Source organism: Saccopteryx bilineata, chromosome 1 (assembly GCF_036850765.1).
Source record: "Saccopteryx bilineata isolate mSacBil1 chromosome 1, mSacBil1_pri_phased_curated, whole genome shotgun sequence".
NCBI lineage: Eukaryota > Metazoa > Chordata > Mammalia > Chiroptera > Emballonuridae > Saccopteryx > Saccopteryx bilineata.
Window position 1 is genome coordinate 247,452,753 of NC_089490.1, and position 142,941 is coordinate 247,595,693.

General features: G+C 45.2%; 3 protein-coding genes and 1 non-coding gene across 12 annotated transcripts; 3 read left to right on the forward strand and 1 right to left on the reverse strand.

The window, feature by feature from the left end:
* Positions 1 to 3,453: 3,453 nt before the first annotated feature.
* ZNF131 (zinc finger protein 131) lies at positions 3,454 to 33,859 on the forward strand. Of its 6 annotated transcripts, XM_066240598.1 has the most exons (8): positions 3,460 to 3,657; positions 4,555 to 4,693; positions 5,604 to 5,705; positions 14,108 to 14,252; positions 24,833 to 25,190; positions 25,293 to 25,515; positions 31,822 to 31,952; positions 32,553 to 33,859. In XM_066240598.1, the coding sequence occupies exons 2-8, from the start codon at positions 4,570 to 4,572 to the stop codon at positions 33,237 to 33,239; spliced, it is 1,770 nt and encodes a 589-aa protein (XP_066096695.1). In that variant the 5' UTR covers positions 3,460 to 3,657; positions 4,555 to 4,569; the 3' UTR covers positions 33,240 to 33,859. The 6 variants fall into 6 exon arrangements, with proteins under 6 accessions (XP_066096672.1, XP_066096652.1, XP_066096695.1 ...); XM_066240575.1 differs by having other exon boundaries at positions 3,454 to 3,557; positions 24,833 to 25,515; XM_066240555.1 differs by having other exon boundaries at positions 3,459 to 3,657; positions 24,833 to 25,515.
* Positions 33,860 to 42,277: 8,418 nt separating this feature from the next.
* NIM1K (NIM1 serine/threonine protein kinase) lies at positions 42,278 to 83,580 on the forward strand. The gene is made up of 4 exons (XM_066240608.1): positions 42,278 to 42,441; positions 72,767 to 73,720; positions 79,900 to 80,168; positions 82,728 to 83,580. The coding sequence occupies exons 2-4, from the start codon at positions 73,426 to 73,428 to the stop codon at positions 83,475 to 83,477; spliced, it is 1,314 nt and encodes a 437-aa protein (XP_066096705.1). The 5' UTR covers positions 42,278 to 42,441; positions 72,767 to 73,425; the 3' UTR covers positions 83,478 to 83,580.
* Positions 83,581 to 92,105: 8,525 nt separating this feature from the next.
* On the reverse strand, positions 92,106 to 117,490 carry HMGCS1 (3-hydroxy-3-methylglutaryl-CoA synthase 1). 4 transcript variants are annotated; one of them, XM_066240609.1, is made up of 13 exons: positions 117,370 to 117,482; positions 116,453 to 116,638; positions 111,374 to 111,434; positions 104,033 to 104,165; positions 102,247 to 102,704; positions 101,355 to 101,480; positions 100,698 to 100,862; positions 97,909 to 98,074; positions 96,947 to 97,117; positions 96,379 to 96,485; positions 95,492 to 95,617; positions 95,099 to 95,262; positions 92,106 to 93,855 (listed from the first exon to the last, which is right to left on the reverse strand). In XM_066240609.1, exons 4-13 carry the CDS (start codon positions 104,107 to 104,109, stop codon positions 93,766 to 93,768), a joined length of 1,650 nt encoding a protein of 549 aa, XP_066096706.1. In that variant the 5' UTR covers positions 104,110 to 104,165; positions 111,374 to 111,434; positions 116,453 to 116,638; positions 117,370 to 117,482; the 3' UTR covers positions 92,106 to 93,765. The 4 variants fall into 4 exon arrangements, with proteins under 4 accessions (XP_066096706.1, XP_066096707.1, XP_066096709.1 ...); XM_066240610.1 differs by lacking the exon at positions 104,033 to 104,165; XM_066240612.1 differs by lacking the exons at positions 104,033 to 104,165; positions 116,453 to 116,638 and having other exon boundaries at positions 117,370 to 117,490.
* A 5,020-nt stretch (positions 117,491 to 122,510) lies between these two features.
* LOC136321710 (U6 spliceosomal RNA) lies at positions 122,511 to 122,617 on the forward strand. The gene has a single exon (XR_010728836.1). It is a non-coding gene; the product is annotated as a U6 spliceosomal RNA (small nuclear RNA).
* The last annotated feature ends 20,324 nt before the right edge of the window (positions 122,618 to 142,941 follow it).

Consider the following 142,941-nt stretch of genomic DNA (forward strand, 5'->3'; position numbering starts at 1 on the left):
TAGTAAGGGCTACAGAGGGTTAAATACACAGTGACGGCAGAAGATGTAACTGTAGGGGGTGGGCACACAATGCAATATACAGGTGATGCATCATAGAACGGTACACTTAAAACCTAATAATCTTATTAACCCGTGTCACCCGAATAAACTTAGTTTTTAAAAAATCTGCACCACAGAGAACTGTGCGTGGACACCGACTTCACTCTCCTGTCACCTGTCCTTGTAGGTACCTGGTTACTGACTGCTTCTGGAGGGAACACGATGCCCCTCAGACTGCTATTGTATATCTCGGTTACCAACTTTGTTGATGCTACTGTGACATTTAAAATATTTTCCTTTCTCCTCCGTGGTTGGCCGCTCCTAAGGCTGACTGCTCCCAGTGATCACACCTCCTCGGTGTCTGCCATTGACTGCGGCTATACCTGGTGACTTGCTTCTAACAAATAGGATGTAGCAAATGTGGCAGAATGTCACTTAGATTCTGCTACAAGAAGATTTGACTTCTGTCTTGCTCACTCTCTTTTGCTCTCTCAGACAGACTCAGCTGTCAGTCCCTGCGGTGAATCCCACATGGAGGAAAAGCTTGCAAAGAAACTTAGGTCCTCAGTCTAACAGCTCAGGAGGAACTGGCCTCTGTCAACAGTTACTTACCATGGCTGTGGAAGCACATCTTCCCCCACTGAGGCTTGAGATGACAGCAGTCCTGGCTGACATCTTGATTGAAAATTTGTGAAAGACCCTGACAACCTAGGTAAGTGACATCCATGTTTCTGACCTGCAGAAACTGTGAAATAATAATATTGTTCTAAGCCACTACATTTTGGAATAACTTGTTACACAGCCTTAAATACTAATATATCTTCTAATCTCAAACGTACACTCCTAAGAGCATCAATGCATTAATCTTTTCAGTAATAATAGGTGTCCTTCCTCCTATCTAAGGCTCATTCATTGGCCTATCCCCTCAAACTCTTCTCTAGTCTCTTCCTGTCTTACAAAGTTAACCTCTCCCCCCCCCCTATATTTTTATTATCTTCTGCTGGATTCTTCCCTGTCAGTATTTCAATTGCTTACGTCTCTTTTATCCAAAAACCTAAAACCTAAAACTGGACTGCCCCATCACTCTGTACAGGTACTCCTTTCTCTCCACTCTCATTTTTTTTTTCAGAGACAGAAAAAGAGAGTCAGAGAGAGGGATAGATAGGGACAGACAGACAGGATCGGAGAGAGATGAGAAGCATCAATCATCAGTTTTTTGTTGTGACACCTTAGTTGTTCATTGATTGCTTTCTCATATATGCCTTGACCGTGGGCCTTCAGCAGACCAAATAACACCTTGCTCAAGCCAGTGATCTTGGGTCCAAGCTGGTGAGCTTTGCTGATACCAGATGAGTCTGTGCTCAAGCTGGCAACCTTGAGTTCTCGAATCTGGGTTCTCCATATTCCAGTCTGACGCTCTATCTACTATGCCACCGTCTGGTCAGGCTCCACTCTCATTTTTTAATGAGAGTTCTATCACTGTTATGGCAGTTTCCCCCCCTATTTTGGTAATGGTACCAACAGTCAACCAGCTGAAGCCAGAAATCTAGGAGTCATCCTTGACTGCTCCTGTCATGAATACACTCAATGTTAGAGGCAGTATCCATAGATACTGCCAAAATTGATTCCAACTCTTTATTCACTCCAGTTCTCTAATTCCACTTGACACCACAGTTTCATGTAGATCACTGACAGCCTTCCAACTGGTCTCTACTCTTGCATTTGTCTCATTTAATCTATTCTCCATATTCGGGTTAGAATTCTCACTTGAAAAGGGAAATCTTATGGTGTCACTAGCCTGCTCAATTTTCAAGGCTTCCCTTTGTCAGTTTAAGTAAGTCTTACACCTTTAATGGTGTTTGCAAGACCCCGGTTGGTCTGTCCCAGCAACATTCTTTCAGTTCCTGGAACACTATCATCTCAGCATGCCTTGGCTAATACTCAGACTTGAGGTTGCTTCTTAAAAGTCATTAGCGGCCTGACCTGTGGTGGCGCAGTGGGATAAAGCGTCCACCTGGCACACTGAGGTTGCTGGTTCAAAACCCTGGGCTTGCCTGGTCAAGGCACATATGGGAGTTGATGCTTCCTGCTCCTCCCCCTTCTCTCTCTCTTTCTATCCCCTCTCTCTAAAAATCAATAAATAAAATATTTAAAAAAAAAAGTCATTAGCTTTCCTTGACCCACAGATAACATCGTTCTTCACATCTCATAACACTCAGCAGTCAGCCCCCAGGCAATTTAACTGTTGAAGCTATCAAACCAAGATTTGGTGTAAAGCCAGTAGGCAGGGCCAGGGCCAGGGCCAGGGCCAAGGCTACCATCAGAGCAGCCCAGCTCATGCAGGTTCGCATTGGATTCAGACAGTCGGTAAAGAAACAGCGGAGCCAAAAACTGATGGGCCATAGTCTTTAATTCTAGCTTGCACCCCGCGGGCAAGTAAAAATACACACTGGGCTCCAAAACCCACTCACCTTTAGTGCTCACAAAGCTACTGACTTATCCGAGTTTCCTAGAATCAAAGGTTTCTAGCTCACCAGCCTTATTCTCCTCAGTTCCCCATCTCCTTCCTTATCCCAGATACAAACTCTGCACTAATTGGCATCTCACTCAGCACTCCGCCATCTTGGCTGCTTCTCCTGGCCACATGGCCTCTTTCTGCTCTCTGCTCTGCTCCCTCTGCTCTCTCATGCTAATCATCCCAGGAACCAAGAGGGCAAGCTCCTGTTCTGCCCCCATTTTATAGTGTAGATTCCAAACCTTTAATCCAATATACAAAATAGGGAAGTCTCTAATACAAAGATACTTCTCTGAGGTATGATTGGATTGTACCGCCCCACATCAAAACGGGTGGGAAAGGCTTAATCCCAAAACCAAGCACCAGGCTACAAGGATTCTACCTGCCCACAGAGACACACATTAATATCACCTGGGCGATGGCCTCCTCATGGGCAGCGCCGTTTTTAACAAAGTGAGCATAATATATTTTATCTGCCCAACATTTGGAAAGCGGAGACTCCACATACCCTATTCATCCAGGATTTCCCAGTCCCTTAAGCAGGGTCTACCACAGCGCTGACGCTCAAATAACGTCTGTTGAAATGGTTACATTTACTTTTGCATCTAGCTTTTAGAGTTATTCCCTAATTCCCAATAGCTTCTCTTTTTTAGAGAAAATAATGTCAGCTATCTCATTTTCCTTAGGAAACATTTTATTTTTCCCGGATGGATGAAGGAGCCCATCACGTGAGGCTGATGATGGGTCAGTGGCCTCTTTAAGCGCGCGGAGGGGGGGGGGAGAGGACAGCTGCCGTAACAGTACACTGGGAAGCGATCGGGGTGCAGCCCCGCCAGCTTGGGGCCTGGCGAACACGTGCCGGCCGCTGGGTGCGGAGAGGGCGGCCCGACGTGCTCGCGCCCGTGGCCGCTGGGCCCCGGAGCGAGCGCACGTGCGCCGGCCGGCCCCAGCGGAAGAAGCGTCCGGCAGTCAGCGGACATGGAGGGCGAGGCGCTGCCTAGGGGTAGGGGCAGGTGCGGGGCGAGCCGCGCCCCGGGAGGGGAGAGCAGAGCAGGGCAGGAAAGGCTTTGAGGGACGGAGTGGAGCGGGAGGACCCGAGCTAGGTAAGAGCTAGCTAAGGCAGGCGGGCCGACCTGGCGCTGGGAGGAAGGGGGCGGAGCGGGGCGGGGCCGCGGGCCCGGGAATAAAAGCCTGGGGGCCGGCGCTGCGTGGTCGTCCTGCGGTCCGGATGCGAGTGGTCACACCTGCGGTCGAAAGCGGGTGGGGGGGACCGCAGATTCCGCCGCCGCGCACGGCCAGCCCGGCACCGGCCCAGCCCTTTACAGCCGGACTTCCGTCGCCCTGCGCGCGCGGCCTCACGGTCTCCGAGCGCCAAGTCCCCACTTTTGGCTCCTCCCCGCCGCTGGGAGAGGGGGGGCGTGGGGGCGTGGCCCGTCCCTCCACGGTCTGCGCTCGGTCGTCGGCCGCGTCAGCCGAAGCCCGACGCAGTGACGCATTACGTCTACGTCAGTGACGCGCAGGCCCGGGCCGCTCCTCCTTCCCTGAGTGAGTGCCGGCCCGGTCCGGGCGGGGGAGGAGAGGGGGGGCGAGGGAGGGAGAGGCGACCCGGGAGTCGTTGTGGGCCGCGGGCCGGACCGGGTCCCGGAGCGGCGGGAGCCAGGGCCGGGCCGCAGGGCCGGGGGGGCCGTTAGAGGGCCGCGGCTTCGGTCGGCCCCTTTCCCCGGCCGGGCGTGCGCTCCCGGAGCCTCCGGCGCGGTGTCCACCCCGCTCCAGCTCGCGTCTCCCGTCTCCAATTAGGTCAGGCTCGGAGTCCGGCGGCCGCGGCTCCGGCGCGCGGCCGCCACGGGCTCGCCGTTCTTTCTTCTCTCGCCTTCCTGCGCTCCCGCCTCGCCCTCCCCCCTTCCTTTGGCGTCGCTGGGGTGTTTGTTGTGTTCTGCTCTTGGGGCTCCGTTCCCCGGCCCGAGCTCATGGGGGTACCTGACCATGCTCCTCTCTTGTAGAGCACCCCGACGGCCATGGAGGCCGAGGAGACGATGGAGTGCCTGCAGGAGTTCCCTGAACATCACAAGATGATCCTAGACCGATTGAATGAGCAGCGAGAGCAAGACCGGTTCACTGACATCACCCTGATTGTGGACGGTGGGTGCGGTGGTGGGCTCGGGGGCAGATTCGGGGCTTCGGCCTCACCTGCCTGCCCACCCCCTCGGGTTCCCCATCACAGCCAGCGGGGGACTGCGCTGGGACCCAGGCCGCCCGGTGGTGGCCTGTCGCGACTTCATTTCGACAGAACCATGGCATTTGAACTTCTTGAAGTTTTCTCATTGCATACTCCAGTGCAAGATTGCGGTGTGGGGACAGGGAGGGTTTGGTTGATAGCCCTCCGGTGGATGAGCTGCTTTGAGGAGTAGCTCCCAGGAGTGACGTGGGAAAAGTTGATTTTTGTTTAGTTTCTCAAATGGTCTCAGAAGGAGACGGTGAGAGAATACTTGGCAGCACTGGTACCCTCTTGGGGAACCCCCAAAGTCAAACGGGGTTGCTTATCAGCCTTGGGTGTTGTCACTGTGTTTGAGGCAAACCCAGCTTGGTGGTCTTTTAAATGGAGTGAAATTGGCTTCTTCCAATTAATTATTAGGCATGTGAAAATTTTTCCCATAGCAAACATGTCCATCTCCACAGTTGTTCTGTGGTTTTTCTTCTCACTTTCCAAATGATCTGTAACCTTTTAAGTGGTGTTTATATTTAGTAGTTTCAACTGAGTAGCATGTGCCTGTCACTTTAATTAAGTAGTAGTAGGTTCGTGCATCCCGAAGTGTTGTAAAGTGGCCTTTTATAAAACTGACTTAATAAGGTCTTTGAGATAAAGATCTGGCGTTGTGTCTAATTGAAATTATAATTTGTCACAATAACTGCCAAGAATAGTGTGACTTTAGTTCAGTTCATATAGTCAGAATTACATTATGAGGATATGAGGACTTATATAATTTCCTAACTTGTTTCCTAGTTTTATGTTTGATTTTTTGTGACTGTATTTTATTTTCTTTTTATCTAGGTCACCATTTTAAGGCTCACAAGGCTGTTTTGGCTGCTTGCAGTAAGTTCTTCTACAAATTCTTTCAGGAATTTACTCAGGAACCTTTGGTGGAAATAGAAGGTAAGTGCTTGTTTTAAGTATAACTGCTTAGGAAACATTCTAGTTGATGAAGTTTTAATTAGACAGTTACTTCAGCAAGATACATGGGATACAGGTGTCAGTGGTTCCTGTTGGGTGACTGGATAAACTGTCCTTTTGACACCTGAGAATTCTTACTTTCAGTAAAGTGCTTGCTACAATGATCTGCCAGGAAAAACTCCTACGTTAGGTGGTGTTGGTCTCTTAAAGGCGTCTATTTCGCTGTAAAACTAATGGTCACCCACTTACTTTTGAAAATATGAATTACAAGTAAAGTCCCATGTTTGTTCAGCGGGCTTGTGTTTCAGACCTTGAGGATGCTGAAGGATACTGTAGCGGCCTCTGCTAGCAGAGGTGTGGAGTGTGAAGGGGACTGCCATAATGTGGGCAGGTTAGGGGAGGTGAGCTGAAGTAGCATTCGGAAAGCCCTGTGGCTGTAGGAGGTTGAGGATGCAGGGTTATCCACTGGACATTGTCTCACAGCATTAAGGGATTTTTTTTTTTGTGGTCATTTGACTTTTCTGTAGTAATGAATGGTCCACCAACTGCTGGGTATTGTGCTATGTAGTTTATGTACATTTCCTGAGATTCACAGCAGCAGTCCATTGAAATAAGTAGTATTATCTCCAGTTTATACTTCAGGGAACAGGCTCCAAAAGCTTACTGCCCAGGGTTGCCCAGCTAGTGAAGGGATTACAATTGCGTCTTAGGAAATAAGTCAGCTTTCCTACATAAATATCAAACTTTAGCTTCTTTCTAGGCTCTTGAGTTTTGGTTTTGTATCTTATTTTGGTACATTTCAGTTTATCTAACATTCTAGCTGCTATGTCCATGGGTAGGTTACCTTTTGGTTATCAGTGATGGACAGAGCACAGGCATGGTGGAAATCCACAAAGCTTACTAAAGTTGGAATCCAGCTGCTTGGATGGTGTTGGTTTCTATCACAAGATTAGAAGATTTCATGCATTTATTCACCTGAGGTATCTCAGGTGCGACCACAGGCAGGCTACTTGACTTCAATTGCATATTAGCCTCCTCATCTGATAAGTGGGTCAATAGGCTTGGTTAATTGAAATCGCATGCAGAGTGCTTGGCATAGTGTTTAGTGAATCGTCAAAGCTTAGTAAATTGGGGCTATTGGGCGATTGAATACCTATCATGTGCTACGCTAGCTAGACCCATGAAATGAAGAATTGATGAATGAGACAAACCTTTAAACATTTGCAGATTTAATCACGATTGAGCGACAGTAAAGAAAAGAGTGCAGTGTTGCAGAGACTTTTATGGTGGAATGGTGTCGCTGAGGAGGGGAATGAGTGGTTTAGTCTACCTCAGAGAGATGGAAAAGTTTGCAAAGAGGAGTTGACTTCTGAGCAGAATCTTAAAAAGTAAATGGCCAAGCTAGAATATAGATCACAGGTGGTGCAGCAAGGACTACTTAACACCTGGAGAAGTAGGGTCTTCTCTTCTGAAGACCAGTCAATCACCTTGGGATGTCTCTTGTATCTCTCAGTACCTCTGACCAGCTATGTCCATTGTTGTACAGCACACACAAGCCCTCAGTGTTTAAACTGTAGGTCAGTAAGAACGTGAAAGCTAAGAACACTTTCTGTTTTTGTTATTTGCCAGGTTTAGGTTTAAAGAATCAGCTTAGCTCAATGTCTTCCTAAGCCGATAACTTTGGGATTGCTATCCTATCTGCCTGGCTCACCTGGAGAAAGCCTGGGTGTGTAATTAGAAAACTTTACTTCTAGTCCTGGCTTTAATCTTTGTCAGTTGTTTAACCTTGGGCATCTTGGCTTTCTTTTTTTTTTTTTTTTTTTTCCCCCCTGAAGCTGGAAACGGGGAGAGACAGTCAGACAGACTCCCGCATGCGCCTGACCGGGATCCACCCGGCACGCCCACCAGGGAGCGATGCTCTGCCCCTCTGGGGCGTCGCTCTGTTGCGACCAGAGCCACTCTAGCGCCTGGGGCAGAGGCCAAGGAGCCATCCCCAGCGCCCAGGCCATCTTTGCTCCAGTGGAGCCTCGCTGCGGGAGGGGAAGAGAGAGACAGAGAGGAAGGAGAGGGAGAGGGGTGGAGAGGCAGATGGGCACCTCTCCTGTGTGCCCTGGCTGGGAATTGAACCCGGGACTTCTGCACGCCAGGCCGATGCTCTACCACTGAGCCAGCCGGCCAGGGCCGGCTTTCTTTTTTATTCTGAAAATACAGTGTGTCCGTAAAGTCATGGTGCACTTTTGACCAGTCACAGGAAAGCAACAAAAGACGATAGAAATGTGAAATCTGCACCAAATAAAAGGAAAACTCTCCCAGTTTCATACCTATTCAGTGCAGTTCGATGTGGGCTCACACACAGATTTTTTAGGGCTCCTTAGGTAGGTAACCCGTATAGCCTCTACAGACTCGTCACTGACTGATGGCCTACCAGAACGGGGTTTCTCCACCAAACTGCCAGTTTCCTTCAACTACTTATCCCACCGAGTAACATTATTCCTATTTGGTGGCGCTTCGTTATAAACGCGCTGATATTCACGTTGCACTTTGGTCACGGATTTGAATTTAGCGAGCCACAGAACACACTGAACTTTCCTCTGTACTGTCCACATCTCGACTGGCATGGCTGTGGGCTGCTCCGCTGTATACACGGTGTTACGTCGTCATCTGTGCATGCGCACATGCTGCCACATCATCCTACAGAAACTGGGAGGGTTTTCCTTTTATTTGGTATGGGTTTCACATTTCTATTGTCTTTTGTGGCTTTCCTGTGACCTGTCAAAAGTGCACCATGACTTTACGGACACACTGTATATATTAAGTAATTTGGGACCATGTAATGGACATTTTGAGTATTACATCGTCACACGCTGGATGCTTTTAAAAACCTCTAGAGAATGCTTTTGTTGTTCTGATTTTGGTTTATTTTAGGAGGCAGTCAACCTGGTTAGGATCCTGTTCCAATTTTGTTTTCAGAACCTTTGCTGTGTTATTCAGGTCCCTGGTGTGCGGGTGGTTGTGCACACTGGTGCAGTTCTCAAAGCCTTTGCCTGTCCCCAGGTCAGTTCTGCACGTGTCATTGCACGCTCACTGAGCTTGAGCCTGCCTGCGTGCACAGATGGAGAAGGCCTCTCTCCAGGTCACTCTGGTGTCCTCCGTGTGTTAGCTCCCAGGAGCGCCTACTCCCGGTCCTTCAGCTGCAGAACTGGGGTCCCCCCCGCCCCCCGTGCTCTGTACACTTCCCGCCGTGGGATCCACTTCTGTGTTGAGAGCAAAGGGAGGGGAAAAGAAACAAGAATTCTCTTCATGCTCTTTCCATCCTGGTGTCCTTCCTAGTTCTCCCAGAGAGAAGAGCTTTCTCTTAGATTTCAGGTGCTTGCTTGGTGGCCACCAAGCACAGGTGTGCAGCATTGGCACTGGGGTTACCTTGAGGAGGTCTGAGATGGAACAATAGAAACCAAGTATTTTCCCCTCACCTGCACGCACATTCTGTCTTCTTTCCTGGTTCTCTAGCCAGAAAGTTTCTCTTGGAGCTTTCTGTCTGCACCTGCCGCACAGTTACAGAGTTTGGACCATGTTCAAGTCTAAGTTGGGATCTATAAGAGGAAAAATGAAATCCAGGAAACTTACTTCACTTGATATCTCTCTCTAGTCTGCTTGCTTCCATTTAGTTGCTTAGAGTCCTCGTATGTTTGCTTTGTGTATTCTCTCCAGGATTTTTAGTTGTAATGAGTGGAGAACATATGGTAGAGTGTGCTTTCTGCATCATAGCCAGACTGGAGCCCCCATCTGTAAAATATGAGTAATTACCTGTAGTGATGGTTTTCATTCTTAGTGGCACATTAGAAACACCAGGGGAGCTTTTGCAGGTACCAGTGCCCAGGTGTATCTCCAGATGAGTTAAATCAGTCTTTTGACAGTTGGGATCCAAGCATCTATATTTAGAAGTTGTCTAGGTCAGTGGTCGGCAAACTCATTAGTTAACAGAGCCAAATATCAACAGTACAACAATTGAAATTTCTTTTGAGAGTTAGAATTTTTAAACAAAGTATATAGTTAGGTACATTCCTTATCAAGGTAGCACCCTCACATGGTATTTTGTGGAAGAGCCACACTCAAGGGGCCAAAGAGCCGCATGTGGCTCACGAGCTGCGGTTTGCCAACAAGGGGTCTAGGTCCTTGTTATTTAAGGTGTGGTCTGAGGACCAGTGATGCATGGGGATAACTGGGAGCTTGTTAGAAGTGTAGACTCTTAGTCTCACCCTAGGACTAGTGAATCAGTTTGAGATCCTTCCTTAGATGATGCCTGTTTACAGGAAAGCGAGGGCAGCACTGCCATAGAACCATTGCCTTACGGGGTTTTGTATAAGCAAGTGACATGCATATAAAATAAGTTTCTATTCTAATATGCTCTATGACTACAAATTGTCATTAGATGCAAGCTGAGCTACCTCTCTCTCTGTTTTCTAGGTCCTTGGTAAAGTAAGTGACCTTTGATTAGAACCATAGGTTCACCTTTGGCTTCAAACAGAAATTCAAAGCCATTTGCTTTGTGGCTTGTGACTTGGATTCACACCACATAAAATGTCCAACGAACATTAATTTCCTTATTTGGAGCGCAGCCTCCTAAAACCTGAGCCTCCAGCTTTCTAAATCCATTTCTTCTCTGTTCCTCCTGAAATCACATCCATAAGAACCTAGTTTTTTCTCTAACAGCAACTCTACCATCGAGTCAAATTTTAGCTCTTACAAGGACAGACATCCAAGTACATGTTCATGCATCCTTTCTGAGTGAGAGTTTTCACCAGTTGGGGGAATTCCCTGACTAGAGAAATTTCAGAATGCATTCCTTTTGTTTTTTATGTAAGAAAGGAAGGTGCAGAAGGTATTAATATTAACATTTTCCTTAGAACTTGCTTAGAAAAATTGTATTCTACAGCACACTTCTATTATGAAAGACGTATGTGATCGATAGACAGCAGGCTGAGGTTTGCAAGTTACCAAACGAGTCCTGATAGAGAATAAAATGTTTTTGCAGCCACAAATGTTTGTGTCATCTCGCACTGCTTCACTTCCTGGGTAGGAGTTACAGTTTAGTTCATGTTAGTGAATCAGTCTGGCCCGTGGTTTATTCCTGTGAACAGTGCTGGACCGGCTACGTAAGCACAGGGCGCTGTTAAGAAACAGTTCCCTGTCCCAATTTGATTTTGGAGATCGGGCCAATGCTTTTGTTAAGTCTGCAGGTGATTCTGATTAACCAAGATTGGAAACAGAGCCCACAGTCAAATCCTTGAGGCTAGATGTTTCTCGAAATTTTTAGAATTTTCTAACAATAATGCAGTATATGTATTACAAAATAATCCCAGTGGGGTCTAGGGGCACACACTGGAACAGGTAAGATATTGGCAGTGTAGCACATTACTTCACTATAATAGTAGTGATAAAGACTGTCACCAGCCTCTTGTCAGTTCAGATCAAAGCTTCCTGCCAAGTTTGTGGGAAGCTTCTGGTTTTAAGAGATTAGGAGACTTTGGGATTATAAATAAGAGATTGTGAGACTGTAGTGAATGAGACTATGAGTATTCAAACTTCCAGGCAGGACTGTTTCCTGCCATCATCCTATTTAAAAATCTTTTTTTTTTTTTTTTTTTTTCTTTCTTCATTTTTCTGAAGCTGGAAACAGGGAGAGACAGTCAGACAGACTCCCGCATGCGCCTGACCGGGATCCACCCGGCACGCCCACCAGGGGCGATGCTCTGCCCCTCCGGGGCGTTGCCATGTTGTGACCAGAGCCGCTCTAGCGCCTGAGGCAGAGGCCACAGAGCCATCCCCAGCGCCCGGGCCATCTTTGCTCCAATGGAGCCTTAGCTGCGGGAGGGGAAGAGAGAGACAGAGAGGAAAGCGCGGTGGAGGGGTGGAGAAGCAAATGGGCACTTCTCCTGTGTGCCCTGGCCAGGAATCGAACCCGGGTCCTCCACACGCTAGGCCGACGCTCTACCGCTGAGCCAACCGGCCAGGGCTCTCTATTTAAAAAATCTTTATCGTGAACTGTGGAGTTGTGGCATCGGTTTGATCCTAGTTTCATTATCTCTTAAGAGTTGTGTGACTTGGGTTAAGTGACTTCTCTGTGTCTCAATTTCCTCATCTGTAAAATGGGGATTATAATAGAACTTTATAGGGTTGTTATAAAGAATAAGTGAGTGAGTACTTGTAAAGTAAACATTTTATATATATATATAAAGTAAACAGTCAAAATTTCATCCCATTTCAGGAAAAACTTACACATTGTTCTTAGAAAGGACATTCGCTGCACTATGAAACATTTGGTCAAAAATCCCTCAAAAAAAGAAAGAAACAGCATAATCTAGTCTGTCCCTTAGGCTATTTTCATGGAATGAAGGATAACATGGTCAAAAGACAACCAGGAAAAAAATGGTTTAGTGGACCCAAACACAATCAGCCTTCAGTAACTCCAGTTATTTTTGGTTTGCTTATTTGATAGCATGTAACGTGGTCATATTACATTACATTTTACAGCGTTTCTTATTATTCAGATTGCTTTCAAACATTTTGAAGATGAGTCTGCTGAAGCTTAGGGATTCTGATTTGCCCCAGATCACACAGGTCATGGAGAACTGGGACTAAACTAAATTCTGACTTCCTGAAGCATGTCCTTTCTTTACACAAATAGGGGATGGTGGATGTTTCACCAGTATTCTTACTATTGTCCTGAAGGCCACATTGAGGTATATAAAGTAAATGGAAAGAACCTGAAAATATTTATGTATTTGAAATTGTATATACTATATGCAGTTTGGACTTGGGTGTTTCTTAGCATTAAATAATTGTATATTAAAAGTAGGTTTGTCTTTGTTCCAGTTGATAGCTTTTTTAAACCTTGCATCAACAGGCTAAATAATATGTAGACTAAAGAGCATAAAGATATAGTATATCCTTTTGGGCCAGAATTTAAACAGAAAACTTGTAAAGAAAAGTAGGAGTCTGGAAGTTTATTTTTGAAAGTGACTTTGGCATTTATTTCTACTTTGTGTGCCTACATCTTAGGATGCATTGTGTTAGGTACCGTGAAGTAAGTGCTGATACAAAAATCATTTCCCTCAAGTAACCCATTCAAGAGAGGGCCATGAGTTATCAGACCAGGTACTGAGCCCAGCCTGGGAGAAATATTAAGGAAGTTTTCTATAAAGATGTGACATTAGATTTTATTTATTCATTTTAGAGAAGGGGGGGAGAGAGAGGAGGGGAGGAGCAGGAAGCATCAACTCCCATATGTGCCTTGACTGGGCAAGCCCAGGGTTTTGAACCGGCAACCTCAGCGTTTCAGGTCGACGCTTTATCCACTGCGCCACCACAGGTCAGGCCAAGATGTGACATTAGAATTGGGCCTTCAGGGGCTGTGGATTTGTAGGGTTTAAGTGATTGAGCATTCAGGAAAGAGGGCACGTGTTAATGAAGGCACGGAAGCTCTCAGGAAGTGAGTAGGCTTGAAAATCACTATCGTGTGTTTAATATGCTTTAACAGTTGGAAGGCAGAATAGTAGAATAGTGATAAATAGGAAAATAATATGAAGAGCCTTGAAATAAAAGCAGAGTGGTGCTGAACTTGCTTTGCTGAGCCGTGGCAGGCCATTGACTACTTTAGAAGTGTAGCTGATGTAGGCTCCCTAGCAGGGATCAGAGCATGTCGGACATGGAGTAGTGAGCCAGCTCATCTCGTTGAGTGACAGGATTTTGTAAGAGCCAGAAGAAGTTTTTGTTAAAGGTCTTAATGTAGCCCTGGCCGGTTGGCTCAGCGGTAGAGCGTCGGCCTAGCGTGCGGAGGACCCGGGTTCGATTCCCGGCCAGGGCACACAGGAGAAGCGCCCATTTGCTTCTCCACCCCTCCGCCGCACTTTCCTCTCTGTCTCTCTCTTCCCCTCCCGCAGCCAAGGCTCCATTGGAGCAGAGATGGCCCGGGCGCTGGGGATGGCTCTGTGGCCTCTGCCTCAGGCGCTAGAGTGGCTCTGGTCGCAATATGGCGACGCCCAGGATGGGCAGAGCATCGCCCCTTGGTGGGCGTGCTGGGTGGATCCCGGTCGGGCGCATGCGGGAGTCTGTCTGACTGTCTCTCCCCATTTCCAGCTTCAGAAAAATGAAAAAATGAAAAGGAAAAAAAAAAAAAAAAAAGGTCTTAATGTAGTTTGCTAGTTAGTGCTGGAACTTGTCTACAAAAATATTGTGCTGTTAATGAAAACTCTGCTAGGAAATAATCTTCTGAAGTGACAAATACCAACCAAGTTCCAAACACTGGGCTTTTTTTTTTTTTTTTGTCTAAATGTTGTAAGACTCAAATCAACATGGATATGCATTAATGCACCTCTTTTTTACAGGTGTTAGTAAAATGGCCTTTAGTCATTTAATTGAGTTCACATACACAGCAAAATTAATGATACAAGGAGAAGAAGAAGCCAATGATGTGTGGAAAGCAGCAGAGTTTCTACAGATGCTCGAAGCCATCAAAGCTCTTGAAGTCAGGTAATTGCTTGTTCCTTTAATGAGGCGTAGTCAGTTCTCAGTTATGTTCACCATGATACTCAAGGAGTTATCATATGTGTCCTGCCATAAAGAACTTAGGTTTTTTGTTTTATTTTTTGTTTTGTTTTATTTATTTTTTATTCTTGTGTTGTTATTTATTAATTATTGTATTATTGTCCATACAAACATGTAAATGCCCAATACAATTTTGCCAAATGATTGAAATATTCAGTGCTGCTTTCTTTGGAATATCTCAGACTGATTGTGTCACCCAAGAAACTGAAATATTCTGACTCTGTATGAACCTTGGTGCTACAATCAGATCTTCTTTTATGATTGAGGGTTTGAAGAAAATCAGCTGCCATTTTACAGGTTCCCCTCCAGGCAGTTTAGTTACATCCATTATCTTATGAATCATTCCACTGGCCCCCAGAGTAGAATTAACATCCTGCTATTGCAGGTGAGGAAACTGAATCAGGGAGCCATTCAGACCCAGGGAGCAGGTAATTTCTGGATTTTAGATTTAAACTTAGTTTAATAACAAAACCCAGGTTGTCCATGCTAATGCTTGAGGTCCTCGGGGGAGAGAATTTCTTATCTGTGCTTGAGTTCAAGGCTGCAGCTGGAACCTCAGCTCAGTGTTCTTACTGAGGTGTTTTTACTCCAACCAATGCTCTGATTCTTAGAAGTACTTAGGTTTTCAAATTAAGACCACTTAAGGATTTATAAAATTCTTCTGGGTACTAATTGTTCTTTCCCTCGCACTTAATTTCCTGTCCTTATGTAAAAACTGCTAAGATTAACTCAAGTGGCATCTTTTAGATTAGGCAGCTTTTAAGGACTTCTCTGTAAACTGTTCTATTGAGTTCAAGTTGTTAATTATTTGTACCAAGGTTTACTCTAAAGAGGGTTTGGCTTACAAAACTTAACATAGTTCTTTAAAAGTGAGGAAACTGGTGAAGATAACAACATAGGCCCATAGGGGCGATGATCAGTGGAGTTAGAAATACGATGGCCAAAGTGTATGTCGTGTAAGTCTGTACAACTGCTACATGGGCCAGATCTAGCTTTGAGTTCTGAGGCACCAAGTGCAAAGAAAAAGGAAAAAAGACTCAGTTACATTATTCATGGTTACAATATGAGAACTAATTAATTGCTTAGGAGCCACTCTTAGTATTAAAACACAGAATTTTTCTAGGAAGTATTAGGGAAACATGAAATGAGTGAAGACTTCAGCATTTTTCCCAGTCCATAGTGGCACTGTCCTATAGTGTCTCAGAACAAGCGCTCTGAAGTTGGGCTGCCCTGGTCAGCCCAGCTCTGCTCCCGTGGGTGTGTGGCTCGAATGAAGTTTGCCTCCTGTCAGCAGCTCAGTTTCCTGTCTGTCAAATGCAGATGATAATGGCACTTTCTACGAAGGATTATTTGGGAGGGTTAAATGAATGGATGCATATGAAGTCCTTAGCATGGTGTCTGACCTGCACTGCTCCTAAGATGGAAACTGCTGTTACCTCCTTGTTCTGTTCCTTATGATGATCATTGGCATAACATTAAAGGGTGGTTTGGAAAATCGGTTTCACATGGGACAGAATAATTCAGTCCAGCTCCTGGTGTGGTTTTGTCAAAAGATATAATTTCAAATAACTAAAAAGTAGTTGAAGTATAGTCATTCATAAATAGCATTTCTCGTAATGAGCTTTTAATTAGTTTGATGACAACTTGAGTTTAAAGTTTTCGCACAGTAGGGCAGTGTGTATACATTCTCTGATCCCTAGTGCCATGGCACACAGGTATGCAGTAAGCCCTTTTGAATGGTTGGATGGCTGCATGCTGATGAAAACCAGATCAGTATTCTGCGGAGAGAGCTGAGGAGCACCACAGAGGTGTGCTGAGGATATGTCTGATTAGGTCAGACCTTCTTCAAATGGAGGGAGACTAGGGGTACATACGTAGATGGGCAGTACCAGTTTTATGGTTAAATCCTGTATGAGAATCTTCTGAAAAGAAATGTATCTGTGTGTGCCCTTGGCTGCATGGTAATAAGTAAGACCACTACAGGGAAAGTCCTTGCAATGTGGTGGCGGCACTTATTCCAGGTTGGGTTTGGGAGGTGAAGGTAAGAACAATTGGCTACAGCTGTTTTTCTAGTCCTGTTTAGAACCTTTTAGAGAATTTATTGTTGTGAGACTGGGATCCTTATAGTATTACAACAATCAGTGCTTTCAGTTTAAATACAGTTACATGTTGGATTGTATACAGAATATACAGTATGGGCATGCAGGATACTTGGAACAGTTTTTTGGCAACTGTTACTTATTGGCTGTTTATATTAATATAATTTAAAAATAAAGAGTAGTTGTGGTTAAATCATCTGGTCAGGGCAGCTCTTTACTGAGAAGATTGTTGTATAACTTGTCAGATACAGAAGGTGAATAAGATGCTCTCTTCACATTTGCAGCATACCAGTATTTTTGGAATATAATGTAAACTGTTTGACAGTGAAAAACTACTAGGGCCTAGGGCCTTATTTTGCTTCGCTGGAATTGCATCATTGTTTGCTTAACTGGGAAGGTTCCTGTTATTTTTTAGGAAGCAGCAGTTGCCTTATAGATTGTCCTTCCCCAACCTATTGAGGCATAATTTACATATAGTAGAATTGACCCATTTTTAGTGCAGAGTTTGAATTTTGTTGATTGTGTACAGTAGTGCAACCACCACCACAGTTAAGACATAGGATCATTTCCATCACCCTGAGTTTTCTCATGACTCTGCAGTGGACCTTGATCCCCAGCCCCAGGTAACCACTGATACCTTGTTTAGAGTGTCACATAAATGGACTTGCACGTTGTGTAGTCTTTCGTGTTTGGTTTTTTCACTTAGCATTATGTTTCAGAGAGTTTTCCTTGTGGTGGGTACTACTATTTTGTTTTGTTTTATTGCTGAGTACTGTTCTAATTATATGGATTTGCACCCTGTTGATGGATATTTAGGTTGTTTCCAATTTTCAGCTTTTACAAATAAAGTGGCTATGAATATTATGTATAGTTCTTTGGACATATGCTTTCATTTCTCTCAGTAAAAACCAAGGAGTGAAATAGCTTGGTTGTATAGTAAATATTTAATTTTTTTTATTATTATTAAGTGAGAGCTAGAGAGGCAGACAGACTCCTGCATGCTGCATGCTCCCTGACCAGAATCTACCCAGCAAGCCCCCTATCAGGCGATGGTCTGCCCATCTGGGGCTGCTGCTCCGTTGCTTAGCAACCAAGCTATTTTAGCAACTGAGGTGAGGCCATGGAGTTATCCTCAGTGCCCAGAGCCAACTTGCTCAAACCATTTGAGCCATGGCTGTGGAAGGAGAAGAGAGAGAGAGAGAAGAAGGAGTGGGGGAGGGGGAGGGGGGAAGGAGGAGGGAGAGCAGGGGTGGAGAAGCAGATAGGTACTTCTCCTGTATGCCCTGAGATGGATTTGAACCTGGGACTTCCACACGCCAGGCTGATGCCTTACTGCTGAGCCAACTGGCCAGGGCCTTAAATTTTTTTAAAACCCGCCAAACTGTCTTCCAAAGTGACATGCCATTTTCCACTCCCTCCTGCAGTGCGTGAGCAGTCCAGTCGCTCCACAGCCCTGCTGGTGCTCAGTATGGTGAAGCCTTTTCTTTCACTGTCTTCCTAGTATATAGTGGTTTTAATTTGCATTTCCTTAAACAACTAATGATGTTGAGCATTTTCTCATGGGCTTCTTTGCCATCTGTTTATCTTTTGGTGAAGTGTCTGTTTATATCTTTTGTCTATTTGTAAGATTGGGTTATTGTCAAGAACTATGAAGGGTCTGAGAGTTTAGCCTATTTGCAAGCTAAGTTTTATGGACGCTGGCAGCAGACATGAGTGAGATGCCAGCTCAGAGGACTATTCTCACAGCATGAGCTTCATGTTTGTATCAGTTTTTCATGTCCCCTCTCTACGCCCTGTCTTGTTCCACAGAAGTGACACAGTGATGTGGTGGTGTGTGCTAGACTCAGTGGTTTACGTCACATTTGAGAACTCTGATCTTTAGGAATCCCAAATCTTTTATAATGAGCTGCAAGCAAACCTGCCCAATGTTTGCTCGTGAGGGTCCATTATCTTGAGTAGGCTGGAGATGAAGTGAACCTGCCCTCCACTCTGGAGGAAGACAGGCTCGGTCTTCTGAGGCTGGCTGCTGTACAAACAATCTTGAAAAGATAGTCTAGAACAAAAGGCTGTCAGTTCTTTGTTTACAAGACCCGAGAAACAGAAAGGATCCATGGAGAGTTGTCTGCCAACAGTGTCCTTATTCCTGTATTATTTTAGCTTCTGGTGAGTTTTCCCATGAATGCTACTCCGTAACCACTGATAGATAATCTGACCAGTAGGAACTGGAACCTAATTCATTCAACTGTTCTCATATTGGACTTTATTAAGTCAGCTGTCAACAGAACTCCACATAGCAGGATGTGGCCTCCCTGCTGAGCTGAACTTCACTGTGCACACATTCTCCTAAGGTCCTGGACTCAGCTGGGGGCTTTCTTCTTTAGTTTTGGGATTGATTCCTCAATTTAACCCTGGGCATTAATCTAAGAATAGCAAATGTTTTAGCAATTGCACAGTCTCCATATTGGCCCATAGGAGGAGGAAGTCTAAGGTGAGTCTGTCATCTCTAGTAACCCTGACTAGTGATTTGAGGCCGGCATGCATGCCTCCAGAGCCCAGGTGGCATCACTGGTCAGATCGACTTACCTCAGGCACAAATTGTATGCTGCCTTATGTAGCTGGATGACTCCCATTGTTAGGAAAACTACCCATGATACATGCATAAGTCACTACTCCAGAAAGCTCCCCCAAGTAACCATGGGCAGCCTCGCTTTTGGAGAGATGTCCACAGTCATCTGAAGTAAACTGGCCTACCAGTGGTGTTCCCTTACATTCATGTTCTCTTCTGCCCACCCCTGAGTTGCAAGTCATCGTAGTTTTGGGGGAGGGAAGGAACTTATGCTTGGCTTCCACACAAGAAGTACAGTCTCAGGGGCATTTAGGTGCTTTTGAAAGAAAGTGTTATTTGCTATTGTTGGTGCCCCCAAATGGACCTTCTTCAGTCAGGGGCACAGGTTGATATTGTATCTAATGTGGGCTCCCCTTTTCCTAGCTCAGTTAGAATAACAGTCTTGTCCAGTGGTCAGCAAACCACAGCTCGCAAGCCACATGCAACTCTTTGGCCCCTTGAGTGTGGCTCTTCCACAAAATACCACGTGCATGCGCTACCTCAATAAGGAATGTACGTGCCGCCTGATCAGGCAGTGGCGCAGTGGATAGAGCGTCTGACTGGGATGCGGAGGATCTAGGTTTGAGATCCCTAGGTCACCAGCTTGAGCGTGGGCTCATCTGGTTTGAGCAAAGCTCACCAGCTTGGACCCAAGGTCGCTAGCTCGAGTAAGGGGTTACTCGGTCTGCTGAAGGCTCGCGGTTAAGGCACACATGAGAAAGCAATCAATGAACAAAAGGTGTCGCAATGAAAAACTGATGATTGATGCTTCTCATCTCTCTCTGTTCCTGTCTGTCTGTTCCTATCTATCTCTCTCTCTGACTTCTCATCTCTCTCTGTTCCTGTCTGTTCCTATCTATCTCTCTCTCTGACTCTCTCTCTGTCCCCGTAAAAAAAAAAAAAAAAAAAAAAAAAGGAATACCTATATAGTTTAAGTTTAAAAATTTTGGCTCTCAAAAGAAATTTCTATCGTTGTACTGTTGATATTTGGCTCTGTTGACTAATGAGTTGCCGACCACTGGCCTTGGTTTTGGAGGGACTGAACGAGAGTAGTCAGTTCATTCTGCCCTATTATAAGCACCTGAATGTCAGCTGAGTATAATCACCCATCTCATAACTTGAGCCTGCTCATTATGTGGTGGCAGATGTGTCACCGTGTTCAGAACAGTGTTGGCTGAAGGTGTCAGTGATGGAAATCTGGGCTGTGCGGGCTTGAGAAGCAGCTTGATTCCAATGGGTCTCATTAGGGAACAGGCCCTTACGTGGGCCTCTAAATCAGTGATCAGATAGTTTGATCAGCAGGTGTTATTTCTTTCCATAGTTGTGGCCCAAAAGATGGATTCATTAATCTGCCAAGATTTCCAAGTCTTCCAAACATCTGGGCCATTGGCAACAGCTCAACTCAGTAAAGTAAGGCTCACTGTGGAGAGTGTTGTCCAGAGCTCTGAGACAGCCAGCCCTGAGCTCTGCCTTCTGCTCAGGGCAAGTACATCCACTGTGGTCTCGCAGAGTTGGTGCCAAGGCTGAACATTGGCAACGGCCCTCAGCTTAGCTAACTGGCAGTAAATCAGAAACCCCATCAATCTAGTAGCTTTTTTTGGACAACAGAGTAAGGGTGCCACCACTTTTTCATGTCAAGCCAAGAGGCTGACTGCCTTCATGATTATAATATTTCTGTTTGACAAGTGAGACTTGGGTGCATCTTGCCTTGCTAGTCCTGAAGTCTTAGTTGACACACTCCCAAATAGCAGTATCAGGCCAGAAAACCTCAGAGCCCCCATCAGGCATCAGTTTCAGCAAGAGCCCAACAACAGGAGGATCCATGCTTGTCAAAGGGAGTGGACCTTGTAGCTGTGTCAGGGAACTGACAAGTCTGAAACCCAAGGAGGACTACCTTTGAGTGAGGTGCCTCCTTTAGCCAGAAACTCTTAATTGTAGAAGTAGCTGTCTTAGACACTTGTAGCTCAGAGGAATTATTGGGATTACGATCCACGGCTTGATGGAGGGCTTCCAGTGCAGCCAATTGTTTGGTGATTTGCAGGTGAGCTGACATAAAGAAGAAAGTAGAATGCTCAAGGGAAGCATACACTGTCTTCGGTACCCTAACGTCTTATGCTGCTACTTCATTTTTGGTAGGGAGCAGGTGAAGAATGGTCATTTTTCTTTTACTGCTATGGGGATTGAGTGTTGTAGATCCACCTGTGTAGCCCCAAGAAACTTCCCTTGCTGAGCAGGCCCCTGAATGTGTAGGGCTTTAGGAGTAGTCCTTGCAGGGAGAGGTGAGGCCACACTGCATTCAGTGCCTTTGAGAGGGAAACTTCCGGCTTGCCTGGCCACCGGCTGGCATCAGTAGATGTAAACTTCAGACAGCACACGAGATAGAACGCTTGTGTCTTGTCCTCACCCAGCTAGTGCCAGGTGGCAGGAGGTTTGTTCCAGCAGCTCTTTTTACACGTGGCTCTTCCCAGTTGGGGTGACCCAGCCATGGTAACCTCGGGATGGGGAAGTGCAAATCCTGTTGTACGTTCAGATGTCAAGGCAACAGTAGCATGGAGAACACCCCTCCACAGGGTCAGGACAGCTTTTTGCTGCTATGAACTTTGCCCAGACCACATCGGATTTTAAATGCAGGCATCTCCTGTCCATGGACCCAGCTGGGATGGGCAAACACCTGAATCTAATAGAGCCATGAAAGTTTGAGTCCCTCCCATTCCTGAGTTTTCATCGGTGTACTGGGCTAGGTGTATGGTGCCTTCTGTGTACCCACGGGAACAGGGACACCTCCACTCCACCCCTTCACTGTCTTCCTCCCAGCAGGAGAGGTCAGGGTAGAGGGGATGGGAAGGTGGATAGAAGAGAGAGCAATCTGGAGGGAGACAGTGACTCTGCCAGGAAGCAGGCATGTATGCTTGGTTTCAGTTGTGCAGGAGCTGCGTGTTGCACAACCACACACCTCCAGTGCTTTCAGCCCAGCCAGGGCCCTGTGTCCGCAGTGTGGCCATCCTTACTGACACTGTCCACCTCAGGTTTGGGTACCCCGTGATCAGTAGCCCTGTCCACATTGCTTTACAGTTGGGGCCATGAGGTCTGTCTTTTGTTAACTCAGACTTGACCTGCACAGTGGTAGCCTTTTTAAACAGTGTACCTTAATTCTGGACATTTGCTGCCCCATTGTCATGGTAACATCTTTTGCTTTTGCCTGGATTAAGATAAAGGTTACAGGGTTTTTCAGCAGGCCCAATCACAGGAATTTATATTGTTTGGGATTATTTTCTCATTCCCCAATGACTTGTCCTCATCAGTGTTGTCAACCGAGTTGGGCAGGAAAGCTCTTACTAGTTAATGCTTCACGTAGGAGTTTGTTTCCCCAAGAGCACCAAAACCTGTCAGGCAGCTGGGACCCACTGCAAACACTCAGACTTTCACAGTCTTCTCTGGATGGGTCTAAGGCAGACATGACAGACTGCAGAAGGGCTGAGCCCTGAGGTGGCCCAGGTGTCACTGGTCTTCCTTAACAAGCATTACCTTGTCCACGCACCTCCATGTGGACTCGGGTGCTTTCTGTTACAGCGTTGGGAGCTTCTCTTGTCTCACTGGCTTTAGGTGGACTTCACAGTAGTAACTTGTCTGTAAAGGGGCAGATTCTTCTGTTCTCACTCCCTTACCCCCCCCCCCCCCCCCGTGAATCTTAGTATTAGTTGTTAAGATGGGGATTAGCAAGGAAGTCCTCCCCCATCCGCCATCCGCCACAGCTCTGCAGAGTGTGACATCTGGGGCACTGGGCCAGCAGCTGTCCCTGAACTTTCTGCTTTGCACTCGTTCTGCAGCCACCTTGCCAGCTCCTCACTGACAGGTGTGTTAGTTTTCTGGGGCTCTGCCTGGACAAAGGACCACCAGCTGCCTGACTCCTTACGAAACAGGAGCTGACTGCCTCACAACTCTGGAGGCTGGAGCTCCTAAAGCTGTGGGCAGGGCTGTGTTCCCTCAAAAGCCTCTAGGGGCTGGGGAGTCTTTCTTGCCTCTTATAGTTTCTGGTAGTCCTGGGGTTTTCTGGCTTGTGGCAGCCTGACTCCAATCTCTGCCTACACCTTCACATTGCTGTCTTCCCTGTTTTCATACAGCTTTCTCCTCTGTGTGTCCAAATGTCCTTCTCCCCATACGGCACGGCTGTATTAGAGTAGGGCCCACTTTAGTAGAGTCACCTCATCTTAATTATACCTGCGAAGACTTCAAAATCAGGTCACATTCACAGGGATCAGGACTTCAACATTCTGTTCTGGGGGACACAGTTCATCTCAGCCATAGGCAGTTAAATAGAGGCTGTACATTTGGTTCAGCATGTTTGAGGCCAGCTATGATGGACTCCCTTCAGTCCCATCGGCTCCTCTCTGGAGCCTCATCCTCCCTGTCCCAGGAAGCCTTATCTTCTTCAGCATCCTGTCTTTGTTGCCAGAACGTGGCAAGAGCTGTGAGGGATTTTAGATTTTACCCAACTACGAACCAGCAAGTTATTCTGCTGCAGTCTCATGGGTGCTGATAGAAGGTGTGGCTTGTAGGTCAGAAAGAATGGACTTTAATTTTTATTTATTGATTTTTAGAGAGAGAGAAGCATCACTTTGTTGTCCCACTTATCTATGCATTCAGTGGTTGATTTTTGTATGTGCCCTGACTGGGGATCGAACCCACAGCCTTGATTTATCAGGATGACACTCTTAACTGAATGAACTACTCAGCCAGGACTAGAAAGACAGGACTTGATTACTCTGCATGGCAGGCAGTATGAGTTTTATATTTGTGCCGTTCCCCTTCTCCCCAAGTCCCACAGGAGTGACACAGGTGGTGCTGTGGGTGTGGTTGGTTTACATTATGGCTCAAGAATCATTAGCTTAGGAAACCCAAATCTTTCACAATGGGCCCTCAGCAAACCTGCCTGACCTTTGTCCCAGAGGGGGATGTTACTATACTGGAAGCTAAGCTTTCCTCTGCTCCAGAGGGGCCACTGTCTCTGTCTTCCCACACAGTCGGCTCCGCGGCAGACGTTCTTGAACAGATAGTCCAGAACCAAAGCCTTGAGTTTGTAAGGTGTGTGGAGAAACACAAGACACTTGTGAGGGGTCGTCTCCCAACAGTGATCTTCTCTTCCTGAGTTTAATAAATTGTGAGAATTCTTTTTATATTCTCTATACAATACCTTGGACAAATAGTTTGCAGTTATTTTCTCTGGTCTGTGACTTGCCTTTATGTTAACCATGTATTTTAAAGGATACAGGTAATTTTCATGAAATTCATTTTACCAGTGTTTGCTATTGAGGTTTTTCCTTTTCGTGTGCTGTTTAAGAAGTCTTTCACTAACCCAATGTTACAAAGATTTTTCTCCTGCTTTCTTGTAGAAGTTTTGGTTTTTAGATTTAAGTTTGTGATCCATTTTGAGTTTGTGTATATGTGATGTAAGGATAAGAGTTAAGGTTTATTTTCCCATATAGATACCAGTTATTCAGGGCACCACTGGTAATAGATGATATTTTCTTCATTAAATTACCTTGGGATGTTTTTTCAGAAGTCAGTTGGCTAAAGAAGTGTGGTTCTGTTATCTTCCTGTGTGACCTTTGACTAGTAGGGCATGCCTGAATTGACTTGCTTCATAGTGAGTCTTGGAATCAGTTCATATCAGCCTTCCAGTCTTGTTTTCTGCCTCTGCATAGAAATTTATTACCTGCTTATCAGTTTTTTCCAAAAAACCTACCGTACTAGGATTTTGATTGATGTTACTGATTTTTAAATTCATACATTATATATTTCAGGAACAAAGAAAACTCAGCTCCAGTAGAGGAAAATACCACAGGAAAAAGTGAGGCAAAGAAAAGAAAGATTGCAGAAACTTCAAATGTGATCACAGAGTCGTTGCCGTCAGTGGAATCGGAGCCCGTTGAGATTGAGGTGGAAATCGCCGAAGGCACCATTGAAGTGGAGGACGAAAGCATCGAGACATTCGAGGATATGGCTTCTGCCAAGCCGGCCATAAAGTACATTCAGAGCGCAGGCTCCTCGGACGATTCCGCCCTGGCGCTGCTGGCGGACATTACCAGCAAGTACCGCCAAGGCGACAGGAAAGGGCAAATTAAGGAAGAAGGCTGCGCCCCTGACCCCACAAGCAAACAGGTAGAAGGTATTGAAATTGTGGAACTTCAGCTGTCACATGTGAAGGACTTGTTCCATTGTGAGAAATGTAACCGTTCATTTAAATTGTTTTACCATTTTAAGGAACACATGAAATCACACTCCACTGAGAGTTTCAAGTGTGAAATATGCAATAAAAGGTATCTCCGGGAGAGCGCGTGGAAACAGCACCTCAGCTGCTACCACCTTGAGGAGGGTGGGGCCAGCAAGAAGCAAAGAACGGGGAAAAAAATCCACATCTGTCAGTACTGTGACAAACAGTTTGACCACTTTGGACATTTTAAAGAACATCTTCGAAAACACACAGGTAATTAATTAACACATACCTTATGGTAAAAGTGTATTTTTTCCAAATCACTTCCACTCTAAATGTCTAAATCCTTTTTTTATCACTACCACAGAAACCAGTGCCTGTATTTTCAAATGTGCAGACTGAGTACACATTGCTTTTATAGCATTCGTTTAAAATATTGGTGTCTCAGAAGCAAAATCGATATCGACTGAAAGGAATCAGCACTCTTGCACCTTGCCAATTTTTTTATTTTTAAAAGAAGTATGTATAGTTTGTGATTAATTCTTAAAGGTCATAAATTATGAAAATTTCATTATAGTGAAACTTCACTATTACTATTTTTACATTTCCTGTCTATGTTAACTCAGTACCTAGATGAGTACCTCTAGAAGCAGTCCTGGGTGTTGGTGCCTTTGCGACCATTTGGTTATCTGATTTGGCCTGGCAGATGGGTAGAGAGTCTGTGTCCTTCTCCCTCCCACCTCTCCGTGGGCAGACATGTCAGGTCGCTGGTCAAGCAGGGGATGGGAAGGGGAAGGTCTGCACCCTGGGAACCACCAGACCTGAGGGAGGTGCCCCAGAGAGTCTGCTGTGGCCCTGACAGTCCTGTGTCCATCACCTGTGCCTGTTCTTTCCCCGTCAGATTCCCTGTGTGTGTCTGCTCCCACCAGGGACTTGAGTCTTGGAGAGTCCCTAAACCCGCTGTAACAGGTTGGGGGAGAGCAGTTGCTACAGTGTGCTAAGTGTCATATGTTGACATTTGTTTGCAAGTCCTTCTGTGTGAAGGCTAGAGCCGTTTGGACTATTAGCTGTCTCCCACTGTTCACTCTTTCGCTTTGATGCTGGAGTTTGTAGAACTTTGGGTGAAATTTTTTTATAGATACTTCACTGTTATTCACTACACACTTGAAACTGAGAAACCAGATAGATTCAAATGTATCCTTCACTGTTCAGCTTCTTAGAATTACTACTCAGGGACTGAATAAATATGCAAATAGCAAGGGAATCTCATACCTCAGGCTCAGGATGGATTTAAGAAGTACTGTTTTCTCTTTCAGTTACAGTTGACATTCAGCATTACTTTATATTAGTTCCAAGTGTATAGCATAGTGTTTAGGCATTTACATAATTGACAAACTGGATCCCCCTCAGTAGGTCCTGGTACCCACCCGACACCATACATAGTTATTACAGTATCATTGCCTATATTCTCTGTGTTTATTTTACATCCCTGGGACTGTTTTGTAACTACCAAAATATACTTTGCAACCTTTTCATTCAGTCCCCTAAACCCCTAAACTCAGTCCCATCTGGCAACCATCAGCTTGTTTTCTTTGTGATTCTCTGTTTTGTTTATTTTGTTCTTTAGATTCCATGAATGAGTTAAATCATATGGTGTTTGTCTTTCTCTGTCTGACTTCATTTCATTTAGTATAATATCCTCTAGGTTTATCCATGCTGTTGCAAATGGTAAGATTTTATTCTTTTTTATGGCCAAGTAATACTGCATTGTATATCTGGACCACAGCTTTTTTATCCAGTTGTCCATTGATGAGCACTTAGGTTGCTTCCATGGCTCAACTGTTGTGAATAATGCTGATTTCATGAGTACTTGAAAAGAATATATCGTAAGCTTTGGGGTAAAATGCTCTAAAACGGGTCAGATGTGGCTCTTTTGATGGCTGCATCTGGCTCGCAGAGAAATCTTTAATAAAAATAATAATAACTTTAAAAATATAAAACATCCTCATGTATTACAATCCATTCATTTCCTACCACTCATGTTCATGGTTGCAGGTGGCTAGAGCCAATCACAGCTGTCCTCCGCAACACCAAATTTTTACTGGATAATGCCTAACATACACAGATCGTTGTATGGCTCTCACAGAATTACATTTTAAAATATGTGGCGTTCATGGCTCTCTCAGCCAAAAAGGTTCCCAACCCCTGCTCTAAAAATATCAAATCCATCCGATCTAATGCGTTGTTTATAGCTGGTATTTTTTTGTTGATTTCTGTCTGGAAGATCTATTCATTAATATCACTGAGTGTTAAAATCCCTTACTATTACTGTAATACTTTCGATTTCTCCCTTTATGTCCATCAAGATTTGCTTTATATATTAGGGTGCTCCTGTGTAGAATGCATGTCTGTTTATAGTGGTTACGTCCTCTTGAATTGTTCCCTTTATCATTGTGTAATGTCCTTCCCTGTCTCTTACTTTGTTTAAGTCTATTTTCTCTGGTATAAGTAGTGCTACCTTGGCTTTTTTTATTCATTTTCATTTGCATGAAGTATCTTTTCTGTTCCTTTACTTTCATTCTGTATGTGTTTTCAATCGGACGGGGTCTCTTGTAGACAGCATTTATGGAGGTCTTGATTTTTAATCCATTCAGCTACCCTGTGTCTTTTGATTGGTGCCTTTAATCCATTTATACTTAAAGTGATTGTTGATAGGTATGTAGTTATTACCATTTTATTATTTATGTTATTTTTTTCTTCTTAAAGAAATCCCTTTAACATTTCATGTAATAATGGTTTGGTGGTGATGAACTTCTTTAGCTTCTTTGTCTGAGATAAAAGGTTTGAAGGTATAATTTAGGTAACTAATGGGTATTTATGAAAATTTGGGGGTCATTGCTTTCATAGTTGCAAACATATGTATATACCTATTGTATATTTGGAAACTGCCTATAATTATAGGTCCTTGAAAAACAAATACTCATCTATATTAATGGTCTATTGATGAACATTTGTGTGGTAGCTGAAGTCATTTAGCAAAAGGTTTGACATACCAGAAACTCATTAAATTAGTACATAAATGTTACTTGGTAACTGGTACATTTTGATAATAGTTTCCAGTAACTGAACAGATAATCATTTAGTAAATTGTTTCCCAGCAGTGTGAAAGTAGAAGCAATTGTTTCTTTTACCAAAAACAACCTAGTGACTTACCTATTTGAAAATTAGATAATACAGACCACTTTTGGAAGTTATTAAAATGTGCTTCCCAAGCCCTGCGCTTTGTATTTTGGATAGAAGAGTAGAATACAGAGCTAAGGGACCTTACTGAATGTCTTTGTCTTTTCTTTCAAAATGATGTGAGATAATTAACTTAATCAACTTAAGTGGTGATTACAAATTCTAGAACCAGATAAACTTCGGAGGAACAGTTTTACAAGCATGTAAAGCAAACTGAGTGTTATCTTTTTAATCTCAATTGTTACACAGAATATCAGTGACAAAATAGTTGCAGATATGATCACTGAGATAGTAAATTCAGGAGTATCATAGTTTTAAATTGTATTCATGTTAATAAAGGATGAATCGTTTTTTCTCTTATAACAAACTAAGTGTAAAAATAAGGAAACAATTCTTTTTCTGTTTCCTAACCTCAAAACATACATGATGCACCCCTTCAGTTTCATATTTTGCTTTTATTTAGTTTAGTGATTTGGTTTCTTGTATATTCTTAAAGCATGCACTGTACTCTATGGCTTGACTTGTAACTTTTTGGCTACTTGTCCTTTAATTATTTTGTTTCCATTTGGAAAATAGTAATAATGCCAACCTATGTGGTCACGGAAATAAAGAAATTTTAGAGTCCCTGCTTTCAAGGCACAATCCCAGTGTGACTGGCGACATGCTGGTTTTATGGGAATGCCTGCCTGGGCTCTTTGTTTATGCTGGAAGAGACAAGGGTAGCTTCCTAGAGGCTTACCCTATGATGACTCCCAGAGGACCAGGAGATAAGCATTCCAGGCATAGGAAATGAAGCACACATAGGCATGGAGGAGAGGGAGGGAGCAACTCACTCTGATCACTGCTAGGTGGTTATGGCTCCAGGATTGGGCCCAAGTAGAGGGAAGCCAAGAGATTCAGCTGAATGGTTAGGACAGCTGACCATGTGGCAGGCAGGCACTTAGGATGATTAGGATGTGTCAGGATGATCTACTAGTGTGAGGTTAAAGAGACAGAGAGGAAGTAATGGGAGGTGAGGCTAAAATCATGTAGGTACTTTCATAAGTGCTATAAATGGGTTTAGATTTCTGTATTGGAGAGATGACGGGCAGGATAGGTTGGAATGGGTGACACCTAGGTCTAATTAGGAAGCTTTTGGAGTAAACGAGAATGAGGGGCTGAGTCAAGGCAGCAATAATGGAAAGGGGCTGGAAATGTAGCAAGTAGGCAGGATCAACAGGCTTCGGTGATTGGTGCGATTTGGGAGTGAGGGTGACTCTGTTATTGGAGGTTATTCACCTAGAAAGAAAGATATAGAAGGGTCAGAACTTCAGGGCGGGGGCGGGGGTGGGGGTGGGGGAGACATCAGACAGATACACCTGTGGGACACCAGTGTGAAGGGGAACCTAAAGGAGACCTTTAATGAGGTTTTTAAATCATTGTTTCCTGGTTTCCCAGAGAAGTAGAGTGCAGTCGTCAAAAGAATGTGGGTCTGCAAATCAGAATCAGTCCTGCTCCGGTTCTGACATTTGCCAGCACGAGCAACTTGAGCGGTTGCTTTATCTTTGGTCCTCTCCTTGTCTGTGCCACTAAGGGGAGCGATAACTACTTTACAGGGTTGTTACAAACAAGCGAAAATAATAAAAGCACTTTGAAGACTGTTTTCCACACAGCTAAAATGTAATTAATCTGTTACTAGTTTTAGATTTTACTGGGCTTATTAGACTAATTTTTTAAATAGTGAAAGCTCAGATGATGCACAACGTAAAGGGAATCTCTTTCCTACTTCGGCAGATCTCTCCAGAAGTCACAACTGCCATCATTTTCTTACTTATCCTTCCAGATACAGTCTTTGCATTTTCGGGTAACCAGAGAGACAGGCATGTGCAGTTATAGTGCTATGCTGTTTCATTTATCTTTTTACCACATGAAGCATTTATGAATCTGTGCCTGCATGGCATTTCAGCGTATGAGTGCATGATAATTAACTTCACTGCTGTTGGTACATACTTAGGTTGTTCCTGGTCTTTTGCTGTTGCAGACTCTGCAGCAGTAAGTATACTTGTACATCTATCTTTGTGTACATGTTGAAGTAATTGAATTTTTAAGAGCTGAATTCTGGATCCTGCAACTTAATGTCTCCTCCAAGGCTGTGTTCCGTCTGTCATTACTGTGCCTGCTCTCCCTGTCCACTGGCTCCTTTCTCCTCAGCAAACAGATGACCCGGGACTCTGCCGGCTCAAAGAGCCTCACAGGGACTTGCCCCTTCTAGCCACTTCTTTTTACTTCCCAGCCCTCTTGGAAGAATTTCTTTGCTGACTTGTCATTGACTTGCCTCTCCCTCACTGTCCCTCTTCCCCCCGTAGTCTGGCTCTGGTTTCATCGCAGCACTCACACTGCTCTTCCTGGAGTGTTACAGCCCCTGTAACCCGGCCTGACTTTGCTGGTCAGCGTGGCACTGTGTGTTACCCTCATCTCCCTGCACTGGCTTTAAATTCACTCTGTTATTTTCTTCTACATGGTTCTGTTTCCGTGTCCTTTCTGCCTCATCCACAGGCTGTTTCATCTTGGTATTTCATTGGGTTCTGTCCTGGATTCTGTTATCACATAACACACTGAGAGTTTTATCTATCTCAAAGGTCTTTATTACCACCTAAGGTCACTCGGGTCTATCAGTCCACCCTCCTGATTTGTCTCTCCAGCTATCTCCTGGGCTTTTTTTCCCCTTGGCTCTGAGGACCTGGAACTCAGTGGACACAAAACTGAACTTCCGGTCTTTCCCAGCATCCCCACCTCAAACTCCTAGGACTTCTGTGTTCTTATTCTGGTTGATATTCTAAGCCAGAGCTCTGGGAGTTGTCACTGCTACCTCCTTCTTCACTCACCCCGCGCTGCTTCTGTGCCTCTGCCTAGAAGTGTTCTTCCTTCCTGTCCTTCTCTCATTCCATCCCAGGTAGTGTCGGTCACTTCTCTGTGTGTCTGCGGGACATTGTCCCTGCCTTCCTGTCTGTAGTAGGCCTTCTGCAGGGCAAGACGTTAGCATATTCTCATGCCTTTCACCTTCATGAAGTACCCTGGCCTGCGATACGAAGCTTCTGAAAACAAGGACAGTTTCTTCGTCTTCATCACATAGCACAGTCTGGCACACAGTAAGAGCTCAGAAATCCCGGTGGGCTGGACAGGGCTGCGTTTCTCTGAAATAGAGCTTGGTCTTAGTTTTTAAGTGAAAATATACAATTTTTTTAAGAAATGTAAAACTGTGGAACAGAACTTAGATCCAAATTTTATGAAAAGAATCCATTTTTAGTTGCTTTTTTAGTTTTTCTTAGTTTGTCAGTATAATTTTTTCTATTCTAATAGGTGAAAAACCTTTTGAATGTCCAAATTGTCATGAACGCTTTGCCAGAAATAGCACCCTCAAATGTCACCTGACCGCATGCCAAACTGGAGTGGGGGCAAAAAAGGGAAGGAAGAAGCTTTACGAATGTCAGGTACGTGTGGTGTTGTCTATCCTGAGAAGAAGGGAGTCTGTGTTTGAAACCCTCAAACGTGGAGAGTCACAGGCAGGAGCAGAGATGCAGAGCTGACGGTCTGGGAAGAAATGAGAGCAAAGAACATCATTGTCTTGATTTTATAAGGGGGATTATCATTGTGTTTTTTACCTAACCCAAGGTGACAGCACTCTCAATAAATTCTGTTCTAAGTAACAGGGAGTCTGCAACTCTGCAGGAGTGAGCAGGGAAAGGTAGACCAGCTGGAATTGGTTCTCCCATGATTAGTGTGTATTTATCCGGAATAATGTATGCTTCTAAATTTATTATGGGAGAGATATTGTTACTTTATATTCTTAGAATTTATGTGACATGTAAACAGTGAAGGCAGTACTAAAATGTTTCCCAAAATACATTTATTTTGTTAGCTATATCAGCTGAAAGACCAAATAAAAGCATTATGAAATTCCTTGGACCAGATTATATTGCAGATATCTTCAATAACATTTTCAGAAAAATCTTTTAATTCTTTGTCACTGAATTCGTGTTTCCTTTAGCTTGAATGTAAGTATTGTTGACACACATGTTTGGCCATTTCAGGTCTGCAATAGTGTGTTTAACAGCTGGGACCAGTTCAAAGATCACTTGGTAATACACACTGGAGACAAACCCAACCATTGTACTTTATGTGACTTGTGGTTTATGCAAGGAAATGAACTAAGAAGGCATCTCAGTGATATTCATAATATTTCTGAGCGTCTAGTAACCGAAGAAGTTCTTTCAGTGGAAACACGTGTGCAGACCGAACCCGTGACCTCCATGACTATTATAGAACAAGTTGGGAAGGTACATGTGTTACCACTGCTTCAGGTTCAGGTGGACTCGGCCCAGGTGACTGTGGAACAGGTGCACCCAGATCTGCTCCAGGACAGCCAAGTGCACGAGTCACACATGGGTGAGCTTCCGGAGCAGGTGCAGGTGAGTTATCTAGAAGTGGGGCGCATTCAGACTGAAGAAGGTACTGAAGTCCATGTGGAGGAGCTGCATGTGGAACGGGTCAATCAGGTGCCCCTGGAAGTGCACACGGAGCTTGTAGAAGCAGGCTTGGATCAAGTGACCCCTGCCATCATGAACCAGGAGAGGGAGCCGAGCCAAGGAGACGCGGCTGAGGCTGCCAGAGAAGATCACGAAGATGCTGAGGGCTTAGAGACCAAGCCAGCAGGGAGTCCTCAGGCTGAGAGTGCAGGGAACGAGAACAGAGCACCTGTGCTGCCGGTTCTAGAATGAAATCACACGTGAACATGTCCTGACATTTATGGGTTGGGTGTTTGAACTGATGTTGGGCAGTGTGACTGTCCTTGAACTAACAGACAAGTGGACCAAAGTTAAACTTTCTTGTGCTGAACTGTTTTTGTTGAAACAAACTGATTTCCTCCCACTTAATGCCACAGCTAAGGGAGGTTCCCCATAAGTGAATGGAAAGTTCTGAGAAGTCTATTTCTGGAAACTTAAATGGATAATATTCTTACATAGTTGGGTACGAATGTATCTCTTTTCATTGTGGTGAGGGTTCTCTCCCTTCTCTCTCCCAGGTTGTGTTCTCCCTCAAAGTTTTTCCATGTTGTAAAATCAAACATAAAATCATTAGAATACAGGCGTATGTATTCTAATGCATGTTAGAGAGTTGAATATGTAGGAAACAGACTGCATGAAGAAAAGTCCTTTGTTCCTGTGCAGTTACATTTTGGCTTCTGGCGTTCTTTAGTTTGAACAACATTCTTGTCTACCCTGATGGTCACAGATGTCATCTCTGCAACAGAAACAGAGTGGTGGTGGCAAAGCCTTCAGAATGTAAAAAAAAAAATTCCACACCCACGTGCCTTTTCAAAACCAACTACTATAAAGCATCTCTGGTTCTTTCAAAGTTTGTGCTGTAAGGAGCGATGTAGATGATGCTATATAGTCCTTTATATTTTTGCTTACAATGACAACTACCAGTTCTTTTTCACTTTGGTTAGGTTGAGAAATTTCATTTAATGGCAGCTGAAGGGCCATTTTCAATTGGGAAAATTCATTTATATCTGTGGTAAACTTTATTTTGATGAAAAATTGCACTAGTATTTTACCACCAGATAAAAAAGATGGGCATCATTTAAAAATTAATGTATTTAAAATAAAGTACAGAGACAAACATGTATATAATATATCAGGCTTTGTTTTGAATGAATCCCCCCCCCCCAATCCTTAATGTAAAGATCTTGTGCTATAACTTTTAAAGCCATACCAATAAGAGTGCTAAACTGTGGACTTAAAAGTAGGTGTGTAAATATTTTTAATCAGTATTACTTGGAAAATAAAATATAACAACCACATAAAATAAACCAATATGCTATTTTCTTGACCTGTTAAATATTGGGAGATATTTACATTTTTAAAGTAAACTTTAAAATTATGTTCATGACTCTCTCTTTTTTAATTACTACTGTGGAAATTGCTCTGAAGTCAGAGATGTTTGCTCATCTGTATTACAGGACTTTATGCACCAATATTAACAAGACACATATGTGGATCGAGGTATGAAATTCTCAGAATACACCTCCATCCCCAAAAACCAGTTCAAAAGAAAGGAAGAGGTTAATATTTACAGTTAGTAAACAGTGGGCACAACAGCCTATTTTTAAAGTAACTTTCTCTACTTATTAATATGTTAAATTTAAAAGATCAACTTATTCCCCTTTGGTAATCCTGATATTAAATGTATCGCATTTATAAAGCACATTGAAGAGAATGGCTTCCCACATTGGAGAAGTCCCAGATTTAGAGAGAGCATGATGAATAGGACATTGTGTTTATATTTGAAGTCAGGAAGTACTGATGAAAGCATTAAATTATGTCACATTGAATTTTCAGTTTGTCTTAGGCTGTCCGTGTTTCTGAGTTGTAGTTTTAAAAAATTCCAGACTGATACTGGTCTCCAGTACACAAATTACCAGTGAATTTTCAATGCTGAAAATAGCTCACACTGTGCCCCGAAGCCAAGGTATGAAACAAGGTTTATTTTTAAACCATCTTTCAGCGCTCTGACCACAAGGTAGAAGATCAGGATAAAGGCCCAATCAAGTGTTAAAATGACCATTTGAGTTTTAAGATTTGGCGAGGCCTTTTAAGGTGAGTTTCAGGGGCAGATAGAGTTGATTTTACTTTCCCCAAAAGGTAGCTGGATCAGTGTTCCCCAAATGCCAAATGGCAGAAGGGGGAGGAAAGTTGCCCACTGGTGATGAACCTCGCGTTGACTTGCTGTTTGCAAAGCATTTTACATAAAACAACTGGTAGAAACTTCCATTACTGAACTGGGATATTTTCTTCCTTCCATCTGACTTGTATGGAGGTTTTTAGCTGGGTCTGCCATGTGCCAACCGGGTGGGAGGATGCCAGGCATCGGTGTTCACGGGACCCCGAAGTGCACTGGAGACTGATGGAGCCTCTTTCGGCTCCCATCCTTCCAACAGCAGTTCGATTCCCCAACACCAGCTGGGTGTCCATCACATCGCTTCAGACACTGTTGTGTTAGCACAGATTCCACAAGTTGTGATCATAGGACTGCCCCCACATTAGACCCCCCAAGATAGCTGCACTTATGCTTGGCCAGCTACAAAGTTGGGGTTCTCACCCTCAGGTTCAGTAATTCACCAGAATGACTCAAGAGCTCAGGGAAATGTACATATTATAATAGAAGCTAGAAGCAAGAGGCACACAGCAAGGGGCGATTGTGGGCAGAGGTGGGCAGAGCCTCCCCTGGTTCTTGGCCCTGGCCCTCCCAGCATGTGAATATCTTCCCCAACCTGGAAGCTTCCTTGACCTTCACTAGTTTCATTAAATTAATGATTAAATGATTGCCTGTTGTTTATTCAACTAACCTGCCCCTCTTGGAGCAGGGCTGACCTTTCTAACCCTCTAATGTGATTGGTTCCCCTGGCAACAGAGGCCAAAACTCACCTTGTTAACATCAACTCAGGTTTGGTCCAAAGGGGCTTCTTATGAATAAAAATGACCAATCACTCGGGAAATTCCAAGGGTTTTTAGGAGCTCAGTGCCAGGGACCAAGCCCAAATATTTTTTATTATACCACACCTACCATCTGAGGCTCAAAGAAAAACTAAACCCTGATGCCAATGCATTTAAAACCAAGAAATCTCTGAATGTATAAAACCAGAAGGCTCTTATTATAGTCTCACTAGTTTTAAAAGGCTGCCTAAACTATTAAAGTGGGAATATTTTTGTGATATAAATGCTCCCACTGCATTCAACTTAGAAGATTTCAGGATTAGAAGGGTCCATGTAGGTCTTTAAGACAATGGTTTTCAGCCACCAGTCTGTGAACTGGTGCCAGTCTGCAAAAGGGTTAACCATATTGATGTATGAAGATTACAGACCCAATGACTATAGACCATAATCTTACAGCATCAGATGGACACGAAATTTCATTGTAATGTAATAGCATCATTTATGATGTCAAGCCCTTTACAGTTAATTACCTCAGTGCCATGTGAGGTAGATAAAAATGGAGGAACCTAAGAGAGGAAGAGATGAGAAACAGTGAAGCATGGAGCCAGCATTAGAAACCAGGGCGCTGGACTCTGCAGACTACACTCTTCATCACTGAAAGGCTGTCACTGCTATGTGAGACCTCTGTAGTCCACAACAGTGGCTTACACAAGAGCAGCATAGGCTAAACTTTAGTGGTCCCCAACCCCCGAGCCATGGACCGATACTGGTCCATGGGCCATTTGGTACCGGTCTGCAGAGAAATAATAAATAACATATTATTTGTTTTATTTATATTTAAGTCTGAACGATGTTTTATTTTTTTAAAATGACCAGATTCACTCTTACATCTGTCTAAGACTCACTCTTGACGCTTGTCTCAGTCACGTGATACATTTATCCATCCTACCCTAAAGGCCGGTCCGTGAAAATAAATTTTCTGACATTAAACCGGTCTGTGGCCCAAAAAACGTTGGGGACCACTGGGCTAAAGCACCCACTTCCATTTGGGAATTGGCATCAGCCCTTGATGGGGTCAGGGATGAAGGGAATGGGATATGTGCTGAAAAGGTACAGGCAGCAAATTGTGTCTTGATGTCTCTTTACTGTCTCATTGCCCTGAGACTACACCATCTACGCAGTGGTTCTCCAACTTTAGTGTGCATTACACCAGAACTGTTCAAATACACGTTGCTTGACTCAGCTGGTCTGGGTCAGAGGGGAGAAATTGGATCACTAACAAGTTCCATGATAATGCTGTTAGTCCTCAAACCCTTCTTGGAAAAAATGGACATAGGGCACAGATAACTAGCCAGTGACATGAACTTTTTTGACGGTCTCTTCTATTTTATAGTGTGGCCAGGTGCTACTCTAACCAGAAAATTCAAATGATTGACGGGATACTTTTGCTTCATTTGGGTAACTCATATACTTTAGACACAAAACATTAGCTAGTATCTGCTAAGAAGTACATGTTAATGCAAGGATTCACTGAAGAGAATAGGTGACCATTAACTGCTTTGGGGATCCTGGTTGACTTACCTAGATTAGAACAGGAGCTATGTCCTGTGAAATAATAGTTATCCGTTAGAGCTAAGAAATACTGCGGAGGGAATAATGGGCTCAGAACCCTACTCCAATTGAAATGGTGCTTATTTAAAGACTAAAGAGTAAAACTAAACAAAGGTAATGATTCAAATTTGATTTTTCTAACTTTCCATAGAGACAATTTTGCTTTAAAAGTATCAAGCAGCCCACAGCCCTCAGCTGTCCTTCATCATCCAATTATAAATGGACAAGTGCCAGTTATAAGAAAATATTACACTAGTTGCTACACATGGGTACGTAGTCAAGAAAGGTTTGCAGTATAGTTGCTGCTCTAGTGAGAATCTCAGGAACTCATAATTAAATTTACTTTTATAATAAAAATTCCTCAAGATCACAATTATTTTCTCTATTGTAGTTCACCCTTAGGAATAAAGTTTAGTATTGAACATTCATGACTAAATGATGAGGCAGGAAAATCTAAAGTGAATTTTTTTTTTTTCAGAGACAGAGTCAGAGAGAGGGATAGACAGGGACAGACAGGAATAGATAGAGATGAGAAGCATCAATTATCAGTTTTTTGTTGCTACACCTTAGTTGTTCATTGATTGCTTTCTCATATGTGCCTTGACTGTGGGCCTTCAGCAGACCGAGTGACCCCTTGCTGGAGCCAGCAACCTTGGGTCCAAGCTGGTGATCTTTTTCCTCAAGCCAGATGAGCCCATGCTCAAGCTGGCGACCTCAGGGTCTCGAACCTGGGTCCTCCGCATCCCAGTCTGACACTCTATCCACTGCGCCACCGCCTGGTCAGGCTAAAGTGAATTTTTAAAGCTCCCTATAAAATTTTTAAAATTTTAATAAATACTAATTGTTGCAATTGATTCAATTTTACACTAACAATTGACCCCTGCTGTGAAATAGTATGAGCTGGCTGTCTCATACTTTCACCTCTTGGTTTGTTCATGATATTTGCATTGCCGAGGTTAATAAAGTCAGTGTGCAGGCGGACCAGCTAATTACAGCACCCGAAAGAAACAGTGAACTAGAAGACAGATCTGAAGGAAATACCCAGAATGTCAAAGAAGGTTAAACCAAGATAAAACTCTGGAAAATTTGAGAAATGACATGAAGTAGACACAGATCCTGAATAGGGTAAAGAGGACCCATTTTCCTGGCACGGAGGATGTCTTTTTGAGTTGCAGATTTAACTCTACAGCACTATGCAGTCTTTGCTCTGCCTTCTCTCCCAAGATTTGTCAAATATCCCCACCAGAGGGAGGATGGAAAGAAAGTGGGGGTAGGACAACCTCACAAATAGCCCAAGTTCACATTCAGGTGACTTAATAACCAGAAAATGTGAGTAGAATGTGTCTATACGGCCCAGAACAGCGTCAGATATGCAAGGGTCCCTCAGAATTTGCAGTAATTGTATTAATAGCTACCACTTATTAAGCTCTTATTAAAGGAGGTTCTGGCCTCCTTTGAGCCTCATCACTTAGAGATTACAATGAAAGGAATACACTTAAAATACATTTTCAATAAGTGATCCTCCTGCCAACCACCCCAAGGCCATGGACTCCAAGTTAAGAAAATCTAGTTTTTATTTGCCAGAAACTTTATCTCAATTCTCACAACAACATCCAGATTATGGATGAGGAAGCTGCGGTTAGAAGATTCTTGAAACCAAAGGGTGTCACACAGCTAGTAAGTTGCAAAGCTAGGAATCAGTGGGTAGTGTAGGACTCTAAACCAGGGGTTGGGAACCTATGGCTCGCGAGCCAGGTGTGGCTTTTTCGATGACTATATCTGGCTCGCAGAGAAATCTTTAATAAAAAAAATAACATTAAAAATATAAAACATTCTCATGTATTACAATCCATTTCCTACCACTCATGTTCATGGTTGCGGGTGGCTGGAGCCAATCACAGCTGTCCTCCGGGACAACACAGATTTTTATTGGATAATGCGTAACGTACATGGGTCGTTGTATGGCTCTCACGGAATTACATTTTAAAATATGTGGCGTTCATGGCTCTCTCGGCCAAAAAGTTTCCCGACCCCTGCTCTAAACTCTTAGTCACTGTCCATGTTTCTCAAGGCATGGAACAAGTACCTCCTGCATTAGAATCTAAGAAATGTATTAGACTTCTTTGCTGCCAACTCAGGGGAGCCAGGTTTAAACAACCAAATTTTTTTTTTTCTACAGAGACGGAGAGAGAGTCAGAGAGAGGGATAGATAGGGACAGAGAGGAACGGAGATGAGAAGCATCAATCATTAGTTTTTCGTTGCGACACCTTAGTTCATTGATTGCTTTCTGATATGTGCCTTGACCGTGGGGCTACAGCAGACCAAGTAACCCCTTGCTCGAGCCAGCGACCTTGGGTCCAAGCTGGTGAGCTTTGCTCAAACCAGATGAGCCCGCGCTCAAGCTGGCGACCTCGGGGTCTCGAACCTGGGTCCTCCACATCCCAGTCTGACGCTCTATCCACTGCGCCACCGCCTGGTCAGGCTAGACAACCAAATTTTAATGAGCTTCCTAAAAACCATGAAACTAACTACCTTATCTTTATAGATCTGACAGTTTCATTCTTTTGGAAAAAAAATAATCTTTTTCTGGCATTAAAGTTTTTCTAAAAAAAAACAAAACACTGGAAGGGATTACGATCACTTAAATCTAACCTGTGATTCTTACCAGCTAACAAAAAACATTTTGTGTTGCAACTTTTGCTTTAATATATTGAAAATATTTTCCCATACTATTCAAAACAAAAAATTTTTAACCTCTGCATTCTATTACATCGTAATCAATGTATTGTTCAATGGCCCCTTGTAGGAGAAAAGCAACACTTTTTCAAGTGTAGGGCATTGAAGGGAAGTCGGTCCTCTGTGGCTGTGGGTCCCAGACTCCCGAGGGAGGGAAGGCTCTGGTGTGAAATTTAGCAGATCCGAGAAGCATGGCTCCAAGAGCAATGGCGGTCCAGGGTGCCGGGGATCCTAGAATAGAATCTGGCCAGTGGACTTTAGAAGTTGTCTCAGATGCTGAGTTTTAAGTTTTCCTCTCCTATAATAGTCTCCAGGAGCCCTGAGCCCCTGGACTCGAGCATCTGCTCTGCCCTGTGGAGTTATGATGGGCCAGTCTATGTCAAGCAGAGTGTTAGGGGCTTTCTGTTTCTAGGCTGTTTCCTTTGTGACATCCTAGCCTGCATGTTGTCATGTTATAGAATTCAATTACTATAAATATTCTATTGTTTAAAAAATGTCAAGTTTTATCCTGTATCTTATTGCTTTAAAAGAGAATAGACTGAAAGCGTATGCTATGTTAAAGATTACTCTCTTTATAAAAATCCTCTTGCCTTTTGAGGAGAGGACACCCCTTTAAAGACAAACCTTTCTGAGAGATCCCTTGTCCTACCCACGCTGACAATTCTCTCCTAAACCAAGGAAGGAATCACTCCATCTTGGCTTCTTGCCATTCTCATGGGCCAGTCCCTGGAGCTGTCCAAGGTTTTGTTTCCGGCTTTTCCTGTCCTGGACCCTTCCATCACCATTCAGAGAAGCAGCGCAGGGTAGTGAAGAAGGAGAAAACCGACTCCAGAGTCAGACCAAGTGGGTTTGAATCCCACGGCCAGGACTGGACTGCTGTGTGACCTCGGGCAAGTCAAACAACCTTGCTGGGCCTCAGTTTCCTCATCTGTCAACATGGGGATGGATTGGAGCGCCTAATTTGTTATTTTGAGGATTTAATCATCTTTGTGGAAATTCTTATAACAATGCCTGGCAAATGGAAAAAAAAGAGGAATTTCTGGGTTCCCTAATTTCTACCATAAAAGGATTTAAAATTTCAGTTATTTTTCGTCTCAGCACTTTTGCTTTTGTAAATATTGCCCTGGTGATTATGAATACAGACTCCAGGGGCATGAGGAGGTGGGAAGAGAACTCCCCACCTTGCCTTGGCTTTGCCACTAACCAGCTGTGTGACCCTTCCTAAGCTGCCTGACTTCTCTGACCTCCATTTCCTCCTCTGTAAACGAAGGACTTGAACTTCACTCATAACTTCTCTGCTTTAGTAGTCTATGAGTTGCATTCCCAGTTGCATTCCCGCTCCACAGTCAAGTGAATGAGTTGGCTTCCTTGATGTAAATCGGAAAAGTATTTGAACCTCGCCGCCGTTCATTAGCCCAGGGCTGAGGGCTGTAGCTGGGGAGCAAACAGGGAATCAGGGGTACACTGCCCAAGTGATACCAAAGGAACGACCTAATGTAGGCGAGGAACCCGCTCAGAGGGTGGCATGGGCCCCGCCAGACTCACCCGAAGGAGCGGTCACAGTGTTTGCTGGAAACCCCCGTTCTGTCCGGAGAGTTACCGGGTGGCAGACTCCCGAGGACAGGGAAACCTTTGGTCAAGAGGCTGGAGCAGCTCAGTACCAGGCATGAGTCCACGGGACTGCGTCCATCCCTTTCTGCTGTGTCGCGGCTTCCCATCTACGCTCTAGGAGGGGTCCTCCCGGCGGCACGCCCCCCCCCCTCGCCTGTCTGTGATGGGTGTCCCGCTGCCGCTTGTCCTCCTCCCTACCGCCCCTCCCTCCAGGTTGCCATAGAAACCAGCCTCCTAGGTCTGGGCCCGTGTCTCTAGGTCCAACCGAGGCCCCCTCCCCCGGGCCAGCCCCCCGCTCCCGATTGGTCCTTCGGGAAACGCTACGGGGCTCCTGGGTCCGCTCGCGGCCAAGCCCTGGCCCCGCGGGCGGGCGGGGTTTGCCGTGGCCACTGTTGCTCTGGTCGGCCGCCCCTACAGCTTGGGGAGCCCCGGGGGCTCCCGGCGCCGTGACACCTTCGCACCGCTCACGCCCGCGGCCGCCCCAGCGCCAGCCGCGCTGCCGATCGGAGCCGGGTTCGCCAGAAGGTAAGGGAGGGCCGTGGGGCTCGCAGCCAGCGCCCGCACCCCGCCCGTAGACGGGGCTGGGAGGGTCGCCTGTCCCCCCACCTCCCCGCGCTCCCAGGAGCAAAGGGAGAGCAATTCAGGTGGAAGAGGGCTGAGTGGGAGTCGGGAGGCAAGGCACTGCCTGGGAGCGTCCCCTCCCAGGCCCATCCGCGGACAGGGCGTTGGGGCGGGAGGCGACAGAGCGCCCGCGCGCGTGGTCCGGGCCTGTGTGGCGTGTGCGGGGATGTGTGCGTGTGTCCCTGAGCCCTGGTCTGTGCGCGCCGCACGTGAGCCCAGGAGGGCCTCTGGTGCCCTGCGCGAGCACACCTGGAGCGCGGGCCCCCGGGCTGCCGTGTGTCACCGGGGCTGGGCACCTGCCTGAGCCACGCTGGTGGGGGACGGGACCGATAACAAAGGGCAGTGGCCAGGGGATGAAACCTGCCACCTCTCCCCACGCCACGACTCCCCCTAAGGAAAGGTGCTTCTTTGGAAAGACAGTGCAAGGAAAGAAGAGCCTCGTCTTCTCTTCCCGGACGCCCAAGACGGCGGTGACGACCCAGAGAGGGCAAAGGGCCGCAATGGGGGCTTTAGAATGCCACTTCTGACCAGCCTTTGTGTGCCTGTCATAGCATCTGGGCAGATGGAGAGCTCAAGACAGCAAAGGACAGTGCTCTGAGCCCTCAGAGGGGCAGCGAAGACTCAGAGCCATCTGCACTTTTTCTCCCGGGTCCTCTCCCTCCTCTACCTCCTCCCACCCCATTCCCCCTCCTCCTCACCCCTCCTCTCCGCTCCTCCTTCCCCTTCCCCTCCCCCTCTCCCTCCCCCTCCTGCTCCGCAGCCTACTTCGTCCTCCTGAGTTTAGGAGACAAGACCTGCCCCACCCCAACCCTAAGCCTCACCCCGTGACAAAACCAGAGCGAACGAACCACACTCTTAACTCTCACCCGGGCAGTTCAGACAAGTTTGGAAATTAAACAAATCCCGTTCGCACGGGAGGCCGCGGGGATCCGAAAGGGAAACAAACAAATCCGGACCGAAAAGCCTATTCCAAGTCAGGATTTCAAAGAGGAATCTAAAACGAGCGTGTGTTTATGGCATTATGGTGGGTTTTGTGCTTTTGTTTTTTAAAGAAAATATGTATCATTCAAGCTTGTATCATAAGTATTCAATATGATTCACAGAAGCGCTTCAAAAAAGATGGTTTCTGTTAGTGTTGGAAAACCACTTCTAATTTTGGTTGCCATGGTAACTGAAGTAGTCGCCCTGCACTGTTGAGACGCAGCCTGGCAGGAACCAGGAACTGTTCTGGAGGAGCTCTCCTTGTGTCCCCTTAGGTTACCATGGTACTAATGATTGAGCTTATAAGATACTTGTTTCTTGTTTCTTTTCCTTAAAGTGCTAAAAGCCAAAGGCATGTTGCTGTTGTTCTTAATTTTATTTTTTCAGAATGTGCAATTTGTAAAACAGATCTTTCCTCTCAGGCAACTGAAAGTAAACACTGCCCTCCGCCAAATAGTCCCGGGCGGCTCTCTCCCGGGCTCCCTGCACTAACCAGGGAGAAGAGTTCTCGAATTTAAGGAATCCTGGCCTGCCACCTCACCTCCCTCCCTATTTAGCATGTAAACCTGGAACTCTAATTAGCTTTCTAATTAGGAGATGGGGGTGAGTGGGTGGGGTCCCAGAAAGAGGCTAATAGGGAGAAGGCTAAGGCCACCTCTCTATGGACTAGTGTTTTGTGTGCTGTTGAATTTGCCCCGCTAAGCCTGCACGGGTTTATTTTTGGCCTGACCGCTGGTAAGTGGTAAGCCTGGAAAAACCTTCAGAAAGGCCTCCTTCTGCGTTAGGAAGAAATGTGGGCTGGATGTTTAGTTTGGTATGTGCTTTTTTTCTAATAACTAGCCTACATTTAAAATAAAGGCAGGTTTGTGTGAAACCTGCATTCCCCACATAGGCCATAGAGCCCTCAGTGCTCTTGGTTTACCCTGAGGTTTTCGGTTAAAATGGATTAATTTGGGAGAAGCACTGATACCATTCAAATACTTTAATTTACTTTTATTTTTTTATTGAATTTATTGGGGTGACATTGGTTAACAAAACCATTCAAATACTTTAATTAGCAAATGTTGGTGTTTTTAAAGAACCATAATTCTTTACACATCCTTAATTCCTGAGCAATGAATCCTATAAATCAATATTATTCATTGATAACATATGATCGGAAAATTTGAATAACCCTAGACTTACAGTTTTAAAAGAAGAAAAGATTTTGTCTTAGTAGATTAGCATTTTCAGTCAAATATATCATTTTATTTTGAGAAAATTAAAACATTAAAAAATCCAACTATATTCTTTGAGTCTCATGACAGTATGTCCCTAGGAAGTAGGAGCCTTAATTCACTATTTTTTTTTATTTCTGAAAGGAAGAACTTCATAAAATGACTCTCATTCTATTGTTGTCATTTCCTTTTGTCATGCTAGAAAAAGTTCTCTAGAATTGAAGTTATAAATTTCAAGAAAAGAATGAATATTCAAATAATTTATGAAGATAATAGTCTACAATTTGAATTAAGCAGATCACAGCTCTTAAATTATTTTTTTTCAAGAACTTCAAAGATAGCTTAGCCATTATTTTAAGCATTCCATGTAATATTAACCAATTTTACAGATGGGCGAGTCTCATTCAAAAGACAGATCATTTCAGCTAACTACTTGGAAAATTAAGGGTAAAAAATACACGCACTTTGGCCAAGAATTAGCATGGAAATGAGAAGAGAGAGAGGGTGGGTATTACAGGAAGGATTTATGATTACAGAGAAAAATAAAGCCAAGTGGAAAAAGAGTATTAAGTGAGGAGAAAACTCACAGATTAGGGGAAAGTGAGTAAAAGAGAAAAAGTCCAGTCTAAAGAGAGTTGCACAGGAGAGAGAGAGAGAGAAAGAAGAAAGGAAGGGAGGGAGGGAGGGAAGAAAGAAGGGAGGAAAGAAGGGAAGGAAGAAGGAAGGGAGGGGAGGGGGGAGGGAGGGAGGAAGGAAGGAAGGAAGTTAAGTTGGAGAGCAGGAAGCTAAAAAGAATTCTTTATCTTCCATGAACAACAGAGAACTTGATGCTTTTCTAGGAAGCCCCAATACCCTATTTAGCAAAGTACTCTGACATACAGTGTGTCTGAGAGGTCTGGAATGCACTCCAACTAACTGCTTCCCCATCTTTGCCGAACTAGCTGCTCACTAGACCTTCCTCTTTCCAATCCTGAAAGCCACCAAGAAAGCTTTCTCCAGCTCTATTTGTTGGGACCATTTAGTTGGGATAATTTATAGACACACTTGATTATGTAAATTTTTTTGCTTTAAATTGAAAATGTTTACTTTTTAAAAGTTTCTTAAATATCAAAATAATGCCTTCATCTAATTTTATAAATTACAGCACCTAAAAAGATTTTAACAAAACAATAGTTCCTTCCTGGGATACAATCACTCTGTTTCTTAGCTGCTGGAGGAGTACTTACCTCCCTATTTCCAAATAATTTGCTTAGATGGCCAGCCAGTTCTTGATTCAATTTTAGACAGAATCTATGTACTTTTCCTTATTTTAGGTGAGGGCACAGCTCTCTTACTCCACCTCCTCCCACTTCCCTCCCTTTATTTTTGCAACACAGTCTGTGGGAGGAAATCAGAGCGTTATTAGCACAGCCCTTTATTTGAAGATGCCAGGCATAGGAAAGCTCCTAGGACTATCTGGCTCGGGGCTAAATGTTTCTTAGGACTTAGCCAGAGCAGCCAAAATTTGGCTAGTTTCAGAAATGGTTGGTCAAACATGACTTTTGGAAGAAGGAGGAAATTGTTCTTACAGATGAACAGCTGTCGTTTCAGTACAGGGGTGTAGGGAAGCAGAGTTGGGGGGCTACTGATTGTGCTAGAATGATGAGGACGAGGGTTCGCACACATCTCACTGGAAAATTCTGTCCACATGCAATATAACAATTTTAATGACTTCGACACTGAGTTTGCATCATGACTGTAACTATAATTGCATTGCTTTTTCTGCACCAGTTATTTTGGAGAAAATAATTATTTTTTTCATTTGTTCAATTTTCAGAATCCTATTGCTGTTTCTTCCCAAATACTAATGACTCTGTAAAATACCTCTCCTTGGTATTTTCAGAGAATTGCTAGTTGTTTCCCTACCCCACCCAACCCCCTCCAAAACCAGCCTTGGTTCCCCTGGCTGGACCCCTCGTGACCCCTGGGTTCCTCTTCCTTCCCCAGTTCAGTTCTAGCCCTGACACGCACTGGCATGCTAAGACTTCCCTTCACTTCCCTGCTGTGCTGATTCCCGGTTTGTCGGTTTGTTGTGTTCTAGTTTTCCTTTCTTGGTTTACACCTTCTTTTTAGGGAGCATCCACTTTGGTAGCTTCTTAAGAAAGGGTTATGGGAAGTAACATTTGAGAACTTTCATGTCTGAAAATGCCTTTATTTTACTCTCACATTTAATTGATGGTTGGCTAAGTAGAGGAATTAATTCCTGCAAATGTCCAAAGTCATCGGTTCATCGTTTATAGCTTCCGGCATTACTGAAAGTTCAGTGTCATTCCGATTCTTGTTTCTTGGCGTGAAACCTACTTTTTCTCTCTGGAGCCTCAGAGGATTCTTTCATTGTTTTATGAAATTTCACTAAGATGGGTTAATTTTGTATAGATTATGTTCATCTACCTGGTGGGCCCTAGAAACTTGAGTTCTGCACTTCTGGTAAATTAACGATGTAGACACACTTTTATTGGTTATTTTTCCTTGTCACATATCGATTATTGTTGACTGCATCAACTCAGGACTTTTAGCTCTGAATAACTTAGTTGCTGCCCTTTGTTGGCATTCTGTGATTGCCACAATCTCCTCTTGGGAGATCTGACCTGTTTGGGCTCTTCCACAATACATGACAGTCACCAGACTGTCATGTATGCAGGACATGTGTGGCCAGAAACAGCCATTTAGCAGCGTTTTGGGAGTTTGAAAATTAAGCCTTGAGCAGCCCCAGTGAAAAAATCATGCCTCTGAAAGGAACTGCGTGTAACGCTGAGACAAATTTGTGTTAGTAGGTTTGTGTTCCATCACATTGCATGTGCTGGAGAATTCAGAATCTCGCAGGGAAGCAGAGATGCTATTGGGAGGCAGAGATGTGGGCTGGGTGGCCGGCTTTGGATGAAAGATTTAGAAGGTGATCTAGGCGAGGAGTACTTCGTCTTGCCAAAACTCAGACTTCCTCAGGAGTCACTGTCTTTGTGTAGCACATCACATCCACGTTGAGAACCATTTTGTGTGGTCTGGTGACTACTGTCTGTCCAGGAAAGTAAAACAAGATTTACCAAAGCTCTAAAACAATTGCCTTTGTTCATATTTACAGAAAACGTGATGCAACATTTTTTTTTTTTTTTTTGTATTTTTCCAAAGCTAGAAACGGGGAGAGTCAGCCAGACAGACTCCTGCATGCGCCCGACCGGGATCCACCCGGCACGCCCACCAGGGGGCGACGCTCTGCCCACCAGGGGGCGATGATCTGCCCCTCCGGGGGCGTCGCTCTGCCGTGACCAGAGCCACTCTAGCGCCTGGGGCAGAGGCCAAGGAGCCATCCCCAGCGCCCGGGCCATCCCTGCTCCAATGGAGCCTAGGCTGCGGGAGGGGAAGAGAGAGACAGAGGAAGGAGAGGGGGAGGGGTGGAGAAGCAAATGGGCGCCTCTCCTGTGTGCCCTGGCCGGGAATCGAACCCGGGACTTCTGCACACCAGGCCGATGCTCCACCACTGAGCCAACCGGCCAGGGCTGTGATGCAACATTTTAAAAAATATTTTTTATTGATTTACAGAGGGTGGGGGAGCAAGAAGTATAAACTCATAGTTGCTTCACTTTAGCTGTTTCTTGGTTGCTTATTGCATGTGCCCCCACCAGGCAAGCCCAGGGCTTTGAACTGGCAACATCAGCATTACCAGTTTGATGCCTTGTCCACTGCACCACCACAGGTGAGGCTAGAATGCAACACTCTTAAAGGCTACTATACTGCCATGCTAAGTAAATAAACTCTTGGCTTGAAATGGCCTGTTTCATTGCTAGAATATTCAGTGAACGTTGCAAACTGGTGAATTAAACCTTTTTATTCAATGCCAGATTATTTGGTGAAAGCTGCCCATCACAACAGAGACAAAGATTCAAAAATAGGATATTAGTTCCACTCTTGGCTAAGAAAATACACTCTGATCACATTTAATCCTGAAGATGTTTAAACTTTTCTGGACTTCAAATTTAGACAAATGCTCCCTAGACACACCACAGCACCATGCGCGCTCCTCCTGAGCAAGCGATGGTGCTGCATTTCCCTGTCCTTCATGTGGCCTCAAATTCTGGGGTACAATTTTAAAAATCCATTTCGCTTTCTGTTTCCTGACCCACACTTTCTTAACTTAGTACTTGTGCAGTCACACAGGCAAATTCCTTTGGGCCCCCTCTCCCAGGAAGCCTTCCCTGAATATCCTGACTCCGTCCCGCCCCCGTGCTCTCTGGGTGCCCACCTTCCTGTGCAGAGAGAGGTGTGTTTCAACAAGGCGTTTATGTATTTACTTTGCCCCGCTAGCTGCTGGTTTAGTCGTATTTACAGGGCTCCTGGGGAGGGCCTCCTACCGATGGCATGAAGCAGGCAGGCACTCAAAATTAATGTTGGCTGAACTGGACATCTCACCTTGTGTTGGAGGAATATTCTATAGTGGAGTGAGTGGGTGGCGCCCTCACATTGCTTAGGGCAGGAAAGAGCAGACAGCAGGGGAGAATGATTTCTTTTCCCTGCTTCTCTTTCCTGAAGCATCGTTCAGCAGAGACGGCTATGCATTCACAGCTGCTGCCCACGGGGCTGGGGAAGCAGCAGCCTCTGTGTGTGGGCCGCACAGCCTTCTCAGTCAGACAGGCCTGGACTGGGCATCAAACTGCTATTTACTGCCTGTATGACTGTGGACAGATGACCACGTCCTCCTGAAGTTTCGTTTCTTCGTCTGAAAAATGAGGGTAATTGTAGGGACCTTTCAGAGCTGTTGGAAGGATGAAAGATCATATATATAAAGTAACTGGACCCAAACGATGGTAGCTATTCTAAGTTAAGAATGCTTTTGGCTGCAAATAATAAAAGAACCTTTCTACTTAGCTACCAGAAGTGTATTTTCTTGCAGAAGAAGAAGTCTAAATAGGTGTACTCATCAGTGCAGTCTGCCATAATGTAATACCTAGACCAGGAGGCATAAACAACAGAAATTAATTTTCTCACAGGTCTGGAGGCTGGATGTCTGAGCTCAGGGTGCCAGCCAGCATGATTGGTTCTGGTGAGAGCTCTCTTTCTGACTTATAGATGGACACCTTTTTTTCTGTATCCTCACATGACAGAGAGAGAGAGGGAGAGAGAGGGAGAGAGAGAAAATGCCAGCTTTCTGGTCTCTTTTTACAAGGACACTAATCTCAATATGAAGACCCCACCTTCATGAACTAAGCTAATCTAAACCTAATTACCCCCCCATAGGCCCCATCTCCAAATTCCATCATATTGAGCATTAAGTCTTCAACATATGAATTTGGGGGGAACATAATTCATACATAGTAACAGGCCAGCAATTTTCAATTGGTGTACTGCAGGAATTTTTAAAACATGCAATACCTGATGATTTAGTCAGGGGCACTGACCTTTTTTTTCATAGATTGTCAAATAAAAAAAAAATGACACCAGACAACACAACAATAGTTGTTCGGTGCCAATGAATCAAAATTACACTTATTTATTTATTTATTTTTGTCAGATTTGCAGAAAATAGAATACTGTATATTTTTTGGTGTACCGCAAAATTTTAGTAATTAGTTTATGAGTGCCATGGCGTGAAAAAGTTGAAAATCGCTGTAATAGGTGATTAATAACTTTGTTTTAACTGCTATAAAAAGAAAACACGAGTGTATTCTTATTTTTCTGCTCTGTCATCTTTCCTTTTGCTGCCATAGTTACCAGGTCATGGACTTTAGGTGGCCATACAGCTCCAGACGACTTCCACACGGGAAGAAAGGGAAAGGAGCCATGCTAACTTTAAATGTCCCATTTTATCGGGAAGCCCAAGTTCATTAGAAGTCCCTCCCTAAGTTCTCATTGCCCAGAACATGTCTCCAAGCCAGCACTAACTCTGGTGGAGAAAGAGAGGCTATAATTCCCAGCCTCTCTAATAGGAGGTAGCAAGAAGGAAAAAGAGAGTTAGTAAACAGGTTGAGTGGGCCACCCTGCAGTGTTTGCCACACCGGCACTTAGTGACAGGGTACCTGTATGTCCCCTTGTCAGGGACAGTCCTGCCTTACACCTAATGTCCCCGTGTTATTGTCCCCTTCTCCTCTGGAAAGGGTTGTGGTTTGAATGACAGATTCTCTGTGTTCAACCTACTTGTTGAGCAGGTGCTGTTTATTGGAAGCTCTCAGTAGATAGTTATCAATAAGGAAGCAAGAACGCAGCCATAAGATAAGTAACCAGCCATGCTTGGGCGTGGTGAGGGCTTGTGGGGCCCAGGCTGTGGACCAGCTGGGCTTGCAGGAGGGAGAAATGAGCAGGAAATGACAAATGAGTTGAGTGAGCTGGTTTGGATGGAGCTGAAGTTTTGGGGGGAGATGGAACACCAGGCATGAAAGATAAATGGACCGGGCACAGTTTGAAAGATGAAAAAGTACATAGTGTATGTGCCAGGGACTTTTCTTTGAAAGACTAACAACAAGCAAGTTTCAATGCTGCCTTTGTTTGCGAGGTGACCACTTTGTATGTGGGGTCCAGTGCTAAGAGGTGATTCGGCCTATGAGCATGTTAAGCAATCATGGCACAAAATAAGAGGGCATTGACATTTATTAAGCCAATTCTATACCTATTTTTTGCCATCACAAACAACTTATCGCAATAATTTTGCATGTGCAGTGAACAGTGGTTTTCTAAATTACTCTCTTGTGGAGCACGTAGGAAGGTGTGACTTTGAGCTGTTTTAGTAATAAAGTCCTCTATGATCGAGAGAAAATACTGATATTTAAAAAAAATTTTTTTGAGTTGATATCAAATAAAAATATTTACTTAGCTGTTTGATTATATATATATATATTTTTATTTTATTTTATTTTTTATTTTTTTTCCCTAGCTTGGTTTTTAAATCCCAACAATTCGTTTTAGAGACTCATTCATTCTGTTGGTCTGCTTGGTAGGCTGACATGGTGTAAAGAGATAAAGATATTTGGTTCTAATCTCGTTCCTGCCACTAACTAGCAAGTCCCTTGACCTCCCTGGATCTGTTTCTCAAACACAACATGGGAGATTAACCCTGAGGGACCCCCTCTTTGTAGTCCTACAAGTCCACACATGTGCTTGGGTCATCAAGGGAAACCATGACACGGCCAATCTGCTTGCAGCCTCTGGTTGGTGTGGTTTAGGGATGTGTTAAGAAGTAAGATTGCAGAGGAAAACTGAGATGAGGTCATAAAGCATCTGAATGTCCAGCTTGCTTGTCTTCCTGGTGATCCGTGGTACCTGTAGAACTCCCTTCCATTACTGTACTTCAAGTGAATAATTTATTTCCTATTAGCTTTATTCACTGTCCAACTTTTGCATCTGTACATAGTCACTGGGAAAAGGAGGGTATGGGTTGATCTTAACCTTGGTCTGTAATGACACATCTTTGCTTCTGGTGACCTTCCCTAATTCTTCCCGCATTGCCGCCCTTGCGAGTCCCAGCCTTCTCTGGGTGACTAGAGAAAAGAAAACATCGAGGTGCTATTTACAGTAAGGTCTTGAAGGCTGAGTAAGACGAGGAGCAAGTGGGCTCCAGGTAGGCCAAGATGGGCGCCAGAGGCATGAAAGAATATTTTATTATAGGGAAGGTAAACTTTAGGAATAAATTGCATAATTGATTCAGGTCTCACAACTTTCCTTCAGGGCTGGATATTTAACTGGGAGTCTTTGAGGAGGAAGGGAGTAGGATGCCTTGGAACTCTGGGTAAACACCAACTCCCTAGTGGCTTAGAGGTGGGATTTAATTCACTGCTAATTAGTGTTGGTCTTGGCTCCCTTGAGGAAGAGTAAACAGAAGGAAGGCAGGGAGTAGGGAGAAGGGCAAGTGCATGAGTGTGCGTTTATAGAACCGTTGAGAAGGATCTAGAAGTGCAAAGAAGGTCTTGAAGACAGAGCAGGGATTATTTCTCATGCTTTAAAATAAAGCAAATTCTGCTGGAAGCTTCTAGCCTATCACACCCTAAAAAAAAAAAAGAGGGAAATGGAGTGTTTTTTACTCTAACTGTTCTCATTTTAACCTTGGTAGCCTTCCAAGAGGAAGCCATAAATGGGTTGTTTTTATTGTTTGTGGGCTGGAGCTAACACCAGTCTGTAAACATTCTGATGCTTACGGTTCAAACAACCTTCTCAAGAATGTCGAGCCACATTTGAGGCGTGCCTCACTGGGAGCCCTAGAATGCTGTACAGAAGCAGTGAGGCATTCCGTCAAACCCACAAGTGTCACAGAAATTTTCTAGCCAGAGTCGCTCTGGTTAGAGGCACTTGAAAGAAACCTGCCCTTGTTTCAGGCGAGAACAATTGAGAGCGTTTTTGTTTTTGTTTTGTTAAATTTATGCCTTTTCTTCCTTATCATAGATCAGTCATTTGTAGTGAGCTATGTTTTTTTTTCTCAGCCAGAGGAGGATGTTTATGACAGAAATACCTATTTCTGTATCTTCTAGAATCCACACTGCCTTTTCTATCAGTACAATTCAAGTAAATTCAACTAGCATTACAAAAAAGATTTGTTTGTTTTTTGAGAGAAAATGAGAGAGACAGGAAGGGAGATGAGAAGCATCAACTCGTAGTTGCAGCACTTTAGTTGTTCATCGATTGCTTCTCATACAGGCCTTGACCTGGGGTGAGGGCAGGGCTCCAGCTGAGCCAGTGACCACTTGCCCAAACCAGTGACCTTGAGCTCAAGCCAGTGACTTTGGCTTCAAGCCAGTGATCTTGGGGCTTCAAGCCAACAACCTTTGGGCTTTAAGCCAGCAACCTTGAGCTTCAAGTCAGCAACCATGGGATGATGTCAGTGAATCCATCTAGCTAGCAACCCTGTGCTCAAGCTGGTGAGCCTACGCTCAAGCTGGTGACCTCGGGGTTTTGAACCTGAGACCTCAGTGCCACGGACCAGCGCTGCTCCTAATAATGGTGCGGAATTAAGGAAACACACTTATCAAAACAAAAACGATGGGACAGGGAGGACTCTTCAAAATGCCTGGTAGTATCCGAGTGCCCTATAGCCCCAGTTTGCTTTATTATATATCCAGTAACTTTCCCAAGGCAAAAACAGGATACATTAGTGAAATCTACCAACATCTGAAACAAACAAAGTCAGAGGAAGGGCATGTATATTGCTTCCAGCAACCCAAGGAAGCAACTAGAGTGGGTGCAAATACTCAGCATCATAGCCAAATATGGAGATGGAGGGGGGAGAACTTAGCCTTTTGCTAAGCCTTGAATCTAAAATGGCTTTTTGCCATTTATGGTCCACAACACCTCGGCATCCCAGGTCGATGCTCTATCCATTCCACCACCACTGCTCAAGCCAGCCAGCATTTATGGACTCCTCCTGGGTACCAGGTGCTTAGAATCCTGAAATTAATAAGCTCAAGGACCTTTGCCTTAGAAATCCACATTCCAGTAGAGAGACATGTGTACACAAGTAAACCAAACACTAGATAGGACGTGAAGATGTTGAAGGAAAACACAAAGTTCATGGGGGAAATACCAGAGAAGAGCTGAACTTTGGTTGGAGTATCAAGGAACAGAAGAGAAGGGAAGGGACAGGAAAGAAAAGGAATTTAAGCTAAATTTGAATAAGAAGTAGAATTTCGACCATTAAATGATTGAAATAAGAATGGAATTAATCTCTTATAAAACAAAAATTCAAAACAATTTTGTGCTTACCAACAAACTTGTTTTAATTCATTTAATCATTTATTTATTCCATAAGCATGTATTGAGTACCTACACTATACCAGGTACTGTTTGAGATAGAGATGAATACAACATCCTCCCTGCCCTGAGTACCCTCATAGTCTAGACAGGTAGACGAGATGCTCATACAAGTAGCAATACCACAGAGAGGTAAATACATATAACAGAGGTGCACCAAATACTCTGAGAGCTCTGTGGACTTAAGAAAGTCAAAGAGGACTTCCTAGAGGGCTAGAGCTTTGAGAGATCACTGGGGAATGGGTCGAGGAAAACAGTCCGGGCAGAGGTAATTCACAGTCAAAGGCACAGAAGCACAAAGCAGCTTGGGATGTTTATGGGATCTCAAGCATTTCGATATGTTTCAAATATAGGACTTTAGGGGAGGAAAAGTTTCCTTTCACCCTCTTAGAGACCCTGACTAGGTCTGAAAATTAAACCAAGAAAGACAGATTAACCGAAGAAAGGCACATAAATTTAATATGAGTTTTCTGTAACACAGGGTCATGTGTAAGGAAATGACCCGAAGAAACAGTGTGACCCGAGATTGTGATGGCGGTTTTGGTGAAGAGTGGACAGTCATGGCGAAACAGGATGGGTCAGAGAGTAGGAGATTAGTGTTATAAACTGGGGGAAGCTTGTTAGGATTCTCCCCGTGCCCCCTTGCCTTTGGAGATAAGGATGCTCCTTCCCTCCCACCTGCAGGTTTATAACAGGACTCAGCAAAGGTGAGCAAGGAGAGAATAAAGTCAGTTACCCTCCTGCTTCACACACTCACTATTTCAAGCTGCCCTAGTTTGGGGAAGCGTGTCCTGAACCCTATCGAGGTGGGGGGTAAATGAGAGCAAGGGAGATGAGAAATGAAGCTAGAAATAAAACAAAGACCCAGGCATGACAGTCGCAGAGCTCCAGGGAAAAGCAACCTGGTCTCATCTCTCCAGGCAGAGGAGAACAGAAGCTCCATATCCACGCATGCTGCAAATGGCTTTTCCAGTCTACCTGAATCATTACCAGCTAGAAGCAGTGGTCATTGGGACTTGGACATGAGCTGCAAAGTATAGAATGGTGACAACAATTCCAGTGCCATGCGGACTTTTCCTGAATGTGGACTTTTCCTGGACTCCAGCTCCCTGTGACAGCTCCTAACAGACTGAACTGGGGTTGGGTTGCATTTTTCAGGGATTTGGCATGGTGATGGGGCCAACTTGGACTTGGTGAACATGTTAAGGACACTACTCTTTTATGGATTCTTGCTGTATTGGCCAAGAGTTTGCTTAAAGGCTTTTAATCACTGTAAAAAAAAATAGAAGACTGGATAAAGAAGATGGGGCACATATACACCATGGTATACTATTCAGCTAGAAGAAATGATGACATCGGATCACTTACAGCAGAATGGTGGAATCTTGATAACATTATGCGGAGTGAAATAAGCAAATCAGAAAAAAACAAGAACTGCAGGATTCCATACATTGGTAGGACATAAAAGCGAGACTAAGAGACATGGATAGGAGTGTGGTGGTTGGGGGGGAGGGAGGGAGAGGGGGAGGGGGAGGGGTACAAAGAAAACTGGATAGAGGGTGACAGAGGACGATCTCTCTTTGGGTGATGGGTATGCAACAGAACTAAATGACAAGATAACCTGGAAATGTTTTCTTTGAATATATGTATCCTGATTTACTGATGCCATCCCATTAAAATAAAAATTTATTTATAAAAAAAAAAAAAAAAAAGACCCAGGCATGGAAGAGCTTTCTAGCCTATGCAATGGAGATTGGATTTAATCCTATCATCATTCTAATGGAGGATTTCAGGCAGGTCAGTAACAGCTACATTTTAGAAAGGCCTGGCAGGTGGCTTCCTGGCAAACAGAGTTGAGCTCTGGGCAGGACAGGAAGTGGGAGAGCCCGTCAGAAGAAATGTAAATACCTTGTGTTACACCGTTCTCTTTCCTGGGAGCATTGAAACACGTAAAGATGCTGTGTTTCATATGAACCAAATGGCTCTTTTCTGAAAACCTGAGCAATGGTTTTCTGTCAGGTGAGTTGAGGGAATGTTCTTGGTGGAAACCAGGGAGTTTGTACCCATGTGTGCTCCTGGCTAGCACTGAGCTGGTCTCGATGAATTTGAATCGCTTGTAAGAAGAGAAGAAAAGCCTTAGCAGTTGAGACAGGGCGGCTGTGGCCATAAAAGGCATTGTTTTCCTCTCTGGGCTGCAAGATCTGAGTTTAGATGTGAATGGTGGCTTAGCTCAATGCATTCCATACCTTTAAGTGATGCAATGATCAGAGACCAGGCAGAAAGAAGAGGAGACATTGGCCCTTACTGAAGGAAGGTTTCTGGAGGAGGTGAGCATGGACTAAGTAGTGCTGGAACCATGGACAAGTCACGTGGCCTTTTGGGGCCCTTGTCTCCTCGTCCATGGAGTGACGATGTGGGAGGAGAGGAGAGCTGAAGCGTCTTCTCTTTCTCACATTCCACAACTCTGTAAATCTTTGCTGTAGCCATCTGGGGCAGTTTGGCCAAAGAGGTGTAGGCAAGACTAAATAAAAACCTGAAAGGGGAGCTAGCTGTTGAGAGTGTGAGCTGGGGGAAGATGGGGGCCTCTAGAGATGTGACAGACAGAAATGAAACACGAGTGGTCTAGAATTAGAAGGTTATATTCAATCCAAAAGCATGGTGAAGGTAACAGGAAGAAGATTTGCAGGCAGCCGGCTGGGTAGTTTGCATCCAGTGAGTATTTTCTAGTGTAAGATTTCAATTCCTTTCATTCTCTTAAATGCATTTTAACAGCTTTATTGAGATATAATTCAAATACCATACAATTCATTCACTTAAAGTATACAACTCAACGGCTTGTAGTATGTTCACAGTTGTGCATACATTACCACAGTCAATTTTCAAATATTTTCATTACACTAAAAAGAAATGTCATTCTTAGCCACCATTTCCAAATGCACCCCAAACCCTAGTCAATCACCAATGTATTTTCTGTTTCTATAGATTTGCCTGTTTCGAACATTTCATGTAAATGGAATTATACAATGTATAGCCCTTTGTGACTAATTTCTTTCACTTAGCCTAGTATATTCAAGGTTTGCCCATGTTGTAGCATATATCAGTACTTCATTTCTTTTTATTGATAAATGATATTCTATTGCATGAATATACCACATTTTGTTTATCCATTCATCATTTGATGGTAATTTGGGTTGTTTCTGCTTTTTAGCTGCTATGAATTATACTGCTGCAAAGTTCTTGTGCAGATGTGTGTTTTTGTTGCTTTTAGGTATACACCAGGGAGTGAAATTGCTGGGTTATGTGATAACTGTATTCAACTGTTTCAGAAACTGACAGATTGTTTCTCAAGGGGCTGCACCATTTTACATCCCCACCATCAGTGTATGAGGACTCTGGTTTTTCTACAGCCTGGCTAATGTTTGTTATTATCTGTCTTTTCTATTCTAGCCAGCCTAGTGGAGGTAAAGTAGATTTCACTGTGGTTTTACATTCCCTGATGGCTAATGACGTTGAGCATCTTTTTTACATGCTTATCGGTTATTAGTCTGTCTTCTTTGGGAAAAATGTCTATTCAGATTCTTTGCCCATTTTTAAATTGGGTTATCTTCTTATTTATTATGAGTTGCTTTATTTATAGATTCTAGATACAAGTCCCTTATCAGATACAGGATTAGCAAAAATATTTCCCATTCTATTGATTGTCCTTTCACTTTCTTGATGGTGTCCTTGGAAGCATAAACATTTTTAATTGATTATGTCCAGTTTATTAATTTTTTTTTGTTGCTTGTACTTTTGGTGTCATATCTAAAATACTATTGTTTAACCCAATGTTGTGAAGATTTATACCTATATTTTCTTCTAAGAGTTTATAGTTTTAGCTCTAACATTTGGGTGTTTGATGCATTTTGAGTTGACCTTTGTTTATGGTGTGAGGTAAGGGTCTGACTTTATTCTTCTGCATGTGGATAGCCCTTTAATTATTTTTTTAACTCTATATTTCTACTTATTTTCTGAGTGGTTGCTCTACAGTTTAAAATAGACATTTTAACTTATCAGGACCTGATTTAGATTTATACTAACTTAATTCCAATCCAGAAAGTTCACTCTTTTACAGCTCCATTCTCTTCTCCCTTTTCTTGTGCTATTATTGTTATAACTATTACATCTTTACATGTTAAAAATACAGCATATTGTTATAGCTATCACTTTTATATAACTTTATGCCTTTTAAAGAAGCCGAGAGAAGGAAGGATAGCAAGTACAGATAAATTTGAGTTATTCTAAGCCCCATGAGTGTAGAACGCTCTCTGCTTAGCTCAATATCGTATCTCCTGCACCTACTACAATGTTTGTTACACCATAGGCGCTTACTTACTGTGCAAGTAAATGAATAATGAATGCCATACAGATAATAAAAGAACTCCCAGACAGGGAGTCCCGATAAGATGTGGAAATGAATAAGAAAGAGAAATAAGGTTCACCTGAGTTGTGGCGATGTTGAGGGAGATGTATTAATCATAGTGAGAAGTAACAGAGTGTCTTTCTCATCCAGTGTCTACACATCTGATGCCTGGCACAGGGACGGCAGACAGTAAATGCTCGATCAGTGTTGGGTGAATAACCAAAGGATGCTATGGCTGGTACAGGTCTCAGAGGATGAGGCGAGAGAGGCTCAGTCTGAGAAATCCCTGTGCTCCCCTCCACCTCTTCGCAGTGTCTGTAATTCCTCGGGGTTTCTCACATTGTGCCCCACATCCCCGCTGGATTGCCATCTCTCTTTGTATGACCCAAGCAGGATGTACAATCAATGAAGCATGGGAAGTACAGGCCTGTTGGTTAGGACTGAACAGAGAGAAGACAGGGTAAATTTAACATTAACCAGGTTAGTAAGGTGGAGGGTGGGCAGTGAGAAGAGGAAGGTGGAAACTATTGGTGGTAAATTGCAGCAACTGAGGAAATTTGTGATAGTCTACATTTACTTACGCATCTACTCACCCACAACAGTCACTGAGAGCCTGCTTTGTACTAGGCTAGAGATGCGTATAGCAAAGTGTTCAACTTCCCTTATGCCAAGTATTGTATCCTAGACATAAATAATTACTTCATTGTCATAAAATATATTCTGGAAATAATTATATAGCCCAATGTATTTGTTAAGATGCTCAAGACTGGAGGCTCTCTGCTGGGCTCAGTCTCAGCCTGACCTTCCTGTGCTCATTAAAGCTCCCATTTCTGTAAAATTTGAGTTATTATTCCCTATCTCCCAGAGGATTCTTGTTAAAATTAAATGATTAATACACATAAAGCATAGGGAATAGTGCCTACCACAGACTATGTACTCTTATTATTGATATAATCATTATGATTTAAAGAGACCAGAATTATTAGTTGAGTTTATCCAGTAAATTTCAATAAAAGTTTAGGTTTCCCATTGTCTATACCACCTGGCTACCTACGCATCTTCTTATAAGCTACTATTTGTGTAGCTTTTTAATTTTGTTTATTTACTTATTTTTGTGACAGAGACAGAAGGTCAGAGAGAGGGACAGATAGGGACAGACAGACAGGAAAGGAGAGAGATGAGAAGCATCAATTAGTCATTAAAGGCATCTTAGTTGTTCATTGATTGCTTTCTCATATGTGTCTTGGTGGGGGGAGGGGGAGGGCTACAGCAGACCAAGTGACCCCTTACTCAAGCCAGCGACCTTGGGCTCAAGCTGGTGAGCCTTGATCAAATCAGATGAGCCCACGCTCAAGCCAGTGACCTCGAGATTTTGAACCTGGGTCTTCCACGTCCCATTTCGACACTATCCACTGCACCACCACCTGGTCAGGCTGTTGGATATTTTGTGAGGATTTTTTTTACAACTTGAGCTGTGAAGAAGCAACAGTTCTCTTTCTCAGTATGCTTGTTCCATTTGTTAAATGATTACCGTGATGAAGAGCTGCTTTTTACCTTTGAAAACCCAGCTCCACCTCAGAGGTTTTCAGACAGAGGAAACCTATGGATGGATAATTTAGAGGGAAAAACCCAGTTTCTTTTCTTTCCAATTAGGTTGCTGTAAATGAATCCAGCCTGTGATTTCAGAGCTGGGGAGATGGGTGGGCTCAGGAATTGGAAGCAACAGAGGTGATGTTTCTGATGGAAATGTATGCACCATTCCAAACATAGTTCCTAAGGGCGGCATCAGGACAGATACCTTTTGAGGATTAAGAAGAAAAAATTGGCCCTGGCTGGTTGGCTCAGCAGTAGAGCATCAACCGGTTTGTGGAAGTCCCAGGTTTGATTCCCAGCCAGGGCACACAGGATCCCAGTTGTACGCATGCGGGAGTCTGTCTATCTCCTCCCTGCTTCTCATTTCCCTCTTCTCACTTGGGAAAAGTACAATAAATAAATAAATAAATAAATAAATAAGAAAAAATCTTTGGAAAGATAAGAGTAGAAAGGTTGAATATTCTCCCAGTTCTCCCCCAAATCAAAGTGTCCTATAAGGCAATTGCATCACGTGGACCCCTGACATACAAGTCACTTGTACAATTATGATGTGTCTTACTGTACAACTGCAGGTCCTTTCCAGTTAACTTTCTTAGTAAAAACATAGAATATACTTCCAACGTTGAACATGGGGACCTGCTGTTCTTTTTTAACATTTAATATTATTTTATATTAGTTTCAGGTGTGCAGCATAGTGGTTAGACTAATTATATACTTTACAAAGTGTTCCCCTGATATTTCAAGTCCCCACCGGGCACCTGACACAGTCATTACAATATCACTGACTATACTCCCTGTGCTGTACTTTATTTACATCCCTGTGACTATTTTATAATGACCAATTTGTATTTCTTAATTAGTCCCTTCATTTTTTTCCTCCTGGTTCATATGAACACTACAAAGGTCCAGGAGGGGGCAATGTGACACTTGAACTTCAGGAGGGCTTTTTTGTTTTGTTTTCACAAATGTTTTGGACTCCACCCTCAAATCGAGAACCCCAGAGATCAGGGCTGGAAAGCTCTGTAGACAGCTTGATGTCCAACACTCTCACTCACCAGGAAAGACTGAAAAGTCTGGAGAGAAGAAGGGACTCACTCAAGGTCACCCAGGCATTGAGTGGGAGGGCCACAGCTCCAACTTCATTCTGACTCTAAACCTCCCTTACTCCACACCCCCACTTGGCCGTTTACTTTGGGAGAATCTGCATAGTCTCAAAGTCATATTGTGTATTGTGTGGACATCTTTTAAAGAAATAAAATTCTCACAACTTCCTGGGTGCATAGGACTGAAATTATTTTATTATAGACAAATATACATAAAAATTCTTCATTACAGATACTAAAACTATGTAAGAATAAAATTCCATTTAAATTGTTTTTCCTTATCACTTGTATATTTCTATAGAGCAAAACAAATGTTACCAAGTTAAAATACAAACAAAACTTCAAATCAATGAAATTTAAATTAAGACTATTACTTGGAAAATAGGGATGAGCCCTGGCCGGTTGGCTCAGTGGTAGAGTGTCGGCCTGGCATGCAGGGGTCCCAGGCTCGATTTCCGGCCAGGGCACACAGGAGAGGCGCCCATCTGCTTCTCCACCCCTCCCCCTCTCCTTCCTCTCTGTCTCTCTCTTCCCCTCCCGCAGCGAGGCTCCATTGGAGCAAAGATGGCCCGGGCGCTGGGGATGGCTCCTTGGCCTCTGCCCCAGGTGCTAGAGTGGCTCTGGTCGCGACAGAGCAACGCCCCCGGAGGGGCAGATTATCGCCCCCTGGTGGGCGTGCCAGGTGGATCCCGGTCGAGCGCATGCGGGAGTCTGTCTGTCTCTCCCCATTTCCAGCTTCGGAAAAATACAAAAAAGAAAAAGAAAAAAAAAGAAAATAGGGATGATACTATTGTGCTGAAATGAACTATTTACTCATAAGTATATTAAGTAAATCTGGGTTTATTTTTAAACAATTACATGCTTATTTTTATCACCTTAGTTTCTTTCATATAAGCAGTCCTCAATAAATACTTGAATTTGCTTAACAATTTGAAATATTTTTATGTCAGAAAACCAAAATCTCTCTTCAGCCTGACCTGTGGTGGCGCAGTGGATAAAGCATTGACCTGGAAATGCTGAGGTCACAGGTTCGAAACCCTGGGCTTGCCTGGTCAAGGCACATATGGGAGTTGATGCTTCCAGCTCCTCTCCCCTTCTCTCTCTGTCTCTCCTTCTCCTCTCTAAAATGAATAAATAAAACATTTAAAAAAAAAGAAAAAAAATCTCTTTAGTTCTCTTCTGTTGTTAATCAATTGTTATTTTATCCTTGATGCATGTGCTTTCTTCCTTCCTGTCTCTATGTATACTTGTCTGTCTGTCTCTGTCTCTCTGTCTGCCTGTCTATACATTTCCTTTTTTAAAAAACATTATTTTATTTATTGGTTTTACAGCGGGGTTAGGGACCAATTGGTATCAACTCATAGTTGCCTCACTTTAGTTGTTCATTGCTTCATTGTGGCATGCCTGACGGGGCAAGCCCAGGGCCTCGAACCAGTGACCTCAGCATTCCAGGTTGATGCATTATCCACTGCGCCACCACAAGCCAGGCTCTAATTTTTAAATTTATTATATAAGACACTCAAACAATACATAAACATATGGAGTGAGAGTTCATGGTATAAGCATTGTAGAACATTATGTTGTACAAATATTAGGTTGACTTCTTTACAGAGGTCAAAACAACAGAAGCGCTAAAAAGATAGAATCTCATTTCTCTCACGTCATAATCTAGATATCAGCAACCCAGGGCTGACCTGGTGACTGCAAGAACAGGCCCTGTCCCCTCCTCTCTCACGGCTCTGCCATTCTGCACTCATGGCTTTCGTCTAGGTCTAAGATGGCCACTTCCATTTACACTCCCATGTCTGTAGGCCAGCCAGCAAGAACCAGGGCACAAAGAGAAGTGTAGGGCCTGTTTCTTCCCTTCAAGGCCACAACCTGAAAGTTGCATGTCCCACTTAGTCCACAGCCCACGACCAAAATCCAGACACACGGCCAAACCTAAGTACAAGGGCGACGGGGATGGGGGGGGGGGGGCAGGTACAGCACTTGGATAGCAATATGCCCACATAAAACTGTTACGTTTTAGAATAGTGGTTTTCAAATATGTCTACACAGTAGAAACACCTGGGAAACTTAAAAACAGACAGATAGAAAAAACACGCCTTCCCCCAAAACCAGTTAAATCAGAATCTTTGGAGGTAGGGCCTGGGTTTCTGCTTCTGCATTTTTGAGAAAGTGCCCTAGTGGTTTTAACCTCAGCTATAGAAGAAAGAAAGAACAAGTAGAGAGAGGTAAGGAACAGCCTCCACTTCCCACCCCCAGGGACGGCCCACCTCCGCCCCCACCCCCAGGGACCGCCCACCGCCGCCACCCAGCGGTTATTCCTTAGTTCAGTCAGTATTCCTCCAGACTTTCCTCTATGAATATACAAAATGCACACAGACATACAGGCACATGTGTCCCAACACCCACTAATAACTCCAGAATTTCTGTACAGGTGGGTCTTGGGATAGTAATGTTACCGGAAAAGCGTGAGCCTCTCTGCTTATTTGCATGGCACGTTACACTAATTTAAGAAAATGTGAATTATCTATATTCAAGAATGAGGGGGTTCTAATGGAGAATGTGAGGTGGTGGAAGAGCTAACGCCTACCTAAACCACCTCTTTGTTTGGCCCTGGCAAGTGAAACGTACAGAATCATTTATTTTTTCCCAGTGGTTTAAAATGTTATCCCTAGTACATATAAAATGTCCATATCTATAAAGATCTTTTTTTAAAAAAAAACACCTCTATTCTGTTAGTTCAGATTGCTCTTGTACCCTGACGCTTGCTCCCTGTCTCGTGTTGAATAGCTTCTCTCCTGTCCCCCGTCACCGCCACCCTCCACTTGCCTCCACCGCTGGGTAGATAGTTAAGAATTCTCGGATGTGTTGCTTCTGTTGTGTGAAGGGGTCAGTTATGAGGCATGGAAGGCTCTTAATAAATATTTCAAGTTCCACTTGAACTTTCTGTGGTAGCAAAAGTAAACTTTTGTTCTGCAACATGGTTTTCCTCATCTGTGTCCATCGTCCTCCAGCCTCCTGCTGTAATAGACTTTCTTTTTTAAAAAATTTTTTTTTATTCAGTGAGAGGAGGGGGGGCAGAGACCGATTCCAGCTCGCTCCTGGACCTGGGTCCACCAGGCAAGCCCACTAGGGGACGATGCTCTGCCCATCTGGGGCGTTGCTACATTGCTCTACAACTGCGCTCTTTCTGGCGCCTGAGGTGGAGGCCATGGAGCCATCCTAGCACCCAGGGCCAACTCGCTCCAATCGAGCCATAGCTGCAGGAGGGAGAAAAAAAAGAGAGAGAAAGAGAAGCGAGAAGAGGAGGTGTGGAGAAGCAGATGGGTACTTCTCCTATGTGCCCGGACCAGGAATCGAACCAGGGACATCCACATGCTGGGCCAACGCTCTACCACTGAGCCAACCGGCCAGGGCCTAGACTCTCTTGAGTTCTGCTCCAATGAAAAAGAATGTCACTTCTAACACTCCCTAGAGCCATCACTCAGATGTGTTCCTAGTGAGCACACTCTGTAGGAGCTGAAGAACGTTAAAGGCGGCGAAAGAGCCATCTCTGCTCTGACTCGTAGGTTTTGTTTTTTTTTTTTGCAATTTTCTGAAGCCGGAAACAGGGAGAGACAGTCAGACAGACTCCCGCATGCGCCCGACCGGGATCCACCCGGCACGCCCACCAGGGGGCGACGCTCTGCCCACCAGGGGGCGATGCTCTGCCCATCCTGGGTGTCGCCATGTTGCGACCCTCCTGGGTGTCGCCATGTTGCGACCAGAGCCACTCTAGCGCCTGGGGCAGAGGCCAAGGAGCCATCCCCAGCGCCCGGGCCATCTTTGCTCCAATGGAGCCTTGGCTGCGGGAGGGGAAGAGAGAGACAGAGAGGAAAGCGTGGCGGAGGGGTGGAGAAGCAAATGGGCGCTTCTCCTATGTGCCCTGGCCGGGAATCGAACCCAGGTCCTCCGCACGCTAGGCCGACGCTCTACCGCTGAACCAACCGGCCAGGGCCGGTTTTTTGATCTAAAGATAAACCACAAGCTGCAAATAGGCAAGAGTGCTCCCTCACAGGATTTTCAAAATTCATCATTTCTTTCTTTTTTGTGTGTGTGGTTTTTTTTTTTTTCCCGGAAGTTAGAAGCAGGGAGGCAGAGAGACACACTCCTGCATGTGCTAGACCAAGAACCACCCGGCATGCCCACCGGGGGGCATGCTCTGCCCATCTGGGGCATTGCTCTGTTGCCACTGCAGCCATTTTAGCACCCGAGGTGGAGGCCATGGAGCCATCCTCAGCGCCTGGGGCCAACTTTGCTCCAATGGAGCCTTGGCTGCGGGAGAAGAAGAGAGAGACAAAGAGGAAGGAGAGGGGGACTTCCACACACCGGGTGGATGCTCTACTGCTGAGCCAACTGGCCAGGGCCTAAATTTGTCATTTCTGAGGAAGAACACATTCTGTTTTTCTGCTCAGTGACTCAATCCACAATTCCACTCTGTGTCTTAGTGCCATTCCTTGCTTATCTGGAGACACGGTCGCTCCCTCAGAGAAGACGGAACATCAGAACATCTGTGCTTTGCAATTGAATTATGCTAAATCTTCCCAAGTTTAAAAGACACTTGATTACTAAGAAACTGCTTTGTCATACTAGACCTTACAGACAGGGGCAGCTCTTACCCAGTTGGCTACATTCGTGAATTAAACCCAACCAAACTGCTTTCTATATCATTCTATACTGTTGTGTTTTGTGTTAATAATCTCCCTCTTGGGACCCAAATTCTTATAGATACTCAATTGACAGTTAATTGAGTATTTTATAGCTTTTGTCTAACTCTGAGGTCAGAGTTGTAAGAAAAATGCCAATGATAAAAAGGTATTCCGTGAGAATGAATTACATGGTTAAATAAACTTGGAGAATACTGAAAGAAATAAAAAACAGATTCTGTCTGCTTGCTTGTGTGTGTTTCAAATACCACAAGACTGCAAAGTACTAGCGCAGGTATGTAAGAGTGGTGGCATGCACCATTCCCAGCTATACCTGGCTGTGGACCTAGGATGCCCTTCCATTTCTTCTGATGATGTGCCTATAAAACCGAGAGCAGGGTCTGCAAATTGGCAACCTGAAGGCCAAATCTGGCCTGACGGTGGAGTTCACTGGCCCATATAATGTTTTTGTTGTTGTTGTTGTTGTTTTGTATTTTTCTGAAGCTGGAAACGGGGAGAGATAGACAGACTCCCGCATGCGCCCAACCGGGATCCACCCGGCACGCCCACCAGGGGCGATGCTCTGCCCACCAGGGGGCGACGCTCTGCCCACCAGGGGGCGATGCTCTGCCCCTCCGGGGCGTCCCTCTGCCGCGACCAGAGCCACTCTAGCGCCTGGGGCAGAGGCCAAGGAGCCATCCACAGCGCCGGGGCCATCTTTGCTCCAATGGAGCCTTGGCTGCGGGAGGGGAAGAGAGAGACAGAGAGGAAGGAGGGGTGGGGGGTGAAGAAGCAAATGGGCGCTTCTCCTATGTGCCCTGGCCGGGAATCGAACCCGGGTCCCCCGCACGCCAGGCTGACGCTCTACCGCTTAGCCAACCGGCCAGGGCCCCCATATAATGTTTTTAAGATATTTAATCTACCATTTAAAAATGGGAAGCACTCACCAAAATTGTCTTGATTTCCAGTTGTTTTTAAAGAATGAAAAGGCCTGGCAAATGTAAGCCTGCATTCCAGCATCCGCCCCCCTGGAGCTGGGCATGGGCTGCCCCATTACGCAGGGCATGGTGCTGTGCTAAGCCCCATAAAACACTTGCATAGCCCTCCTAGGCAGTTGAGTCCATGACCTTGCCGGTCCAGGGGGCCTCAGGTGTGGTTGAACTCTGTGCAGGAAGAGTCAATGTCAGCCTATCAGACGGATGGACTGACTGTGAGTGGTCAATAGACTGAGGGAGACCTGGGCTGAGCGGTCAGGAAAGGAGCCTGTGAGGTCAGGAGGGACAGGTGACCAGCACCAGCCAGCAGCACTGCTGTTCATCACTAGGGCACCACCGGTTCATGCTGATTTTCCATCTGCTCCAGAATTTCCCAGCTGCCCCACCTCTACCTGTGAGGATCTTGACACGCGTGGTGAAAAATTGAGAGCTAAGGCCACAAGCTACAATGGTGCAAATGACTTTTAAATGGTACAAATCGATTTTCAGATGAAGCATGCTTGCTAGTAATTCCCCCGAGGGTGCACCAGCACAGAGAAGGATCTGGCTGTCATCGCATTCTTTGGCCACGCAGGGAAGACCCAGCTGTTCCTCTTAGCAAAGCAATACCTGGCTTCACCAACCAAGGAAGAGGTTGCTTGAGAGCCCGGCCCAGAAGTCTTCTAATTTAAACTCAGACAAAGAGAACAAAAGCGAGATGGCTTTCTTTGATATTATTTTCACAGTGGGTTGCAAGTCAAGGAAATAAATTACAAGCAAGCTCTGTGTTCTTTAATCTTATTTAATGCATTGCTATGCAGCCATAGCGAGTTAATAATTAAGGACCATTCTGCCTCCACCAGAGGTTTTGATCTGCAATGATGGGACTCCATAGTTTTGGCTGGTTGGGTTCCTAAGCACTCATTAATGTCCATTAACATTGGTCGAAATCCAAGGGGCAAAAGGCAATATGACAACAAATTCCACTTGCATCTAAGAAAAAGAGATTTCATCTGCAATTAGGTATGTTATGATTTCCATGACTTGCTTATTTTTCAAAATGATGTAGCTAGAAAGTAATCAAAATTTAAACTGTTTATAGCAATTCCATAACCCCACAATAAAGATTTTTTATCTCCAAACATTCAAGAAAAATCTTTAGGGAAAAAAAAATATGTTTTGCAAAGTAAAAATTAGTATCCATACACCCACAAAAGGATTTATCTTTCCTGTTAAGGTGTTTTTCATCTACTTTTTTTATTGCATTGGAATATGTGAGAACCCAGATTTCCATATGGCCATGGTCGAATAGCGCAGGTGGTTAGAGCATTGTTGCAGTATGTAGGGGTTGCCGGTTTGGTCCCTGTTTGGGGCACATACAGGAACAGATCAATGTCTCTCTCTCTTTCTCTCTCTCTCTCTCTCTCTCTCAATCTCTTTCCCTTGCTCTCTCCCTAAAATCAGTCAATCAATTTAAAATATATATATGCCTTTACTAGGAGGCAATAGTGTTACCCTAGATATTTTAATAATTAGATGTTGGACTCTGATTACTTGGTTTTCTTGTCTTTTCTCTCTATTGTTTCTCTCTTCTAGAATATTTTTTACAACTCTTCAGTTAATTCTTTAACTTCAGTTTCCAAGAGAACTCTTTCTTGTTCTCTCTTTCTCTCATATTTTGTTCTGGTTTTGTGGAAGCACCATCTCACCTTTGTCTTCTGCTTTCTGCATTGCTCTCTGTTTCCTTCAAGGTTATTATTTTGGTTGGGTGTTGCTTTTTTTCATTTTGGAACATTGCTCAGCAACTGAGCTCTTCTTAGCATCTGAGGTGGAGGCCATGAAGCCATCCTCAGCGCCTGGGGCTAACTCACTCCAATCGAGCCAAGGCTGCAGGAACGGAAAAGAGAAAGAGAGAGAGAAAAGCAAGAGGGGGAAGGGTGGAGAAGCAGATGAATGCTTCTCCTGTGTGCCTTGACTGGGAATTGAACCTAGGACATCCATACACCAGGCTGATACTCTACCACTGAGCCAACTCACTCAACAACCAGCCAGATCTCCCAATTTATGTGCATTTTTTTGTTTGTGAGATTGAGCATCATTTTATATAGTATAGAACCAATTGTATTTTCTGTAAAATGTCTGCTTATGTTCTTTATAATATGTAATTTTTATGTCCTTCTCTGAGATCATAAAAATATGTTTTTTTTCTAGTATTTTGTGGCTTTATTTATTTTTCATTTACTTAGTTGATTTGTTTGGCATTTATTTTTGGAGTAGACAAGAGATAGAGGTTCAGCCTGACCTGTGGTGGCGCAGTGGATAGAGTGTTGACCTGGAACTCTGAGGTCGCCAGTTTAAAGCCCTGGGCTTGCCTGGTCAAGGCACATATGGGAGTTGAAGCTTCCTGCTCCTCCCTCTTCTCTCTCTCTCTCTCTCTCTCTCTCCTCTAAAATGAATAAATAAAAAATTTAAAAAATTTAAAAAAAAAAAAAAAAAAAAGAGATAGAGGTTCAGTTTTGGTTTTTTCTCCAGTTGGCTGGCTGGCTGTCCCGAAATTGCAGTTCTCCCTCCATGTAAACCCACAACAACATTGTCAAAATTGTAGGAACTTCCTTATCTGATCTAGCCAGATTAACTGTCTCCCTGGTCATTAAGGCGAGACAATTAGCTTCAAAGCCACTGTGCAGGAAATTTCATTTGCAGGTGTAGAATATATAATCCAACCACTTTGGCCGCTGTGTCTGACCCCTTCATGTCGAATTGGGAGGGGGAGAGGGGGGCTCCTGGGGACATCTGAGGCTAATCAGAATAGCAAGTCTAAAACCCAGTTCCAAATCTCAGGCTTGAGTGGAGTTGAAGATGTAGAGCAGGGTAAGCAGGAAAGCAGAGAGAGAGAGTCCTGGCCAGCTACTGTGTGGGGCGTCAGAGCAAGATGCAGGAGGCTGAGACCTGCTGCCTGCGGAGAGCTGACTCTTTGGAAGCAGCCAGGCTGGGGGAGGCTTTGCTTTCCTGTCCTTTGCAAGTAGCCATGTAGCCATCCTCGTCTGATAGTGGGATTCTGACTAGGCTTTCAACGGCAAAGATGGGGCCCGGACTCCGGGTAGCCAGGCCTTGAATGTGAAACTGAAATAAGCTTCCTGGAGGAATTCAAGTAAAGGTTGGGATGGTGTCATTAGTTTATAAAGAAAGATGCTTACTTCCACTCAATCACATCTACATGTAGCGATCATTAACTTGATAAGTTAACTCCGTCTTCATCCAACTTCTACTAAATAAGTGCTGGCACAGTGCTGTGTTCTAGGAGAGAGTAGAATAAGGGGCCCTCCAAGTTCTCATGTGGGTGGTAAACAGGTAGGGCAGGGACACAGACAACACAGGTGCCATGCTCTGTGACAGGCATGCCCGGGCCCTGTGAGAGCCCAGCGAGGATGCAGGGCCCAGCAGGCCTTTACAGAGCCCGCTGCAGCAGGGGGGAGGGGGGGCTGGTGGTGACCGAGCAGCCTGTCCTGTTGGAAGCCCTCACTCTCTTTGCATGGGTTAAGGTCAAGTTCCTTTCAGAATTACAATTAATGAATTAATGCCACCTGCTTCTCATCTGTGTGGTCTCTTCTGCCAGGGATCTGAGATCCAGTGCCAGAGACTTTTTTTTTTAACATTTTATTTATTGATTTTAGAGAGAGAGAGAGAGAAAGTAGGAGAGGTGCGGGAAACGTCAACTCATAGTGGCTTCTCGTATGTGCCTTGACTGGGCAAGCCTGGGGTTTTGAACCTGCGATCTCAGCGTTCCAGATTGATGCTCTATCCCAGGGGTCCCCAAACTACAGCCCGTGGGCCTCATGCGGCCCCCTGAGGCCATTTATCCGGCCCCCACCGCTCTTCTGGAAGGGGCACCTCTTTCATTGGTGGTCAGTGAGAGGAGCATAGTTCCCATTGAAATACTGGTCAGTTTGTTGATTTAAATTTACTTGTTCTTTATTTTAAATATTGTATTTTTTCCCATTTTGTTCTTTACTTTAAAATAAGATCTGTGCAGTGTGCATAGGGATTTGTTCATAGTTTTTTTTATAGTCCGGCCCTCCAACGGTCTGAGGGACAGTGAACTGGCCCCCTGTGTATAAAGTTTGGGGACCCCTGCTCTTTCTACTGCGCCACCACAGGTCAGGCATCAGAGACATTCTTCATCTGAGGGACAGGGACGGGTTTCAGAAGGTCTGCAAACCCCTTAAATTTGGACACAAATTATGTGTGCTTGCTTTTTCCCTGGGGACAGGGTCATAGATTTTGTTAGAATCTCAGAGGCTTCTGTGACCCTGGAAAGCCTGAGAACCAGATCTAGAGTTCCCTCAACCTGATTAAGGATCTTTTATCTTAACACCATCCTTTAAAACAATCATAATCAGACTCTATCCTAGGGAGATGTGTGGTTACTAACACCTGGGCCCTTTAAACCTCTATCCCTTATCTTTCCAGCTCCACCCCCCACCCCCACCTGCCACCCTCTGCCAACCCCACAGGTCTGCTCCTTCCTGTCCTCACTAATCTTTATTTCGCAACTCCATACTAAACCACAATAACAACATAGGCAGTCCTGTACTTCACCGTCATAATGTGATATATCAAACAGAACGGGCAATTCCCATCTCCAAGGCAGTCGCTCATGTTTTGGTGCAGGTTTTTGGTGCAGAATGCTCAAATCCCAAAATCAAGTTCAACACACGCATAGCGAACGCTTTCTTTGTGCGGGACATCGTGCTCCACACTGAAGGAGACAGGGAGGGGAGCAGGGCGTCCAGACAAATTGAACCCGTCCCCACCTTCACAGAGGAGACGTTTTGGAAAACGTGCCAGGTGCTGTGAGGATTTAGAGAGGAAGTGATTGTTTCCTACCGGAGGGCGCAAGAGAAAAGGTCATGAAGACATTCGAGCTGGGCAGTATTTCTTGTCACTGAGGACGCCATGGACTTTTATCCTTGGTAACATTACTCTCTGCTTCTGAACCTTCAAGATGAGCCACTGGGCCTGAGGCTGACACCTGGTCAAGAGTACCCAGGAAATAAGGCCAGCAGAAACATTAGCCTTTGTCATAGAATGACAACAGAAAAAAAAAAGTGCAGGAGTCAAAAAGCATAGCAAACGCTGTAAGAGAACATACACGTGGAAATACATGGGAACTATATAGCATTATTACTATCATAATTTTAAAGTCTGGCTTTCAAACAGATCCGAGGCAGCAGGCATATTTTTCTAAGTATCAAAAAATAGAAAAACTTTTTTCTGGAAATACTTACAAACTGTGAGGGAGTTTCTGACACGTGGATTGAGGAGTGTGTGTAGGTACGTTTTCTTACTAAATCACCTGTAATGCAGCGTTTACTGCTGGAATGAGTCACAGCTGAAGTTCCAGTAGTGCCTTCAGATAGGTGGCTCCAAAGCAGTCCCACACTCGTTAGGAACCCCATCCAGTTTATTAGCCTTGCTCATACATTTCCTTCCTCTTTGTTCTTAGGATGAACCAACCAGCACCTGGCAAATTTTTCACGGCTTAGAGGAAGGCTCATCTAAATAAAGGCCGGCTAAAGTGACACTGCCAGGATTTAATCCTTCTCCGGCAGGCTGTGTGACCAGAAGGCTGATCTGCAGGTTACTTCCTTCTCGGAGACCAGATCATTAGGTCTCAGGGGCCCTGTGACATGGCGGCAGGAGCCAGGAGCTGCACGCAATGAGGAAGGTCAGAGATGCGGGCCAGAAGCAGGGGCCCCTGGAGCCAAAGAGTCTGTGGCCATCAAAGAAAATAGCAGCTGGAGCCTTTGTCCTGGGGCACAGCCACCTAGCCCAGAGCATCACACGGCCCTGCCGGCTGGCCAGGAGGTTCCTGCAGCCTGATTTAGGAAGTGACTATAATGACTGCAGGTGTGCCCTGTTGCACAGGAAGGGAGGTGTGAGATGTCCCCGGTAAGGCAGGCAGCTTGAGGCCGGGCTGGGGAAGCTCTGCTGGCCCTGCTGATTTTCGCAGGCCAGCTCCACGGAAGGGGACCCCGGGGCTCTAGCTGTCCCCACCTCCCATCTCCTACCCTTGAGGCCTCTTCTGCCTACCCCCCACCCCCAGCTGGCCCTTGATCAGGGCCCCTTTGCTGAGATGGATACGTGAGCCTGCGGCACGGGACAATGACAACAGTGTACGTGAATGGAGGCGGCCTGGTGAACCCCCACTGCGGCCCGTGGGATCGGAGGGAGAGCGTGGAAAGCGGCTGTCAGACAGACTGCCACCAGGAGGAGGAGGAGGAGGGGCAGGCTCGCCAGCTGACACCCTTTGAGAAGCTGACCCAGGACATGTCCCATGATGAGAAGGTGGTGAGAGAGATCACACTGGGGAAACGCATCGGCTTCTACCGAATCCGAGGGGAAATTGGAAGTGGGAACTTTTCCCAGGTCAAGCTTGGGATCCACTCCTTAACCAAAGGTAGGATCTGATCTCCGGAGGAGGATGACCCTCCCGTGTGCTATGGCCTGGGGGGTGGGCGGGGGTTTGGAGCCCAGGGCCAAGGAAGCAAGGGAAGCACTGTCACCTGAGGCCCTGTCCTCTGTATTTCAGTTCATTTTCACAGTAATGGGGTGAGGGCAATGTTTTTATTTCCACTTTACAGATAGGGAAACTAAAGTTCAAAGAAATCAATTGTGGTTCCAGCAGTCTGACCTTGGATGATTCTGACCCCGAGAACGTCCCCCACTGCACCATGCGGTGAACTCACTCACTGAGCGGACTCTCCTGGGGAAGTGGAGCCTGGCCTGGTCCCAAGGCAACTCATAGTCCAAGTGTTTGTGTATATATTCTGCTTGTGTTCATGTGTCAATACCAATGACACAGAACAGCCCAGGAGACCTCCCGGAGGGCCAGTCAATGGACAGCAGGGTCCAGTCTCCTCCCTCCTTACCAGAGGCTGCTACTTCTCTTACGTTTGGGGGAAAGGGATTTGATTTCAGGACTTCGCCTGCTTCAGTCTGCTCTGTATGTTCTCATTATTGCTAGGTTCCTTCTGTCCACCAGAGAGCCACTCCTGCTTGGGACCAGCCCCTCTAGATTCTAGAGGAGCAGTGCCCAGCACTCTGGCCTCAGGGGGACTCTGCACAGAGCCCAGCAATGTGGGCTCTTTTTTTTTTTTTTTTGGTATTTTTCTGAAGTTGGAAACAGGGGAGGCAGTCAGACTCCCGCATGTGCCTGACCGGGATCCACCCGCATGCCCACCAGGGGGCGATGCTCTGCCCATCTGGGGTGTTGCTCTGTTGCAACCAGAGCCATTCTAGCGCCTGAGGCAGAGGCCACAGAGCCATCCTCAGCGCCCGGGGCCAACTTTGCTCCAATGGAGCCTTGGCTGCGGGAGGGGAAGAGAGAGACAGAGAGGAAGGAGAGGGGGAGGGGTGGAGAAGCAGATGGGCGCTTCTCCTGTGTGTCCTGGCCGGGAATCGAACCCGGGACTCCTGCACGCCAGGCCGACGCTCTACCACTGAGCCAACCGGCCAGGGGGCCCAGTGTGGGCTCTTGCTGCCCCAACTCCTTGTGGGCACTTTCCTGGGAGCCCTCTTACTTAGCTGAAGCCTGGATGCTATCAAAGGGACTTACCAGACAGAAAAGGAACACTTGCAATTCAGTATAATTTATCAACTTCCTAAACCCATGGGTGTTGCCCTCTCCCTGAGAGTCCTGTCCTGACGTGTTCTCTCCAAGGACTCAGCCTCCCACCGAGTCTCCAAGGCCACTCTCTGCTTACATGTATTATCCTTTGATTTTGCTTCTTCTCCACCCCCAATCCCACGTTCCTCCCATCCCTGTATTCAGCCCCTATAGAGAAAGCACCATAATCACACACACGCACACACACGCACACACACACACACACACACGCACACACACATAAGCATGTATTGATATTACACACACTCCCAAGTCCCCTTCCATGCCACTCTGAGTGTCTGGGTCCATGTCCTCACAGCCTGGCTACTCACCTTACGTACCTGGGTAAATCACAGCCCTCTTGTAAGCCTCAGGGAGATCTAGTTCTGCAACTCACATCTAATTGGGACAGATGTTGCTTTTCAATGGTCTAGCAAGAATGAGAGAAAAAATATCAAACACATGAGAGGCTAAGGGCCAGAAACTGAGAGCAAAGACATGATTAGGAAGCAGAGAGAAGTTGGGTCAAGGCAAGTCAAGAGAGGAACTCAGGGAGGAGACGGTGTCCAGTTCTGCAGACAAGCCACAGGGGTGACACCTGAGCAGAGCAGGCTGGATAGGGCCAGCTTTGAGCAGTCCTAAGTGCAGGCGCACTTTCCCTGCTGAGGAAGAAGACCGGTCAGCAGGAAGCCCGGAGACTTGAGAATCAGACGAATTCGCTTCAAGTCCTCATTCAGTCACTTATAGGCATCTGACTTGGTGCGTGTGACTCAGCTTCTTTGGTCCTCGGTCATCTCAGCTATAAGACGGAGGGAGGCATGATTTCTCAAAGTGTAGGGAACATTAGAAATAGCATGTATGAAGTTCATGGCTGGTAGAAGCCACTCAATAAATAACAACTAACATTGGTACAGCTTTATTTTTTTACTTAAACTTATTTCAAAAGGAAATTGAATATTGTTAAAATAATGAAAACCTAACATCACTTGCCCTATGAATAGAAATGGCAAGAATAAATACAATGCAAACACATTTAAAAGATTTGTTTATTTATTTATTTCCCCAGCTTTACTGAGATAAGGGACACATAATATTGTGTATGTTTAAGGAGTACAGTGTAGTAATTTTATTTACTGACTACAATAAGGTTATTTAACACACCCATCACCTCACGTAGTTGCGATTTTTTAATATGCAGTGAGATACTTTTAAATCTACTTTCTTAACAACTTCAAAAGTTTTCAAGGAAGATTACGAAGTAATAGAAAGTATTGAAAACAGGCCCACAACCACGTGAAGGTTTTATTTTCGCCTCCATCACAGAGCTGGGCGAATGGACATGTGGGCGCCCTGTGAGTCAGTGCTATTTCAGACTGTGCCCGTGCATTAAAATCATCTCGCTCTCCTTGAATGATAAAGGTTCCACTCGGGGAAACACTGGCCTCATCTCGTCCTCCTGTATTTTGCAAAGGAGGAAGCGGAGCCCCAGAAGTGACTGTCGCGAGGTCACGGCAGAGACAGGTCTAGGACTCAGCTTTCCTTCTCTCCGCTGCGCTGCCCGGGACGTTGGTGCAGTGTGGAGGAGGCATCTTCCACAGCTGCCCCGACCAGCTTGCCCTGTGGGACCGCTGCCTTCTCCAGCACCACTTGCAGCTCAACTCCCGACTCCGGCTGATCATGGGCCCTCCCTCTCCCTTGTGGCTACACCTCCAGGAGCCGTTCTGCCCTCGAACTGCCTGCAGAAGGTCCGAGGGACAGGGAGCCATTAGGGAGCACTAGGGCACAGCTCAAGACTCAGAGAAAGGTCTTCTCCCCGCCTGGCCTTCTCTTGCTCAGTGTCCAAGGGAGACCTGCCACCACGCCTTTAGGTGGCAGAAGGTCGTGCAATACCGCGAAACTATACTGGCTTTGAAGTCAACCAGACCTGGGTGGAATCCCAGTCTAGTCTGCCTTCAAAGAAGTCTCTGTCCTTTTGGCCTGAGTCACACGTCATTCTGTCCCTGGAACAGGAGCCTACTCACATAGCTCACATTGCAGCACAAGGGCTGTGTTGTGCTCAGGTGGACCCACAGCAAGGAGCCCGGTCCCAGGATGGGACTGCCTTCACCCCTTCCCCTTCCCTGGGGCTGCGTGGTTTCTCATTTCCACTTCCCTTGATGAACGTGTGCCACCTTTGCACACTCTTCTGCAGAGTGGGTTTCTCTGCTCAAGTGTCAGAAGGCTCACGACAGAGAATGATTGATTGATGCAGGTCCTGCCGCCATGTAAACTCTCAGCTCTCTTCTCCCTCTCCATCTCTTCTTGTTTCCTTCTATTTCAGCTCAGATTTTAAACAGAGAGAGAATACTCTGATTGCTCACTGACCTGCCTGCCAATGGCAGGCCAGCTTCGAGTCAAGGGCACACCCCACGACTCTCTCTCTCTCTCTCTCTCTCTCATCAGAGCCTAGGGTCCACAAGACTGTCTTTGAGAAGGCGAGTAGAAAGAGGAGCAAATTGACAGGCATGTCCACCACTGAGACAAGAACCAGCAGAGCGAGAAATAGCCACGAGATGGCATCTAATTCCTTAGACAGGCTATGGTGCTGTGTGGGCAGAAGAAAGAAAGAGAAGCAACAACAACTGGTATTTATATAGTGACTTCCTTCTTGAACTCCGCAGCTTTCTGTTGTATTGCGAAATTGAGTTAATTCCAGTCCCTTGAGTTTCGGAGAACACGGTGTTTCCCTGCCAGGTAGCTGGGCACCCTGGTGGCCTCACTGACGTGCTACCCTCACTGCTCACCTGCCCTATTGTCAAAGGCACAAGTCACCCTCTGATTATGGGATAGTTGTGCGAAAGTGGAAGAAGGTCAACAGCACAGACAGTGGGGAAACTGGTTCGGAAGGAAGTTTAAACAGACCAGAAAATGTACCAGCAGGAGACTGAGCACATCAGACAAATGCAACAAAAAAAAGGAATTGCGGACTTCACCTCTGGACTCACAGACCCTTCCCCACTGGCCCAGCCCTGGTACCTTCTCATCGCTCTCCTGGCTCCAACCCTCAGTGAGCCCCCAGGCAACAGAAAGTAGGAAAAGGAGAGTAAAAGGAACGAAGAGGCAGGAGGCGGGGAACACCTGGGTGAAAATCCATCCAGTGAAGGCAGATGGCAGTTCCAGTGGGAAATAGTCTCTGGGGAGGGTGACAGAGTCAGGACGAAAAGACCAAGGTTTGTAAATGTGGAGGGGACAGGCGGCTACTCTGAGCAGATGAGTGTGGGAAGAAAAGGGAGGACGTGCCTCTGAAACCTTCACCTGTGAAAGAGGGTGGACTGATCAGTGAGTGGTTCAGGAAGCCTTGCTGGGAACCCCAAAGCCCCGGTCCCACGGCCTCCAGGCCCTGTCAGACTGGGTAACACAGACAGCAATTCGTGTCAGTGTGGGCCCCACACAAAGCCAGTTTGTCCAGGTTTGTCAGCAGGTTTCCTAGGAAATACAGACAGTCTGGATAAGATAAGGAAGGAGTTTCCCACGGAAGTGGAGGGTTTCAGTGCCAGGGGCAGCTTCTAGGACAGTACTTTTAAAAAAATGGTGCAAACTGCTCTGATCTCTAGAAAAAAGCTCCAATACAGGCCCCTGCTGGTGGAGTAGATTTTTATAGCTAACAGCTCAGATTCCCTCGGGCCTTGCAAGCTGATAAGGCAGGCTGAAGCCAGCATGGTTAGAAATTAGGCTGATTAAAAATTTCTCAAAAGAGATGATGCACTCACCCTTCTGAATATTTTATGTCCCATCTGTTGTCACAGACAGTAACAAAGGCAACGTGACTGTCCCTGTCTCTGTTGCTGCCCTTTCTGACCTGTTCTTCCCTGGTTTTCCTCTCTGTGGCTCTCGTCTCATGTTTCTGGAACCCTTTCTTCTCCTCTCTCCACTTATTTATTCATCAGTTTGTTTATTCCTCTTCTGAAGAATATAATAAGCTCTCCTGTGCTCATACTTCACTCGGGGCCTTTACAGAGATGAATGAGATGCAGTTCTAGCTGGACAGGGACTCGCAATATGTCATGGAGACAGACAGGAAACAATTGATGAACTGTCACCCAGTAAGGTACAAAGGGTATGCTCAGCGGTGCCCAAGAATGTCAGGAAAGGGTCGGTTGACTGAGGAAAGGCTTGTTCTGGGTCTTGATGTTTGAGGAGAAATTACACAAGACACAGGGAGAAGAGAAATCTGGGCAGGAAGAGGATGTCAAGTGCATGGAGGTGTGAACTGGGCTGGGGAGTACTCAGAGGTTTGAAGGCAGTTGTGGGTGATGGAGACAGGGGCCAGATCATGAAGAATCTTCTTACATATTTGTATTTTGTCATTTTGGTATCAGGGAGCGTTTGAAGAGCTTAAAGCAAGAATTAACACAAGTGATTAATATAAATTTTTGGCTGTCACCAACCTCCCTTTTCTTAGTGACTCCTGTTGTACACATACACCTGCCCATATGACTTCTCCACGTGGTTGTCTGTCTTAGTTTGGGTTTCTGACAGACGCAGATCCTGACGCAGAGCCAAATGCAGGAGGGCACCCCAGGAAACAGGAAGAAGGGTGGGGACAAACAAATGGTTTTGTAACAGTTGGACTAAAGGTGTGCATAGGGAGGGGAGGATGGTGGACGGGAGTAGTGGATGGGGAGGCTGTGGAAGGAGGTTGGGTCTGAGGGAAGAGGGACTTTCTTGGCTAAGCAAAGGAGCTTAAATTTCATCCCAAAACCTGGGTAGAGGTCACCACACTGAAACCTCCTTGGAAGGCAGGAGTTGGCGTCAATACCTGTGCGCGGAGGACTTGCACTGATGATCAGGGATGGGCTCTGTGAGCTTGGCAACAGCCGTGGAACCTCGTGTGTCTCATAAAATAAAGGGGCCGCTCTAGGTCTCCTTCAGTTCTCAGTTTCTGTGAGCTTATGAACACTGCCACATCCTTTGACTTCTTTATTTTCCAGAAAAGGTGGCCATTAAGATCCTGGACAAGACCAAGTTAGACCAGAAAACCCAACGGCTACTCTCCCGCGAAATCTCCAGCATGGAGAAACTGCACCACCCCAACATCATCCGCCTCTACGAGGTCGTGGAGACGCTCTCCAAACTCCACTTGGTGATGGAATACGCGGGGGGTGGGGAGCTCTTTGGGAAAATCAGCACTGAAGGGAAGCTTTCAGAACCAGAAAGCAAGCTCATCTTCTCCCAGATTGTGTCTGCCGTGAAGCACATGGTGAGTGGGGCAAGAAATAAGAGTCTTGTTCCCAGTCTACCCACCGCAGGGACATGGGGCTTGGTTTATCATCATCCAAGCGTCCCAGAGGGCTTTAGACCTACAAGGGAAGACGGCTGTCCCTCTGTGAGAGTCAGAAGCTCACACTTCTCACTTCTGAAGCAAAATCCAGGCATCTCCAGTTACAGGGCAGCCTTCAGGCATCGGGGAGTTAGCAGGAGTCGCTCTGGGCTGTCTGATGACACTCACCCACTCCCTGGTCGCCTCCATCTCTCTGCCTCCATCTTCCACCACCCGGAGAGCAAGCTCCTCACAGTTCCTTGGCCTTTTCTTCTTAACTCTGTGTTAAGGATGGCCTCTACACTGTTCACACGCCTCTCATCCAAATCCTAGCCACAGTTCAAGGCCCGGCTCAGACCTGTCGCTCTGGAACTCTCTTTCCTCTCACGTCAGCTCACACCAGTCTTTCTTGACCTGGGGGACATCCTCTGGCTCTTGCTGCCTCTATGCTCGGACTTGACTTTGTCATTCTTATTTTAGTTCTATGACGATGTCTTTAGATAAATGGACTCCTACAGCACACTCCCTAGATCAGAGGTCCCCAAACTGTTTACACAGGGGGCCAGTTCATTGTCCCTCAGACCATTAGAGGGCCAGACTATAAAAAAAACTATGAACAAATGCCTATGCACACTGCACATATCTTATTTTAAAGTAAAAAAACAAAACGGGAGCAAATACAATATGTAAAATAAAGAACAAGTAAATTTAAATCAACAAACTGACCAGTATTTCAATGGGAACTATAGGCCTGCTTTTGGCTAATGAGATGGTCAATGTTTGGTTCCATATTTGTCACTGCTAGCCGTAACAAGTGATATGACGCGCTTCTGGAGCCGTGATGTGTGCGTCCCGCGTCACAGAAAGTAGTACTGTATGTGAGCAACACCGCGCTTTGCGGCGCCTCCACATACAGTACTCCATCTGCATCCTGTGCTCCTCTCACTGACCACCAATGAAAGAGGTGCCCCTGCTGGAAGTGCGGCGGGGGCCAGATAAATGGCCTCAGGGGGCCGCATGCGGGCTGTAGTTTGGGGACCCTGCCCTAGATCTTTTATGAGGGGGACTCATGTGCCCTTTGTACTGTTGGCCATATTGCTAGGCACACAGGAGGGACTGGACCACAGACCTGACCACTACGTTTACGATGCTTTTAGTGCAGAGACCTGGGTGTCCACTCTACCCCGATCTGTCAGTCTACTGGGCAGAAAAGAGACACCTGACGGGTCTGGATTGGCTGAGAGGCTGTTTCTGGTTCACCCCTCTGCCTGGATGTTGTGGGTCAAGGCCCAAGATCAGTGACCTCCTGGTCAATTATCAGGGAAATTAGTTACCAAGGGCCCCAAGACAGCAGTCGGGAGGGAGAGAGGGAAGGGAGAAAAATAAGCCCGTGAGAAGAATCTGACTATAACGGTGCTGCGTGTCCTAGACCATGGCCCCACCAGTCAGCATGTAAGTGGCCTCTATTGCGGCGAGCCTTCCCAGGGCCAGGGCACAGGCCATACCCACACCAGATAAGGGACAGCTGGGGAAGGAGTCTTCCACGTTCTCCTGGGAAAGGAATCAGAAGAGCACCGAGCAGCAGAGGGGGCCGACTGGGTCCTCCGAAGCTCTGCCCCTAGCCTCTCATCCAGCTCTCTGGTCTCCGAGAATAGGGAAGATGAGGCACAGGGTTCCAGACCTCATCGAGCGCATCTGCTCTGCCAGCATCACGCTGAGCGCCACAGACACGGTGTCATCTATGGTTCTCATAGCACCCTCATGGGGTGCCTGTGAGTACCCCATTTTACAAGGAGGAGTGCTGACACGTGACATGGCTGGGATCCCGGGACATAGAGTTAACCAAGCTGTTAGGCTTCAAAACCTGGATTCTGACCCCAGGAGGCTCATGAGCAATAGTAACAGTAAGCCATTTCCCAGGAGCCCTTGGGGCTGAACAAGTCAAGATAGTCTGGATTCTGAATGCAAGGGTGGATTGGGGTGGGCATGGGCTCACAACCCACAGTGGCCCCTCACAACCACAAATGTCCCCCCTTCTGTTAGTTCTGTAAAGATAAAGGAGCCCACCTAAAGGAGCCTGGGGGAGAGCTCCTATGAATAATGAACTGGGCCTGCTTGGCTTTGACCCCAGTCAAGAGATTGCTCAGCCAGAAGAAACCATCTGCGACCTCGAAAACAAAAGATAGCTGCTTCGTTTGCAGTTTCAGAACACATAACTTCATAAGATCTGGGTCTTATTTCTGACTCAGATTCCTGAGTTCACATGTGGGACAGACTCCAACCCTCCCCTCACATGAAAATGAAAGCTTTGAGTGCTTTGCAGCCTGTGGGTGTCCCGTTTGGCTAAAGGTTACATCCCGGAAGCTCTGGAGGTTTGCTGACTGAATTTCTGCTACATATTATCCCATCTCATTGTTTCAGAGCAATGGCTGCATTTTTGTTGTTGTTGGTGGTGGTATTTTCCTTTGGAAATGATCATTTCCCCTGTGTCTTCCACAGCATGAAAACCAGATTATTCACAGGGACCTGAAGGCAGAAAATGTGTTCTACACCAGCAACACCTGCGTGAAGGTGGGTGACTTTGGATTCAGCACCGTAAGCAGAAAAGGGGAGATGCTGAACACCTTCTGTGGGTCTCCACCGTACGCCGCACCTGAGCTCTTCCGAGACGAGCACTATGTGGGCGTGTATGTGGACATCTGGGCCTTGGGGGTGCTTCTGTACTTCATGGTGACAGGCACCATGCCGTTTCGGGCAGAGACCGTGACCAAACTGAAGCGGAGCATCCTGGAGGGCACATACAGTGTGCCCCCGCACGTGTCTGAGCCTTGCCTCCGGCTCCTCCGCACGGTCCTGCAGCCTGTCCCCACTGAGCGGTGCGGGATCGACTCCATCATGAACCATGAGTGGATGCAAGGGGTGCCCTACCCCATCCCTCTGGAACCCTTCCAGCTGGACCCCAAACATTTGTCAGAAACCAGCACCCTCAGAGAAGAAGAAAACGAGGTCAAAAGCACGTTGGAACATTTGGGCATCACAGAAGAGCATATTCGGAACAATCAAGGGAGAGATGCACGGAGCTCCATCACAGGGGTCTATCGTATCATTCTGCACAGGGTCCAAAGGAAAAAGGCTTTGGAGAGCGTCCCGGTGATGATACTTCCAGACCCAAAAGAAAGGGACGTAAAGAAAGGCTCCCGCGTCTACAGAGGCATAAGACACACGTCCAAATTTTGCTCAATTTTATAAATTGCATTTAAGACTTGGTAATTCACTAAGAGCGTTGTTGCTGCTTTTACTTTTTTTTTTTTTTCATGGACAACTTGGTGCAGGACATTTTTGTAATTTTAAAATAAATTTAAATTTAAGGTATGCATTATTTTCCTCAAAATAAGTGTATTTATTAGCTCAGTTTCTGGCTTGATTTACAATTTTCTATTATTCTCAAACTCTAGCGTTCATTCGTTTATTCAAGAAATATTTATTCGGTGCCTAATATATGCCCAGAACTGTTTAAATTGCTGCAGAAACAGCAAAAAATGAACTGGGCCAAGTTCTTCCTTTTCTGTGCAGGATATTCTACCACTGGACAAAAGGCACTAATAAAAAAGAAAATTTATTTTTATTTTATTTTATTTTTCTGAAGTGAGAATCAGGGAGGCAGAGACAAACTCCCACATGCGCCCGACCGGGATCCACCCGGCATGCCCACTAGGAGGCGATGCTCTGCCCATCTAGGGCGTTGTTCTGTTGCAACAGGAGCCATTCTAGCGCCTGAGGCAGAGGCCATGGAGCCATCCTCAGCCCCCAGGCCAACTTTTCTCCAATGGAGCCTTGGCTGTGGGAGGGGAAGAGAGAGAGAGAGAAAGGAGAGGGGAAGGATGGAGAAGCAGATGGGTGCTTCTCCTGTGTTCCCGGGCTGGGAATCGAACCCAGGACTTCCATACACTGGGAAGAGTATGGTAGGACTTCCATACTCTACCACTGAGCCAACCGGCCAGGGCAAAAGAAATTTTTTTTTAAGAAAACTATCAGATAGTGATAGATGCTATACAGAGAATTCAAGTTGGGAGATGTGATATTACAGGCTTGCTACTTGGATGAGATCATTGGGGGAAGGCCACGCTAAGTAGTTGGCAATCTGAGATGTGAACGAGAAGCAGGAGTGACTCTTAGAACACAGAGCAAGAGCATTACAGGAAGCCAGAGGTCTCGGACTGGGTTCCTCCCAAACAGCCTGAGATGAAACGAGGTCAAAAGCACGTTGGGGCCCTGGCCGGTTGGCTCAGTGGTAGAGCATCGGCCTGGCGTGCAGAAGTCCTGGGTTTAATTCTCGGCCAGGGCACACAGGAGAAGCGCCCATCTGCTTCTCCACCCCTCCCCCTCTCCTTCCTCTCTGTCTCTCTCTTCACCTTCCGCAGCGAGGCTCCATTGGAGCAAAGATGGCCTGGGCGCTGGGGATGGCTCCTTGGCCTCTGCCCCAGGCGCTAGAGTGGCTCTGGTCGCAACAGAGCGATGCCCAGGATGGGCAGAGCATCACCCCCTGGTGGGCAGAGCGTCGCCCCCTAGTGGCCGTGCCGGGTGGATCCCTGTCGGGCGCATGCGGGAGTCTGTCTGTCTCTCCCCGTTCCCAGCTTCAAAAAAATACAAAAAAACAACAACAACACGTTGGAACATTTGGGCATCACAGAAGAGCATATTCAGAAGGACCAAGGGAGAGATACACGGAGCTTTCATGTAGAGCAGTTTATTTGGGAAGTGATCCTAGAGACCAGGCGTGAGGGGCAGGGGAGAGACAACGAAAAAGCCAGTACAACTTGGCCTGTGCTCCAGGTGACTGGTGCTCAGCCCTGCAGGCTCCTCTGAGGAGCCATGATCTTAGGAGTCTGCCCAGGGTACAAAAGGGAAAAACATTTATCCGTCAGCATCCGTTCATGTTGCTCAGGAGCGGCCCCACAGTGTCACTGGCCCTGCACGCTCAGATTATGCTGTGTGAGTGCCAAATGGGCTCCCTGTGCTCCCCACGCCAGTGTCAGGGAAGCCCTGGGAAGTGAGAGGCACACACCACTGGCCTGAGACAAGATGCGGTCAAGTAGGACCTGCACGGAGCTATCCACACGTGCATGGGAACAGTCACTGCATCAGTGGCTGGGGGAAGCAGTGTGGCTGAAAGGGTCCGAGATGCACAGGGGCTGCCCAATGCAGTCCAGCCCCACCTAGCTCTACCCAGAGTTACCTTCTTAAATCCAATGCATAGATAGCAGAGTCCTCGCCTCCAAGGGGTGGGGCTTGGGGGTGGGACCTGGAGGCACTTTTTTTTTTTTGGAGGCACTATTAATGGGGCAGAATTAGTAGAAGAAGCTATAGCCTTGGTCCTCAAGTTATAGTGCATCAGAATCACCTGGAGGGGTCATTAAAACAGATTGAGGAGGCCCCAGCCGCGCAGTTTTTGATTCAGAGTATCTGGGGTGGGGTCTATGAATTTGCATTTCTCCCAAGTTCCTGGGTTATGATGATGCTGCCAGTCAGGGACCACACTTTGAACACCACTGAGCTGCTGACCTTACGGCAGCTGGCCTTGGGGCCATAACTGGACTCACCCTGTTCTGAATTTCTCTCACCTCTGGCATGGATTTCAGCTGGTCTAGGTTGGGTAGTATGACCCAGACATTGATCGTCCAAGGATCTGAGCCTTTAGCTGCCTTGGCTTCAATCGCCTGCTCACTGTCATCATGAGGTCCAACAGTGACACTCCAATGAATCTCTGGAGTTTCAGACATACTCTCCTTTGAATCCTTATGATAATCAGGGTCAACAATCAAAGCACCTTTCTCTGCCTGCTTGACAACTGGCACAGAGATCCCAAAGTGACAGTGTGACAGTCATAGATTCCAGTTTACTGGACCCTTACTGGGTGCCCCAGGGGACCAAACCACTCTGATATAGCTGAGCCTAAGTTGTAGGAAACAGAAACTCTTCACGTGGTTCATTGATTGTGCTGGTGAGGGAAGTCAACCCGACATCGGCCTGTTGGGTCCCAGCCTTGTGTATGTTAATAATAGGGGGGGGCATGTATCTGCCAGCCATTATGAAAGCGTGCTTACTGAATCCTGGAGGACAGCCCCTCAGCCCTGCAGGGTACTGTCCTGTAGCTGGTGTCTCCCCTGACCTGCTCCGTTGTTCCACTTATCCTGGCTGCTTCTGGTGGTGTGGCGAATATTCAGATGAGCAGACCCTGTGGTCTGGTGGCCATTGCCCCACTGCCTTTGCAGAAACAGTGGTCCTTGAGGGGATGTTATGTGAGATCCCATGACAGTGAGCCCGATATTCTCGCCGTAACATGATTGTATTGTAGAAAACACTGTGGGCAGGAAAGGCAAACCCATATTCCTACTAGATGTCAACTCCAGTGAGGACATGTCACTGCTGTGCCCACAACTTTGGCTCCAATAACACCCAGCTCATGAGACGTCAGTCCCATGGCTTGGTCCCTTACTGTCCCATACTCAAGTGCCCAGTAGCACTCTGGGAATCTGAGTAGTTCTCCGTTGCAGAAAGCATGTCCTCCCTCCAAATCCCTCCAGGGCCAAGCTATAACCTCCTGGGGCTGCCAGAGCCTCCACACAGCATTCTTCACTGCCACGTGTACAGCTGGTGTAGCAGCACAGTTTTGATTGAAGCCTGAAACTGTGTCTTTGTGTGTGTGTGTGTGTGTGGGTCCACTGGAAGCTGGCAGCCCCGATAAATGGGTTGGAGGAATACACCAAGCACAACACCTGTGCTTGTAAAACCCAGAGAGGCCTATATACCCTGTGTCTCTGTCCAAGGGCCCAGGGGTACAAGGTGCAACAACTTCACTGCAGAACGAATATGCAGGCACGCCCCATGTCATCAGTCCTCTGCTTCCTCAACGTGGGTGGCCCCCAGTTCCTCATGGAAGCTATCACCCACACTCTGACACACACATAAACCTTACCAGGGCTACTGGAGGCCTTGCCACTTTCTAATAATGCTAAATCTACCACGGGCAAGCACGATGTTCTGCAGAATGTCCAGCTTCAAGATAGTGAGTGTATTGCATATACTTGTTGCCCCAGAAGACCTGGCCTCCCTCTGTTCCCCTGCCCCATGCACTGGATTGATAATTTGCTTACATCTGAGACCATTGTTTTCTCACTGGGGCAGGCTACACCAGGCTTCTGCTCACCAGCCTGCCTATTTTCTTTTTTTGGCTATGCAAGTCAAGTAACACTCTAGCCAGCTGTCACTCAGAACTCTGGGATCTGTTAGCCATTGTCACAAACCCCTGCAGGTAAAGGCACCCTGATTTCCATTTCAGCCTTCCCACCCATTACAGTATGTCCAACCTCGCCCCTGACAGTTAAGTAATAATATACAGCCTCTGCCATACTAGAATCCCACCGTCCCCACTTAAATAGCATGCCCTGTTCCATGGCAGCATTTCCTGTCGACCTCCAAGAACTGTCACTGAATTTCCCACCAATGCTGAGCATTCTTTATTGCTCCCGTGCAGGGTATGTGCTCCTGGGGACACAAGTGGTTCTTCCTTCTCATGTAATGAGTCCATTCTAGCCCTCACATCTCCTGGAACTGTCCTTCCCTTTCCTGAATACGATGCCCCGGCAGTTCCACTGTGTCCGCCTCATTCCCTGTGAGCCACACCCATGTTCAACCTCAACAGCCATCCCAGCAATGCAGTAGTACCAGCTCAGAGGTCCTTGACCCCAAGTCAGAGGTCAAGAGTTCCTCATCCTGCCTTATATTCCTCCATCAGACTTCACCTCGGGCCTGTGACCGTCAGGACCCGCTTGCCGCCTTCCTCTTGGTCCCGACAGTCTGCACCAGCCAGGTTGAGTTCTGTCAGTGTCTAAGCGGTCTCCTCCCAGACACAGACATGGGTTGTATTTCTCTGCTCAGGCTGTTAGGACTCGACCCAGTTCTCCTGGAGAATAAAGGAGGTTTAGGAAAGAGGATCCGGAGGAGGTCCAGCGTCCCCTTGCAGGTATCTGCCTCCCCAGAGGAAATGGGAGGGTTTTCAGGCAAGGAGGACCTGCAGGAGGGGAATCCTGGTGTCCTGCGTTCTCAGACTCCTCCACCCTCCTGTCACTCAGACCCCAGGCTCCTCCTCTTCCTGTCAGGGCCCTGACTTGGATAAAGGAGACTTGTCGAGACTGAGTGTATATCTTTTTTGCAGTTCAGCCACCCTTCAGGTGGATCCTTAGATTGTTTTGGGTAGTTTCTAATGCTGCAGGAGAAAAAGTCCTCCTCCTAACCCTGGCCTTCGAGGCCCCTGAGTCTCCAGCTGATGGTTGGCTGAATGCAGCTTGTTCAGATTTTCCCCCAGGCCTTCAAAGCAGTTCATAAAAGCTGGCCAAATCTAGTCTTCATCATCGCCTCCATGCTGTTCAAGCACCACAGGTAACAGGACCCTGGGCTCACCGTCCACCTGCACCTCCAGGTGACTGTCTTGGTAGTGACCGTGCTGTGCGAGTATGCAGGGGGTTCTCAGCACCCTACTCACCAAAGTGCATTGGAGTTGTGTCTATGTCATGATGTTTTAGAGGTGTAAAACAACACAAATATATTATCTCACCGTTCTGTGAGATAGAAGTCCATCATAGGCCTTCCTGCACTTAGATCAGGCGGAGGTTGGTCTGGGCTCCCTTCTCAAGGCACTAGGGAGAACCCATTTAATGGCTTCTTCCTGCTTCTAGAGGCATCCTGTATTCCTTGGCTCGTAGATCCCTCCCTCCGTCCCCAAAGCCAGCAGTGTGCATCCTCTGACCAGCCTTCCATAGGGCCATATCTGACCATGACCTAGACAGGACGCTTTTAAGGACCCAAGTGATTAGGTTGGGCTTATCCAGACCATCTAGGAAAATCTCCCATCTGAGGTCCTTAGCCATAACCATACCTGCTTCACCACATGGGGTAACATTCTCAGGGTCCAGAGGTGGTCATCCTCAGGGGTGGGGCCGTCATTCTGCCAACTACAAACAGCAATGGGAAGTTTACCGTGACTGATGAGTAAACCAGCTCCACCCTCCTTGAGGGCCTGCTTTATGACTATTCTGAGTATCAGTCGTCTTAGCCTCAATTTTCCACAACAGCAGAGCCTGAGATGAAGGTTTGTAGGCAAGTCATTTATTTGGGAAGGGACCCCAAGACATAGGACACAGGAGTGGAACAGAAGAGGACACTACCGTGAACGGACCGTCGGAAGCTGCTTGATTCTGCAGGATCTTCTGATGCTGCTCAGAACCATGCTCAGGGGATGGATAGAGAAGCATTTATTTGCAAGTGTCTACCACTAGTTGAGGGTGACCCTCTGGGAACTTAACTCATCTGCTCTTCTGGGGTATGAAATTTTGGGCACTGAATGAGTTCTGTGGGGACCCCACATCAAAGGGAGGCCAAAGTGAAAGGTGTATGGCAGGGATCCAAGGGGAGGGGCTATCATATTTTGAGATCTTGGTCAAGATCGCAGGGCAGACAGTCAGAAGTGGGGTCCAAGGTTTCTGATGCACAGGTCAAAGGCTTGAGGGCTGGAAATGCTTGGCATGTTTGAGGAATGAAAGGCAGTACGGTACTGGCAGGGACCCGATCTGCAGGAATCTGCAAGCCTGAATAAGGAATTTGGTGCACAGGGTGAAAAGCACTTACTACTCAGTAAGGTGGTCCAGGCAGCCATGAGGACAGAAGCAACTCTTGAGCTAGACTTCAAAGATCAACAAGATTTTGCTAAGGTGGGTTGGACCTTTTACAAAACTCAATAACTTTTATTTTTACTATTGATGTCTACATGGTGGTGGAATAGGACCAAGTTCCTTGTTTTCTACTTCTAAACATTAAAAATGCACACCCATTTTTTATTACAAGCTAGAGTCCTGATACAGAAGTTTGCTGAAGATTGGTGTTCATAAACTCCAGCATCAAATTACTGCCTTTATAGTAATTGGAGGGGAGATCACTGGCCAATTATTTGCTTCCACCACCCTTTGGGGGGGGAGGGATGAAGAACCTATGATTCAATTAAGAGCAGCTGCTAGAATTTTTTTTTTTTTTTTTTTTTTTCCTGAAGCTGGAAACAGGGAGAGACAGTCAGACAGACTCCCGCATGCGCCCGACCGGGATCCACCCGGCACACCCACCATGGGGCGACGCTCTGCCCATCCTGGGCGTCGCCATGTTGCGACCAGAGCCACTCTAGCGCCTGAGGCAGAGGCCACAGAGCCATCCTCAGCGCCCGGGCCATCTTTGCTCCAATGGAGCCTTGGCTGCGGGAGGGGAAGAGAGAGACAGAGAGGAAGGCGCGGCGGAGGGGTGGAGAAGCAAATGGGCGCTTCTCCTGTGTGCCCTGGCCGGGAATCGAACCCGGGTCCTCCGCACGCTAGGCTGACGCTCTACCGCTGAGCCAACTGGCCAGGGCCTTAGAAATTTTGAATAAAGTATTCACCTGTGTCAAGATTACACAGTTTGCCTGACCAGGCAGTGGATAGAGTGTCGGACTGGGATGCAAAGGACCCAGGTTCGAGACCCCGAGGTCGCCAGCTCAGACCCAAGGTCACTGGCTCCAGCAAGGGATTACTTGGTCTGCTGTAGCAACCACAGTCAAGGCACATATGAGAAAGCAATCAATGAACAACTAAGGTGCCACAATGAAAAACTGATTGATGCTTTTCATCTCTCTCTGTTCCTGTCTGTCTGTCCCTATCTATCCCTCTCTCAGTATCTGTAAAAAAAAAAAAAAAAAAAATCACACAGTTCGCCAGCTTGGACCCAAGGTCGCTGGCTCGAGCAAGGGGTTACTCAGTTTGTTGAAGGCCCACGGTCAAGGCATATATGAGAAAGCAATCAATGAACAACTAAGGTGTTGCAACGAAAAACTGATGATTGATGCTTCTCATCTCTCTCCATTCCTGTCTGTCTGTCCTTATCTGACTCTCTGTAAAAAAAAAAAAAAAAAGATTACACAGCTCTAAGTCACTTAAAGACCGTTATAGTCCTCGCTCTATTAGATTTCCACTTTACTCTTCCTGAGGACATTTCAAACAGCAGACAAGAGATGAAGTGTTTCAACTGTCACAGGAGGATCAAAAGTTGATGTTTGCATCTAGTTGAATTTCATCTAGTGTTAATCTTAGACTCACTCATTAGTGCGCATAAAAATAAAATTAAGAAAACAGAAGGTGGGGGGAAAGCTATATTGATTAGGGTTCTAGAATTTGCAGAAGTGATCTTAGAGAACACTGGCCTTTTTCTGAATGACTCAAAGATAGGAGACTATCCCAGAAAATAAATGAAATGACTAAATATTGAATCTAGGCACGATGATAAAATGAGCTAATTAGTACTAAAGAATTAGGTTTGCCTGATCTCTGGTGGCGCAGTGGATAAAGCGTCGACCTGGGAACACCGAGGTCGCCGGTTCAAAACCCTGCACTTGTCTGGTCAAGGCACATATGGGAGTTGATGCTTCCTGCTCCTCCCCCCTTTCGCTCTCTCTCTCTCTGTAAAATGAATAAATAAAAAAATTAAAAAAAAAAAAGAATTAGGTTTACTTCCTAATTCATGCAATTCTAAGAGTTGACAGGACTCTTAGAGATTACCTAGTCCAATATTACAGTATTATCCTTCATAAAACCCCTGGGAGCACCAAACACCACTCACCTTGTCAGTCTTGACTTCTGAGTGCCATGTTTAAATCATGTTTTCAAATGTTTATTGAATAATGAACAAATTAACTGGTGAATGAGTAAACTGAGATGACATGAACGCCCATATCTGAATACAGATTATTGATTTCTTGCCTAAATGTTAGTTCAAAAGGGAAAAAGAATACTCAAATATCTGAAATATTTCTCTAAAACTTTATTCAGTTATTCCCCTCACTGTCTGTGAGGTGTACAGTTAATTCTCTGCCGGTATTACTAGGCCTGCCCATTGCTGGCAATGGGCGTTGAGAAAACCTATTTTCTGACACCCAAACGTTCAATTACTCTTTCCAAAACACACCAAACTCCCAATACTTGTGAAAGTATTGCATGCTCCATTTCCCCATCAGTCTTTAAATCTGAACCTCCGTCATCAACCTATATCAGTAAGTGTTAAAATGAAATCATTTTAACAAATTATGACTGTACAAATCAAAATACCACTAGTTAATATTAGACAAGAGTATTTTACAAACAGTACATATTACCTTGCAATTTGTAACATTACATATTTGTGTAAGTTCATTTTAGATAAGTGAAACTTCACAGAATTGAACAGCAAATAAAGTTTAAAATTTTAATTCTGTACATTAGTTCCAACTATCTCTATTTTACAATCTATAAGGCTCATGTCATTGTTCAGCACCAAAAATATCTACAGAACTGTCTAACCAGTCTTACTCTACCATGTGATAGTTCCTTTTAAGGTAAAAGTCTGAGAAAATGCTTTACAGATCCTACTTCCAGATCTTGAAGTGGAACATTCGTTTTGGCTGATCAAACTATGTAAAAACTTGGGTTTCACTTTTTATTTTCATTAAACAGGTTTTTTTTTTTTTAAAAAAAGGACATGAATACTTACACCATGACTTTAGGCTGTCAGTCTTCACATTGAATTTATAGCACGGAAGCCTAAGAAGTCACCTAAGAATGCCTTGCCCTATCCTTCCTTTTTAAAATTTTTAAAAGGCAGCCAGAAAAATGTTTTCTTTATTTTTCAAAGTAAGGTACAAAGGTTGCAGCAACAAACTTTCTCATACACAAGTTCTAGTAAGAACTCAACGTTGTGGGCCTGAGCCAGCGCGGCCGAGTCCGCAGCAGCCCGAGAGGGACGCCAGCTCCCGAGAGTACCAGGCGGACGGCCCGGACGCCTGCCCAGGGCGGCACCGCTGTCAGAACCCTTTACAATCACTCGTCACCACCGGCCTGGGTAGAGAGCCACATTCCGGTTCCCAGAACCAGAGTTTCCATCCCAACTCTTCTCTCTCTTCAGAATGTACAAAGTTTAAAAAAGAACGTCTGTCTTGCCATTTTCAAACAGGGTTTGTGCATATCACATGTAAGAGCACACATTCTTTAAACTAGAAGCTTTTTTCAAAAACCACAGGTACTTTCAGCAATCTTATTTGTTCAAAGTATAAAATTCTTCCATGTTCACAAAAATTAAAAATTGACTAGTATCTCTGCTCTTTTCTGCCGGAAGCACACGATTCATCAAACCACATTAAAAAACTAATAAGCTTCATGCATACACATGGCCGGAGAGGTATGAAGTTTCACAGAGCCCTTAACATCATTGGAGTACAGTAAGCACTGGCTAGATCACAACAGAAAGCATATTAGCAAACTGAGCAAAGCGACTTCCCCAAGAATACGGTGGTTTTCCAGGCTCCATGTCAGTCACATAAAAATTTAAGCAATATGTAATCCTTTAATATTGTCCCCAGACATCCCATACCCAACCATCCCATACATACCAGCCCCACCCCCCACACGGAAGGCCCGTGCTGCCCAGCCGTTCCTCAGTGCTCCCCGTTGCTGATGACAGCTGCTTCCGGGTCGGCTGCTGTCCCCGGGAGTCTTGGCACTTTCTTAGCCGGGCTTGGAATATGCTAAAATCAAAGGGGAAAAGTTGTCTCTTTTTCTTTTTTCTTTTGAGTCATGTGCTAATAAAAGTTCCAATGGAAAACCAGAGAAAACAACTTTGAAGAGGTTTGTGCTAAATATATATTCTGTGTAACTGTTCTTAGCGGGAACTAAATATCCATTCTTTACCTTATGGTGAATTTATTATGCAATTATCAATATAGCAAGAGAGAGAGGAAGGCCACAGAGATCTATCAGACACTGTATTCTACTTGTTACATTTTGCATTCATGACTCAAATTCTAGAAGATTGACCTGCTACCTAATTTGTATAATAGCAAGAAGACTGCAGGCCCCAAATTTGGGGTGAGCAGATAAGTAACTTCAAGGTTATAAAGTCCTTGGTTGAAGCCTAATTATTTAGTCTTTATTTTGTATTTTTCTGAAGTGGGAAGCAGGGAGGCAGAGACAGATTCCTACATGCACCCGATCAGGATGCACCCAGCATGCCCACCAGGGGGTGATGCTCTGTCCATCTGGGGCCTTGCTCCTTTGCAACTGGAGCCATTCTAGCACCTGAGGCAGAGGCCATGGAACCATCCTCAGTGCCTGGGCCAACTTTGCTCCAATGGAGCCTTGGCTGCGGGAGGGGAAGAGAGAGATAGAGAGGAAGGAGAGGGGGAAGGGTGGAGAAGCAGATGGGTGCTTCTCCTGTGTGCCCTGGCCAGGAATCGAACCCAGGACTCCTGCACGCCGGGCTGATGCTCTACCACTAAGCCAACCAGCCAGGGCTATGAAATCTTTAAATGTCTTACAGCCCCGTCTCTAAAATGGGCCCAGTATCATATATTGCAAAGTAGTTTGTATAAGGGTTAAATTAGAGAACATAAATGAAGTACCAAGCATGGTAGAAACACAAAGCACAGCTAATACTGTTAACTCCTGGTAATTCTGTATGAAGAGAGGTGAGGGCCTCACACCCTGCCCTGCTTCCCTCACTAGACATACCCTGGAGATCAGCTTCCCTTTAAATTCTGGTATTATAAAACCTAGTATTGACTGTGCATTTAAAAAATGCTAATAATTTAAGTGCAAGGACTTTATAAAATTGGACAATAGCACAGCAGGCGTCCAACCCCAGAGCCCTGCGCAGAACGTCCCTGCTTCCCCATCCTCCTCTAGGTGGCCAAGCCTCAGCTGGGTGCTGCAGGCGCAGGGCCTGGAGCAGCAGGTGCACCAGGGGAAGCTCAGGACAAGCATGCTCCCTACCTCAGCCGCTGAGTTTGGGTGCACCAGCCCCACTCCTCCGTCCAGACTGTCCTCGCTGGGGGAGGGTCGCCGGGCGTAGGTTCTCCTGTGCTTCTCGTCCACTCTCACGAGGTACCATGTCCCTTCAGCTAGCGAGTCTACCGGGCTCTGCGGGATGTAGTTGACTAAAGGAAAGGGAGAGAATATGAAAAATTAGTTGTGACATACAACTTATCTGGCAACAAACTAGAGAAGTTCCATATTTCCCTCTAGTTTTCACCAGCATCAGATCAGTGTGAATACAGCCTAGATATGTGGAAACCCTTGTCTTCCATGTGATGTCACAAGTGTTGCTGTGCCCTCTAAGAGGCTCTGGATGTACATTTGTGGACATTAACAATGTAAGGTTTTTACCCAGGTGATGAGTGTCCTCTCTGAGCTTCATGCTTTCAGTAAAGACAGCTGGTGCCACACAAGTTCTCAAGTCAAGCCTCGATTTAAGATCACATAAACTTGCTGTTATTTTATCAAGAGCAGATCCTATAATAGTAAATAATTCCAACATTAAAAGACTAAAAATAGCATGTCCAAAAGCCTACATAAATGTTGCCAAAAGGAAAACTGGCTGTCGTTCAGTTACACATAGACGGGGTCTGTCTGGCCGCTCCCTGTGCCGTGCCCAGCTCTGTGCAGGGTCAGCCAGAGCCCCGGGCAGGAAGCAGACAGGTGGGACCAGGAACTGCAAATGGCTTGTTGTCTCGGCAACCCATGACAGCTTTTAAAGCAATGCCAAGTGTACCATCACTTTTTTTCTATGCTTTTGTTTCTTCCAGCTCACAAAAGGCACAGAAATTTCCTTACATATAGCCAAGACCATAAAGCTATAAAAACCAGATAACGTAGATATTAGTGCACAATAAGAAATCATTTCGTATTACTCAGGTGATCAGACTCGATTATTAAACACTCAAACCTGCCTTTCCCAACTACATGTTTAAAACATGAGATAAAAGATAAAGTTATTTGCCAAAAAAGGAAACGTCAAAAACACTTATACCATAAAATGTTTAAACTGATACTTCTTTTCTGACTTGGAAGGCAGGCAAGAAGACACCCTCACTCAGACACAGCTCTGCCCCTGGCCCAGTCCAGGCAGATTTTAGACTGGGGTACAAAGTTGGCTACGGTGGGAGGAGTAATGACGATGGCGACGTGGTGACGACCTACGGGGCACACTGGGGAGCTCGCCGGAGACGGCGCCGAGTCCCCTCAATGCAGCCCTGCCGAAAGACAGCGCTCACCTGGGGTGGCATCCTGTGTGACTTTGAGGGAGTACAGCGTGGCAGCCAAGCCGGAACCATAGGAGAACACACCAATCCTTTTCCCTGCCAGCTGCTGCGGCGAGTACCTGTGTGGCAAAGAAGTTATTAGGAAGGTTCCTCGATCCAAGCAACGGTGAGTAGGAAGCTAGGAACAGAAATAAAAACTCATCCCGTAGCCTTAGGGGCCTAACCAAAAGCTTCCCCCTTGCACAAGCGCACTGAGCCAAGCACTTTCCTCTCTGAGAATGATGGGGCTTACTTAGAACAGGTATTTTATTTACCATACAACAAGCTACCTTGCCAACCCCAGGTTTATGGCCCAACTGTAGGTCAGGAATAATAAATCCATGAGAACAGTAGCCAGAAAAGCCAGGTGACACTGAATGCTCTGGACTGACTGTGGCCTCACCCAGGCAGCCTTCATGTCAAGGGACAATGGGCCAGAGAGCCTGGGAATAAAGCAGCTGCCTGTGATCTGGCACCAGACCTGGTCTTAGAACCCAAGCACACCCCACGCGAGAACTCAAGCAGCCCAGACGGTACTCACTGCGCTAGGACAGACGCGAGGGAGCCGTACACGGATGACGTGTACATATTTCCGTTCTGATTTGATACGAGCAAAGACGCCTTTGTTTTCTGATTAAAGAGTTCAGAACTAGCCTTCATAAATGCCTTTTCCACGTCTCTGTCAAAGTAGGTATCTTCTAGTTTAACATCCCTGGAAGATTTGTAATAGTTTTAGTGTTCAAAGACTCCACTTTTATTGTATTAGTGCACCTAATTAATGTTCTAATCTGCCCGTGTGTTGTAACTCTGCTTTTCATGATTCCATTTGTTAAAAGCCAAGTAGGATGTTATGGAAGACAGAACAGTTGTAGATAGAAAACCCTTTTTTTCAAAGTTTTTTTTTACAATCAAGTTAAGAGAACTTGAGTCTAATGGGGTGATAAAATCACTAAAGCACTGTTGTCCCCAAACAAAGTATACTAGTAGGCCCATAATGTATACTTAGTTAGAAGGGTCATTATAGTGTAAGAACTGGGTCTCGGAAGTTGGGTAGAGCTGGGTCCACGGGGGAGGGACCTGGGCAGGGAGACAGCGGCGCAGCAGGGCGGCAGCCAGGGAGCCCTGGAGGGCGTGTGACGGAGCATGGAAACGGCCCCGACAGTGGCCATGAGCAGGGTGGAGCTGGGCCTGGGGACAGAGAGCAGCAGGGAGGACAGCGCGGACACTGTGTGACACAGGCACATGTGGGCCCCTCAGTGTGGTGATGACAGAAGGGAGCTAAAAGCGGAAAGCGGAAAATCTGAGTGGGAATGATGACAGAATTCATGTAGGTAAGCCACCACTTCTCTGGGACTGGTTTCTTCACTGATGACATTAATCAATCAGACTAGATTACTTCTAAGATCCTTTGACTATAAAATGTCAGGGCTGTACAAATAATGGTTTAACATATATAAAAATGCTCTCACACAGAAGGAAAACAATCCCAACAAGTCCTCTTACCCAAAGGCTTCCAAGCCACTGTAGATACTGTTTTTATCTCTGTTCTGGTCATTAAGGAAGTCGTTCAGCAGCATCCGGGCCAGAGACTTCTGAACCAGCTTACAGTAGGGTGAGTGGAAGATCATGAAGCTGAAGTCATTCAAGGTAAAATCTCTATCATTCCCCTCTGAAAAGGAAACCCAAAGGCATTAGAAAATCCATGTAGGCCACAGAGTTTTGAAGTTTTATTTTTGAACAGAGCTAGGATATTTTTAGTATCTTTAAATCACAACCAAAAATATACTGTACCATGAAATAGCTCTATGGTTTGAAATTCATATCACAAAGACATTCAGGGGTAGAACAATATACACTACACTATCACTGTTTTTCACAAGTGAGAGTCATAACCCATTAGTGAGTTGTGTCATCAATTTAGTGGGTCAATGCCTATATTTTTTATCTTAAAAAATTTGTTTTGCCTGACCAGGTGGTGGCGCAGTGGATAGAGCATTGGACTGGGACGCAAAGGACCCAGGTTCGAGACCCCAAGGTCGTCAGTTTGAGCACAGGCTTATCTGGTTTGAGCAAAGCTTACCAGCTTGGACCCAAGGTCTCTGGCTTAAGCAAGGGGTTACTTGGTCTGCTGAAGGCCCCTGGTCAAGGCACATATGAGAGAGCAATCAATGAACTAAGATGCTGCAACATCTGTCTGTCTGTCCCTATCTTTCCATCTCTCTGTCACAAAAATAAATAAATAAAAATTGGGGTTTTTTTTGTTTTTAATGAAAGTAGAAAATAAACTGCATAATTTGCAGAATGAATAAGTAATTTCATGATATTTTTGTTCAAGTTTAGCATGCATAAGTAATGTTAGCTGTATTTCTTACTGTGATCCTAATAAAGGTAGAAAATCACTGTATTGTTGAATGTGTCCTGTTAGCCAGTGTGACATATCACATACAGCAAGAATGCTTCTTATCTAGAGCTACTAGGTTCTGAATACCTGTTTTCTAATCCTCTCTCATAACCTCTATAAAGCACAGCTGGACTACAGGGTAAGCATATTTTATGTGATACTATGTGTTTTAACAGCATTGACCCAAACACTGTCCTTTCCACACCTCAGGACTTTGTTCCATTCAAGTTCTGTCAGGATGTTGTTTTGTAGACCAGTGGTCCCTAACCTTTTTTGGGCCACAGACCAGTTTAATGTCAGAAAATATTTTCACAGACTGGCCTTTAGGGTGGGATGGATAAATGTACAAAATAAAATTATGCGACTGGCGTAAAAAACTGTGGTATTTTTAAATATAATTGTTGAACTTACAAGACAAGCATCAAGAGTGAGTCTTAGACAGATGTAACAGAGGGAATCTCGTCATTTTTTAAAAATAAAACATCGTTCAGACTAAAATATAAATAAAACGGAAATGATGTAAGTTACTTATTCTTTCTCTGCGGCCCGGTACCAAATGGCTCACAGACCGGTACTGGTCAGCGGCCCGGGGGTTGGGGACCACTGTTGTAGACAACACACTGTGATGTGACATCTACTGCCACGTCCATAATCAAGTTACATCGTGAAGTCTGCCACTCTTGAAGTGGTCATCAAAGACAGAGGCTGCTTGATGTTTAACCAAGTGTCCTAAGCATGTACCTGAGGTTGTATCATCATTATTTTTATTCTAAAAAACTATGCAGCTTAGATTCTAAAAATAATTATAAAGTACACTACTGGGGGAATAAAGGGAACTTTTTTTAGGGTTAGATAGACTAATGATGACATTAAAAAAGCAAATATGAATTCACAAGTCAATGCAAATGGGGGAAAGGGAGATCACACTTCAAAAATTGAGCTTCACTACAGTTTTCTCTGGATCACAGCTGCAAACTAAAACCTTGTGAAGCCCTGGCCAAATAAACAGCTTGGTTGGTTAGAGCATCATCTCGATGCACAAGGTCTGCTGGTTTGATCCCTGATCAGAGCACATACAGGAGCAGCCCCATGTTTCTGTCTCTCCCTCCCTCCCTTTCTTCTAAAATCAATAATTTTAAAAAAAAAAGCACCTTATAGGAATGCCTTTCTTAAAAGATGAACAGAATTAAAGTTACTTTCTTTTACCCTACTTCTGGTTTTCTTTTGTGTGTGTGTATGTGTGTGTGTGTATTTTTCTGAAGCTGGAAATGGGGAGAGACAGTCAGACAGACTCCCGCATGCGCCCGACCGGGATCCACCCGGGATCCACCCGGCACGCCCACCAGGGGCCACGCTCTGCCCTCCAGGGGGCGATGCTCTGCCCCTCTGGAGCATCGCTCTGCTGTGACCAGAGCCACTCTAGCGCCTGGGGCAGAGGCCAAGGAGCCATCCCCAGTGCCCGGGCCATCTTTACTCCAATGGAGCCTTGGCTGCGGCAGGGGAAGAGAGAGACAGAGAGGAAGGAAGGGGGGGGGGTGGAGAAGCAGATGGGCGCTTCTCCTATGTGCCCTGGCCGGGAATCGAACCCGGGTCCCTCGCACGCCAGGCCGACGCTCTACCACTGAGCCAACTGGCCAGGGCACTTCTGGTTTTCTTACTGGGGTAAGTCAACCTAAGTATTTTCGCAGAGATATTGTATACCTCATTTCCAAAGCTTACCTCTTTTCCTAAATTACCCATTCTCCAAAACTACAGGAAAATGCTATTTGGTGAACGAAGCAGAAATGGTTCAAGGACACCGATGAAGGATGCCCACGAAGCACCCGCTCACTGAAGACTCTGGCACATCATCACCCCCAGAGACCGAGCCCAGCAAGCCGGAGAACCCCACCTTTCTGCCACTTGGCATGGATCTTTTTGCGGTAGACAGAGTAGCAGCGGTCCAAGGCGCTGAGGTAGCACTGGATGGACAGCTTCCCATCCACAACGGGATATTCAGAAAGCATGTCCGGCTTGTAGAAGTCATAGGCATGTTGCATGTGTGTTCCACGCAGTCCTGTTAGAACCGAAAGGAAGATGTCAGGGTTTCTGCTTCTCGATGGTTGCATGTGAGCACCACTGGGGCCTTCCTTAACAAGTCACCCCTTACAGTGTGCATATATAATCACCCAGGAAGTCAACACATGATTAAAATAAAACAGGCTAAGAATTCTTGGGTGTACATTTTCATGCAAGTTTCATAAGTCTTACTGGGAGACTATAATTTCTTTACTGAACTGAAAACAAACTTAACATTTACTGTGCCTATGGGCAAGTTACTCCTTTAAGTTATTAAACCCAATGTAACCCATTTCACTTCTCTGTAAATGGAGAAGTATCTCTCGTCTCATACAATTGCTGTGAAGACTAACTATAGTAGCACACATACCACACTTAGCAGCAGGTGGTACCTGCACTGAATGAACAGTCACTACTAGATTCTATTTTCAAATCTCTCAGCATATTGTGCTAATTAGAGAAAACACAAAGAACTTTCACAAACACTCACCTCTCTCAATAATTAAAGGAGCATTGGGCCCAATGAGCAGTGCGACGGCTCCCACTCCGCCGGTGGGCCTGGCGTTGCCTGTGGCATACACAGCAATATCTCCTGCAACTACCAGGGCATACCGGCCTGAAAAACATGGTTAGCGCAAAAGCAGGTGAGCCATACTATAGATGTCACACTGGAAACTGAAGTGCTACATTTTCCCCACAATATGTTTTCCCCTTTTTAGGTAAAGAAAGAAAATGGTCTGACTAAATTTGATAATTACCCAACATGTGCCTGACAGGTAGTGGCACAGTGGATAGAACGCTGACCTGGGATGCTGAGGTCCCAGGATCATAACCCCGAGGTTGCCAGCTTGAGCATGGGCTCATCTGCTTTAAGTGTGGGGTCATAGATGTGATCCCATGGTTGCTGGCTTGAGCAAAGAGTCACTGGCTCGATTTAAACTCCCTGGATCAATGCATGTATGAGAAGCAATTAAAGTTATGCAACTACGAGTTGATGCTTCTCATTTCTCTCCCTTCCTAAGGCCTGACATGTGGTGGCACAGTGGACAAAGCATTGACCTGGAATGCTGAGGTTGCCAGTTTAAAACCCTGGGCTTGCCCGAGTCAAGGCACATACGGGGAGCAACTACCATAAGTTGATACTCTCCCTGCCCCCACCTTCTCTCTCGTCTCTCTAAAACAAAAAGAAAAATAAAAAAAAATTTAAATTATTCAACATGATAAAGATAACTGATTCATCATACAGGTGAACTGAAAGTCATAGCTATCTTTCTGAATATATTCCAATAAACAAAGTGGTCATGTTTGCATATGTCATTAAAAGGTTATTTGGGCCTATTCATCCTCAAGGACCATTTCCTTGAGACAGAGACGTAACATACCATCCCACGAGCTGGACTCGATCCAGTTCACAGCATTGAAGAGCGCGGCCGTGCCCCCATAGCAGGCATTCATGGTGTCTACTCCTTCTATATCTGTGTTCCCAGACTCCTCAAAGAGCTGCATCAAATTAGTCTTCACTGACTTCGATTTGTCGATGATTGTCTCTGTTCCGACTTCCAGTCGCCCAATGCAATCGTAAGAAAGGCTATTTCTCTCCATGAGATTCTGAACCACAGTCAAGCAAAGAGAGTTGATATCTTCTCTATCTGTGCAGAAGCCCATCTTGGCCTGGCCCAAACCAATAGTATACTTTCCAGCGTCTACACCATCGTATTTTTCCAACTCTGCTTGGTCAACATATTGAGAAGGAAAATAGATCTCAAGGGCAACAATTCCCACATCTTTTGGCCAGCAGGCTTCTGCATTCAAAGGAAGTGAGCCAGGCATGGTGAAAGAGCTTTAGAAGAAAAACAAAAGCCATCGTTTATGTTATATAATCTCAAGTTCAAAGTTGAGAAATCATCATTAGAGTTCAGCCATCACCTAAAATATTAGTTTACTTTCTAAGTTTAGCATATTTTACTTAGGGCAGTTAATTTTAAATATGTAAAAGTAATAATATAGTAAGAAACGCTATTATTTAAAATTATTATCTTTCAAAAAGGTTTGCACTTTATTAAACATTAGACATCTTTAGATTTGAAGCATGATTATTACAAATAAAGGAAACTCAAATAAGATTCTTCAGTATTGGTCTGACTGGTGGTGATGCAGTGGATAGTGTTGACCTGAGACAATCTGGTCCCTGGTTTGAAACCATGAGGTCACTGGCTTGAGCCCAAGGGTCACTCATGTGAGCAAGGGGTCACTGGCTCAGCTTGAGCTCCCCCCAAAAAAATACATATGAGAAGCAATCAATGAACAACTAAAGTGAAGCAACTACGAGATGATGCTTCCCATCTCTCCCCTTTCACTCTCCCTTCCTGTCTCTTTTTCTCTCAAATCAATAAAACATAAAAATTAAAAAAAGATTCTTCTGTGTTGTAAAGAACTATAAGATGAAATATAGTGACAATTCAGTATTATGGTCCACAAATCAGAATTCAAGTACCTGGTCTATTCCTGGCCATTCAAAGTTTAAATAAGTTAGTCAGTCATCACAGTCATTATTCACAGCTATTAACTTTATGGGACTTTAAAAATTGTTAGATCAAACAATACTGCATTCTTCATTGATCTTCTAAACAACCTCAGCTAGTAGAAAAACCACAATATAGAAGTCTACCAAGCCGATCTATATACAGCCCTGATGTTATGATCCTACCCTTCCAAAGAAGCTCCCTCCCAGAACCCAAATGATTAAAATTTTAAGCGAAGACAAGTTCTAGGACCTACCACAGGTTCAAATGCCAATATTCTATATTTTCTCTAACTAATGTCTAGGTGATAAATAATCATAAAACCACAAGTACCACTTAGCTTCTAAATTAGAAAAAAGAAAAACTGATTTTTTTTTTAATTTTATTTATTCATTTTAGAGACGAGAGAGAAAGGGAAGGAGAGAGAGAGGAGAGAGACAGAGAGAGAAGGTGGGGAGGAGCTGGAAGCATCAACTCCCATATATGCCTTGACCAGGCAAGCCCAGGGTTTTGAACCGGCGACCTCAGCATTTCCAGGTCGACGCTTTATCCACTGCACCACCAGAGGTCAGGCGAAAAACTGATTTTAATTTGAAAACTGGTAAACCACACATTATTAGTATGGCAACTAACTCTTAGATAATACCTCTCAAAACCACTCCTCAAAGCCCAAGGTTGCTGGCGTGGCTGGAGCCCCCCGGTCAAGTATAAGAAGCAATCCATGAACAACTCAGCTGATGCAACTGTGAATTGATGCTTCTCATCTCTCTCCCTCCTGTCTGTCTCTCTCCAGAAAAGAAAAACAAACAACAAAAAACCCTCACAAACTTGTTGGCCAAGCTACAGGAGAAAAGGGGCCAGTGGGTATTCAGATCCCATGAGCTCCCACTCCAACTGAAGCTGCTGGAGCCACTGTGTCCAATTCTCTGCCGCTGCGCTGGCACCCAGAGACCCACGCATGCTGCCGCCATCGCCACACCTCCTCCCCTCTACCCCCACTGGGGTACCCCCATCACAGTCCCACCAGAACCCAGTTGGCACAGGAGTCAGAGAAATGGAGTTGTCAGGCTCTGAAGAGTGGCACAGCCCTCATTTTTATAGAAAAAAATTCTTCCCATAACTAAACTTCTACAACTCAGTTTCCTGTTTACGTACTACATAATTGGACGGTGTTGCCCAAGCGGCAGGATTTCAGCTCTTCAATGACATAAGGGCTTGGCTTACGAGAGTTACCTGGGTCAAACTGCTTCACTAACCTTCTATAGCATTTGCCAACTCACCTCTAATGTGACTCCTGAAAATACAAAGTCAAATCCTGTATTGGTCACCTGTCCTCTGCCACACTGCAAACTCTGGAATGGCATTAGGTATAATGAAATTACAGACCACCGCCAAAGTGAGTTAAATGTTGAAATCTTGAGAGAATATCAAAAGTAGAAAGGCTGTCCTTAAACCATGAAATCTAACCTTAGCCCATAAATCATCAAATTATGTATATATTAAAACCTAAAAAATAAGCCACCTTAAAATATAATCTAACTTAAAGATCTTAAGCGGTATCTGTTGTATCTTCTTTCTAAATATTAGAATCATATATTTTTTCATTCAGCCAAACAACGGCACGTTGCATGTCTAAGATTTGAGGTGAGTTTCAGATATGACCCTTGCTCTCTCAAACACGAACTGTGTCTCTTGGGGTGGTAAGATAAATAATTAACAATAAACAGCAGAGACAGTCGCATTGTGTTTTAGGGAATTATGGGACTCAGTTTGGTGTCAGGGGCGTGTGTGAGAAAGGCTTCCGGGTCCCTGGTGCCCAATTTGAGTCTTAGCAAAGAGCAGGTCATCAGGAAAAGCTCTGCAGAAGCGACGGTGGTAGGAGATTTTCAGCAGGGCGGACGGTGCACACAAAGGCACACCCCAAGGAACTACAAAAAGTGTAACTAATTTATTGAAGTGAAAGGTGAGGCCCAGTGAGTAGATCGGATCGTTAGTAGGTCTACATGATCACTGGATCCAGTCCTAAAGGTCTGGTATGATTAGGGAGCTTCAAGTTTACCATAGAGACAATAAGATATCAGAATATTAAGCAGGAATAACAGGGTCATATTTAGTGTTCAGATGAGTATTTTTCCAATTCTAAAATCAAGTCAGTGGATGATAAACAACACTTAAAAAAAAAAAACAATAAAAAACCAGGGAGTATCAGACTGTAAGCACAGGGTAAATATTTATATAAGAATTTTGTGTCAGTTATCACACCTCCATGAAGCGTGCTTCTCACAGAGGGCCACTGCCTCACAGTCACTTGTGCTGTCTAGAGAACGGATTTGAGTTAGGAAGCTGATGCAGCAGTCCCAATAAGATGGGCCATGAACTACAGCCTGAACTCTACAGCACAAGGCGTGAAGAAACAGCTTTAGAAAATATGAGAGAAGCAAAAAATTGGCAGGACTGTGATAGACTAGACCCGCAATTTTCAACCAGTGTGTCACAAAATTTTTTTAAATGTGCAGTACCTGACTACTTAGTCAGGGGCACTGACCTCTTTCCCTTAGATTGTCAGATAAAAACATGACAACAGCCAGGCAGCCCTCAGGGACTGGTTCATTTAGTGAGAGGCCGGCCTCAAGCTCCCTGGGGCCCCCAGGCCTCTGCGAGCCTCAGACTGGAGAGCACAGGCTGCCCATCCCTGTCCTCCACTGGCATCGCGACAATAAAGCAAGCTGCCCTTTTATGCTGAAAAATAAATAAATAAATAAATTATAAATAAAAATAATAAAATGACAACAGCCAATATAACAATAGCTACCCGGTGTGACTGAATCAAAATTATACTTATTTAATCAGATGGGCAAAAACATACTTTTAGATGTGCCGCAGAATTTAGTAAATAGTTTAGGTGGGCCATGAGATGAATAAGGCTGAAAATCACTCAGCTAGATGTTAGAAGAAGGAGTGCTCAGGATGACCTCCAGATGCGTAGCCTCTACTGTTTTGACTCGACTGGCTCACTGGTTCCTCTAATGAATAGAGAGAAGCCCCTTTCCGTCTTGTTCTACCTTCCCCTTCTCCCACGAAACCATCAATTTCATAGTCTAAACTTGGCTACACTGGAACTTTTTTATTTTTTATTTTTTTAGAAAGGAGAGAGAGAGGGAGAGAGAGAGAGGAGACAGAGAGAGAGAAGGGGAGGAGGAGCAGGAAGCATCAACTCCCATATATGCCTTGACCAGGCAAGCCCAGGGTTTCGAACCAGCGACCTCAGCATTTCCAGGTCGACACTTTATCCACTACGCCACCACAGGTCAGGCTACACTGGAACTTTAATGAAGATATAAGGACTATCTAACAGCACTAGGCAGATTCTTAGTGTAAAATAAAAGTAAGAAGAAGCCTTCTATACAGTCCACAGAGAAGAACTCTACAACTACTGTTCTAAAGACCAGTCCATATACTTATAAGAGGAGCCCCTCCTGCAGGCCAACTCTAAGTCACAAAAGCAGAAGTAGGAGTATTAGCTACCTTCCCAACCTGTCCCACAGATTCCAACCTTTTAATATACTCTAAACAAGCTGGGGATAGAGTAATCTTCCCAGCCTGGCTCAATGGCTCACAATGCTTGCGGAAACGAAAAGGACAGGTATATACACCATCTTCTGAAGGTATAAACAAGTTTATAAAAAGTCATTAAAGCCAGGCTTTAATTCCGGAATTACTCTGTATGTACCATATTTATGACAACCAGCTCTAATTCTTGTATTACAGCACTTAAAAATAAGCTGTTGCCCTGGCAGGTTGGCTCCGTGGTGGAGCGTCGGTCAGGCTTGTGGAAGTCCCAGGTTCGATTCCCCGGCCAGGGCACACAGAGAAGCACCCATCTGCTTCTCCACTCTTCCCCCTCTCCTTCCTCTCTGTCTCTCTCTTCCCCTCCCGCAGCCAAGGCTTCACTGGAGCAAAGTTGGCCTGGGCGCTGAGGCTGGCTCCATGGCCTCTGCCTCAGGCGCTAGAATGCTAGAATGGCTCCGGTTGCAACAAGCTGTGCTCCAGATGGGCAGAGCATCGCTCCCTAGTGGGCATGCCAGGTGGTTCCCGGTTGGGCACTGTGGGAGTCAGTCTCTCTGCCTCCTTGCTTCTCACTTCAGAAAAAAAAAAAAAATAAATAATATAAGCGGTCATTCTTAAACTTCCTAGAGGTTAAATAAGTAGCTTGTTTCACTTGGAAAAATAAATGTAGCTTAACTAAAATAACCCACAGTCAAGGTGAATCATGGCTCTGAGGTTGGTGTGGAAAAACTATTTACATTGTCTAAATCAATCAGTAATGCTCATGCCCATTCTCTTGGCTAAGTTTTCATTATACTCTTAGTAAAAAGCAATCTAATGTGAAATATTTAGCTTTTGGTTAAAATTACAGAAGAGTTAAGATTAAGAAAGGGAGAAAAATTAATACAGGAAAGCAATTGTTTCCATGGCATTTCAAACAACAAAAAGTTTATATAATTTGTGGTGTGTAATACAGCGTGTCCATAAAGCCATGGTGCACTTTTGACAGGTCACAGGAAAGCAACAAAAGACAACAGAAATGTGAAATCTGCACCAAATAAAAGGAAAACACTCCTAGTTTCTGTAGGATGATGTGGCAGCATGTGCGCATGCGCAGATGATGATGTTAACACCGTGTATACAGCGGAGCAGCCCACAGCCATGCCAGTCAAGATGTGGATAGTACAGAGGAAAGTTCAGTGTGTTCTGTGGCTCGCTAAATCCGAATCTGTGACCAAAGTGCAACGTGTATATTGGAGCGTTTATAATGAAGCGCCACCACATAGGAATAACATTACTCGGTGGGATAAGTAGTTGAAGGAAACCGGCAGTTTGGTTTAGAAACCCTGTTCTGGTAGGCCATCAGTCAGTGACGAGTCTGTAAAGGCTATCCGGGTTAGCTACCTAAGGAGCCCTAAAAAATCTGTGTGTGAGCCCACATCGAACTGCACTGAATAGGTATGAAACTGGGAGAGTTTTCCTTTTATTTGGTGCAGATTTCACATTTCTATCGTCTTTTGTTGCTTTCCTGTGACCGGTCAAAAGTGCAGCATGGCCTGACCTGTGGTGGCGCAGTGGCTAAAGCGTCGACCTGGAAATGCTGAGGTCGCTAGTTCAAAACCCTGGGCTTGCCTGGTCAAGGCACATATGGGAGTTGATGCTTCCAGGTCCTCCCCTCTTCTCTCTCTCCGTTTCTCTCTCCTCTCTAAAAATGAATAAATTAATTAGTTAATTAATTTAAAAAAAACTATCTTAAAAAAAAAGTGCAGCATGACTTTACGGACACACTGTATTTACCTTTATCCTATTAAGTGTATACTCTTATGTTGTCCTCTCAAATGCTCTCTGAAGTAGGCCAGATACAAATTAGAAATAGAAAGGAAAAAAAAGGCTAGCTAAAGATCTGAGATATTCACAATATGGTGTTAACACCCCATAGAGAATGAGGTATTTCTGATTACTCATAATAAAAAAAAGTCTAAGCAGAATGGGTATTCTGTATAAAATATGTCAATTTCTTTAAAGAGGAAGGAAGAAGTACACTTTCACCACAGAACTCTACAACTCTCTCAGAGCTATCTCCAACAAGAAAATACCAACAGAAGATTCAAGTCTGTTCTAAAGGGAAGGCGCAGCCCTTCTGGGGGACAAAAAAGGATTCCAGGTCTTATTTCCTAGGAGGACACAAAAGGGACTAAGTCGATCCTCTGAGAATCTTTAAAATTTGGGTATAAACAAGAACTGGAAAAGGAGGAGAAAGGGAAAGGCAGAGCAATCCACCAAGAATGCTGAAGCGAGAGCTACCTGACCTGGGGCCTCCAGGGCTGGTGAGGGCGGGGCTTTGGCATCAATCCATCAATCCATCAATCCCAGGGAGTCCAGGCAAGCCTCCTGAGTGAGTCTCCACCTCCCCTCTCTCCCCATCCTCGGCTAATCAGTCCAAAATACACACCTGACCTTTGTCAAGAGGCTACTGAAAACTCTTCCAACTTCTCTATTATCTGGGATCAGTCTCTCTGCACTAAACAAGGAGTCTCTAGAGAGCAGGAAGCGTGTCTTGTCCTTCTCTGTGTCCCCGGTACCCAGCCCAGCACTTGGCTACGGTGGAAACTGAAGGTTGAATAAATGAAATTCTACTAGCCTTTTAAACCAAGAATCAGAAGTAATTGCAGCAAATCATACTACTGAAACACATACACAAAATGGCAGAATCACACAAGAGGAGCTCCATGACAACACAAAATAACAATGGCCACAAATAATTAATTATTGGTTCAAACAAATTTATAACCACTGTCTAATCTCACATAATCATAAATATCCGTCCGTAGCTGGCTACATATCATTTGAGGCTGTAATCTAAAAAGCACTGTTGGCACATATTACCTGTGATTTTTTTTTTTTTTTTCATTTTTCTGAAGCTGGAAACAGGGAGAGTCAGACAGACTCCCGCATGCGCCTGACCGGGATCCACCCGGCACGCCCACCAGGGGCGACGCTCTGCCCACCAGGGGGCGATGCTCTGCCCATCCTGGGCGTCGCCATGTTGCGACCAGAGCCACTCTAGCGCTTGGGGCAGAGGCCACAGAGCCATGCCTAGCGCCCGGGCCATCTTTGCTCCAGTGGAGCCTTGGCTGCGGGAGGGGAAGAGAGAGACAGAGAGGAAAGCGTGGCGGAGGGGTGGAGAAGCAAATGGGCGCTTCTCCTGTGTGCCCTGGCCGGGAATCGAACCCGGGTCCTCCGCACGCTAGGCCGACGCTCTACTGCTGAGCCAACCGGCCAGGGCACCTGTGATTTTTTTTCTGACAAAGCAATATGCATGGTTCAGGTTTATTATTTAGATTGAGTTCTCTTATGAATGAATTTCTTTTTAAAGTGAGGGGAGGGGAGATAGACAGACTCCTGCATGTGCCCCAACTGGGATTTACCCAGTAACCCCCATCTGGGTCCTATGGTCCAGTACCTAGTTATTTTTAGCACCTGAGGTTGACCCGCTCAAACCAACTGCAGGTTATGCATGAACCAATCAAGCCACTAGCTGCAGGAGGGGAAGAGGGAGAGAGAGAGGAAAGGGGGGTGGAGAGAGGCAAGCAGTCGTTACTCCTGTGTACCCTGACTGGGAATTGAACACGGGATATCCATACAATGGGCCAACACTCTTCCACTAAGCCACTGGCCAGGGCCGAATATTAATTCTTAAAATTAGTTCTAGCCTGACCTGCAGTGGCACAGTGGATAAAGCAACAACCTGGAATGCTGAGTTTGCTGGTTCAAAACCTCGGGGTTGCCCAGTCAAGGCACATAAGAGAAGAAACTACCACAAGTTGATGCCACCTGCTCTTTCCCAACCCCCTTTCTCTCTAAAATCAATAAATAAAAAATATTTTTAAAAAAATCAGGTCTAGGCCCTGGCTGGTTGGCTCAGTGGTAGAGCGTCGGCCTGGTGTGCAGGAGTCCCGGGTTCGATTCCCGGCCAGAGCACACAGGAGAAGCGCCCATCTGCTTCTCCACCCCTCCCCCTCTCCTTCCTCTCTGTCTCTCTCTTCCCCTCCCGCAGCCGAGGCTCCACTGGAGCAAAAGATGGCCCAGGCGCTGGGGATGGCTCCTTGGCCTCTGCCCCAGGCGCTAGAGTGGCTCTGGTTGCGACAGAGCGACCCCCTGGTGGGCGCATGCGGGAGTCTGTCTGACTGCCTCCCCGTTTCCAGCTTCAGAAAAAAAAAAAAAATCAGTTCTAGCTTTTAACCATTAGTCTACTAAACTGAAAATTAGTCTCCTTCAGCATTATGGCATTAATTACTGTTTAAAGCTAAGAGTGTAACCCTATAAAGAGTTTTAAGGATATGTGGTGCACACGGATGATTATTTGCCTTATGATAAAAGTTAAATTCCCCCTTCCATTCTAGAGGGACACTCTCTTCAATAGCAGGACAGGACACCATACCTGTGTGAGGGACAAAGGACTTCAGTCTCCAGGTCTGTCACTCTGCGTCCTCCTTCAGGCACTAGGAATTCCAAATAAGAACTTCATTTAAAGTCATAAACTACCACACAAATTCAAATAATGACTTCAAATCAAAGTGAGTTAAAATAAGTATTTCCTTGTCTAATCACATCATGTAGTAATGACTTTGCTTAGAAAAAATGGTACATAAAGCTTATAAATAAAACTTGCTCTTTTATTAGCTTTTATAGTGGTAGGCTCTGTCCTGGTAATGAAATGACAGAAGTTCATGTTCAGGCTTTCAACCAAGTATAATGCTGGGAGAGTTGTAGTCTTGACTAAATCTGGGTTTTCAAGAACTGGGAGAAAGGGCCTGACCAGTGGTGGCGCAATGGATAGGGCACTGACTGGAACACTGAGGTCTCTGGTTCAAAACCCAAGGTCACCAGCTTGAGCACAGGGTTACTGGCTCTGTTTGAGCCCCCTGGTCAAGGCACATATGAGAAACAATTAATGAACAACTAAAGTGACACTACAAGTTGATGCTTCTCATCTCTCTCTCCTTCTCAAGATCAATTAAAAAAAAAAAAAGAATTGGGAGAAAGGAATGAGTTATGCTGGGCTAACAAATTTCCAGTGTAGAGACTTACACATTCAAGAACTTGCTCAGCACTTAGGATCTTGTGGTTTTCACAATAATTTGTGCCTCTTTCAGCCTCAATTTTCTCATCAGTAAAATGGAACTAATATCTATCTGCCCTCCTGGCTCATTGTGAGGGATTGTTGAGAAGATAAAATATGTGAATAATGCTATTATCCTAGTTCTCAGTATTAAAAAAACAACAACAACCTATTATTTTTCTAGTGAGATGTAATTATCTTCATTTATTTACTCTTATGCTCCTGGTTTTCAACTGGGCCACTTTTGCCCTTCCTAACCTTTTCCCCCTAGGTGCTTGTATTAGAAAAAAAGCATTTGATATATTAAGACAAAGGAACATGAAGCTTTAGCAATATTTATATTATGTGATAATAAAATGGGACAGTGCCTGCAGCATTTTCCTTAGCCCATCAGTTTGGTAGGATTGTTACTTGAGATAACAGTTCCTGTGTTTAACAGTTGCCTTATCTCTCTAATTACCAGCCAATCTGGGATCTGCCCAGAGACTACATGAGATGCTAAAGCTTTACTGCTTTTACATCATTAGATCATTAGGAGCTCTTTACCTTTTACTGCATTAAGATTAGTTGCACCGCCCAAAAGAAATAAGTCCTGGGTTTTACAGGAAAAGATGACTACTACATTCTAAAAAAACCTCTTTGATTAAAGTACTAAATACACACTTTGAAAATAAAATAATCTAATTTTTGGTCTTTTGCTATCTCAAATTATGCTTCTGTGACCTGAAAATGAAAGCAGACCATGGAGAGCAGTCTCTCTGGGAGGGGAGAAAACCCGGTTCCTTCTGCATGTTGAGACTATTTAGAAAACAGTAATATTTCTTCTTGAACCATGTATGTATGTGTGTGCATCTGACACTATTTGGGCCAAGAAAACTTCTCCCACACCGCCAGTATTCCCACCTTCAATCTGGATTATTCAAACTGGGGGGAAGGACAGCATCTGAGATCTAGCTCCCCGGCATACACTGTCAGTTTGGCTCAAATAAACTTTTATAAAATTTAAAAATAATAATAAATAAATAAACTGGGCAAGAAGGTTAGGGGAGGAGGAGAAGGAGGGGGTAGGGGAGGGAAAGAGAGGCTGCAGGCCATCAGATTCTCAGGAAAGAGGCCTGTTAAACAGAGGCAGCCACTGCCACTCTGGGGGAGGCCGCCAGAGAGGGGTTTCGCTTTCTCTCCTCTTCTGCAACTGCTAGGTGGGTTCGCTGTTCTGACTACAACAACCCTGCTTAAGTCCCCAACAAGTCATCAGCTTATTTTCACAGGAGTTTTCAGAGCAAGCAACAGAACAGAGCAACATGGGTCAGGACGCAGTAAATGCATCACAAGTCGCTGGGCAGGTTCCCAAAGCACATTTGGAGACTTCGAGATGCACTGAGTTTGGCAAAGATGAAAACTGAAGAATGATGAGACTGCCTGGGGCCAGACAGCTTTCTGCAGTTATGCCTCCTTCTGGGATTCAGTGAGTACTCTCAATTCCTCCTTCTGGCACCCAAGCCTTTATTCAAACAGGTGCTCAGAGAGGTACAGCCAGTACACATTTTGGTACAAGATAAATGATAAGCAGTACCTGGTGATCTTTTTCACTAGTACAGCAGAGAAATTCAGGAAATTGAGACTAAGCCACCTTTCTACCTTAGGAGCAAGCAAGCAAAACTGCTGTTTAGAAAGCCTTGCCTACACTGTACACTCTGGTTTAGTTCTCTAAGTGTAAAACATGGACATCCCTGCCTGCCCCACCCCAAATTCCTGGTCTACTTCTCAGAGATTCTAATCACATTTCAAGATCCTGTTGTAGGCTACAGGCTACCTGTTCCAGGAAGGTTTCCCAGAGTTTTCTCATAGGCCCTGCACTCCTACAGCAGTCACGCCATTCACACTGGGAGTCTTCATATTTACACTCAAGAGAAACCTATGGGCAGTCTTCTTATCCACACTGGGTTGGGGGAGAAGATTCCTCTTGGGGAAAGGACTGTATTTTGAATCTTCTGAAATCCCTTTGAGACCTTAAAGCGAAGAGCACTCAACTGCCATTTTTTAAAGGGCTGAATTTGGAGATATAGCAATTAGAGGACAAATATTGCAGATTGAAGTACTTGTAGAAACCCTCACTAGTGAGTTCTTTTTGCTATCACTATGAAGATGAACACCAAAGAGTGTGCAGAAAGTTGACATTCGACTGTTGTTCAAAGCAAATAGGTTTTAGTTGTTCCCAGATCCTAACCTGAAAAATGTAAGGAGTCAAATAGAATCAGAAGAGAAAATGTGTTGATCTTACAATCACTTCCACATGCACACATACCCAACCAAAAACGCTACAAAGATCAAGACTGGGAGTTTGAAAGATTAGGTTTTCTTCTACTGCTCTAACCATACTCAGTTGACAGACAGCAAGTGAGCATCGGCATGTGCCAGGCATCGGCATGAGTAGATCATTGAGAACTGAGTCCTATGCTCACTTCAACAGCACACATACTAGAAAGAATTGAGTCCTACCACCCTCCCATTAGATTGGGTAACACGTTTCTCAACCTTTTTAATCCATACCACCTTCTTGAGAAACATAAAAAAGTCACACCTTCTATATTTGGTTTTTTAGTAACCCAACATAAAATTGTAAGATTTTATATTCCTTTCTAAATGAAACTAAACAGAGATTTTTTTTTTAAAGTAAGAGGAGGGGAGATAGTGAGACAGACCCCTGCATGTTGCCCCAACTGGGATCCACCTCTGGGGACAGAGGCTCGAATCAACCGAGCTATTTAGCACTTGAGGCTGAAGCACTCAGACCAGCTGAGCAATCCTCAGCACCCAGGGCCCACGATCAAACCAATTGAGCCACTGGCAGCAGGAGGGGAAGATGGAGAGAACGAGAAGAGGGAAAAGAGAAGCAGATGGTCACTTCTCTTGTGTGCCCTGACCAGGAATCAAACCTGGGACAGTCAGACGCTTGGCCAATACTCAATTCAGAGAGCAAACTGGCCAGGGTCACAGAGATTCTGATACATAACCCATCAAGCTTGTCCATCCACAACCAACTGTATCACCCTACTGTATAATTCAGTTCCACTGGATCATAATTTTAAATAATTCTAGGATATCCCAAAAACACATTACATCAATATCAGAGTTTTACATTTCCTGTGATAAAAGCTACTTAAATTCTTGATCAAAAATTCTCAAAATTAGCCCTGGCCAGTTGGCTCAGTGGTAGAGTGTCAGCGCTGAGGATGGCTCCTTGTCCTCTGCCCCAGGCACTAGAGTGGCTCTGGTTGCGACAGAGCAATGCCCCAGATGGGCAGAGCATCACCCCCTGGTGGGCATGCCGGGTGGATCCCAGTCAGGCACATGCGGGAGTCTGACTGCCTCCCCATTTCCAACTTCAGAAAATAAAAATAAATAAATAAATAAAAAATAAAAAATTCTCAAAATTGCCTGACCTGTGTGGTGGTGCAGTGGATAGAGCATCCACCTGGAACACTTAGGTCACCAGTTTAAAACCCTGGGCTCGCCCGATCAAGGCATATACAAGAAGCAATCAGTGAGCAACTAAAGTGAAGCAACAATGATCTTGCTTCCTCTCTCCCTCTCTCTCTAAAATCAATAAATCTTAAAAAAAAAACAAAAACTATTTTAAAAAATCTCAAAATCAATCTGTTAAGAGAAACAAGATATAAAAGCATTTTGGAGGAATATTTTAAATAAGATCAAAATCCAAGACCCAGAATTAGTCTAACAGATGACGTGGCCTTCTATGGCCTCAAACATAACATCCGTTTAACTCTCCCCATTAGAAACGCCTTCTGAGAACTGGAGTTACTGACCACTAAAGTAGAATTGAACTGAATTAAACTAGAATTGAAAAGCAGGGCAAACTTACAAACTCAGAAGAGAGAAACCTACAAAGGACAAAGAAATGAATGTCTTACTTCCACTCTGGTTAAGACATGCTATTCCCAACCTGCTTAGCCTTACAAAAATAACTGAAATTTGAAAAATAAAGTTTTGAGTAATGAAAGAACACAAACTGCTTAGATGTCTCAAGCTACAAAGAACCATTTGGCACAGGTAGTAGTGACAAGGGCTTTCAAGCTGCCTTCTAACAGAATCTGTGCAATAAAAGTCCACACCCCATCTCAGAAGGAGAAATCTGTTCACCAAATGAGCACTTCCATTTCTCTTAATTTTGTCATTCATCTCGCCCTTGTTTTTCACGATTCATCCCTGAAATAGAGCAAACGCTACTCTGCAGCGGCTTAACACATCGTCCTGCTGCAGCAGGGTGGCAGAGGCTCAGGAGGGGAGGGCTGCAGCGGCGGAGAGCAACCAAAGCACGTGAAGCCCTAAGGCCAAGGCCACGGGGCAAGCACGACAAGCGGGGACACCTCCCATTACCTGTGGTCCAAATCCCTCCTCCAAGGGGCTGTGAGCAATCTTCTCTCTACTCATGGTCAAGGCGGGACATACGTTTTCAAAGACTCCATGTACTTGGTTTTGAAATGTCCTTGGCTTAACCCAAAATCTCTTTCTTGTGTGTGAAGGCCAATTACATCATCCTAGCAGGTCAGGCTGGTCCTGAGGCTATTAGCAGGAGGAGGGAGGTACAGGATTTCAGAACATCCGGAAACCCTGTGTTTGTTTGTTTTGTTTTTTTTTAAATGGACACAAAAAGTGTGGAGGTGGGAAGGTGGGAGGCAGGAATCTGTGATGTCCCAAGTGAGCACAGGGAGAAGCTGTCAAGAGCACCTGTTCTCCGCCAGGTGAAATCCGGCTGCGATGCGTTCTTGCACCTGCGCTACGGAGGTAGCGCTGCCCACTCTCTTTTCTCCTACCCACGCCGTCTGGGCGGCAGGAAGGCACACCCCCCTGCCAGGCCGCCACCTGAGCGCGATCGCCCCTATCCTTCGACGTCCACCTTCCCCCTAGGCTGCGGGAACGCCCTGGCAGCCCAGTCCCTTCCCACCCAGTGCCCTCACGAACACGGCCCGCCCTATCCCCTCTCGGTGGTCGCGGCCACTTCCCTGGCACCGCCAGCTGCTGGCTGTGCCATCAGAACCGCACCTTCAACTCCCTCTCACCCGCTCCCCTCCGCGCCCACCAGCTCATACCCGCCGCGGGGCTCCAGGTCCCCGGCAGGGGACCCACACTGCCAGACTCCCGGCGGCCCACCCTCCGCGGCCAATGCCCCTGCCGCGAGCAGGACACAGCCGGAGCGCCTTCGGGCCTAGTCAAGGGCACCGCCTCCGCCCGGCTCTCACCCCGACCGCCGCCCCTCAGCAGTCCAGCTCCGGTCCTCCGAGAGGGACACTCACCCAAAGGTGACCTGGCAACCGCAGGAAAAGAGAGCAAGCCACGAAAGGCGCAGTGAGAGGCGACTCCCCTTGCGCCAGCTTTATAGCCGCCCACCCACCGGACTCCGGCACCGCCGGGAGGCGGTGGGAGGCGGGGCGGTGGGTCAAACAGCCAATCGCGACCGGCAGACTCGCACGGCAGTGCCCGCCCTCCAGCCCAGCTTCTACCAATCAGAAAGGAGATAGAGGCGGGCCCTCTCTCGGGTTTTCCCTCGTGGCTAGAAGGGCGGGAGGAGGGGCGGTGTCAAGTCGGAGGACAGAGGAAGTGGGGTGAGAGAGTGACGTCGAGTGGCCCGAGAACCAGCCTGCCAATGACACGGCGGCGCGAGACGGCGAGAGCCAACGGGAGCGGAGTGAGAGGTTCTGTGACCAATTGGAGCAGAGTGAGAGGAGACGGGGGCCAATGGGGCCTCCGCGTCCCACCACTGGGGAGAGATGGTCTAGTGTGGGAGGGAAGTTGGTCCCCGCTTGAGAGTTGTCAGGTTGCCTAGCAACCAGAGCTAAGCTTCACCTGTAAGATTTCTGAACGACTCAATTTGAATTCAATCTTAACGTTTTCTAGTTTCCAGAACAGCCAAGTGCGACTGCCTTAAAAGTTTGAGCAGAATACGCCACCCAGAATTTGTAAATCTGTATATATTCTAGATGCTCAATGTTGTCACCTTGACTTTTTAAGAGACTACTAGCAAGATAGTCCTTTCTAATTAAACCTAAGACTATTGTTAGGGTTAGACACCAGCTACGAAAGAAAAGGCTGTGTGTGAGCAGGAAAGTTGATCCTGATTCCGGGAATGTTGCTAGCCCATGCACTCTAAGGGGCTCCATGGAGCCTGTTTCCTTCTGTATCTTCTGAGCTTGATATGTTGTAGGTGCCAAAAAAGAGGATGTTAAAAAGGGGGAAGAAACCTCATAGTTCTCAGGGTAGGGAAGCCACAGGATAGGGACTGGCTAGCTCCCCCAGCAAGCAGAGAGGAGCAATTCAAGCTTGAGGAAATCACTGGAATACTATTTAGGAGACTCCAAAGGAGGACAATTAGGGCCTTAAATGAGGCCCCTCCTCTGATAGGGAAACCCCAATACTTAGACTTGGTGTGAGACCACAGGAGGTTTAGAATTGTTTGTATGTCTCACTCTCTGAGTTTGGAAGCTGTTGATAAGGGGCCACTGATGAGTCTGTGCATCAAGGAACTACTGTTTATGTGAAAATGTATTGTCCACTATAGATACTAACCTTGTGAGAGACATTCTCAGCAGTAAAGTAGCAAAACACATTGACAAGGGAGCCACTGTGAAGTGGTAACAATTAAGTCACTTGGGGAAGAAGAACACTCGATAATGGCTTTCTCTCCACAATATTGCCATAACATTCATTCTGTTCCAGAATCAATGCCATTTCATACCTTCCAGTAGTAACTAAGTGATAAAGGGAGAGACACAGCCTGATTGTAATCACTAGCAATTTTGAGAGGGGAATTAAACATTCTTGGCATGTTAGAATGCATTGAAAAGCAGTTAAAGACAAACACAAGAAAGAAGATTCAGCGTTGTCCTTACGAAGGGGTAGCAAATATTATATATAGTTCAAATTCCAGCAGTACACAATGGGAAATGAATAGCCAGACAGTCATGAGGATGATCATCTTATACCACAGGAAACTACCATAGAGACAGACTAGCTTTTTGATCAAATTAATCTTCAATTAGGCAAAGTGAGCATGGTTATTGATCACTGGGAAGACAAGTAAATGGATAATGAATGGGTTAGTAATTAAATACAGAACGTTTCAATTAAATTAAAAAAAAAAAAAAGACTGAGATTCTGTGAAATGTCATAGAGATTATACCAGGCTCCACAAATATTAGGTATGGCAATGCAATTGAGGACAAAGTAAACCGGTAACTATTTTGGAAGGGGCTGCAAGTTTCTTTGAGCTACAATTTTGACACTAGCACAGTGAAGTCAATGTCCTACTTAAATGTGCATTTTTAAGACATAGTAACATATATGTTCTATTACATTGTTGCTAAATTTAATGCCAAGTAGTATTGGTCAAGCCCTGTAGATGCTAGACATCAAAGGTAAAGTATACTATGTTGTTCCGTCCTACTTTTTCTTTTTTCAAATTATAAAAGAAAGTTTATTTAAAGTTACAGAGGTAGTAGAAGTGAGCCATATGGGCTGCTTAGGCTCAGGGAACAAGTTACAGAAGCAAAGGAAAGGCCCTTGGAGCTGAAGAGAGGGAAAGTCAGAGGCAACATGCCTGGGGGTGGGGTGGGGTGAGGGGGACAGGAAAGGCACAGCAGTTTACCTCCAAAGGAACAAAGGATTCTCAAAAGGCAGGATGATGTAATGATAACATTTAGTGTTATAAATTTATGCACTGAGTGAATACTTTTTACCTACTCTGTGGCAGGGAGAGTGCTAGACTTAGGCTGTCCAGGAAAGCAAACACTAGCTAGCTACATGTGTCTCTTGAGCATTTGAAAGGTGCCTAGTCCAAAGGGAGATGTGCTGTAAGTGTACATTACACACCAGATTTTAAAGACCTAGTGCTAAAAAAAGAAATAGCTCAATCATTTTTCTATTGATTACATGTGATGATAATATTTTCGTTATATTGTATATTATCCAAATTAATTTTACCTGTTTCATTTTAGTTTTGCATGTGGCTGCTAGAGAATGTAAAACTACATGAGCAGCTTCCATTTGGGCTAGACAACTGAAAGGCAGATTCTGCCCTTCGACGGGTTCACAGTCTGAAGAGTGGAGGAGCTGCTGTAAAGCCTGTAGCCACGGCCACTACTACAGCAGCTCGGCCCACGCAGGTTCACGTTGGATTCAGACAGTAGGTAAAGAAACAATGGAGCCAAAAACTGGTGGGCCACCATCTTTAATTCTAGCTTGCACCTGGCGGGCAAGTAAAAACACACAATGGACTCCAAAACTCACTCATTCAGTGCTCACAAAGTGTTGGGCAGATAAAATATATTATGCTCACTTTGTTAAAGATGACGCTACCCACGTGGAGGCCGTTGCCCAGGTGATATTAATGTGTATTGGGGGTGGGCTAAAGGCAGGCAGAATCCTTGTAGCCTGGGGCTGCATGGGCACTACCCTGCATGGGCACTATCACAGCAACCTTCCAGCCCATGCAGGTTCGCATTGGATTCGGACAGTCGGCAAAGAAACAGCGGAGCCAAAAACTGGTGGGCCATAGTCCTTAATTCTAGCTTTGCACCCGGCGGGCAAGTAAAAATACACACTGGGCTCCAAAACCCAGTCACATTCAGTGCTCACAAAGCTACTGACTTATCCGAGTTTCCTAGAATCAAAGGTTTCTAGCTCACCAGACTTATTCACCTCTGTTCCCCATCTCCTTTCCTTATCCCAGATACAAACTCTGCCCAAATTGGCTTCTCACTCAGCATTCCACCATCTTGGCTGCTTCTCCTGGCCTCCTCCACGTGGCCTTTCTCTGCTCTCCTCTGCTCTCTCTTCTAATGATTATCTCAGGAACCAAGAGCCCAAGCTCCCACTTCGTCCCCATTTATAGTGTAGAAATCCAAACCCTTAATCCAATATACATAATAGGGAAGTCTCTAATACAAAGTCACCCTCTGAGGCATGATAGGATTGTACCACTGTTGGGCAGATAAAATGTATTATGCTCACTTTGTTAAAGAGGCCATTGCCCAGGTGATATTAATGTGTGTTGGGGTGGGCTAAAGGCAGGCAGAATCCTTTAGCCTGGGGCTTGGTTTTGGGATTAAGCCTTTCCTACCCTTTTTGATGTAGGGCGGTACAATCCAATCATGCCTCAGAGAAGTGACTTTGTATTAGAGACTTCCCTGTTTTGTATATTGGATTAAGAGTTTGGATTGCTACACTATAAAATGGGGACGAAGTGGGAGCTTGGGCTCTTGGTTCCTGAGGTTAGCATGAGAGAGCAGAGAGAATAGAGCCAGCAGCGGGAGGGGGCCACGTGGAGAAGGCCAGGAAAAGCAGCCAAGATGGCGGAGTACTGAGTGAGATGCCAGTTTGTACAGAGTTTGTATCTGGGATAAGGAAGGAAATGGGGAACTGAGGAGAATAAGGCTGTTGAGCTAGAAACCTTTGATTCTAGGAAACTCGGATAAATCAGTAGCTTTGTGAGCACTGAATGTGACTGGGTTTTGGAGCCCAGTGTGTATTTTTACTTGCCCGCCGGGTGCAAGCTAGATTAAAGACTATGGCCCACCAGTTTTTGGCTCCGCTGTTTCTTTGCCGACTGTCCCAATCCAATGTGAACCTGCATGGGCCAGGCGGCTGCTGTGATAGTGGCCCTGGCCGTGACTTCTGGCTTTACAACCGCCATACATCAAAAAGGGTAGGAAAGGCTTAATCCCAAAACCAAGCCCCAGGCTAAAGGATTCTGCCTGCCTTTAGCCCACCCCAACACACATTAATATCACCTGGGCGACGGCCTCCTCCTGTTATCTTTAACAAAGTGAGCATAATACATTTTATCTGCCCAACACCGAGTTTCCTAGAATCAAAGGTTTCTAGCTCACCAGACTTATTCACCTCTGTTCCCCATCTCCTTCCTTCTCCCTGCATAAACTCTGCACTAACTGACTTCTCACTCAACACTCCGCCATCTTGGCTGCTTCTCCTGGCCACATGGTCTCTTTCTGCTCTCTGCTCTGCTCTCTCTGCTCTCGCATGCTAATCTCAGGAACCAAGAGAGCAAGCTCCTGTTCTGCCCCCATTTTATACTGTAGAAATCCAGACTTCTTTAAACACAACTGGCACCCTGCTCCATAAAGCTACCAATCGCCTTGCCCCATGCCACTGTACGACTGGCTTTGCTAATATATAATCCAATATATAAAATAGGGAAGTCTCTATTACAAAGTCACTTTCTGAGGCATGATAGGATTGTACCACCCCACATCAAAAAGGGTGGGAAAGGCTTAATCCCAAAACCAAGCCCCAGGCTACAAGGATTCTGCCTGCCCACAGCCTGCCCCCAACACACATTAATATCACCTGGGCAACGGCCTCCACATGGGCAGCGCCATCTTTAACAAAGTGAGCATAATACATTTTATCTGCCCAACAGCTGCTCACTTCAGCAGCACGTGCACTCAAGTTGGAACCATATGGGGAACATTAGCATGACCCCTGAGCAAGGAAGACACTTAAATTCATGGAGCGTTCCATATTAAAAAAAAAAAAAAAAAAAAGGGGCCCTGGCCAGTTAGCTCAGTGGTAGAGCATCAGCCTGGCGTGTGGGGGTCCTGGGTTCGATTCTTGGCCAGGGCACACAGGAGAAGCGCCCATCTGCTTCTCCATCCTTCCCCTTCTCCTTCCTCTCTGTCTCTCTCTTCCCCTCCCACAGCTGAGGTCCCATTGGAGCAAAAGTTGGCCCGGGCGCTGAGGATGGCTCCATGGCCTCTGCCTCAGGTGTTAGAATGGCTCTAGTCACAACAGAGCGACGCCCCAGATGGGCAGAGCATCGCCCCCTGGTGGGCGTGCCTGGTGGATCCTGGTTGGGTGCATGCGGGAGTCTGACTGACTGCCTCCCCGTTTCCAACTTCAGAAAAATACAAAAAAAAAAAAGAGTGGAGGAGAGAAAAATAAATATAGCAAAGTGCTCAGTATCCAGCCTCAGATTCACCAGTTAAAGCATAGGAGAGGGTAGATGGGAGGCACCTTTAAATTTGCCAATAAAGGTATCGCTATCTCTTCAGGTTTAAACACCTTTATTTTGCCTAAACAGTCTGTCCCTTCAAAGTTGAACTCCCTGTAAGGGCTATTTGTCTTCAAACTTTCCACTTGACAAGATGGCATCGGGTTTTATGGCGCTTGCTGCGTTGTTCCGTCAGGGGAAGGGGCTCAGCCCTACTTGGGTTCTGGTACTGGCCTCCCTTTGCTGAGCATGACTCGGCCTTGGCTGTCCCCAGCGCTGAGGAGCCTACGGCGTCCCATTAGATGCCCGGGGTCCGCCCTCGGCAGCCCTCAGTTGCAGGCTCACTCAGATCTCGCCACCCTGCCCACCAGCATGGCGGCCACCTTCTTTCCTCTGCCTGACACGAGGGGCTCGGTGATCCTTCCATGTGACTCGGGAACGGAAGGACCTGTCCTTCCCTGACTGCTCAATGATACATGTTCTATTCTACTGCCGCATTCCAAAGTGTCCCTATGTTCCCAGGGCGATAGTCTTCTCTCTTCTGAGTGTGCTCCCCTCAAAAGTTCTGACGGGAACTTGATTGAGAACCCTGCTGATTTAACACCGCACCCCGACAATCCGGTGTGATTTCCAACACTGCTCCCCTGTCGCCCTCCCTCTTGTCCCTCTCTCAGCCCTGAGAGGGTAACTGCTGGGGGGAGAGGGCGGTGCATAAAAGGCAGTGTTTAAATAACACAATTAGCATTTATGGTATAGTGCAAGTGCTACGCAAAGAAACATGTCCAAAGGACAACTGAAGTTCAAAGGAGGGGTATCTAATCCATCCTGGTGGTCAAGGAAGGCTTTTAAGAGCATGTGGTATTTATATATGTATCACATTCCAAAATCTGGATTGAGTGCTGCTGTGTGCCAGGCACTGTTCTCAGCTCAGGGGTTCTGTGTGGTACACAATACAGACACAGTGTCTGATCCAGTCGAGCTTGCCGGAAGAAAGCCAACCACTATGCAAGGAAGACAGTCAGTTGAGGTATCTTCAGGCTGTGCTAATACAATGAGGAAAATAATGCAGAATAATGAGAAAGGGACTTTGGGGTGGATAAGTAGATGACGAGGTTAGGAAAGATCTCTCTGAAAGGTGACACTTGGAGGACAAGAAAGGGGCAATATATGAACCTCTGGAGCAGAGTGATACAAGGGGGGGCTACAGAGGGTAAGGCTTGCCTGCTTGAAGAACAGGAAACAAAGTGTTCCTGTATCTCAGCTGAGTTTTGACGGACTACCAGGGCTTCTCTGGTGTGAACCAGAAGGCAGGAGGAAGAGGTGGGGAGGAGGAGTCATTTCAGGGAAAAGGACCCATCAAGTGTCAGTGTGGGAACTGTGACTTTAATCAAGAATGAAGGCCCTGGCCGGTTGGCTCAGCGGTAGAGCGTCGGCCTAGCGTGCGGAGGACCCGGGTTCGATTCCCGGCCAGGGCACACAGGAGAAGCGCCCATTTGCTTCTCCACCCCTCCGCCGCGCTTTCCTCTCTGTCTCTCTCTTCCCCTCCCGCAGCCAGGGCTCCATTGGAGCAAAGATGGCCCGGGCACTGGGGATGGCTCCTTGGCCGCTGCCCCAGGTGCTAGAGTGGCTCTGGTCGCAACATGGCGACGCCCAGGATGGGCAGAGCGTCGCCCCATGGTGGGCGTGCCGGGTGGATCCCGGTCGGGCGCATGCGGGAGTCTGTCGGACTGTCTCTCCCTGTTTCCAGCTTCGGAAAAATGAAAAAAAAAAAAAAAAAAAAAAAAAGAATGAAGTTGAAGTTGTGACAAGTAACAGTGAAATCTCGCTTGGGCTGGGTTTTTCAGGTAAAAAGCGTGTTAATGGAGCAGGGTGCCATATTTTCTCTGTCCCATTGAGAGGGAAAGGAATGAGTTCAACGGAATGTCCTTCCCACACTGTGATCCTGAGAGTAATCTATTACTCACTTGTCAACATTGGTAATGAGAGTTTGCCGAATATCTATTCTTTTCCAAAGATTCTAACAAGGTTCTTTTTTACACTATCCCTTCAGTCAACCCCACTGAATGAACCTCAGTTTACAAATGAGGACACTGAGGAACAGAGGAGTTAGGCTACTTGTTCCAAGTTATTCAGTTACAAAGTAGCAAAGCTGGGATTCAAACCTGTCTTCTGAAGTCTGACCCATGTTCCTTCCACTATTCCATATATGAAAATGCAGTTGTGTTCAAAGACAGGGTGAATAGGGAAGGTAACTTCTCCTAATTGGCTTCAGGGGACAACACTTTTATACCCTGGGGAATCTCATCATAGAACAGGTTTGGTACTCGGCTTGTGGCCTCAGCAGAATTATTTTATCAGCTTGCTAAGAACAAGTTCATCTCTGATGCGTGAAAAAATAAGAATGCCAGTTTACTACTTACTAGTACAAAAGGGACCACACCCCTCAAAATCTACATCATTCACCCTCTAGGTCAACCTCCATGGGAGCCAAGTTATCCTCAGAACACTGATTGGCAAACAAACACAGGATTGGGAAAAAAGTTAAACACGGCTCCTTCAAACTATCGGGTTAAGATAACATGATGTATCGATTTGTCAATAGGACAGTCTCCCCAGTAGGGTGGAAATATGCCAAGGCCATAAAGCTACCAATCGCCTTGCCCCATGCCACTGTACAACTGGCTTTGCTAATGAGACTAGAATCCTTGAAAGCCCACTCCCAAGCTCTCTTCTTCTGGGGACTGTCCTCAGTTGGACCATTTGCATTTGTGGCTATGACACCCCTTTTTTATGAGCCCATGGCTGGCCATCTCCACTTCCTGCTGTCCAGTCTTTCAACAGGTCAGTACCATTTTATTCAGATTAGAATCTAGTCGAAACTACCTGAGTGACAGTTGGCTTCTTTAAAGTGAAGTCTTTTATCTCTGCTCCAGTGTGTCAACTTAGCTTATTCCTCCGCAGATGGTCTTGTTTCCCAGTGCTCAGGGGTGCCTCGCAGGAGACCCACGTACTGAAGGGTGAAGACACCCTCCCTGCCCCCAGTGTGTGGAAGAAAAGTGTTCGGACAGTGTCCAGCCCACGTATCGCCTGAATTATGCAATGTGATTACAAGCAAGTCACTCTAGATTTGGAGTACACAGGCAGGCATGAATGTTGAGGCCCAAATCTGAGAAATAAAGAGGTGAGAAACACCTTACACTCAAAACAAACAAACAAACAAAACCATTGGGCCCAGGTACATTCCTTCAAAAGGCTGCTTTTGAATTGGTGAAAGAAAAACCTTTCTCTGATCAATTACCACCTGCATAGTCAACTACTACCTCCACAGCCTAAGGAGAAGGTGAGATGGTGAGCCATCAGCCGAGGGAGGAGTGCGCTGTCCTAGGGAGGGGGTAGCTTCTTGGGGCCCTGTGGGGAAGAGGGACCCTTCCTTTGTCCCCCAGGTTCACTCCAGGTTCAGGGCTGCTGGCCAGGGGAGGCTGACAACCCTGATTGCTGAGCTGTGGGCCCATAGGCCTGTTACACCAGGGCTGCCTCAGGAGCCCAGGGGGGCATGCAGAGGGCATTCTTGGAAGAACTTGACAACATACGTCCCCTGGGGAGGGAGGAGCACGTGGAAACAGAGATCGGTGCCTGCTTCTGGTCTGTGGAGTTTTGAAGAAGACTGTGGGAATGGTCACAGGAGGAAGGGAAGGGGGAACTGTAATATATTTTTAGTGGCTGGGAAGAAGGTGGGGGAGTACCCCATCCCAGGACACTGCAGCCTGAAGCCGCATGACAGAGCCTCCGTGGCTCCCAGAACAACAGGAGCAGGGACAGTGCAGCAGTGCTGTCAGACTTCCTTGTGGCTCTGCCTGCCACCTCTGTGGCTTTGTTTGCCTTCTACCTGAGCCTCTGTCCTCCCAGCGTAACACTCCCTACTTTTAACATTGTTTGTGTAAATGATCACCTGTTAACTAATATGTGACTATAGATAAACAGGTACATTCCTTCAAAAGGCTGCTTTTGAATTGGTGAAAGAAAAACCTTTCTCTGATCAATTACCACCTGCATAGTCAACTACTACCAGCAACTATACAGCCTGTTTGCTTAATTCTAGAAACTGACTTAAAACAAACAAACAAACAAAAAAACCCCCACCAGAATTTGACCTGAGGCATTCCAGCTCAGGGACACAGAACTAAGGTGACGAAAACCAGACCGTGGCTTGGCTGGCTCCTAGATGGCTGTTGGAACAAACTGTGCTGACCGAACATAGCACCCTCAACAAGAGCCCACCCTCCCCCTGCCTTCCCTGGTTCTGCCTCCCCTCCCCTACTCAGGAAAGCCCCTGCCTGCACTGAGATGGTGAGATGGGCTTTGTGAGATGGTCTTCTCAGGCTGCCAGCTCTCCAACAGACTGACCTCTCTTTCCATCAGCCCCTGTCTCTGGAATATTGGCTTTTGAGTGGCAGGTGGCCAATGTTGTAAAGTAACCAGTGAGTTCTACAGAGACACCAAGGGAGGTTACAGAAGAAATTTTAGAAGGAGCTTTATTGCCGGTGACATGCATGGGGCATATCAAACCCAAATCATGTAGCCATGAACACAGTTCTGAGGCTCTTTTATAGACAAAATCACATACTGGTTGGGGGAGGAGGGAAAGGATGGGAGCATGGTACAGAAGTCATTACTCTTCCTAACAAGCTCATTGAATTTTGCTTTCTTGTTACAACATTTATCTATAGGATCTATCAAAAGGAAAAACCATTCCTACACACTAAGACCATAAGATAACACAGCAGTGATGAATGTTTTACATATCTGGCAAAGACATGTAAACCTTCTAGGATTTACAACCTATCCCTGTCGCCACAATAGTGGGAAATGTTTAGTCTAGGATAAGGAGAGAAGCTAAATGAAGTTACTTTTGCTGAGAGTGTTGGGGTTAGCTTATTAGGAAGTCTAAAGCTAGTCCCCATTTGCTTAGTTTATAAGTTTTGCACATACAAAGAAATTCAAAATGATGATTATTAGAAAGCATATAAAATGTTACCGAATACTGTTTTTTCAAGCAAAGGGGAGGAGGGTGGCTCGTGATCCCTTTGTCTACAGGTGTACGTCAATCTCATGACTCCAGGATGGGAGGGTGAGTCAGAGCATTAGTGTAGAAATTTTTAATTAAGGTATGTAATCATTGTTTCCTAAAGGCTTTTCAGAAAAGAGAAGAGGAAGGGGTTTTCAGATAGGTTCTATCTTCTTTGGTCTGTCTAGCAGGTGGAGCCAGTCTTTCCAGAGAACTATAGGAAATAGTAGTTAGATTATGACCAGCTGACTCAGTTTGCCCCTGCAAGCTCTTCTTGTTTTTTTTTTTTGTTGTTGTTGTTTTTTTCTCTCAGAAAGGAGGAGTAAGGGGCCTGACTCTTCCTTTTAAAATGGTAACATTAACACTTTTTTTTTTTTTTTTTACAATTCCTTGACACCTTATTATACCAAATCTGGGGTTGGGTATCCACCAACGAAGATGGCTGCAACAGGTCTAAGCATCGTGCTTCCACGGCAATATTCAAAGGTTGGAAGAGAGGGAGAGGGGTTCTCTAAGTCGCTTTGGAAGAGCAAAGACAACTTTTCCAGAAGCTTCCTGTGGGCTTCCTCTTGTAGCTGCTTGGGCAGAATTGCATCATTAGCCCGTTCCTATATCAATCGTTATAGGAGGATTGTAATTAGCTTCAGCCTTTCCTAATAAAAAGCTGGATTCTGTTCATGAAGACAGAAGGATAGGCAGAAACCATTTCTGCCATGGAAGGAGTCCCTGAGCTGGGAGCTGTTCCACTCGACCTGCTCTCTTCCTATATGTGGGTTAGGGTATACCTTGAGGCTGCATGGAGGTTGGGCTGTCATAGGGCTCTTTCTGCCAGGGTTGGGGTTTCATGACAATATACTCCCTGGAAGCCCTAATTAGTTGCTGGTTGGTTTAATTTGAAGATTTCATTTACTGGTATATTAGCCAATACTCTTTTGACTGCAAAGCATAAAAACCAACACAAAGTAGCACAGTCACTTGGTTCATATAATGAAAAACCCAAGCAGTTGGTTTTGTTTAAAGATACAGGTACTTGGAAAGCCCAGGTCAGCTGGCTCAATGGTAGAGCATTGGGCCCAGCATGTGGAAGTCGTGGGTTCGATTCCCAGACAGGGCACACAGGAGAAGCACTCATCTGCTTCTCAACCCTTCCCCTCTCCTTTCTCTCTATCTCTCTCTTCCCCTCCTGCAGCCGAGGCTTTATTGGAGCAAAGTTGGCCTGGGTGTTGAGGATGACTTCATGGTCTCTGCCTCAGGTGCTAGAATGGCTCTGGTTGCAACAGAGCAACAGCACAGATGGGCAGAGCATCGCCCCCTGGTGGGCATGCTGAGTGGATCCTGGTAGGGCGCATGCGAGAGTCTGTCGGTCTGCCTCCCCACTTCTCACCTCAGAAAAATAAACAGACACACACAAAAAATAATAAAGTTAATTGGATTGAAGAAGTTAGTTGATGTCTTTTACTATTATTGTGTTCTCCATCTTTCAGAAATTATTTCTTCAGTGTTGCGATGTTTTTCAGAACAGTTCCTTCCTCGCTTGATTCCCACCTTTCATGGTTAGCAGTTGGAAACCAGGCAGGCAAAGTTGTCCCTGCAGAGCCCACTTTCTGTTAGCGTGGTCGGAGGAGAAGCATACTCCTGGGTGTCTCCTCCACTCCTGGGGCTCTGCTGCAACACAAGCTTACTTCACGAATAATAAAGGACATAGCCAGCAGAGAGATGAAGAGATACAAGCGTGAGGTCCAGAAAGGTCTCAAAAGCAAGAGCATCTGCCCTATGGAGTTTGGACTGTGCTACCCTCCCAGCACATGGGTACATTCTAGTCCACTGACTAAAACACTCTGCAGACCTTGTCCTTTTAAGTTTTGGAGGAGGCTTTATTTCTCAAGTATGGTTGATTGAATAACACTGGGGAACAATTTTTTTTTTTATTTTCTGTTGCAGAGGGTTTTAGAATATTTTATATATTTCTGCATCATTGATTCCAAATCTGAAATCTATTTTTTTGGTGCATGCTCTAGTTTTTATGCAATTTTAATTTCTTTGTGTTATAGTTAATGGCATGCATTGGTTTTTAAATTGGAGTTAAAGGGCAATGACTCTTGGATTGAACATAACCACAAGGCAATTAATCTTTTACAAACATCACTTTTACATAATTGTAGTTGTTTTTAAATGTAAAAAATTATTATCTGATAAAAACACTTTCTTCTTTTGTTTTGTTTTATTATTATTATTATTATTTTTTTTTTTTTACAGAGACAGAGAGAGAGGGATAGATAGGAACAGACAGACAGGAATGGAGAGAGATGAGAAGCATCAATCATTAGTTTTTCATTGCGACACCTTAGTTGTTCATTGATTGCTTTCTCATATGTGCCTTGACCATGGGCCTTCAGCAGACCAAGTAACCCCTTGCTCAAGCCAGCGACCTTGGGTCCAAGCTGGTGAACTTTTGCTCAAAGCAGATGAGCCCATGCTCAGCTGGCGACCTCAGGGTCTCGAACTTGGGTCTTCCGCATCCCAGTCCGACGCTCTATCCACTGTGCCACTGCCTGGTCAGGCTCTTCTTTTGTTTTAAGATTGAATGATAGCTTCTTCGAGTAGTTGTAAATGTAAGAATAGTCCTGACACCTTCTGTTATACATGTGACTGTTACATACTTCAATGTCAAAGGCACAATATTTCATCATTTGTGACATGTGCATATATTGCTTATTTTCAAGTTCCCCTTGGTGATCAAGACAAGAATTGGGCTCCTCATATTGTGTGTCATAATTGTGAGGAAATGCTTTGTGACTGGACAAAAGGAAAATGCAAAGGAATGCCTTTTGGTATTCCCATGGTTTGGCGTGAATCTAAGCAGTGACTGTTTTTTCTGTCTGATCCATACAAAGGGCATCGGCAAGAAAAAATGGCATATGATCACATATCCTAATATTCCTTCAGCAATACAACCTATCCCACACTCTGAGACACTCCCGGTTTCAGTTTTCAATGGTTTTATTTCTTCAAAGAACAAAGAAAGTGAACATGGTGATCAAGTCTATTTTGATAAGATGCATGAGGAAATGGTTGTAGAATCTGAAGGGTCTTTTACTGATGCCAAGCAGTCATTAACCCCTCAGCAGTTTAGCCAACCCGAATTGAATGACTTAGTAAGAGATTTGGGCCTATCAAAGAAAGCAGCTGAGTTATTAGCCTCCAAGGCTTCAAGAAAAGAATGTACTTCACCGGTCAGCTAAAGTATCCCCTATCAGGAAACATGAACAAATTTTTGTGGACTTTTTTCCCAAAGACAAACACTTTGTTTACTGTCATGATATCAGTAGTCTTCTCAGCCAGCTAGGTGTTACCACTTACAGTCCAACAGAATGGAGGCTATTTCTTGACAGCTCTAAACGAAGTCTGAAATGTGTTCTCCTACACAACGGTAATGTTTATGCAGTGGTTCCAATTGGCTATTCAACTCATCTGCGAGAAGATTATAATGACATAAAAATTGTCCTCGACTTTCTGAAGTATGAGGAGCATAACTGGATCATTTGTGTGGATCTTAAAATGGTAAATTTCCTGCTAGGACCACAGAGAGGTTTCACAAAATATCCTTGCTTTCTGTGTTTGTGGGACAGCTGAGCTCGGGAGAAACACTGGACACAGAAGGAGTGGCCAAAACGTGAAGCTCTGGAAGTAGGGATGCAAAATATTGTGAATGAACCTGTCGTTAATCGAGACAGGATCATTTTCCCCCCACTTCACATCAAACTTGGCTTAATGAAGCTCTTTGTTCGGGTTTTGAATAGAAAAAGTGAAGGCTTTCAACATATTATTTCTGCTTTTCCTGCCTTGTCTTTCGAAAAGATAAAAGCAGGTGTATTCACCTGACCTGTGGTGGCGCAGCGGATCATGCGTCAACCTGGAACGCTGAGGTTGCCGATTCAAAACCCTGGGCTTGCCCGGTCAAGGCACATATGGGAGTTGATGCTTCCTGCTCCTCTCTCTCTCTCTCTCTCTCTCTGTCTCTCTTCTCTAAAATGAATAAATAAAAATAATTTTAAAAAAGCAGGTGTATTCGATGGACCTCAAATCTGAACCCTCATATGTGACGAAGAGTTTGCCAAGAAGATGAATAAGGAGGAGAAATCAGCATGGCAGTCTTTTGTGGCAGTTACAAAGAACTTCCTTGCATAAAAAGAGAAAACTATGAACTTCTGGTTCAAAGGATGCTTGTTGGCTTTCCGCGACATTGGATGTACCGAGCGTTAAGATTCACTTCCTGAACAGTCACCTTGATAACTTTCCCGAAAATCTTGGAGCTGTTAGTGATGAGCAGACTACTGCTGGAGCATCAAACGAGATTGTCCTCAACAAGTATACAAATGCAAGAGCTACAAACACAACTTTTTGCTTGAATAGAATTTAAATAAGTTTTGCGCAAATTTTATGATTAAAATAAGTGTTTTAATATGTTCTATTTTGAAATTGTAGACAAATTCTGATACAATTATATCTTTTAGTGTATTAGTGCATTTACTGCATTATATAAATTATATTTTCACAAAGATGATGCCCAAGAAGACATTCTATTTCATTATGTTAAACTAAGTGTTGAAAATTTTACAAGATTAAAATTTTGAATTGCAAAAAAAACCTGCAGCTTACAGAGAAAAACTAATGTCAAATTTGAGATCAGCACACTCGAAATAGGTAAGCACAAGTGTTTTTGTGGATGCAACAAAAATTTTGTTCCCCATTGTAATTAGCCATTGGTGATTGAATTAAATCTCTTGCCCCTCTCCCCTCCCTGGAGGTCAGGGGTCAGGGAATGGGGGTAAGCCTGAAAACTCCAACCCTCTAATCATGTCCTTGGTTTCCTTGGCAACAAGCCCGTCCTTAGGTGCTGTCCAAAAGTTACTTTACTAAATAAACTCAGGTGCTACTGAATGAAAGAGGTTTGTTGTGAATAACAAAAGACACCTTCATCCCTCTTGTTCACTTAGGAAAGTCCAAGGGTTTAGGAATTCTGTCAGAAACAGAACCCAACATATATTTCTTATTATAAATCACAATATCAAAGGTGGGGAGGAGCCAAAGAAATATATTAATTCATAAATAAATGTAAATGTTATCAAATAGACTATTATTAAGAAAATGAAGCAGGGTGGCAGGATATAATATGATTGGCTTGGAGGAGGAGGATGACACATGAGGAGCTGAGGAAAACAGTTATTTCTGGTGACAGATGAGCTGAAAATTCAATGATAAGAGGGATCTAGCGTATGAAGCTCCGGGTGTTGTAAGAAGGGAAGTAAGCAACATGGGTGGGCCTAGAGGGTATTATGCTGAGTGAAATAAATCAGATGGAGAAGCACAAATACTGTATAATTTCACTCATATGTGGAATCTGAAAAACAAAGTAAATTGACAAAAGAAAAGAGAAACAGACCCATAGACATAGAGTACAAAAAGATGGTATCAGAAGGAACTGGGGTAGGTCAGATGGGTGAAAAGGAGTAAGAAGTACAAATTAAGTCTGACCTGAGGTGGTGCAGTGGATAACGCATCAACCTGGAATACTGAGGTCACTGGTTCAAAACCCTGGGCTTGCCTGGTCAAGGCACAAATGGGAGTTGATGCTTCTGCTCCTCCCCTGTACTATCATTTTCCTCTCTTCTCTCTCTTTCTAATAAAAATGAATAAATAAAAATCTTTAAAAAATCTTTTAAAGAAACAGAAGTACAAATTGTTAGCTATAAAAATAGTCAGTGGGGTTCTAAAGTACAGCACTAGGGGGGGTATAGTTAACAATAGTGTAATAACTATGTATGGTGCCAGGTACTCGAAATATTGAGAGGGGGGATCATTCCGTAGAGTATATGATTGTCTAGCCACTATGCTGTATACCTGGAAGTAATACAAAATAATATTGAATGTCAACTGTGATTGGAAAAAAATCAATAAATAAACTCTGCCTGTTTGAAGAAGGGACAAAAGACACAAGCATGATTGAGCTGAGTTTTAAGAACAAGCAGGAATTAGCCAGCCAGACTTGGTGACAGGGAGCGGGGGGATAAACTTCATTTATTTTAGGAAAAGAGAATAGTAGCAGTGTGGGAACCATCACTCTAACCAGAGAGAGAAACTCATCTTAAAAGGGTCAGCATACCGTGAAAAGAGGAGAAAATGTGGAAGTTGTGGTCAGCCGCACAGAAACACTTTAGTGTGGTGAGTTTTTCCTCTGTTCCAGCCTGGGCAAAAGGAGTGAGTTCAGTGGAGTGTCCTTCCCTCACAGTGGTCCTAGGAGTTCCCTGCTAACCACATGTATGAACATGGTTTCATACTAGCTATCACTTATCAAGCATCTACTATTTTCTAGGCACTGTAATAGGCATCTTAGATACATCATCCCACTCACAACCTTCAAGTGGATATCATTCCCAATTTACAAGTGAACAATTGAGTTGCAGAGAGTGTAAGTAACTTGTCCACAGTCAATGAGAAGTTGAGATTCAAACCTAGGTCTTTTTCCACTAATCTATGTACCAGAAAAAAAGCACAGTTGTGGCCAGGGATGGGTGGGTGGCGGACATCGGGAAGCAAAGGGCGGTAGCTTCTCCAGAGCAGCCACACAGGACAGTACCCATCTCTTTGAGAAACTGAGCATGCTCACAGATTTGGCCTATGGGTTCAGAAGCCAACTTTCATTTTCAGTAAAAAGTTCAGGAGTCAACTTACATCAACAAGTTTATAATGTGTATTATAATATAATTAGAATGCCAGTTCCAAACACGGTTGCCAGGAGAAGTGCAGACCAATAAGATATGTAATCAAGAGTATAAAATGTCAACCCACACACATGTTTTAAAAACACATTTTTGAAAGTATCGTTGATGCATGCAGGTATGTCCTGTCTAGGACTGACATTTCCTTTATGTGGGGAATGCAGGGAGAGCTCTGACTCTTTTTTTGACTTTCAACTTAGCAAACAAAATATCACTATGCAAAAGCAGTTTTACAGTACTAACTATATATTCCATTATAATCTCATTCTCAAAATGAGAGTCCCAAATCATAGCAAATATTAAGATAGAGGATTATTAAAGGAAAATATGCCCAGAACAGTTATGGAAGCTGAATACTTAAGACAGGATTGTTTTTAGAAGTCTGCATAGGAAAAAAAAATATATCAAAGCTAAAAACTTGTTTTTCCCAGACTATTTTATGAGGAATCGCAACTAAAATGCTGCAATGTTCACATTGGGATTAAAATTTAAATGATATGTAATAAATATTTTTTAAAAAGGGCCAGAAGAAAAAACATGAAAATTTGATGGCCACTTTTTTTTAAACTTATTTATTCATTTTAGAGAGAGTAGAGAGAGAGAGAGAGAGAAGGCAAGGAGCAGGAACCATCAATTCCCGTATGTGCCCTGACCAGGCAAGCTCAGGGTTTTGAACCAGTGGCCTCAGTGTTCCAGGTCAGCACTTTATTCACTGCGCCACCACAGGACAAGCGAAGGCCATTTTTTAATATTGGCTTGAGGCTCAGTTTCTGAATTGAAAAAAGGATGTTAAGTCACTATAACCACATAGTGAATACTTCCAGTTTAAAACATAGTAAAAGGCCCTGGCTGGTTGGCTCAGTGGTAGAGCATCGGCCTGGTGTGCAGGAGTCCCGGGTTCAATTCCCGGCCAGGGCACACAGGAGAAGCACCCATCTGCTTCTCCACCCCTCCCCCTCTCCTTCCTCTCTGTCTCTCTCTTCCTCTCCCACAGCCAAGGCTCCATTGGAGCAAAGTTGGCCTGGGCGCTGAGGATGGCTCCATGGCCTCTGCCTCAGGTGCTAGAATGGCTCTGGTCGCAACAGAGCAATGCCCCAGATGGGCAGAGCATCGCCCCCTGGTGGGCATGCCGGGTGGATCCCGATGGAGTGCATGTGGGAGTCTGTCTGACTGCCTCCCCGTTTCCAACTTCAGAAAAATACAAAAACCAAAAAAACCAAAACAAACAAACAAAAAAAAAACATAGTAAAAAATGTGTGATATAATAAGCCTGAAAACTTTAATATTTCTTGGCTTACATATTTCCTTACTTGACTCTCCTAGTTAGAATTAAGATAAACATTTACTGCTATATTACTTTTTGTCTGTGGATATTAACTCTTTAAAAGTTGTACTTTGTGCCTGACTGGAGGTGGCGAAGCAAGTTGATGTTTCCTGGTCCCCACTCCCTACCCTTTCTCCTCTCTCTCTCTCTCTCTCTTTCTTTTCTCTAAAATCAATATAAAATATTTTTTTTAAAAGTCAAACTTTGTGTCTCATCTCTGGTGATAATAAAGACACTACGGAATACAAAATTGCGAGTTTAGGCATGACCTACTTTAACCAATGCAAACATTTGCATTAAGGCCAAAAATAGCTGTTGTGCACATTTGTCTTTTTTTCTTTTTTCTCTTGACTTCTTAGCATGTGGACCTCCTTCCTGTATTTAGGAACTTCCCTGTGAATGTTCCTTGTCTTTCTTCCACAATCAGATGAGAGCAGATAGTCACTTTCCCAGATCACCCAAAGGTTAGGGAGACAACCGGTGACCTGGATTCAGCCTGTCGGATGCACCCACCTGGGACTTTGAACCCAAAGCCACTGTTGCAAAGAAGCCAGGGAAGTGGAGACCTCTTCTTGACAGTGGCTGCCGTGGCTGCACTGTCCACTGTCCAGAGGCACAGGCCAACAGTGCGCTCAGGATCAGGGAGCCAAGCCACAGCCCTTGCGTGTGCTCAGCGGGCGCTTCCCGACTGACGTGTGTGTGGCTGCTGTGGGGGCTGGCTGGCCTCACTCCATTTCGGCCTGTTTTCCAGTCCCAGTTTTTCAGCCTTCCCTGAAATTCTCCAAGATGCCCAATATCATCTCAGTAAATCCCTCGTCTGCTCATACTAGCCAGAAATGGTCTCTGATACAATGGCTAACTTTCTATGGGTTGGGCCTTGCTGAATTTATTGTACTTAATTTTACGTTAAAAATAACATCTACAGCCTGGCCAGAGGTGGTGCAATGGATAGAGTGTTGACCTGGAACACTGAGAGGGCTGGTTTGAAACCCCAAAGTCATGGGCTCTAGCGCAGGATTGTCGACATGATCCCAAGGTCATCACCTTGAGCCCAAAGGTTGCTGGCTTGAGCCCAAAAGAGCTCTGGCTGGAGCAAGAGGTTGCCGGCTCGGTTTGAGCCTGAAGTTCAATCCTCAGTCAAGGCACATATGAGAAGCGGTCAATGCACAACTAAAGTGAAGCAACTATGAGTTGATGCTTCTTACTCTCTCTCTCTTCCTGTCTCTCTCAAAAATAAGTAAGTAAATAAATAAAAATAATAAAGATAACCTCTATAGTTATTTGACTTTCCCTATTGGTATTGGGGGGTTATAAACATGATGGTATGTGTTATAATCCAATAGTGCCTGACTTTTAAAAATTAATTTGTTAAAGTAATCATAATAACATTATATAATTTCAGGTGTACAACTTTATAATACAACATCTGTGTACTCCTTTGTGAGCTCACCACCCAAAGTCTAGTCTGCTTCTGTCACCTTGTATTTGACCTCCTTCACCCTTTTCATCTGAGTCTTTTTAAAAATTTGGTCTTGTGAAACCTAGAAAAATAACATAAAAATGGTATAGGTCATGTTGAGGTTGAGGAGAAGGCATGTGGAGGGCATGACTGTACCATATCACTGGCCTCTCTGTACTTACCCATTCCATCTCCTCGGGAAAAAGGACTGACTTACCTGGTTAGAGGCTTTGGAAGAAGACACTCGGTATGTGCTCTCCCTCCCTGTTGGGAGCAGCAGCTTGAGGAAGGGGTGCTTTCTATTGTTCTCTAGCCTGTGGTGGTTTGATGTATCTCCTGGCCCTTCCGAAAGAGGCGTGTCCTGGTCCCTCATGGGTGTACCTGGGAGGATGAGTCTGTGATTCTGGGGTGCAGTATTAGGAAGCCCCATGGAGACCACACACCTAGACTGTATCCTTTATCTTGGCTTTTATCTAATGCAATACCCTTACATCTCAACCCACAAATGTTTCAGAACTTGACAAGAGAAGAGAACATTTTTATTTAAGGCCTCTCAGATTCTTAGATTTACACAAATTGTTCCTTGTGTACTATCAGAGTAAAATTTTTAAAGTTTAATGTGTCTATTTTGCTGGGGGTTCTTTTCCCCTTCATTCTGGATCCATTTCTGGAAAGATAAAACATTTAAAGAGTAATCAATTAAAGGGTAAAGAAGAGAATTTTTTTTTACAGATATTCAAGGATTCTTTATTTCTTCTTGAAAAGCAGGCAGATGCTAATTTCAGAGTTTCTTTTCTTTCTTTCTTTCTTTTTTTTTTTTTGTATTTTTCTGAAGTTGGAAACGGGGAGGCAGTCAGACAGATCCACCCGGCATGCCCACCAGGGGGCGATGCTCTGCCCATCTGGGGCATTGCTCTGTTGCAACCAGAGCCATTCTAGCACCTGAGGCAGAGGCCATAGAGCCATCCCCAGCACCTGGGCCAACTTTGCTCCAATGGAGCCTTGGCTGCGGGAGGGGAAGAGAAAGACAGAGAGGAAGGAGAGGGGGAGGGTTGGAGAAGCAGATGGGCGCTTCTCCTGTGTGCCCTGGCCAGGAATCGAACCCGGGACTACTGCATGCCAGGCTGACGCTCTACCACTGAGCTAACCGGCCAGGGCCCAGAGTTTCTCATAAATAAGATTATACTTTAAAACATGCCTTTGGTCCCATTGGTTAGTGGTTTCTTCACACCATACATACATCTCTTTTTTTCCCCTTTATTATTAATTTTAATGAGGTGACATTGATTAATTAGGGTACATAGATTCAGAGAAAATATCTCCAGGTTATTTTGACAATTGATTATGTTGTATACCCATCACCCAAAGTCAAATTGTCTTCTGTCACCTTCTCTCTGGTTTTCTTTGTGCCCCTCCCCTTTCTTCCCCTCTCCCCTTCTCTCCCCCCCCCCATAGCCACCACACTCTTGTCCATGTCCCTGAGTCTTTTTTATGTCCCACCTATGTATGGAATCATACAGTTTTTATTTTTTTCTGATTTACTTATTTCACTCAGTATAATGTTATCAAGGTCCATCCATGTTGTTTTAAATGATCCGATATCATCATTTCTTATGGCTGAGTAGTATTCCATAGTATATATATACCACATCTTCTTTAACCATTCATAAAAACGAGAATTTTAATGTAAAAAATTATTAAGTAAATGACATGATTGGGACAAAAGGATTGGCTGGTCCAGCAATAAAGACAACTCAGAAGAATACAGGAATGGCAGAGAGAAGGAGCAGCCACTGGCCTGAGGGCAGAAAGAGAGTGTGGGAGGAGAAGCCCTCACTCCATCAAACCGAGCTCTGGAGTGCTGGAGAGAGTTTGGCTGTGGTTAGTGGGCTAGTAGAAAAATCACTGTGGTGCCATCATGTCCTTTGGAATTTGCTGGAAATTCACCCTCCAGGGGGTTGGGGAAGTCGTCTGGGCTCACCAGAGACACTGGATTACAAAACTGCTCAAAGCTAGGGAGCTGGTATGAGGGAGTGGGAAGTTACAGGCCTCTGGGTACTCCGTAAGGGGTCAAAGGGTTCAGTAGTAATCATTCTTATTAAGAATAGCCTGTCTCAAGAACAATAGAACATCTATAAGGCTATTGCTCATGTCAAGCAAGCATCCTAGAGGTCATTCCTGCACGCCAGATCCCCACCATCTGCACTCTACTATGCGACTAACTGCATATTTAGTAATAAATCACTGACCTCCCTAAAGATATATAAACTGGCCAGTCTGGCGAGATCATAAGGTGGTTTTTTGGACCTGAGTCCCCTGCCTCCTCAGGTTGCTGGCTGTTGGGCAGATAAGATATATTATGCTCACTTTGTTAAAGATGGCGCTGCCCACATAGAAGCCTGTCACCCAGGTGATGATATTAGTTGCTCTTCTTGCTTGGGATGGGCGTGACTATGTTAATATGTGTTGGGGGAGGGCTTTCCCATAACAGGTTTTATTTTTTATTTTATTTTTTTTTTGTTTTTGTTTTTTTTTAAAGATTTTATTCAATTTTCAGAGAGGAGAGAGAGGGAAAGAAGGAGAGAGAGAGAGAAGGGGGAGGAGCCAGTTTATGCAGAGTTTGTGCAGAGAGGAAATGGGGAACAGGTGAATGAGACTAGTGAGGTTAGAAACCTTTGATTCTAGGAAACTCGGATAAGTCAGTGGCTTTGGGAGCCCTGAATGAAAAGGGAAGTGTTTTCCCATTGTGTGTATTTCTTGCCCGCGGAGTGCAAGCTAGGATTAAAGGTAATGGCCCACCAGTTCTTGGCTCCATTGTTTCTTTACTGACTGTCTGAATCCAATGCGAACCTGCACTGGCCAGGCGGCTGTGATGGTGGCCGTGTGTTGGTCAAATAAGTTTGTAAATAATGACATATATGTTTGCTTGCTTATAGTTTGTATTGGCTGTGGGGGGACAGGCTGTAAGCAGGCAGGATTCTTATAGCCTAAGGCTTAGTTTTAAGACTAAGCCTTTCCCACCTTTTTTGATGTAGGGTGGTGCACTCTCATGAGGAATCCCATTATGCCTCAGATAAGTGACTTTGTATCAGAGACTTGTTTGTATATTAAATTAAAGGTTTCGATTTCTATACTATAAAATGGGGCAGACCGGGAGCTTGCTCTCTCTTGGTTCCTGAATTAGCATTAGAGAGAAGAGCAGAGAAGGCTATGTGGAGGAGGCCAGAAGAAGCAGCCAAGATGGTGGAGTGCTGAGTGAGAAGCCAGTTTGTGCAGAGTTTGTGCAGGGAGAAGGAGATGGGGAACAGAGGTGAATAAGGCTGGTGAGGTAGAAATCTTTGATCCTAGGAAAACTTGGATAAGTCAGTAGCTTTGTGAGCACTGAATGAGTGGGTTTTGGAGCCCAGTGTGTGTTTTTACTTGCCCGCTGAGTGCAAGCTAGGATTAAAGCTAATGGCCCACCCGTTCTTGGCTCCGTTGTTTCATTACCATCTGTCCAAATATAATGCGAATCTGCATGGGCCAGGCGACTGTGATGGTGGCCGTGGCTACTGGCTTTACACCATGTATGATCATTTTAGTCAGTTTTCACTAGGAAGCAAAGGTCAATGTATGCTCAATTCATACTGTAGAAAAAAGAAAGGGTTGTAGGGAGAATGACCTCACAGTGTGATCTGGTCATAAATTCCTAACAGGAAAGGTCATGGTGGGGAGTCACATCTCAGGCCTATAACTCTTTGAGGGGGTGTGTGTCAGGGATTTTCATTAAATTTATTGGAGTGGCATTGATTAATAAAATTATATAGGTTTTGTTGTAAGGTATCAAAAAGCTGCAAAATTAATATTGATATTCTGGGAGGAAAAGGTCAGGCTTTCCTGTCCTTTCTTTGGAAAATGGAGGAAAAAGAATGTAGAAGTCTCCTGACTTACAAGGACGACTAGTATCATTAGTTTTTGTTTATTAACAAAGACAGAGAGAGAGTCAAAGAGAGGGATAGACAGGGACAGACAGACAGGAACGGGCGCTGGGGATGGCTCCATGGCCTCTGCCTCAGGCGCTAGACTGGCTCTGGTTGCAACAGATGTGTAGGATTGAATAAAAACTGTAGCTTAGCTAAACTGACACATAGAACTGGTCATTGCACCTTTACTGTGTGTTGAATATTTTTAGAATTGTGAAACCGGTGCTTGACTAATTCCTTTGGAATCCTGCATTTTATTCTAACCCTCGCTTTGGAATTTTCTGTCTATTGTGCCAAGTTAAGTCCCTGAGGTGTCAGATGGATGCTCAGCAGAAGAGTCCAGATGAACGAGCCTCTGGTTCGTAGTTTCTTCAATCTCCCTGCCTCACCCTCAGTTTGTACCATCCGTTTCTGCTCAGGACCTGTCCTGATCTCCCTAGTTCTTAAGCTGGCAGCCGAGCTTCGCAGGAGGGGGCTTTCTCTGAGGCATGTCCCACTCTTCCTGGCTCACACATTAACTGGCTGTGCCCGTCGAGCCCCATGGTCTTCTAGAACACTCCTGGTTCCCATCGCTTCGGGCCTCTTTCAAGGAGCATGCCTTCCTCCGGTCTGTCTCATGCTCTGTCTCTACACTCGGGGTGCAGTGTGGCTCTGACCTTCCCACCCCTCTGTCCCGAAAAGCACCAAGCCAGGTAAAGTCCTACATCTTTACTGCCAGTGCCACATACTGAGCATTCCTCATTGCTTACAGAACGAATTCCAAAGCCAGAGTCATTTAAAGCCCTCTGTAATATTATTCCAGTCTATTGCAGAATTTTCTCCCCCAACCAGGTGATTTGCTCTTTTGTGAAGAGCAATCTTTCTGGGGCTGAAAACGGGGATGTTGTAACAAAGTGTAAGTTCCTAGCTGGGCCAGTCATGATGGGTAGTCACACCCCAGGCCTGTAACTTCTTTAGTGAGAGTTCATTAAGCCGTCCCTTTGTTCCTGTGCATCTGGTTAACACACCTTGGAAATGTCAGAAGTCATGACCCCCTTGAAGGCATAACCACCCTCCAGAGAGCATGTAGGCCCTGGCTGGGTAGTTCAGTTGGTTAGAGCACCCTCCCGACATGCCAAGGTAGTGGGTATGACCCCTGGTCAGGGCACTTAAAAAAGGGGAGACACATAATCTTCACTATCCTATTCCCACCTTGCTTCCTCCCACCTTCATGTAACCTTCCTCCTGTTTACTCTCTAATTCCAAAAGTATAAAAGAAATGCAAACAGTTAT

Coding starts and splice junctions, on each gene's coding strand:
- ZNF131 (XM_066240575.1), top strand. CDS start 4,570: ATGGAGGCCGAGGAGACGATGGAGTGCCTGCAGGAGTTCCCTGAACAT. Junction 14,253..24,832: donor ATCAAAGCTCTTGAAGTCAG/GTAATTGCTTGT, acceptor TATATATTTCAG/GAACAAAGAAAACTCAGCTC. Junction 31,953..32,552: donor AGAAGCTTTACGAATGTCAG/GTACGTGTGGTG, acceptor TGGCCATTTCAG/GTCTGCAATAGTGTGTTTAA.
- HMGCS1 (XM_066240609.1), bottom strand. CDS start 104,109: ATGGATTGCTTCTTATACTTGACCGGGGGGCTCCAGCCACGCCAGCAA. Junction 101,481..102,246: donor CGAGTCCAGCTCGTGGGATG/GTATGTTACGTC, acceptor CATGTTTTTCAG/GCCGGTATGCCCTGGTAGTT. Junction 95,263..95,491: donor AGAGGACACTCATCACCTGG/GTAAAAACCTTA, acceptor CCTTTCCTTTAG/TCAACTACATCCCGCAGAGC.
- NIM1K (XM_066240608.1), top strand. CDS start 73,426: ATGACAACAGTGTACGTGAATGGAGGCGGCCTGGTGAACCCCCACTGC. Junction 73,721..79,899: donor GATCCACTCCTTAACCAAAG/GTAGGATCTGAT, acceptor TTTATTTTCCAG/AAAAGGTGGCCATTAAGATC. Junction 80,169..82,727: donor TGTCTGCCGTGAAGCACATG/GTGAGTGGGGCA, acceptor TGTCTTCCACAG/CATGAAAACCAGATTATTCA.